This window comes from Panthera pardus, unplaced genomic scaffold, assembly GCF_024362965.1.
Source record: "Panthera pardus isolate Hobbes unplaced genomic scaffold, ASM2436296v1 HiC_scaffold_3, whole genome shotgun sequence".
Lineage (NCBI taxonomy): Eukaryota > Metazoa > Chordata > Mammalia > Carnivora > Felidae > Panthera > Panthera pardus.
This window is the reverse complement of record NW_026526876.1, coordinates 50,765,782-50,886,838: the sequence shown is the minus strand read 5'-3', so window position 1 is coordinate 50,886,838 and position 121,057 is coordinate 50,765,782. Positions and strand designations below refer to the sequence as shown.

At 45.5% G+C, this 121,057-nt stretch overlaps 5 protein-coding genes and 1 pseudogene across 7 annotated transcripts; 3 read left to right on the top strand and 3 right to left on the bottom strand.

Annotated features, from left to right (window-relative positions):
* Window positions 1–689: 689 nt before the first annotated feature.
* Window positions 690–3,695, top strand: CUNH17orf50 (chromosome unknown C17orf50 homolog). The gene is given in 5 exon segments (XM_053892635.1): window positions 690–717; window positions 2,605–2,681; window positions 2,683–2,721; window positions 2,723–2,878; window positions 2,880–3,695. Coding segments are annotated over 5 exon segments (699 nt in total). The 5' UTR covers window positions 690–704; the 3' UTR covers window positions 3,294–3,695.
* A 677-nt stretch (window positions 3,696–4,372) lies between these two features.
* MMP28 (matrix metallopeptidase 28) lies at window positions 4,373–28,068 on the bottom strand. Its single transcript, XM_053892634.1, is given in 11 exon segments — window positions 4,373–5,441; window positions 5,444–5,461; window positions 6,300–6,353; window positions 6,356–6,388; window positions 6,391–6,702; window positions 8,156–8,278; window positions 8,281–8,400; window positions 10,368–10,592; window positions 15,736–15,923; window positions 16,134–16,213; window positions 27,589–28,068. Coding segments are annotated over 11 exon segments (1,638 nt in total). The 5' UTR covers window positions 27,700–28,068; the 3' UTR covers window positions 4,373–5,067.
* Window positions 28,069–40,564: 12,496 nt separating this feature from the next.
* On the top strand, window positions 40,565–69,133 carry TAF15 (TATA-box binding protein associated factor 15). Of its 3 annotated transcripts, XM_019423975.2 has the most exons (17): window positions 40,565–40,687; window positions 46,862–46,901; window positions 48,392–48,443; window positions 48,530–48,614; window positions 48,697–48,799; window positions 50,952–51,145; window positions 52,165–52,285; window positions 53,529–53,573; window positions 59,567–59,601; window positions 60,221–60,253; window positions 61,470–61,579; window positions 62,596–62,725; window positions 65,396–65,488; window positions 66,606–66,687; window positions 66,804–66,892; window positions 67,001–67,517; window positions 68,804–69,133. In XM_019423975.2, exons 1-17 carry the CDS (start codon window positions 40,681–40,683, stop codon window positions 68,841–68,843), a joined length of 1,776 nt encoding a protein of 591 aa, XP_019279520.1. In that variant the 5' UTR covers window positions 40,565–40,680; the 3' UTR covers window positions 68,844–69,133. The 3 variants fall into 3 exon arrangements, with proteins under 3 accessions (XP_019279520.1, XP_019279522.1, XP_019279521.1); XM_019423977.2 differs by lacking the exon at window positions 53,529–53,573 and having other exon boundaries at window positions 52,165–52,186; XM_019423976.2 differs by lacking the exon at window positions 53,529–53,573.
* On the top strand, window positions 50,486–50,647 carry LOC128774389 (U2 spliceosomal RNA; annotated as a pseudogene).
* Window positions 69,134–76,233: 7,100 nt separating the features above from the next.
* Window positions 76,234–89,218, bottom strand: HEATR9 (HEAT repeat containing 9). The gene is made up of 15 exons (XM_053892799.1): window positions 89,119–89,218; window positions 87,940–87,989; window positions 86,049–86,230; window positions 85,663–85,789; window positions 85,399–85,455; window positions 85,150–85,206; window positions 84,427–84,484; window positions 83,951–84,081; window positions 80,332–80,514; window positions 79,610–79,702; window positions 79,381–79,500; window positions 78,236–78,309; window positions 77,494–77,545; window positions 76,965–77,051; window positions 76,234–76,721 (listed from the first exon to the last, which is right to left on the bottom strand). Exons 1-15 carry the CDS (start codon window positions 89,204–89,206, stop codon window positions 76,341–76,343), a joined length of 1,740 nt encoding a protein of 579 aa, XP_053748774.1. The 5' UTR covers window positions 89,207–89,218; the 3' UTR covers window positions 76,234–76,340.
* Window positions 89,219–90,701: 1,483 nt separating this feature from the next.
* Window positions 90,702–97,380, bottom strand: CCL5 (C-C motif chemokine ligand 5). Its single transcript, XM_019423978.2, has 3 exons — window positions 97,227–97,380; window positions 95,909–96,020; window positions 90,702–90,923 (listed from the first exon to the last, which is right to left on the bottom strand). The coding sequence occupies exons 1-3, from the start codon at window positions 97,300–97,302 to the stop codon at window positions 90,836–90,838; spliced, it is 276 nt and encodes a 91-aa protein (XP_019279523.1). The 5' UTR covers window positions 97,303–97,380; the 3' UTR covers window positions 90,702–90,835.
* Window positions 97,381–121,057: the final 23,677 nt, after the last annotated feature.

Here is a 121,057-nt window from a genome sequence, read left to right as displayed (position 1 = left end):
CTGCATACTCCTGTCTCTGCCAACACATGCCGCTGTGAAGGCCAGGAAAACTCATTTCCAGGCTCCATGATTTTGTCCCCTCCCCCAGCTCCAGTTCTCACACACACCTACACCACATTCTGGAGCTACACCCAGCTCTTGCCTGGGTCCTGCTTCCTACTGGACTTGGAGGCGTGTCCTCTGCTTCTTGGAGCTAAGGCAATGAGCTGGAAGTAAGTTGAGGGGGGAGCCAGAGTGAGGAAGGATAGAGATAAGACAGAAAAGGGAGGAGAGAACATAATGATACAAATAAACTTAATGCTTTGAATGGTTTCTGTAGGCCAGGTAAAGTCTGGTAATGTGTGACTATCTCTGATTTACAGATGAAGAGGCTGAGGGTCAGAGACAACATGCTGAAGGTCAGATCTTATGCTTATGTGGTTGAGCTGGGATTTGAACCCAGCCTGCAGCGGGCCAAAGCCACTCCTTTCTCTCTTATAATGCCTTGCCAAGAGGGGAAGGTAGGGGACGCCAAGGTTTAAGTGTTCTTGGAGGCTCTAGAAAAGGCAGCTATTCCTTGGTGGGACCCTTTGGGCAGGTAAAATTCTAGCCCCACCCCCTGTGATCCAACAGAAGCCCTGGAGATCAAAGTTCTATGTGTCCTGGGACTTCCCTCTCATCCCAGTCCCTGATCAGGGGAAGAGGACAGCCCAGCCTTGGCAAGAATGGATAAGCACGGTGAGTGGGGCTGGAGGTAGGGTGGGGACTGAGGACAGGGCCATTGACTCCTGTTAAGTGTGGATGCAAACCCAGTGTGGACCAACTCACCCATCACCATAGCAACGCCAGAGTAGAAGTCCAGCCTTTTCTCAGTTACTTGTACAAGCCCTCTCCTCTCTCTTTCCTGAATATTCTCGACATCTGCTCCCTCATCTTCACCTGCTGTTTTCGGGACCTTTGTCTTCTCTGCCCAAACCACTGTGACGATGCCTAAGTGGGTCTCCCTTGTCCTGCAGAGAGGCCATCCTAAAACACAGCTCTGAGCATGTCCCTCCATCAGAATGTCCAGTGGCTCCACCCTGGAACGACAAAGTCCAAACTCCACAGCCTGTCACCCAAAGTCCCAATCTTCCTGTCTAACGTCGTTTCCTATTCCCATTTCAAAAAGTTCCAGCATCCCTTTCTGGCTGCGCACTAAGTCTGGCATTTTACGACCAAAAAGCTCCTTAGTGTGTTTTCCTAAAGAAAAGTACAGTGGTTCCTGACTTTCCAGCTTCAGCAACATCAAGAACTGGCAGAATCTTTGAAACAACTTTTTTGGGGAAAGATTTCAGAAGGCTTGGATGAAATTCAGAGGCCCCTCTGTTACCTACCTCGTCCCTGCCTGAGATGGTTGTGAAGAAGAAGGGGCACAATGTATGGAGAGTTTAGCACAGTGATTGCATACTGTGAGTCGTAATGAGTTGGTGCTCATTACATGTGAGTTGGAACACTAATTTTATCATTCTCCTTTGTCCCCAACCTCTTTAAACAGGACAGGCAGGGGTCAATTGCAATTTTCTTGACCTTTTCAGGGCAAACCACGGTTGTATCCTCCCTGCCCTCCTCCCCCTGCTTTTTGTTAGAAGTCCAGCTCCCCAGATCCAGCGGATAGCAGGGCACACGGTGGTGCCAGGGGAAGAGAGGGAGGCTGCTGAGTAGTGGACACCTCCCAGTAGAGGGCCAGGTTACTTTCAATGCCCCCCACCCCCGCCCCGGGTGGGGGAACTTCCTGCCTGCCAAGACTACTGTGATGAGCTATGAAGTCTGTGCTCTCAACAAGGGAGGGACAGTGGTGGCTGAAATCCAGCTGGCAATTGGGGTCAAGCCCGGAAGGAGGCTTTTCCTAATTGGCTCACTCCCAGCACCACTCCTTTTCTTAACTGGCCTGTCCATGTTGTTGTTGTAGGTGGTGGTGCTGATGGTGTTTGTATATAGTGGGGTTTTTAGTCTGCCCAGAGGGGGCACTTTTTTCAATTATTTTCCTCATCGCAGCTGGGCTTCCTCAAGGCAAGGCCCACTTTGAAGAAGGAAATCCTACCCAGAAAACAAAATCTAAACAACTCTCTAGAAAAGCTGCACTTCAATGTTTATTGACAGCCTACACAGAGATCAGTTCCCACCCTAGAGCCAATGAGAAGGAAGGTGGTGATGAGCCAGCACAGCCTCTGGGTTTGGGTTCGGGTTCGCAGCCCTCGTTGCTGCGCCTTGATGATTGCCTCCCAGCAAGCCCTGGGCCTGGGCACTTTACAGAGATGCGACCTGATACTGCCTCACGATTGGGCACCACTTTTGACAGATGGGGACACAGAGCTTGACATGACTTGCCCCGAATCTCAGCAAGGAAGAGTAGAAACCTAGGAAATGGCGGGGGGGTGGGGGGACAGCCCTGCAGGCCTTGTCTCGCCCGGGAAAATCCTGCACACTCCGTAACCCTCTCTTCGAAATCCTACTAGCCTGGTGCGTCTCGTGCACACTGTCCTTCAGGCGCCTGTCTTTTTGGGGGGTCGGGTTGTGGACAATAGCCAGGGTACCCGGCTCTTCCCCGGGGACAGCGGGCCCGCGCTGACCTCCTCCCTCCCGCAGGAGTGAAGACTCCCTTGTGGAAGAAGGAACTGGTAGAGCCGCAGGCCAGAGAGGTTGCGGCGGCAGAGGAAGAGGAGGGAGGGGTTGGAGGAGGAGGAGGACGACGACGACGAGGACGGAGGAGGAGAGGCCGCGGGAGCAGACGGCGGCCGAGGGCGAGGCGCAGTGCCGGGAGGCGGAGGGCGGCGAGGGTCGCGAGCGGGGCTCCGTGTCCTACTGCCCGCTGCGCCAGAGTCCAGCACCCAGCAGGTGGGCGCTGCTGCGGCGCGCGGACCAGCGGCTTCTGGGGCTGGCTCAGCCCCTTCGTGCTGCTCGGCGGCCTGGCTGGCTCCGTGCGGACAGGTGAGGGCGCGCCCTGGCCGGGGCGGGCCGCACGCGCGAGGCCGCGGTGGGCGGGGACCGCGCGGGGCACTGAGCGTCCCGGGCCCCGCGCAGGAAAGCGGAGCCTCCCGGAGCCGCGGTGCGTGCTGGAGACGCGGCGTCGGCCGCCGCGCGCCGGGGGCTGTGCGCGCTGCGAAATCCTTTTCTGCAAGAAGTGCAGGGAACCTGCACAGCCACCGGCCTACGTGGCGCACTGCCTTCTGGAACACCCGGATCTGCGTGAGGCGCGGGCTTCGGGGGGCGCGGGGGGCCGCCGGGGGCCCCTGAGCGCCCCCACTGCAGCCTTTGTGCCCTCCGTCCTCGCCTGACCCAGCCTCCCCACCACCTTCTCCTCTCCGCTGACGCGGGGCGTTCTCCAGCACATTCCACAGAACAGCCCCTTCCCAGAGCCGCCCTGCCCGGAGCGCCTCCTCTGAGCCGGCAAGTGGGCCCACCTGGTCACCGAGCGTCCACCCAAAGCTGAGCCCAGCATCACCTGGAGCTCCATGCCTCCGTTAGCGCCTCCCGAGGGCTTCCGCCCCGGGGGCACACAGTGCCTACCGCCCACCTGACTCACGTCCCCTGGCACAACCTCACATCATCTCTTGGGTATTTCAGGTCCGTCTGACCCAGTGGGCAGAGGCATTGCCTCGAGAAACTAACCCCTGGGTTCCCTCACCGCTGAGAAACTTGCCCCTGCCCCTCATTCAATAAAGCCTTTAATCAAAGTGTCAGTGCCTTGAGGTGGGGGCCAGGCGGCTCCCTTGAGGGTGATAAAGACCCTCATTTCCCCTCCCCAGGGTTCAAGCCAGAGGGAAAGGGCAGGCCAAGAGCCTCCTCCCTCTATCCCGCCTAGGACTGGGCGGAACAAAGCACTTGCATCCAAGGGCAGTCAAAGGCCATTTCCCCCACTGCACAGAGAAAAAAATGAAGGCACAGGGCCAGAAATGCCCGTGGGGAGCTGAGGGCTGATTTGCCAGATCTTTCTCCCCTTCTGCTGGAAGCCTGGTCTTGCCAAGGTCAGTGTGTGTGCAAATGAGGCACTGGCAGGTGTGGAGGGCGGAGGACAAGAGACCCAGATGCTAAGACGGAGACTGCCTGAGGCAGAAGACAGGCTGGGGAGCTGGTTCCTTCTCCAGGAATCCCAGCTATTCTTGGCCAGCCAGCAGAGCTCCTGGAATGCTGCGTGGTGTGTGGCCCGAAGAATGGGGCCATTGTGAGTACCAGGCCTCCCCCCAGCCTGCAGAGACCCCAGCGCCTGCAGCAAGAGCAGCCCTTCAGAGAGGCCCCTGTCCTCCTTGCCACCCATGACTCTCCATCTGGCCTGGGGGGTAAGGGAGGGCAGGAACATGTTGCTTTTTCAGGCCCCCTCTCCGCATCGCAACTACTCACACAGAAGTCTGTGGTCTTGGCTTGGATGAAAGTAACATGGTCCAGCGTCTCCAGCATTCGTGCCCCACCTGTTCTTCACTGGCAACCATCCCAAGGAAGATTTGATGCCCGCCTCCAGGCCCAGAAGCTGGGGGGGGGGGGCACCTCTTTATTCCAGCCTCCCCACCCCCCACCAAAAGTCAGGCCCAGCAGGCCTGCATCAGTCTCCCTCTTGTTCTGGGTCCTAACCACCCCCTTCCCTCCCACCCAAGGCTCTCTGAGGTTGGAAATCCTTGTACCCAACCCACCCAAGCTTCCTGGAGGTGAGCCTCTCATTTAAGACAATTCTCCAAGAACTGAGCCAGAAGGGTCCTGAGGGGAAGGAGAGGTTGCCAAGTGGTCGCAACCTCTCCATGGAGTTTTACATCCTCCCCGGTTGCCCAGTGCCACGGGCCTCATGGACAGGAAGTGCACCTTTAGCAGAAGGAACAAAATCCCCAAGGCTTAGGGAGGAAAAGTCCTTTGGGGAAAGGTTTGAGACCCTTTTCGGCTTCTGCTTGGATTGATCCCACAAAGTTCAATGTCTTGAGAGCACATTCTTCAGGGAACAGATGCAGACGTGGTCTGGTCTTCTGCAGGGAGGCTCAGAGGCTTCCAAGACAGGGCTTGCCCCTGGGGCAGGGGACACACGTTGGCCATAGGGCATCAGTTCACTAAGAGGTGGGGGCGTCTTCAAAATAGGGCACCCCCCGAGTTGGCGTGCCAGCAGCCCATCCAGGGCAGCTCTGTGGCCCAGCGGCCGAGTCCATCACCTGCAGTATTGGTCTGGTCAAGGCGCCAGTAGTGGTCATCTCTGAAGAAGATGATAGAACCGTCGGGCCGGGGCAGGGCACCACTGACCTCCTCAGGGACACCGTCCCAGTCCTGCAGGCCTCGGGGGTAGTAGGGCTCCACCTGCAGTCCACCTCGGGCCAGCACGTAGTAGCGGGCACCCTTGAAGAGTATCAGTCGACCCAGAGGAGGGAAGAATAGGGCCGCGTCTGGGTGGCGGGGCAGGCCTCCTGCCCGGCACAGCTGTGGTGAACCCCACACTGGCTTAGGCCCCGGAACCTCCAGCATCGGCTCCCTGTAGGGCATCGGGAGAGCCAGGGTGAGCGGGTGGCTCTCGCCCTTTGGTCCTCCACCTCACCTGTGTCCCCCCATTCCCCTGCTCCCCCTCATCCTAGAGCCCAAGGTGGTTAGTATTTGTGATAATCAAAATGATCACACAGCACTAATAATTCGTTACACCCAGTACGGAGGGACTGTTGTGGCCTAGACCTCCAGCAGGTGTCAGCAGAGGGGCAGAGGGCACTGTGGGAACCCATCCCTGGGAGGCGGGAAGCAGGCCCCTCCTGGGTAGGGAGTGGACTACCAGGAAGGCCAGTCACCATCTTTTCTACAGAGTTTCTATGAAGGCAGGATTTCTGTTTTGTTCACTACTGTAGCTGTAACACCTCCAACAGTGTCTAATGAATACAGAGACATTCAATATGTGTTGAATGAATGAAACTACTCAATATACTGCACACTCCTCAGACATCATGGCTGTTTGAATTCTCCTTCCCCAAGAAACCTGAGGGATTATTTTCCTCATTCAAGAAATTCAAGTCCGAGAGTTAAGTGACAGGCCCAACCTTACACAGCCAGGATGCCAAGGAGGTAGGACTTTCCGCTGGATCGCAGAGCTCGGGCGTGGTTCTCTGTTCCCCTTCTAGACTCCTTCTCTGCAGCTCTCCCACCTCTCTCTCTGGGACAACCTCCACACCCACGCCCCCCAACCCATCACTGAAGGAACCTCCTAGTAGAGGTCCCTGGGGTCACAGGTTCAGATTGGAATGGAGACTCCTCCCTTCTGTTGACCTTGGACAGAACACCTCCCTTCTCTAGGCCTCAATTTTCTCATCTGCCCCAGGGCTGGGTACCTTTGAAGAAGTAGAAGTCCCCATCATCCAGTGACACTGCAGCAGCCTCAATGTGGGGGGCAGCCCTGCCCACCTCTCCTGTAGTGGTGTGGCTCAGAGACATTGCCATTCGGTGTCACCTCCCAGAAGTGGCTTCCTTGAAAAACGTACAGTCGCTGGTTGCCATCTGTCCGGAGACAAGAGAGTTGAGGAGTGACCATTGGCCTCCTGCCTCCTTCCAGGGAAGGTGCTTCCCAGGCAGAGGAGAGAAGAGGTGGCCTGCTCAGCTGGGACAGAGGGAAGTGCACAGGACGAAGCAGCGTTTTGCTTGGCGTGGGCTTGCTACCCTGCAGGATGCTTGTGGCTTGGGATTTCTGGATTTTATTACTCATAACCCCACCTTGTATTCCAGCTCTGGAGACCCCTGAGATGTGGGGGAGGAAGGAAAAAGGAAGTGAGGCACACGTGGACCATCTTACCTACAGTGATAGGCATCGAAGGAAGCATGGCAATATTTAGGACCCTGAATTTCAGGGCGCCTTCCCTGTGTTCTGTGGGGATCCCAGCCTCGAAGTCAGTGAACAGCTTTCCTGGGAGCTGGATGGCCACTGAGCCCCCTGGGGCTTCCTTCATGGGGAAGGAGAGAAGAGGGAAAGAACACACACGGGTTGGGGCGGGTGTCGAGGGCTCAAGACCTCCCCTTTGGCTCCTTTCATCTTTATCTGGTATGAGAGGCAGGGAAGGAGAGTGGGGGTGGGGGGGGGTTAAGAATGGTCCTTGGTTGTTGGTATTAACCACAGCACTAAACTCAAAAGTCCTCTCTTCTGCCCAACAGTCTGGGAGAGAGGGACCCGTTGGAGTGGGGGACCAAACAAGAGTTTGGCACTAAGAAGGGCAGAAGGTTCTCTTCCCTGAGTCCTGGGCAACATAGATGGCATGAGGACATGGCAGTGATAGTTACAGCAATTATAATAATTACAACACTATTTCACTTAGGAGACTGAGGCAGAGTCCAACAAGCTTAGAATTTGGCACCAGCTCCTGCGTCCGGGTCTACAGCTTTCTAGCTGTGTGACCTTGGACAAGTGTTCTAACCTCTCTGAGCCCATTCTCCTCCTCAGTGGACAAAAGGATACTTATGTCGTGAGTGTATTGCATGTTAAGTGACTGGCCGGTAATATACATTCCATGAAATAGCAGCTGTTTGTGTAGGTTTCTAGGGTACAAGAGAAGTTCATGGCCACTAGTACTACCGCCCTGTGAGGTAAGCAGTTATTATCTCGCAGAAGGTGAAACTGAGGGCTCCCAGGGGGGTAAATGCTCTGCCCAAGAGCAGCTGCTTAGCACGAATGGCATGGGCTCTCGGCCCTGCCCACGCACCGTGCACTCTGAGGGAGGACAGCCTGGTTGGGGCGGCAGCACTGGTCAGTTCATCTGGGGAGCAGACCTCGTCTGAGTCTTACCTCCAGGCAGAGGCCCAGGCTTGGAGGGAAGTGGGCACCAGCGTCAGCGACGCGGGAGGCTGGGGGGGAGCAAGTGGAGCGGGAGCGATGGCTGGCATGGGGGAAGACGTGGGACCCCTGGCTGGGTCTGGGTGACTGGGCAGGGATGCGAGTAGGAACTGCCAAGACCGGGGCTGGGCGGGAATCCAGAATAGCATGGAAGGGAGGGCTGTGCGGCGCGGGACCTAGTCGGGATAGAGAGGCCAGGCATGGGGGGACAGCAGGAGCGCGAAGGTTTTGGGATTTGAGGGAGGCCTGCGGCTTCCGGATCGGGAGGGATCGGTGGCGGGGAGGCCGGGTTCCCACGCTGGGGACTCGGCTCCGGCTTGCAGCGCGGGCGTCCAGGCCCCGGAGGCGGGGCGGCGGGGGGCTCACCATACAGGTCCTGCACCGCCAGCACGTCGTCCCAGCTGAGCAGCGCGTCGCGGCCCAGCCTCTTGTAGTAGGGCGCCATGAGCGCGCGCGGCGCGGGCGAGTGGGCCAGGCCGAGCGTGTGGCGATCTCGTGCGCCAGCACCACGAACAGGTTGCGCCCGCGGCGGCGGCTCAGGGACCAGCGCTCGTCGCGGTCGAAGTGCGCTTCGCCACGGCGGGGCAGGAAGGCGTGTGCCAGGGCGCCCCCTGCAGGCGGCGCAGAGGGTCAGGGGGAGCCACCCGCCCGCGACACCCCCAAATTCCACCGTCCCGCGCAGGGGCCAAGGGGTGGGTGTGGCTGTCTTCTGCTGCATAATTCCCCTCCTAACGACGTCTGTCAGAGGCTGAACTGTGGAGCGGTGAACTGATGGCGAGGCTATGGGGTGGAGGCGCCTAAGAGGCAGCGTGGTATACACACAGCATGAGACCAAACTGCCTAGTCTTCTATCCTGGTTTCACTATTTTCTAGCTGTGTGACCTTGGGCAAGTAGCACCCCCTCTGATCTGAAATGGAATGATGATAATGAGCTTCTTCCTCACGGGGTTATGCTGAGGATTAAAGAGGGATGTGGTATATGTGTGTGTTACGTATAATATTTAGTGCCTCGCCCGTAATAAATGCTGCATAGAAATTATTTTCAAAAAGATATGGGAATAGGTGTAGTGGTTATCCCAGAGGTGGGCATGATGAGACCTTACGGATGTTGGTACTGTTTCTTGATCTGGGTGCTGGATATGTGTATGGGTGTGTATAGTATCTTTAATTAAAATTATATATATTTTTGTGTTCTTGCCTTCTTCTGCCGGGGCCCCTTTGTGGGTCTCTACCTGCCAGGTTGTAGTAGGAGTGAGCAGAGGGAGTGAGCTGGATCAGTGATGTTCGAGCTTGTGACATGCCCCAGAGGGAGTTTATCAGTCATGCAGTTCCCAGGGCCTCACTGTTCACAGTTCACTTTCTGCAGGGGGAGGGGTCAGTGAAACTGCGCAGCGATGATGTTGGCCTAGAAGCCTGCTGAGGGTGCTTCCAGCGTTGCCTTCTTGGGGCCCAGGCCAACGGGGAATGCCTGCCATTAAAGGAGAACCGCAGGGAGTGTGGGGAATGGGCCGTGTATACAAGGAATACATGCCTCCTGTTTTGAATATGCCTCGAGCAATGTTAGCCCTTTCCATTCAATTCTCCCAATAATCCTGGGAGACAGATGGCAGGTTTCAGAGGGAGAAGGCCTAAACTCAAGAAGACAAAGCACCTGTTCTAAATCAGAGAGCTTTCTCCCAGTCCAGCACCCTCTTAGCCACCGGACCCCACCTGGGTGTGGGCATAAACATCTCATGTAGATATCATGGGTGAAGTGACTCACATGTAAGAATACGTATGTGTTACATGTGGATTCCTGAAAAGCTTAGATTTCTCCCAGTCCTACCCTGGGTACCACCAGCAGGGCCTGGATGTTGGCTTTGCTCTGAGTGGGCTTGTTGGAAAGCAGAGGAGTGTAAGGGAGGTGTGGGCCCTATTGCCCAGGCCACGCAAGGTCTCAAGTCCCCACCATGAAGGATTCTGATCAGTCTCCTTCCCTCATTAGCAGGAGGAGATGCACAGGGAGCCTGCGTATCAGGTTCTGAAGGCCAGTGTTGGTCAGAATGGGAGGAGAGCAGTTTAAGCTGCCTTTAGGTAGTGGGGCAAACAGGAGAACTGTCTGGGCTGTGGGAATGGGAAGCACTTCTGTGACAGGTAGGGGGTAGAATGCCTCTTGCCCTGTGGGCAGTGACTGTGGTAGTGGATGCAGGGAGGGTAGGAATGGGGTAGCGGTGGCCTCTGGGTGTTTTCAGGGTGTTGGTCTGGAGAATATCCATGTTGGAGGACAGGAGAGGTATGGGGCTCTCTAGAAGCAGAGGATGGATGACGGGACCTCAGAAGATTCTCCCAGAAAATACTCTGGAATTTGCAAAGCACTTTCCATGCAGAAGCTCATCTGGCTGTCCTTTCAGCCATGTGGCACACAACTGGACAGAAACCATTGTTCCCATTCTACAGATGAGGAGCCTGAGGGCTCTTTAAAAGGGAGTGCAGCTTGGTCAAGGCCAAAGCGAGAGTTTAGGCTCCATTGCCCTCCCCAGACAGCCTTTTCTACCGGGTTCCCCTCCTGCCATGGGAGAGAGAGCCTCTGTGTCAGCACCTGGGCCATCAAAGGCGTTGCCCAGTCCGTCGTTGTGGTCCCCTTGGAAGAAGGTGAGGCGGATGTCAGCGGGGACTGTGGCTGGGGCCTCCCAGAACTCCAGCGCTGAGACATTGCTCCACAGCTGGAAGGCAGCTCGAACAGCCCCACGAACTGCCGGCTCGGGTAGGTGCTGTGGCCAGTTCACCAGGCGGTAGGAGAGGTGCTGCTTGTACCACTTGCTGCCTGCCAGCCAGAGAGGCCACATCAGTCATACCTGCCTGAAGAACCTGGTGCTGGTCCCCGGGGACCCGTATGATGGGGAGGACAGGCCCTCGTCCAGGGAGTCCTGGATGTGAAGGCAAGAAAGGCACAGCCCTCGCCCTGGGAAGATCCCATCTGGCTGGGGAGACGCTGCTCTCCTGCACACAGGACTACCTTTGTCCTGGAGAGTCTCCCGGTCTAGTGGCTTAGTCGGGGGAGGTCCCCGGGGAAAATGTGATCTCTGCCCAGGAGAGCCCCCAAAACCCGAAGGACTCTCTGGTCTGGGGTCTTTTTCTTCCCCACAGCCTGGGCTGAGCCTGAAAACAAGGTCTGCATCTCTTGCTGGTGACAAATCCCTACCCCTGCCTACTGTGTCAGGGGGCTGAAGGAAAGATGGGGCCACCGGGGCCACAGCTGTGACCCCCTCTCACCCTTCTTCTCTCTACTCTTCAGGCCCACCTGCCCCTCCCGTTCCAGTGCCTCAGGCCTGCTGCCAGAGAAGCTACCAAGACCCATTTATTAGCGTCTTTCCCTGACCCCTAGCCCCCACCCCCCCACTTCCTCAGGGACTCTCAAGAGCTCGGAGGTGAAAACAAATAAGAACAAAGGATGTGTTTTGTCACTCACTGACAGAGAGAAATTTTTCCATCTCCACTTAGTTACGAGTTTCTATTCCTTTGCCCAGAATTGTAATTCCTCCCTTAGGCCTAAGACTCTGGACTCTTGCCCAAACCTCAGGTCAACTGAGTCCCCCTACAGCTCACCACACACCCAGGACCAGGGTGCTTAGAAGGTCCAGAACCCGAGTTTTTCACAGACTATTTCTGAGCCTTGTAAGCTCAGGGGCTGAGACGGTGATCCCAGGTGGTGGAAGATTCACAGCTCAGAGGCAGACCTCATGGGCCCAGGGAGTGCACAGGTATCATGCTATTTTGGGGGCCCCAGTTTCCCAAATGGACCAGAATTCCTGATATATGGGTGACAAGGAGGTGGCCAGGCCAGTGAGCACAGCCCTCTCTTTCCTTGGAGGAACAATTGAAGATTCAGACCTGCTGTCCTTCTGTCTTGGGGAAGTCCTTGCCCAAACTGGGGAAGAGGGCTAAAGTCATGGAAGGTTGGCCATCTCCTTACCAACCTCTCTGCTGTGTTCTCGGGAAATTGAGACCAGGGGGAAGGGACCTGTCCAGGGTCACAGAATGAGTGAGTAGCCAGGCTAGGCCCTGAGCCCAGGCCCTGACATCTGACACTGTGCACTTTCCACTATACCACACAGGTAAGCAGGCACATTTGCTAAGACTCAGGGCTTGTACATTTGTGTAAACATGGCTCCTTTCGGTCAAAACGGGGGCTCTGCATGAGCTGAAATTCTCCAGATGGAAGAGAGGGTGGTAGAGAGCAGAGGAGCTGAATGCCCTTTCCCTCCCCCTCGCCCCCCTTCATCCCCCATGGAAGTGGGGGAGGGGCGGGTCTTTTCTCCCACCCTGAGCCAAGCTCCATTCAAGGCAATGCTGCCTCCCTGGGCCTGTTTGGCCTGGCGGCCACCCAACCCCTCCCAGCCAGTGACCCAGCCTCTGGGAGGGAAGAGGGAGGGATTCTTAGGAAGGGAGGGAGAAAAGAAAGGCAGAGGGAAGGTCTGGGGTCCAGAGGTGCCTCAGAGGGCTCTGGACTGGCTGGCGCTGGGCACTTCCACACCTCACCGTGGATGTCTGACCCCCAGACTCTCCCCGCCCACCTTCAAGCTTCTAGAAGTGTGAGGCAGCTCCTTCTGCCTCTTTGCCAATGGTGGGGGAGGGTAGGCTTACTCCCTGCACAAGAAAGGGAGAGGGTGGGCACTTCTCTCACTATAGGTAGCCAGGGAAGGTGACAGCTCGCAGGATAAAAATCCTCTGAATCTGTGTGTGTGTGTGTGTGTGTGTGTGTGTGTGTGTGCATGTGTTTGGGGGAGGATGGGGAGGACAAACAGGAACAGGACTGAGAGAAGAAAATGGCTAATTTTTCTTGGGAGGGGTTGTTGGTGTGCCCGCCAGGAAGGAAGGAATGCCCTGGCCAGCAGCCTGAGCCCTCTGTCCATCCTAGAGCAGGCTGGCCGCCTCCGGCCCCATCCTGAACTCCGGGCCAGGCAAGGCTGGATTCTGTAGCGACTTCTAGGCCACAGAAGCACCTGGCAGTGCATCCCCCACACCCTTGCTCCAAAATCCAAAAGGGAAGAGGAAAGGTAAAGGACACCAGGAGGAGTGCAGACACCTCGCTGGGGGAGGACCCTGGAGTCCTGACGTCTAACAGGCAATGGATACTGAGGAAAGAGCATGGGTTGGAATCCCAGTACTTCTGCTTATAACCTTACATAGCAAATTATGGAATCTCTCCAAACCTTAGTTTCCTTATTTGCAAAGTGCAATTTATAAGACTTGTTTCTGGTAAAAATGAAATGGCAAATGAAATGGCAACATATAGCTGCTGGGCGTATGGTAGGTGCTCAGTAAATATCCATTCACTTCTCCTTCCTTTTCCACCCCAGATTCACCCCTGTGTCCCCCAAACCCACCAGATTCACCCCTATGTCCCCCAACTCCCATCAGATCCACCCCTGTGCCTCCCCAACCCCCACCAGATTCACCCTTGTATCCCCTCCACCCCCACCAGATTCACCCCTGTGCCCCGCCCCCCAACCTCCACCAGCCCCAACCCCCCACCAGCTCCATGAAGGACCAAGGGGGATTGAAAATCTCCCCTGTAGGCACAGAGCGGACCAGACATTCAGAATGAGGTTGCCAGATTTAGCAATTAAAAATATGGAACACCTAGTTAAATTTGAATGTCAGATAAATAACAAATAATTCTTTTAATAAAAAGTGAGAACAAAACAATTATTTTTTGTCCATCTGACATTCAAATTTAACTGGACATCCTGTATTTTGTCCGGCAACTGTACCCTTGAACCCGACTTTGTCAACATAGCATTCTCCACAGAATAGACAGTCATGGGCCTGGAAATCCACATTTTTAAAGCACCTACCCATGTTCTGGGGTTTTCACATGTGGAATCTCACTCAGTCTTCCCAATGACAAGAAGGCTTGGCCACACCCTGGCTATGTGGCCCTGGGGAAGTTCCCCAAGCTCGTTGTCCCTTAGTTTTCCTAACTGTAAAATGAGGATAAATGGCACCCATCTCACAGGGTTGTTATGGGATTAAGTGAGTTAATCCATTTAGAACCATGCTTGGTGCATCATAAATGCTCAGTAAGGGTCAACTGTTATTATTACATTTTCTTTCCTAAGGAAAACATAGGAAGTGTTCAGTGCCTACCAAGCATACAGTTCCTTTCTAGGGAACCTCTTCCCCTAGGGGATAAAGGATGTCAAGCTTCTTCGGGTCACGCTGTGAGCAAGAGGGACAGTCCCTGCCCAACTTGGCCACTGCTGTCTGGACCAGGGGTCAGTGTCAGACAGTGGCATGGGGCCAGGCTGGCAGGGCAAGGCCACCTGCCTGGGAGATGCCTTAGCTTGAATCTCTGTCCCAGATGGAGGCTCCAAATTAAACAGCGACAAATGGACTCCATCGGATTCAGATACTCCCTTGAGAAGGCATGAGAAGATGTCGCCAGAAGGAAGTCTCCCTACTGCTCCTGGATGCTCAGGAGGCATCGTCCCAGTTCTCTGGGAGACCACCTTTAGCCTGGTGGTGGCATGCTGAGACTGTGTCTGGGGCTGCCCCCACCCTCCACTGCAAGCCCCTTCCCCTGGGTGGTCAGGGCCCATCTCTACCTTGCAGGCAGAAAGGGCCTGGGTCTTGGGTGAGGAAATGGAGCAGTGACACACTGCTGAACCCAGAGCCCCAGCTCCAGGAAGGCTGAGCCTTCCACGTTGCCTGTCCAGAAACACAGTGGGATGCAGAACAGGTCGACACCAAGGATGTCTGGAGCCAGAGTCTGGCCCCCATCGCTGCCATCCTCCAGTAGCTAAGGGGAGCCGCCCACGACTTCCTTCTGGATTAGCTAAGAAATAAAAACGACATATGTGCCTCCTGATCTGCTCATAACAGATATCGTCGGCGAAAGTGGTTAATGCAAATTAAAAGAGGCAATGACCCAAAGTGCTCATGGTAAAAACTCAATTGTAGATGAAAGCCTGACTGAACAAGCCTATCTTGTTGGAAATCTTAAGAACTGCCGACATCGATCAGAGAAAATTAGTACAAACAAGATGTTAAAACCACACACAGTGAAACCTGTTATCGATGAAGAATTGCTAGAAGTAATCAAATCTTCGTAAATCTTAGATCTGTAACTTTTGACCCTGGAAGATTGCATTTGGACAAAAAGGAGAAAGAGGAGGAGAAGGAAAGATAAAAACAAAACTACGAAAGGAAAATCACAATAGCAGAAACTGTGGTGTGTAAAATGAGCTGTGATGAAATGTCCAGAAGAGGCAAATCTGTTCTACTAGGAACAGAAAGTAGATTTCCTGTGGCCAGGAGGGGCTGTGGGGAGGGGATAGGAGGTAGGGGGGAGGGGAGGGGGAGGAGGAGTGACTGCTACCGAGCATGGGGTTTCTATTTGAGGTGATGAACATGTTCTGGAATTAGATGGTGGTAATGGTTGCACAATTCTGCGAATATACTAAAACCCATTGAATTGTACTTGTTAAACGGGTAAATTTTATGGTATGTGAATTATATTTCAACAAAGCTGTTAAAATGTGCTGTAGACAAAATAAAACTGATCAATAGGTCATGTCCTTGTTGAAGAATTCTTGTGAAAAAGGCATTGAATCTGACGAAAATAACTTTGGGACACTATAAAGCAAAATGTTGGCAACAGTTGAACTGCCCTGCATCACAAACTGATGGAGGGCTTGATGGGGTTTGCTCTGGAAAATATGTGCCCAATGAAAATTCATCAACGTGGGTGTAATTCTGATTTAAATGTCTGTGTTCACAAACACGGCCCTCTAGTTGAGGGGTCCTGCTCACCCACTGCTTACCCACTGCTCACCCCTCTCTCGCCCTAGGGAAGAGTTTACAGACAAAGCCCCTTGGAGGCTGAACTGGGTTTTTCTCCGGCCACGGGGCTTCCGGGTATTGAGGAATCCCAGCTCAGCTAGATTTAAACAGGGCTCACTCACCTTGCTTTGCAAAGCGTTTCTTCCGCCTCATTCTGGCCAGGCGTCCAGCAAACAAGGCACTGATCCTCTCCGTCCAGGCTGCCTGACTGTCTGTGTCTGCAACCCCACAGCGGGGCCGTGTCATCTGGCGCAAGGTGGCAGTATCCAGCACGCCACTGATGGGCAGCTGGGACACCCACTGGAACTCTCTGTCAGGAGGAATTGAGATAAAGGGTCACAGAGCAAGGGTAGGGGGTGGAGGTGAGGGCAGGGAGATTTCCCTGGGGACAGAGAAGGGAGGGAGCCATGGAGTGTGGCCCTTGGACACAGGTGGGAGGCCAGCCTCCCAGGAAGATGGAGGAGGCTACCCAAGCTTTGCCCTCCAGCACCCCCAAGTTCCCCACATCCCTCCATCCTACTTGAGGCCATTGCTGAATCTTGTCGAGGTGAGGTCTTTGGGGACCTGGTCCTTGAGATATCCGTACTTCTCCAGGAATGCCTGGGGGAGAAAGGAGTGTCAGCCTTCCCATGGTGTGGCATCCTTTCCCCTCCCTTGGTCTCTGAGACTCGGTGGCACATATATCATGCCCAATCTCACCTTCATCTCAACAAAGGGGAAGGAGTCCTAGGACCAAAGTCAGAAGGATATAGACTCAGTTCCTGGCCACCACTGACTAACTTGATGGTCTTGGGCAAGTCACTCAATATTTCTGAACATTAGTGTCCTTCATTCTCAAACTGGCCAAGCAGTCCATACCCAGCATATTTCACAGCATGGTCAGCAATCACAGCAGGGCATGCGGCACAGTGGAGTTAGGGGCTCTGGAGTCACGTTGGCCTGGGTTTTAATCTCAGTTAGCAAGCTATTTCTGTAAACTACAGGTTTCTTATCCGTAAAAGGGGCTTAGAAATAGTACATAGCTTACAGGCTTTTTGGTGAGGCTTAATCACAATAGTGAATACAAAGTACTCAACACAGTGCCTGTCACCTAGGAGGGGTCCATACAGAGTAGCTATTATAAATATAAATATACACTGTTCATATGCCTCAACTCTGCTCCTGAAGCATCTCTCCTCTCTATGGAGCTGCCCCGTATTATTATTATTATTATTATTATTTTTTTTTTTTGAGAGGTGGGGAGGGGCAAGGGAGAGAGAGAGAGAGAGAGAGAATCCCAGGCAGGCTCCATTCTCAGCATAGAGCCCGATGCGGGGCTATACCCCATGACCCTGGATCATGGCCTGAGCCCATATCAAGAGTTGGATGCTCAACCGACTGAGCCACCCAGATGCTCAGGGAGTTGCCCTGTATTGATCAGAAGTTGGGCTGGTCACCTGTGGGCTTTGTCATGCCTGGATTGGGAATTAATTCCCTTTCTAATTCTGGCTTCTTCCTAAACAATCCCATCCCCCCCCCCCCCCGCCATATATATTTAAGGCCCTGTGAACAACAAATGCACTTGCTCTCAATTCTACGGTTTGTCTAAAAATTTGGCTCCTTAGGAAAGTCGTTTTGGGGGTGCCTGGCTGGTGCAGGTAGAGAAGCATGCTACTCTTGATCTCAGGGTTGTGGGTTTGAGTCTCTTGCTGGGTGTAGAGATGATTTAAATACATCTGTTTGAATTAGAAACCTACAACATGGGGCGCCTGGGTGGCTCAGTCGGTTAAGCATTGGACTTTGGCTCAGGTCATGATCTCGCGGATCGTGGGCTCGAATCCCACATTGTACACTCTGCTGTCAGCACAGAGCCTGCTTCAGATCTTCTGTTCCCTTCTCTCTCTGCCCCTCCTCTGCTTGTGCACACGCTCTCTCTCAAAAATAAATAAACACTAAAAAAAAAAGGAACCTGCAACACTCTGTTTGCATGCATTCATTTGTTAATTCATACAATGTACTAGGTACCCTGCAATGGTCAGCAAGATACCCCTAAAGGAGCTTATACACTTGTGGATAGAAACAGACAATAGAAACCCAGATAACAAGTAAAGGGGGCACTTTTGGTGCTATAAAGAAAAGAAACTGGGCGATGTGATGGAGAATAACTTAAATAGAAAGTTTCCACCAGGAGGAAGAAGGACCAGGTCAGAGAAGGACCACCAGGTCAGAGAAGGACCATCTGAAGAGCTGAGAGTTTATGTGAGCCCTAAAGAATGAGAAGTTGCTGGCCATGCAATGAGGTAGGAAAGGGTATTCCAGGCAGAGGAGCAGCCAATGCAGAGCCCTGAGCTAGGAACGATGTTGCTGCGTCCAAGGAGTGGAAGGAAGGCTGGAACACAGAAGTGTGAAGAAGCAGTATGTGGGATGAGGCCACAGGGAGAGGCAGGACTGTCACCAAGGTAGGAAATGGGAGTTTTATTTGGGTCTTGATGATGGGTTAATTGTGGGGAATGAAAGAAAGAGAGGAATCCTGGGGGCGCCTGGGTGGCTCTAGTCGGTTGAGCGTCCGACTTCGGCTCAGGTCATGATTTCGTGGTTCATGAGTTCGAGCCCTGCGTTGGGCTCTGTGTTGACAGCTCCGAGCCTGGGGCCTGCTTCCGATTCTGCGTCCCCCTCTCTCTCCGCCCCACCCCTGCTTGCGCTCTGTCTCTCTCTTTCAAAAATGAATAAACACAAAAAAAGTTTTGTTTTTTTTTTTTAAAAGAAAGAGAGGAATCCAGGATGGCTCTTCAAGTTTTGCCTTGGATGACGATGCTATAGACTGAGGAAACCAAGGAGGGGAACAGATGGGGGTGGTTGGGACAAAGATGGACACTCAGATGTCAGGCGGCCCTGGTTGTATGATCCTGAAGCTCAGGGGAGAAGCTAGAATCTTCCAGCATGTAGATGATGTGACCACTATGATATCACAGCTGGATGTGATCCTCCGGGGAAATTAGTGTAACTGGAGAACATCTTGTGGCCCAAAATGCCTGTTACCCACTGCCTGTCCTCACACACCTGGAAGTTGCTCTCCCCGCAGCCATGTGTTTGGAGGCCAGTGGAGAGAAGCGTGTGACTCACTGTCCTCACCTATCACCAGCCCTACCCTTCTGGGAAACGATGCACTTGGCTCCCTGCTTGCCCTTGTCACTGTGAAAAGCCTCATCAATGGATTAAAAGAAATGTCACCTCAGCTGCTTAATTCTTATGCAGACACACATTGTGTCTCCAATTTTGCCCTCCTTGCTGTGTTACCTATATGGAAATAATTTTCTGTCTTCCTTGTCCTCTCACTCACTTTTCTTTGCTATATATTTTTTTTTTTTAGGTTTACTTATTCTGAGAGAGAGAGAGAAAGTGAGCAGGGGAGGAGGGACAGAGAGAGAGGGAGAGAGAACATCCCAAGCAGACTGTGTGCTGTCAGCACAGAGCCCAATGTGGGGCTCAATTTCATGAACTGCAAGGTCATGACCTGAGCTGAAACCAAGAGTTGGATGCTTAACGGACTGAGCCACCCAGGTGCTCCTCTTTGCTGTATTTCTTTTTTTATTGTTATTAATTTTTTAAATATTTATTTTATTTTTAAGGGAGAGAGAGAGTGCTGTCATGAGCGGGGTGGGGGGAGGGGCAGAGAGAGAGGGAGACACAGAATCTGAAGCAGGCTCCGAGCTATCAGCACAGAGCCTGATGGGGCTTGAACTCATGAACCTCGAGAACATGACCTGAGCCAAAGTTGGCACTTAACTGACTGAGCCACCCAGGCGCTCCTGCTGTATTTCTTAAATCAATTCCAATCACAGCTGCTGTTTCAAGGAAAAAGTGCAAACAGAGAATGAAATGAGACACTAAGAGCCAGGATGGGCAAGTTCCTAAGCGTTTGCAAGTATCCAGCCTCTGTTTTGTGAATTTCATTATATCCGCCTTCAGCGACCTCCACATCCTCTTCTCAATAAAGGGTTCCCATAAGGAACCCTTATTCTAGACAAAAGAATACTCCCTAAGTCCATTTGATTATTTTTCTGCACTAATTTATTAGTATTTCAGTACTATTTTCTTTTTTCTCTTTCCAAATGTATACTATTTGGGGATGCATAATGGATTAAAGGGGTTCTAGTGGCTTAATCTGGAGACTATGTATTGCCTAAAATAGTGTGGCATCATGGACTAGCCACCAGGGTTGGAATCAAGCATCTGTTCCTGACCCTGACTTTGGGTGGCCAGGGACAAACTACTTAACATCTCTGAGCCTTTGCTTCTTTACCCACAATGTGAAAACAAGAATAGCCTCAAAGGATTCTCAGAAGGATGAAGTAAAGCAACGGACATCTAGCGTGCATAGTAAATACTCAATGAACAGTTGATCTAGTTGATTTACCTTAGTAGAAACCTAACAGACTTTTGGAATGTAACCCATCTAACAAGATGGGAAACGAACACTCTGAACAAGGCAGTTACACCTCTGTTCTCCATTCAGGTGCTCTATCTTAGACTTGCCTCACCCCAGCCAGGTACCTTATTCTCTTCCTTGCCTCCTCCCTTTCCCTCGGTGAGGATGGATAGAGTGGCTTTAAAACAATTTTTTTTTTAATGTTTATTTTTTATATATATAGAGAGACAGAGTACGAGTGGGGAGGGGCAGACAGAGAGGGAGACAGAAACTGAAGCAGGCTCCAGGCTCTGAGCTGTCAGCACAGAGCCCGATGCGAGGCTCGAACCCACAAACCATGAGATCATGACCTGAGCTGAAGTTCAACGCTTAACCAACTGAGCCACCCAGGTGCCCCAGGTGCCCAGCCAGGCTTTCTAAAGGAAGCCAGGAAATCAGTGTCCCTTAGAAGCAGATTTGCCGAGTGACTTGGGAGAGGCTGGGTCACAGGCTAACAAGCTGGCACTCCCTGTGCTCCTCCCCGCAAGCCCGCCCAGCCCTTATCAGAAAGTTGGCTCTGGTTCTGGAACTATGAGGCCTTGGACCGTGCAGGAGAAGGGAGGGGGTACTGACTAGCGGCGTCTCCTGTTTCCTGGCTGGGCTGCCGCGCCTGGTACTTTGGCAGGCACGGTGGTGTGGAGGGCAGGATGGGGGTGGAGGCCTTTTTTTTTTTTTTTTTTAGGGGTCCTTCAGAGAGGAAATCCTGGGCCTCTCTTCCTGACTGGTCTCTGGGACCCTGCGGGTTGCAAGCCAGAGCTGAATTCCCAGGAGGCTGTGTGAGCACGTGACCAGGCCAAGAGACAACAAAGGAATGAGAAAAATAAATTTTAAGAATTTGACATTCTATATTTCCATAAAAGCACTAAAATATTATAATAGCAATGATCAGAACTTAAGGATTCCCTTATACTTATTTTATTTTTAATATGAACATTAATTTTTTAATGTTTATTTACGAGAGAGAGAGAGAGAGAGAGAGGGAGGGAGAGCGAGTGCACAAGCGAGGGAGGAGGGGCAGAGGGGGGAGGCTCCAGGTTCTGAGCTGCTAGCACAGAGTTTGACATGGGGCTCAAACTCACGAACCCTGAGACCACGACCTGAGCCCACGTTGTACACTTAACTAACTGAGCCACCCAGGCGCCCCATGAATGTTAATATTTTTAATATGAACATTTTAAAATTACATATAAGAAGGGGCCCCTTCATGTCCTCAGTGCTGAGGGCTCTAAAGTCCTGCAGAGAGGAGGCAGAGCCACATCCCTGGGTGTTGTCCCCTAACTCTCTTCTGTGAGCTCATTTGCCAAGCCTCAGTTTTTGCCTGCCAAGGTGACAGAAATGCCCTGTCTGCATGGGATAAAGAGCAGGGGTGTGGGGCAGGTGACAGTGTGGCCAAGGGATCCCAGGAAGAGACACAGGACTAGGAGGTGGAGCTCCTGTTCTCATTCCAGCTTGATCACTAACACCTTGGAGGTGTCATTTCCCTTCTGGGCTGTCATTTTCCTAGGGCTTTTCCTGGGATCTCTTAGGGACCCCCTGAGCTCCACTTGGGGTCACCCCCATGGAGGCTGTGTCCTGGCAGCTCCTCTCAGCCTTGCAGTTCCAGACACCACATTTTCTCTTTTCCCTGTTCTCCACCCATCCTCTCTCCTGCAGATCCCAACGCTTGAACTGAGCAGAGAGGAAGGTGGAGGACTGTGCCCTTCCGTGATTCACCCTGCTCAGACCTAGAAGCTTGTGACAACCTGCCTCACCCACTTGCTCAGGGCTGGGGCCGCTTCCCCGGGGAGTCGTCTCTAAGAAGTCCTGGGAGGGGCTGTGGTGTCTGGGTAAAATGAAAATGATTCTCCCTGGGACCCAGGAAGCTGAGTGGAATTGGAACTCTGGGGTTCTAGCCTTGCATCTGTCCTGACTTGCTTTGGGAGGGTGTGTAGAGCCCAGCCCCTTTAGTGCTTGAGGGATGGGGAAATTCTGGTCATTTTGTATCAAGGCAAGACTAGCAATGAGGTGTAGCAAAATGAATTGAGGCCTGAGTCGAGAATTCTGAGTCACTGGCCTGCCAGGGCAACAGCACTGGGCTGTGTCTTGAGTTTTATTCCTTTGCTACTAAGAACTGTGTGTCCTTAGGCAAGTTCTGTGCCTCTCTGGGCCTCAGTTTCTTCTTCCATAGAATGAGAGAGTTGGATTAGAGCTAAAATGTACTCCACCTTAATCTACCATCATGACCTTGCCTCTGTAACTGATTAGCTACGTGAACTATGACAAAGTTACTTAACCTCTCTGTGACTCAAAGTGTGACATGGGGGTAAGAATGCTTTAGGTTTCTCACAGGAGTGTGGTAAAAATCCAGTAAGTACATGCCTTGGGAAAGCTTTATGATAGTTGCCCCATTAAAAACGTTGTGTCCCCCACTATAGTCACAGAGAGTTATTGCTAGAAAGGAACTGTGTTAGGTAAGTCTAGGAAGGGCAGGGCCCAGTCTCACATCTAAAGAGTGGCCGTGATACCCTCAGTATCAAAGAACTGCAGGAGCAAAACTGAGACCAAGACTTTTTAAATTGCAAAATGGCAAGCTCATGCAGAAACCGTGTTGCTTTACCTGTGACTTATTTCATCTCGTATCACCTTTCATTGTGATTTCATTCTTTCCAGAGTGACTCTGTGATTATCTTTGTCATTCAATACATCTTGAGCACTATTAACCAAGTCAAGATGCAAGGGATGATAGTTGGTGTTCTGCCTTGGCATGTTCTAGAAATAAAAATATTTTCTGGTAATCAGGAACACAGTGAGTCCTTGAATAGTGCAGAGCTTTTAAGGGGTTTCCACCTTTGAGTTTCAGAATCACCTTGCAAGAACATAGGCAGGATGGGTGTTGCTAATCCCATGTTAAAGATGGGGAAAGAAAGTCTCAGGAGAGCAAGCAGTGCCTTGCTAAAGGATCCTAAGTGAGTTCAGATCCTCTCTACCTATCCCTGGATGTCTTATTTGACATTCAAACAAGTGACTCAGAAGCTTTAAAACTGAAGGCAAAGCTTCCAACCTGCTCTCTCCACTGGGGAGACAATTCTTAAATGAGAAAAAGGCAAAGCTGGGGATGTTTCTAGCTGGATTCCTCCCACCTCTTCTGCAAGCAGGTTCAGGGGCAGAGCAGAGGAAAGAAGATGTTTAGGTGGTGGACTCTGGCTTTCAATAGAAGCTGGGATCACATCTCCCATCACACCCCAAACAGGTCTTCTGACAAGCTACAGGTATTCATTCATTAGGACTCAAGCATGTTCCTTCCCAAAGACAAACATGTTTCCGGGATGCTTTGCCTTTGTTCTCTGGCTCCTGGAGTCTACGGAAGGCCCCAGGGCAGTAGGACCAGCTCAGACCCTTTCCCTTTATTTTGGGCAAAGTTTCCCCTTCCCTCTGACTCCCTGCCTGTCCCCCCTCTTTCCCTTGTCCCTAGTCTCATATTCACAAAGTTCTGTCTGGGAGTAGCTTTGATATCTCTTGCTGTATTCCCCGCTTCTTTCATTTTGCATCCTTAAGGAAGTTGGAAAAAATTAGCTGGTCAGTCTCCACCCAGACCCCTCTTGTACTTCTTCTAACGCCAAATAATCATACTGAATGGTCCTCACTAGGATTGCAGGGCTAAATTTAGGGCATGAAATCATGCTCTAACCAGAGTTGTCTACCTATCTTGCTGCTATGTTCCTGCTTCCACCACCCAGCTTTTGCTAGATTTCTTGGTTTTCTACTGTTTTGACTACTGCTTTTCCACCAACTCATGGTTCTCTGGGACCCTTGAGAGCCTCTATTTACCCTGCATCCATGAGTCACTGAGCTGAGCTGAGGAATGGCTTCCACGCCCGGGCTTCTGGGCTTCTGACTCACAAAAAGTCAAATGAATAGCTCTGGGGTATGAGAAACAGACACTGCATCTGGGGGTGGAGACTCCACAGAAGCTCCAATGTTTCCCTGGAGAAATGAACTAGCCAGCCCCTTATTGTACTGACACAACGGGAGTAGCTATGCAGATATGCATAGACCACCAAGGGGAAGGCAGGTCTTGGACGTACCACCTGGGTGTTTTAAAGCAGGTCCAAGCACAGCACAGTAGGTAGATCCCTTGGGACAGTCTGTGTCACCCAAAAACAGAATAGGGCCTGATTGGGATCAGGAGGGGGGCCGGGGTGATGAGGTCATTCATCAACTCTCAATCCTGCAACTCAGCAGTGGAGGCCCTTCCTGCTCACTAGTGTCTCGTAAGCAGCCCTAGTTTTCCCAAGTGGGCAACAATGAACTTGTTCATAATGTAGCTTTGTGAGCAGTCTCCTCCTAGGCAAAGCCCACTTTGCAAAACCCTCAACTTTATTACTTTGTATGCATACAAGGGACACATACAGCCATGCACACAGGACGCAGGGATAAATACGGAGACATGGGAATGGGAATGCAGACACATGCACACAGACAGACATGGACACACAGGCAGATGAAACGGACACACACTCACACACCCATACAGGCACTGGCACACAAACACACCAAAGCCAAAGAATGTTAGCTCTGGGAGAGTCATTTAAGAAATTTTACTCCCTCATTTTAACAAAGGAGGAAACTGTAGCCTGGAGAAGTGAGGGGACTAGCTCAAGATCACACAGCTGGTTTTTATTCTTTCTTTCCTTCTCTGTCCTGAATTCTGAACTTTGCCCACAAGCTCAGCAGGAGTGCTGTGCTTTGCTTGGGGGTCTAGCTCTGTACCGCAGTCAGGGAATTATACCTGAGCAAAGAGCCAGGGTGATCACGGGGCTCACTTTGTGTGGTTCCCTTCTGTGGATGGTTGTATTTCCCCAAGTGACCACAACAATAAGAACATTCCCATGCTCTTCTTACAATGACTTCAACACTCCTGCCACCAGTTGTGGGGTCTGTGTTCCTTCCCCTTGATCTGGAGCTTGTGACTGCTCCAGCCGATCGATGGGGTGCAGCAGAAGCAATGCTGTGCAACTTCCTAGTGTCAGTCATAAAGAGGATAGGACTTCTGCCCTCTCTCTGTCTCTCAGCACACTCATCCTGGAGACCCAGCCACCACATTTGGGCCCAAACCAGCCCACATGGAGAAACCATGTGGATGGGCCCATAGGAGAAAATCGTGGCCCCCAGTTGACAGCCAGCGAGCCTTCAGATGATCCCATCCTCAGACATTGTAGAGCAGAGACAAGCTGCTCTTATGTGCCCTGTTTGAAATTCTGACCCACAGTATCTATGAACATAATAAATGTTTGTTTGACTTTACTAAGTTCTGGGGTCATTTATAATGTAGCCATAGTAACTGCAACACCATCTCTTAGGAATTATAGCCCTGTGCTGCCTCTTGTCCGATGCTGAAAATAGTTGCCTCACATATTTTGCCCTGTGTTATTGTTCTAGGAGACCTAAGTCACCAAGCCAGGACTTTAATCCGTTCTCTAAAATAATGATAAAGATAAATAATAACAGCAACAATATTGAAAGCAACTTCCTTTTATAGACTGCTTTCTATGGACTGGGCATTGTGTTGAGCATTTTATATACATTATCTCAACGAAGCCGCATAGCAGTCTTATGAAATAGGCATTTATTATTAACCTCCTCTGTACAGAGAAGAAAACTTCATAGAGATTAAATGATTCACTTATGGTTTGCACACAGGTCTGTCTGACACTGAAGCTGATGCAATTGACCATATACAGAAGCTCACACAGACACACTCACACCCCCCAATCTGCATTATATATACATACATATGTACATGCCTAGGCATATAAAGATGCATACACACCCATTACACTTTTCCAGGATTTTTTATACATTTAAAATATTTCTTGTTCTCAGAGGTAAAAATCCCCTTCCCCCAATTTATGTTAAATAGACTGCAAGAGACCCAATCTGCTTAGTATTATGCTTCCCAAGCACACCCCAAGATAAAATTCTCTCCATCTGGGGCCACCACAGGCATGGGCGGCAGAGATATTGTCTCTGTTCTCCTGCCAAGGATTGTCTGGGACCCAGACTTTGGGGGAGGTGGGGCGGGACTCTTAATAGGACTTGGCTTGGTAGACAGAAGCCTTCTCCTGGGGCCATGAGAACTGTGCACTTGATGTTGTAAGTTTCAAAATTCAGTGAAACACAGTGATTCCCAAACATGCAAAAGCAGAGAGCACAGAACAAGAGACCAGTGCTTGGAAGGGGAGCAGGTGAAGGAGTTTGACACAGGACCCCCCTTGTTGAAATAAGGTAATTTCCAAATATTCCAGAATAGTGATGGGAGCTGGCTGATGGGATGAAGAGCCATTCAATGGGGGCCTCTTCATTCTGTAGGTTTACTAGATTCAGCATGCCTCTTCTTAGGAAGAGGAATGGGAGGTACTGAGAATTTCTTGGCTGGCAGTTTCAGAACAGGAAAGAAGCTCTTAGGGAGCAAGAGTCTCAGGGCAGAGCACTGGGCTCAAGAACTTAGAACTTCTCCTTGGGGCGCCTGGGTGGCTCAGTCCGTTAAGCGATGGACTCTTGGTTTTGGTTCAGGTCATGATCTTGGGTTCATGAGATCAAGCCCTCAGTGGAGCCTGCTTGAGATCTCTCTCTCTCCCTCTGCCCCTCCCCCTCCCTCGCTTGTGTTAGGCACGTTCTCTCTCTCTCAAAAAAAAAAAAAAAAAAAAAAAATTAGAACTTCTTAAAATAGTGGAGACCCCAGTTCTAATCTTGCGAATACAGACAGAGATGGATACTGATTTATTATAACAATCATCTTTATCTGGAAAATAGATACTCCAAGTGGATCCCCACCCCTGCCTTCAAAAAGTTCCCCTTGTGCAATCTACAGCAAGCAGCTGAATTCCAAAAGAAGGAAAGTGAAATGGGAAGTGTTTAAGGTTCACCTCCAATTCTCTGCCCCCTTTGTCAAATTCGGTCCTGAAGCACTGTTCCAAAGCTCCTTAGAAGCAATCCTTGAGACTATATGTAATATTCTTACCCATTTTACAGGTTATGAAACTAGTCCCGAGCTTGGGCGCTGACAAGCCGCTGGCTCAGTGGCAGTACCAGCCCAGGAAGCCAGTGTTGTCTCCTGTGTCCCTGGCCAGTCAGCGGTACTCTCTCCACCTCATCAATCTGGGGGCCTTTGCAGCCTCTGGGAAGGCTCGGGGCATCGGATGAATGAATGGCCAAGTCTCCCCAGCCTAGGCGGTGAGGGGCAGTAGGTCCGTGTCAAACTAGGGTGCAGAGGCCACTTCTCTCTCTGTTGTTGCCCGCCTGTCCCATCTTGTCGCTCCCTCCTTCCCCCGTCCGGGAAAATCAATGCAGATCCGCGTGCCTGGGTGGTCCCAGCCCTGGCACGGGGGAGAATGTTCCCCAGACTCTTTGTGTGCAAGTGTGTAGAGCGCGGACACCGGGAGGGTAGTGCAGATTGCCGGCTCAGATGGGACGGCTGGGTGACCTGACTGCAAAGTTCTGGGGGGTCTCTAGCCCTCGGCTCCCTTTCCGCCCTGCACACATCCTTTACCTCCGCTTCCCTGCGCAGCTCCTGGCCTCCGCGCTCGGCGAGCTGGGCGTCCAGGCCGCCCCACAGCAGCAGCGGCAGGGCGCGCAGCAGGAGGCCGACACGCGCCGCCATCTCGCCGCCGCCCCCGCCACGGGGCGCGGGCACGTGGGGAGCCGCTGAGTGCGCGGCTGCCCGAGGCGGTCAGTGGTGCCCGGGACCCCGCGGATGCTCCAGCTCTGCGCCGCCCCCGCGCGGAGGAGGGAGGGCCTAGGGGCGCTCCGGGGCCCCGGATCGCTGCGCGGGGCCGCCCCTCTGGCCGCTTCGCGGGGATCCGGCCCCAAGTGGTGCAGACCAGGCAGTGCCTGCCGGCGGGTCGCCGGCGGGGGACCTGGAAGGCAAGGGAGGAAGGGAGGGAGGAGGGGCGGGGGCCGGGCACTCCGGCCCCACCCACTCCGTTCCGCCGCTGGAACGCGCCGCAGTCCCGGAGCCTCTTCCTCCGGCTGCAGAGCCTGGCCCGGTGCCCGCCGCCGCCCTGCCCACCCGTTCTCTCTCCAGCCACCTCCAGTTGATCCGAACTCTCCGGGGAGGGCGGGGGAAGAGGGGTCTTCTGGAGACTGTAGCTACCCTAAGACTTCGATCAAGCGGGGGCGGGGCGGTGGTGTCCTGGCCTACCAGAGGGTCACTGATTATTTCAGTCAGGCTGGCAGGGAGCGAGATTCTGGGCTAGGAGAGAAGGAGCCCTGGGCTGGGATCAGAAGAATTGGGTTTGAGTTCCAGATCTGATTCTTTGCTAGTCGTGTGAATCCTGCCTCAACTAACTTGCTGTCTGCGTGGTCATGGGCAAGTCACTCACCCTCTCTGAACATATTTTTCTCATCAGTAAATGGCGATAATGAGAATACCAATGTCATGTGGTTGTAGGGAGCATTTAATGAGCAAATAAGATCTGTAAGTAACTGAGTACTGCCTGACATCGTGCAGTACCCGATAAATAAATAGCAGAGTGAAGCTTTGTGACTTTTGGCAAAGGATTTAACTACTTTCAAGTGCCAGTTTCCTCATCAATAAAATGAGAGCAAAGTGATGTTTAGTTCCCAGAGTCGCATGAAGATTTTAAAAAACAAGAGTAAAGTGCTTTGCGCTTTATATTTCACATAGTCTGTATTGAAGGTGGAGCGAAGCGATTTGTGGAGAGCCTTCGCTAAACTCGCACTAAACACAAATAAACTGTCTTTATTATCTGCCTGAGTAACAGCGAGCAGGTTGCTGCTCTTCTAGTCTCAATTTGCTAATCTGTGAAATGCAAATGGCCCAATGTTACCCACCACCAAGGGGACTGTTGTGGCGATTCCAGGAGTTGATATGTGTAATTTGGAATGTCTAAAGTGCTAAGCAAATGTAATGACTTCTTATCCTAAGACTTAAAGCCTTAGTAGTACACAGAAGGTTTTTGTGTTACTTCAAAAAAAGGTGGCACTCTCCATCAGAGTTTTAAAATTTTAAAAAGGCACCTCTTTCAGTGGACTTAGAGAGAGAGGTTCCGTGAGCTAAAAAATTGGAACAGGCCACGCCCACTTCCCCACCCAACCAATGAAAAGGGGGCAGTCCTCTCAGGCGAGCCAATTAGAAACAGGCGCACCTTTGCGCAGGCCAGTGAATAAAAGGCGGCCTTTGCCAACCCTCCGCCAGGGCCTCGCTGCGGGCATAGAGTTATAACGTATGTTTTATCCTATAGGTGCCCCTTCTCCACTGATGCCGTTGTGTACATTCATAAGGAGCGTCCTTGCCTGTAACGGAGGCCCAGAGGTGGTGGTCAAGGCCTGGGCCTTCCCCTCAGAGAGTTTTCAGTCTAGCGGGGCAGCCTGGAAGGAAGGCTCTCAGATCAGGACAACTGTGACACAGCCTACAGGTTTAAGCAGAGTCCCGTGGTGAGCTTACAGGATGGAGATTCTGAAGGCGAGTAGGGTAGGGTTGCTAGATTTAGCAAATAAAAATACAGGATGTCCTGTTAAATTTGAGTATTGGATTAGCGACAAGTAATCTTTTTTAGGATAAGTATGTGCCAGTGCAATGTTTGGGACATCTTATACTAAAACATTCACCAGGATCTGAAATTCAAGTTTAACTTGGTGGCCCCTACTTTATCCGGTAACCCCAGAGTGTGTGTGTATGTGTGTGTTGTCTGAAGGTTGCAGGTATGATGTGGTATATAGTGCCCTTGACCAATAGGTGGATTATTTTTCAGTTTTTATTTAAATTCCAGTTAGTTAACACACAGTGTAATATTAGTTTCAGGTGTACAATTTAGTGGTTTAACACATACAATACCCAGTGCTCATCACAAGTGCACTCCTTAATTGTCTCACCTATTTCACCCATCCTCCCACCTACCTCCTCTCTGGTAACCATCAGTTTGTTCTCTATAGTTAAAAGTCTACTTCTTGGTTTGCCTCTCTCTCTCTTTTCCCCTTTGCTCATTCATTTTGTCTCTTAAATTCCACATATGAGTGAACTCATATGGTATTTGTCTTTTTCTGACTTATTTCACTCAGTACTCTCTAGCTCCATCCATGTCATTGCAAATGGCAAGACTTCATTCTTTTTTATGGCTGAGTAATATTCCATTGCATATAACCACCTCTTCTTTAGAGGTGGTTGTTTATCAATTAACGGACACTGGGCTGTTTCCATAATTTGGCTATTGTGGATAATGCTTCTATAAACATTGGGGTGCATGTATCCCTTTGAATTGTATTTTTGTATTCTTTGGGTAAATACCTAGTAGTGTGATTGCTGGATCATAGGGTAGTTCTATTTTTAACTTTTTAAAAGTATTTTTAAAAAAGATATTATTTAAAAACATTTTATTTATTTTTTTTTGCTTTTATTTATTTACTTTTAATTTTTTTTTTAATATATGAAATTTACTGTCAAATTGGTTTCCATACAACACCCAGTGCTCATCCCAAAAGGTGCCCTCCTCAATACCCATTAAAAACATTTTAAATGTTTATTTTTGAGAGAGAGAGAGCACATGAGCAGGGGAGGGGCAGAGAGAGAGGGAGACACAGAATCCAAAGCAGGCCCCAGGCTCTGAGCTGTCAGCACAGAGCCCGACACGGGGCTCGAACCCACAAACCATGAGATCATGACCTGAGCCGAAGTCGGCCACTTAACCAACTGAGCCACCTAGGCACCCCCAAAATGTTTATTTTTAAGTAATCTCTACACCCAATGTGGGGCTCAAACTCACAGTCCCGAGATCAAGAGTCTCATGCTCTACTGACTGAGCCAGCCAGGTGCCCCTATTTTCAACTTTTTGAGGAACCTCCATACTGTTTGCCTGAGTGGCTGCACCAATTTGTATTCCCACCAACAGTGGATGGGGATTCCACTTTCTTCCCATCAATGAGTGGATTTTGAAAGGCCAGATACTACTCTGTTTTGGAGCAGCGAGCTCTGAGGAACACCAGTTGGTAAGGACATTGTGGGCCAAGCTGGAGTCTATCCCCAGTTTTCCAGTTCTTTCTCCAGGCAGAATTTCTCCATCCCTCCCTCCAGTACATCCCAGAGGGTCTCCATTTCAGCTGCACTGGGAGGGGAGGGGAGGGCAGGAAGCAATGCTTCCCTGGAGGGCTGAGTGACTGGGAGGATTCAGCCACTCAGAGAGCTGGCCCTCTGGCCTTTCTCTACATCTCAGGCTAGCCATCGTCCCTGGACCTTGAAAACTAGCACCACTGCTTTGTTTGAACGTTGACTTCCTCCACTTTCCTCTTGTATTCTTGGCTAGATTATTTCATCCTGTCCTCACTTGTCCCCAGTCTGCCTGTTTGTGGTCACTTGGAGATGCCATCCAGACTTGAAAGTGCCTGCAAGAATTTATGCACAACAGAGCCTTGTTTGCCCACTTATTCTGGGCTTCAACCATATCTTGGGACAGGATGTCTCCATTTCCCAGAAAGACAGCATGTTTCCATAGTTAGAGCCTGGGTAAGCAGGAATTTCAGTTCCCTTCTGCCTCCAAAGCTTACTCCTAAGCCCCAGAGCACCAGATTCTCTGATCTTCTTCAGGAATCCAGGGGCCTACGCAGCTCCACAACTTACCTGCCGTATGTTTTTACTTTCCAGGACACATCCTGAGCCAAATCACTTTGATGGGGTGGAGGAGGGTGGCCTGCTATGTAGAGGGACACTGAGGAAGAAGGGAAAATGGGAAAGGGAGGGTAGTTTATTGGAAGAAGCTCAGTCCACAGCAAGGGCATCAGAAGAGTGACGGGGATACTCTTCTGGGGGAGAATAGTTTTGGATCAGCCACATGCAAAACAATACTGTGATGACAAGTCCCTATGTGAATCTAATACCTTCATTTTCTCCTTCGGTGGGAGTGGGGGTGGGGATGGGAATGAAGAGTTGGAACAAATAATAGTGGTTGATACTTGTTGAGAAATTAACATGTGCCCTGTATGTGCTATGTGCTTTATGTAAATCATGTCATTGAATCTTTGCAGCTTCCTCGGGAGAAAGCTACTATTATAAGCATCCTTATTAAAAAATTTTTTTAAATGTTTATTTGTTTTTGAAAGAGAGAGAGTGGGGGTGGGGAGAGAGAGAGAGAGAGAGAGAGAGAGAGAGAGAGAGAGAATGTGAGCGGGGGAGGGGCAGAGAGAGAGGGAGACACAGGATCTGAAGTGGGCTCCAGGCTCCGAACTGTCCGCACAGAGCCCAAAGTGGGGCTCGAACCCATGAACTGTGAGATCATGACCTGAGCCACAGTTGGACACTCAAGTGATTGAGCCACCCTACAAGCATCCTTATTTTAAAGATGAGAAAACTAGGGGTGCCTGAGTGGCTCAGTCAGTTAAGTGTCCGACTCTTGATTTCGGCTTAGGTCATGATCTCACAATTGTGAGATCAAGTCCTGTGTCAGGCTCAGTGTGGAATCTGCTTAAGATTCTCTCTCTCTCTCTCTCTCTCTCTCTCTCTCTCTCTCTCTTTCTCTCTACCTCTAACCCTTCCCTGTTAGTGCTCTCTCTCTCTCTCTCTCCAAAAAAAAAAAAAAAAAGTTTATATAATTTGTCCAAGGTCATGAATCTGGTAATGGAGCCAGGGTTCAAACTCAGATAGCTCTTAAACACTATGCTGTCTCATTTCAAGTCAAAGGATCAGTGGATCACCTGCATGGAGAAACTTGTTAAAAATTCAGATTCCTGGGGTGCTTGGGAGGCTCAGTCAGTTAAGCGCCGACTTCAGCTCAGGTCATGATCTCGCGGTTTGTGAGTTCAAGCCCTACATTGGGCTCTGTGCTGACAGCTCAGAGCCTGAAGCCTGCTTCAGATTCTGAGTCACCCTCTCTCTCTGTTCCTCCCCCACTCACGCTCTGTCTCTCTCAAAAATAAATAAACTTCAAAAAAATTATAAAAAAATTCAGATTCCTGAGCTCTACTCCAGGCCTACTGAATCACTAAATACTAGATACCGATGTTCAAGGGGAAGATAGGACTAGGTTTTCCAAAGGCCTGTCTCTCTCCTTCCCTGCCTCTCCATTGTGGTTGAGCAAGTTCCTGACCCAGCTAGGCTGGCAGTCCTCTCCTTTCCTCCTCTTCAAAGAGAGCTGCTTCCTCTCCCTCTCTCTCTGCACTGGGGCTCACTTCAGGTCCAAAGTGCTTCCTGACTCTCCCAGAGTGGACAGACTTCTCTGAAACTCATGCCAGAGCTCGGGTCTGTTGCATGCTCCGGGGAGCGGCTGGCAGCTGCCTGGGCCATTCCTTCTTCTCTGACAGAAGGCAACAGCTGGCCAATGAGTCGTCTTCCTGACCAGGACCCCTTGAATCAGGCAGGATATATGGATGTGGACAAGGCCCCTTCTGGGCCTCAGTTTCTCTCTTCATAATATGAGGAACAATTAGCTTTGTCTGTGCTCCTTCCTCCTTCCCAGGAAGTGTGCGGAGCACAAAGTAGATTTTATCAAAAGGAATTCTGGGCTCTGGAGAAAGACACTAACAGAACGACCAACCTCCCCAAATCACAATAATAGGAACAAGAAGAAGAATGAGGACATGGGATCAGCTTGGGAGACCTGAAGAGGAGGCATGCCCCAGGGTTGTGAGGATGTTAGCTGTGATAATTTGGATTCATTATTGACCATAACCTCTGTGCATTCTTAGCTGTGATTCAATTTTAGAAGCCCTGAAGTTCTAGCAACCACTTCTCCCTCTGGAAAAGAAATTTCCTCTCTGACATGTGGATGTGGTCTCATGAGTCTGGGTCACACTCACAAGTGTACCTGTCTATCTACCTCCCAGCACACACACACACACACACACACACACACACACACACACACACGCTCCAGAGGACTGGAAAAAGCAAGAGATATGGAGTGAGACAAAACTGGGTTTGAATCTTGACTTTTTCATACTCTGTTATCCCTTGCAAGTCAAATAACCTCTCTGAGTTTCTGCTATTTTAAAATGGGACAACAATGGGGCACCTGGGTGGCTCAGTCAGTTAAGCATCTGACTCTAGGTTTTGGCTCAGGTTATGATCTCACGGTTTGTAAGTTCAAGTCCCGCACTGGGGCTCTGCGCTGACAGTGAGGAGCCTTCTTGGGATTCTCTCTCTCTCTCTCTCTCTCTGACCCTCTCCACTCTGTCTCTCTCAAAGTAAATAAACTATACGAAATGTTTAAAAAATTAAAAAAATAAAATGGGACAACAATAAGTCCTAACTTTTCTGTTATCCTGATTTGCTATAGGGAGCAAGCTAGACAATAACTTATAATCCCGTCAAGTGCTGGATTCTGGGTGCACAGACACAAGCATACATGCATGTATATACTCCACACAGGTTCACACTGGGGTACACTCACATCCAGATGACATACACAAGCCTGCCCTGGAACAATCACACAAGCACCTCCTTGCCAGCCACAGCTCTCTGGCTCAGAGCAGGCCCGTCTTTCCTAACCCTCATCATGATTTGCAGGGCGGCAGCCTCTTCTGGTTTGTTTTTTACTCACACCAGGACCCAGGGGACTTACAAGGAGCACAATAAAAGCCTAGCCAATCTGGCATTGTGCCCCACTTCCCTTCCACATAAAGGCTGTCTAACCACCAGGCATCTGGCCTGAAAGGCTGGCCAGGACCTGCTCAGCATCTGTTGCTTTGCTTAAAAGACCTGCTAACAGGAAAGTGTCTGGTTCCTTTCCACCCCAAACAGGAAGTGCCTGCCACTGTCCAGAGGATGGGGTAGCTGGTCATTTACAAGAAATCAACCCTTGCCTTGCAGAGCCTTGGAGTAATCTTCGTGGGATGCTTGCTCTCTAGGAAGGCTGGAAGAGCAGGGTTCCAGGGACACCTCCTGGGATAGCGGTGGGAAGGTGGTGATGATGGCTAGGACTACTTACTGCCTGTGACACCTGGCACAGAACAGGCTGTCGGTCTCTGAACAACACTCACGAACACTTACTCTGTGCCCAAGTTCTAGAGAAGGTCTTTGAGCTTGAAGAACTTACAGACAAGTCAGAAAGACAAGTCATGCCATCCCCCCACCCCCATTTATTTATTCATTCATTAAACACAAGGTTGTCTTCCTTCCCTTAAAAAAATTGTTTTTTTTTGTTTGTTTGTTTGTTTTGTTTTGTTTTTTTTAGTACCTACTGTTTCAGGCACTGTGTGGGGCACTGTGGAGTTCAGAGGGGAACCAGGCAACCCAGCTAGAGAACAAATCAGCCTGTTATCAGGTAGGCAAGCCTGGGATAATGTGGTGCAACTGAGAGTTCCATAGGGTTTCAAAAGATCATTGTTTTTTTTCTCTGGTGGGAGCAGTAGTCTTACTGCTTTCTCTCTTGCCCCCTACGGTCCACTCTCATGACAGCAACCGGAGCAACCACAGTAAAACAGGTCAGACTGTCCTATGGTGGCTCTGCTAAGTGGCTCCCTCTCCTGGCTTCCCTTCTCACTCTAGGAAAGTTCACAGTCTTTACAGGGGCCTATAAGACCTTACACAGGTGGTGGAAGGTTGGAAAGCCAAAGAGGGGTGGAGGCAACTCCAAAATTAATCAACATCACTAAGATTCTACCAGCTATAGGACGGAGGGATGAAGGGAGGATTGGGGCTACAGGATCCCAGGAGCCAAGACCATGAATAGAAATGATCTCTGGGGGCACCTGGGTGGCTCAATTGGTTGAATGTCCGACTCTTGATTTTGGCCCAGGCTTGTGGGTTGGAGCCCCATGTCGGTTTCCTCGCTGGGTGTGGGGGCTGCTTAAGATTTTCTCTCTTCCTTTCTCTCTGCCCCTCTCCCCGACTCTCTCTCTCTAATAATAATAATATTATTATTATAAAGAAATGATCTCTCGAGAAGACAGTTGCTGCCTGAGACACCCCTGTAGCAGAGAAGGAGGGGTAGACATAACCCTGGCTCCTCCCTTTTTTCTACTATCTGATTTCCCACCAGGATGCCCAGGGGCTGATTCTAGCTGGAAGCTACTGCCTGAGGGACTCTCTGAAACTGGAATGTAGCTTACGGGGGTTAGCTCTCCAAGTGAGGATCTGAGGAATGCATCAGGGGCAAACAGGCCCAGTACTAAGACCTTCCCTGGTATATTCTGCTAAAGCTGGTGTGTGCAATGTATCTGCTGTCTTCTATGACTATGCAGAGTGAGTCCAGGATAGTGGATACAGAGGGAGCAAGATCCTGTAGCTTGAAGAATGACTGGGTGAAGGTCGAAGGTGGTTACAGACAATCATCCCCAGGCAAAAGCCTGGAAGACGGGGGGCACAGAACTCAATCTGGAAGTCAGTTTGTGGTAGAGAAGTGCCCTTGGAAAGAAGCTCCAGAGAAATACAGACTTGGAAGGAGTTCTCGGTTTCACATTTGAGAGACCAGGGACACTGTAAAAAGAACCTTGTGCTTGGTCCAAAGGCCTGGATATGAGCTCTGCTTCTGTCCCTAATTTTCTGCATGAACTTGGTAGAGTTTCATCTCCCTGAGCTCCAGTGTTCTCATCGACAAAATGTGGATAACAGCAAGACCTATTTCACGGGGATGTCCAGAATACTAAAAGAAATAATGAATATAAAAAACTAAATGTCACTCCTTTGATTAGATCCCTCAGAAGTGTCCTATTGTTTGTTTAAAGGATTTTATTTTATTTTAAAGGGTTCTATTTTTTTATAGAAGTTTATTATTTTGAGAGAGACAGAGACAATGCAAGTGGGGGAGGGGTAGAGAGAGAAGGAGAAAGAGAGAATCCCCATGGCTCAGCACCATCAGTACAGAGCCCAAGGTTGGACTTGAACCCATGAAACTGCGAGATCGTGACCTGAACTGAAACCAAGAGTCAGACACTTAACTGACTGAGCCACCTAGGCACCCCTTGAAGGACTCTCTCTTTATTTTTTTAATTTTATTTTTTATTTAGGGGCACCTGGGTGGCTCAGTCAGTTAAGCATACAACTTCCACTCAGGTCATGATCTTGTGGTTCGTGAGTTTGAGCCTCAGGTCAGGCTCTGTGCTGACAGCTCAGAACCTGGAGCCTGCTTCAGATTCTGTGTCTCCTTCTGTCTCTGCCCCTCCCCCACTCATGCTCATGAGCTCTTTTTCTCAAAAATAAATAAACATTAAAAAAATTTTTATTTTTTATTTTTTAAAATTGACATCCAAATTAGTTAGCATATAGTGCGACAATGATTTTAGGAGTAGATTCCTTAGTGCCCCTTATCCATTTAGCCCATCCTCCCTTTCACAATCCCTCCAGTAACCCTCAGTTTGTGCTCCATATTTATGAGTCTCTTCTGTTTTGTGAAGGACTCTATATTTTTAAGTAATCTCTCTGCCCAATGTGGGACTCGAACACCACCCCGGGGTCAAGAATTTCATGCTCCACCAACTGAGCCAGCCAGGCTCTCCTTCCCTATTTTTTTTTTTTAAAGTTTATTTATTTAGTTGGAGAGAGAGGGAGAGAGAATCCCAAGCAGGCTCTGCATTGTCAGTGCAGAGCCCCACACGGGGCTTGAACTCATGAACCTTGAGATCATAACCTGAGCCTACACCAAGAGTCAGACGCTTAACTGACTGAGCCACCCAGGTGCCCCCCCCATCATTGTTTTTAATTTAATATCCAAGTTCCTCTGCAAAGCACACAAGACTCTTCAAGATGTAGCTTCTGTCTACTTCTTTCACCCATTTATCATTTATCACCACTCTCTACCCGTGCAACTCCACAGACCAGACAGACAGAGCCATTTGCAATTCCCAGAATTTTGCTTTCTCATAGTCTTTGCAAATACAGTCCTTTCTGCCCACAGCATGCTATTCCTGATACACATCCCTTGTCTAATTCCTGTTCTTTCTTCAAGGCTCAGTTTAGGAGGCATCTCCTCCAGGAAGCCTTCCTTAATACCCCATCTGCCCTTCATGTGGGCTGGGCCATTACTCTCTTTTCAGAGGACACTCTGCATTGTCCAATTCTAGCACGTGCAGTAGTTATTGGAATCAAAGATTTGTACCGTTCCTCTTTATGAGACTGCAGTTCCTGGGGGGGCAGTGGCCATTGTGCTTCCTATTTCCCAACCTGCAGGGCTTGACATCTAGTAGACCTCAGGAGTGGCAGCTGAGTGAAGAAGAATGAATGCATGCATGAATGAATGGATGGAGATACAAACTTAAAGTGTCAGTGATGAGCAACACTTTTTGAATTTCCATCTTAAAAAAAAAGAACACCCAACTGCAAGTAAAATTTTAAAAAGTGGAAGAACAATCTAGAAGTTTCCCCCATTTCTCACCCAATTCTCTCCTGCTATTGCACATGCCCATCATCTCCTCCTCTGGGTTGCCTTCCTCATCGTATATGCTGAATGACTGAATCATTTTTAGTCATGAAGGACTTTTTATTCCTTTAACCCTGCTTGTTTGGCGCAATCCAGAGAGCTCTGTGACCCTCTATATCAAAAGTGGAATGTACAATTACTGCTAGTATAATTAAGAGAGATGACCTCATGTCTTTTTCTTTTCTGGCCTGAGGTGTTATTCTGAACTTACCCCTCTATTTCCACCCCCAACTGGCTCCTCTTCCTGTTCCCTATCACAGTGAATGATACCACCATCTGACCACTTGTCCAAGTGGAAAACTCAGAATTCATGCCCAGATTTTTACTCTCCCTTAGCTGCTCCCTCCTAAGTTGGTCACTAGATCTTGTCCTGTCTATCATGTAAGTAAGTATCTTAACTTACTTTCATCTCCACAACTACAACCTAAGTCTAGGCCACTGTGATTTCTCACCAGAATTATTGCATTGGTCACCTAATTGGTCTCCCTGCTTTTAGGCACCTCTCACCTCCATACATTCTTTTTTTAAAATTAATTAATTTATTGTTTAATTTACATCCAGGTTAGTTAGCATATAGTACAACTGATTTCAGGAGTGGATTCCCTAATGCCCCTTACCCATTTAGCACCCCCCCCGCCCGCCACAACCCTCCAGCAACCCTCTGTTCTCTGTATTTAAGAGTCTCTTATGTTTTGTCCCCCTCCCTGTTTTTATATTATTTTTGCTTCCCTTCCCTTATGTTCATCTGTTTAGTATCTTAAATTCCTCATATAAGTGAGGTCATATGGTATTGTTCTTTCTCTGACTGGCTAATTTCACTTAGCATAATACCTACCAGTTCTATCCACGTAGTTGCAAATGGCAAGATTTCATTCTTTTTGATCGCTGAGTAACATTCCATTGCCTGTGTGTGTGTGTGTGTGTGTGTGTGTGTGTACACACACACCACCCACATCTTCTTTATCCATTCATAGGTCAATGGACATTTGGGCTTTTTCCATACTTTGGCTATTGTCAATAGCGCTGCTATAAACATTCACCTCTATACGTTCTTCATACTGCAGCCTGAAAATGCAACTGGGACCTTCCTTTAAAATCCTCTGGCTCCCCACTGCCTTCAAGATAAAGCACAAACCCTAACATACCATATTTTACAAGGTATCAGCTATTTAGCCCTCTACTTTTCTGGCCTCACCTATCATCCTCATTCATCCCTGGAAGGTAAACTCCAAACGTATGGAACTACTTGTTTTACAACTAGTGTAAGGCACTTTACCCCACTTCTCATCATCTATGGCTTGACTCAGATGTCGCGTAGCCCGCAGGGAAAATGTTCTTTCACCTTTAATACTCTAGAACTCAAATCCCTACTAGGCAGTACAGCGTAATGGTTAAACCCACAGGCATTGGTGTCTGGTTACTAGGATTCGAATTCCACGTTGGCCATTTACTAGTTGTGCGACCTAGGGCAAGTGAATAATCACGTCTGTAACGTCAGGATACTATTTCATCAGTGTGTTGTGAGAATTAAATGAGATGATGTAAGGTGCCTGATAGAGTTAGCCAATTATAACAGCCCCGAATAGTAAGGTTCTACCTCCCACCCCGCCACATTCTCAGGACCAGGTGTGTGTGTGCTTTCGTTTTAATGCACACGTTTGTTCCAGTATCAGCCTTGTAGTCCGTGTTTTACTTGACAAGGTAGTTAGACCTGGAGGCGCACACGACTTTCCGTCCCCGAGCTCGGCGACACAGAACGCCCCGAGGTGCCTCCAGCTGCCTGCAACCAAAGAGGAGAGAACTAGGGCATACCATTCGAAATCTTAGGGGAAGAAAGGCTTTCTCTGACCAAATAGTCTGTGTTTATAAAGTCTCCCCTCTTTCGCTTCCTAACCTCGAATTCTGTCGGGTGCAATCAAAGTGAGAAACGGCACTATAGGTGGGAGGGAGAGACCAGGTCCAACTTCCTCCCCCATGCTATTCGCGGCATTGGTACTTTCTCTTCTCAATTCCCTCTCAATAATGGTACCGTTCGCGGAGGGGAGGACGGAGAGGCATTGTGAAGTCCTCAGGGCTAGGAGGCTGGTACTCGTAGAGAACCACCCCTCGCGCCCTGGCGCTGTGGTACCGCCCACTGCCCTCTGATTGGCTGCCGAGGCCCCGCAGTCGGGCTCAGCCCGCCGCGCCGCCCTCAGTACAGCTCCGGCCGCCGCGCCGCCTGGCTCTCGTATTCCTTGTTCTCGGCGGGCTCTGGGGGCTCCGCGCTGCGGCCGTTAGTCATGTCGGGTAGGTGACTCCTTCAGCGAGCAGCGGCAGCGGCGAGAAGGGGCCTGGCGGGGTTGGGCCGTCTTCCCGCCCACCGGAGGGCCCCGAGGGAGAGCCTCCGGCCCTGAGGGAGGCTTGGGGTGGGGGGGCGGCCGCGGCCGCCGCCATGTTGGACTGAAGGGACGCACGCTCCCAACGCTCTCCGTCTGCAAATCACTGCGGGAGCGCTTCGGGCCCCTCTTTTTTGACCCTGTCCTTGGAAGCTGAGGAGACGTGCCCCTCCCGGGGAGGGTGTATGAGTTGGGGGGGCGGAGGCCGTCTACGCCATCACAGGGGCGGGGGGAGCCCGTGATTAGAGCATCCGCCTGAGAGAATCGGTGCTTCTGGTTCTCCGCTCCGCCTCAGATCTTTCAGCGAGGCCTCGGGCCAGTCGTCTCGCCGCCTCGTACCTCAGTTTCCCCATCTGTGAAGTGGAGCTGGGCCTTCCTGACTCACCCATTCATCAGGTGGGGGTCTTGACGCTCTGGGAGCCCTTTCAAAGGACGTTGCCTTGCACGAAATCCTCCTTCTCGTCATTCCCTCTACCGTAACCACCCGGATTCGAACGGGGGTGTTTGCATATAATTCAGCTTCCTCCTCACCCTGCTGTCGTTCTTCTCCCTTCTCCAGTTGTTTATCTCCTGCAAGAGCCTGAAAGTGAGCCTTTTCTATTCTGGATAGACTCCTATGGGTACATGTGGCATTTACCTTAACACATGCAGACCAGAGGAAAGGCAGTCTTACACGAAGCATTTAAATTGATAGAGCACCCCGCCTCCCCCCCCGCCCCCCCCATCGTTGTGTGGAAGTGAAAGAAAAAGGCACTGATCTCTTCGGGATAGTCCGTTGAGATCCTGCTATAAAGTCTGGAACACGAATGTTCTCTAGATGTAGCAGTCTTGGCTCACCACACAAGGTCCTCTGTTAGGGTACCTTTCAGGCTGCAAACACCCAGCCATCCACTTGCTAGAAACCATCAGGAGAGCTCACGTTTCACATGGAAAAGCAGAACATTTCTTTGAAGCCATCTGATTGGGATGAAAGTGACTGCTGGCGCAGTCTTTTACATTGTCTAAGGGAGAACCTTAAAACATACACGAAATCCCCCAGTAACACAGTTTTGCAAAAGGATGGAAACGTGTGACAAAAAGCGAGTAGGTGGAGATGAGACCAAATTTGCAAGAATGGTTGGACAGGATAAGAAACATTCCTTAGATTGACATTGACATTAAGCCTGAATATTGAGCTTTTGTGGAAAGGGGCACCTACCTGATGGAAGAGGCTGTTAACTGCACAGGATTCTTGCCTCTTTGAATTTCTATTTAATCCTTGCTCAAACAAGAATTTCTTACTCCAAAGTAAGTATGTCTTTTACCAGGTGCAGAATTTGGGATGAAATCTGGTAAAGCTCCACAGAAGTATGTAGAAGTATACCCTTAGGAGATGTGTAACCCATGTATGATTAAAAAATAAAAGATTGTCCTACCCTCATGGGGAAATTTACCATTTCAATGGACATTAAAAACTAATGGTGTGTCTTGATTTTTAACATTTTTATTGGTATAAAACAATGACATTTTTATAGGACTGGGTAGCTTTTGTGGAAAATTAAATTTTAGAGGTTACTTACCATCTGTAAAATCCAGGATTTAAGTGTGTCATATTAGCGTGTGAGCTAGTTTATCCATTAGTACTGATCTTCAAAGTACCAAGACACTGGACATTTGTCACTGTGTAATTTAAGTTTTTTTAAATACAAGATTGGCTTTCACATGTGAAAACTTTATAATAGTTGTTTTTAAGTTAAGTCCATTAAAGCTAGAATCTTTAAGTTCTACTTAGTGTTCTATGCTGTTTATACATTTTGTAAAACATGTACAAAAATACTTTTGACTTTGTATAAAAATGAGAATAATGCTTTTGACTTGTTTTTTGGTGAATGTTTCAGTTAATAAATTTAACAGTAAATTCCCCCTAACCAGCTAATTGTTTTAAGTTTAGTTAAATCCTTTAAACATTTCAAACTCAACCACTCCAGATGCCTGACAGGACAGACCTATAAATTAAATAAAAGTGCTTACATAGTTAATAAATGAGTCAAAATTGTAAATACTGTAAGTCTGACTCTCAGACATTCGGATATTGTTTACAAGTGTGAATTATCTGACATCTTGAAGTTAGAATCGAATCTAATATCACTTATACAAAAATTACAAAGTTAGTGTACTTATTTTGGTATACGGCAGACCAAAATAAATTGAAAATCCTCTATCTACAAACACTTAAAGATGCAAGAGTTTACAAAAAAAGAAAGGGCAAGACCTAGCTGCCAGAAATGAAGTAGCAGCCAGATATGGCTAACTTGATGGTTGCCCTGAAGAGGAGGGTGTAGGTCTCATCATTTAGAGACTTAGGTTTTATTACCCAACTGACTAAGGGTAGGAGATGGAGCCTTGAGACTATTAGAGCCAAGTAATGGGAACTGAGACCTTACATATAATGTATATGTTTGAAAGACTTCAGTGAAAGGATTAACTAGAAAACTTTTTATCAGCATAACGGATAACAAAGTTTGGGCCCTGAATGAAAAAAAGTCTGTCCTGATAGTTTGTAACCTGGGAACTGCTTCATACAATTTGGGTGTACGTTTAAGCTAGGTATGGGACTCCAGGAAAACTTAAGCCAAGAAATTAACAAAAATTGGTTCTGGGCTGGTAATAACTTTGGGGGTCCTCGTAGAAACAAACGAAAAGCTTTTTTTGGTGGAAACTTCACAGCATAGGTCACAGGAATCTTCTACAAAAAATAAGCCTTGCAAAAGATGAATTCACAGTAAAAAATTGTAGAACTTGAAACAGTTCACCAAAGTGATGGTTTGTGACAAATGGAATTAGAACCCCTACTAGGTAATCTGAAAGCAAATATGCTTAAAATTATTAAAAACCTACAGGAGTCAACTTTAAGACCAAGACGTTCTGAAGAAAGGCCATGCTGATATGAAAAGAACCAAGTATATCTTCTAGAAATAGAAATAATGCATAAGTTGAATTGCAGATCTAGCAGAAGAAATAACTAGTGAAGTGGAAGACCTCTAATTACCCACAATTCAGTTCAGAAGGAAGAGATGAAAAACAATATTAAGAAACAGATTGAGAAGTCCTGTCATTTAATATGCGTATAATGTGTCTGCTAAGAACATGGCGAGGAATCACTATTATAGTTGGGAATTTTCCAAGATTGGTGAATATTTGGGGTCAAAAAGCAGTAGTCCCAAGCATGGAACATAAAACCAATTAATAACGATATATATGTTGATGTGAAATTGCAGATTATGAAATATCAATAAATAGGAAAATGGTAGTAGACTTAAAAGTTTTAAGAAGCCAGGAAATGAACTGATCCAAGGACTAGTGAATCCAGAAAAGGGAAACAGGATGCAAAAAACAGTATACAAGAAGCAAACACAGTAAATAAAAAGCAAATATTGATGGTATGGAACATCAAAGATTAAAATGATTACATTTGGACATTAAAAAATGGAAGCAAAAGTGAAGTCTGATTGCCATTATAGTGTTAAGATTCTAGTAGAGGTTGGAGATTGTGAATTTTGTCCAGAATGCATGTTAAAAATTGAACATTAAATTATGAACGGTAACTTATTGAGAACAAATTGAATGTTTAACTTTTAAAGCAGTAGGGGAAAAAGGAGTAAAGAAAATCCAGTAGGAGGCAGGAAAAGAGTTAAAGGAGAAAGAAAACCCTAGTAGGTAGAAAAATCCAATATAGGTGTGTAGGAATAAATAGTAAAAGTATGAAAACACCAGTCGAAAGAAAGATTTCACATTGGGGGAAAAAAAGACCTGTTAATGTTCAGAAATGATACACCTAAAACACGAATGTTGGAGGTATAGAAACAGAAAAAGATTAACCAGGCAAACACCCACCAAAAGCAAGATTCTGTTTAGGTATGTTACCAGTCAAAATAAAGTTTGGACATTTTTAATTATGCTCTTCATGCAGTGTTAAAATGGAATTTATCAGGAATATATAAATCTGTACTTTTATGTGGCTAACAATATAACCTCAAAATATAGAAAGCAAAAAAACCCCTAACAAATCTATGGTCAGATGGAAGTTTTCTAGCATACCTTTCTGTGTAATAGATTAGGCAGACCAAATGTTAAGAAGGGTATGAATGATACAATCAACAAATATCTAGACTTAGAGAATTTATTCAACATTTAGCTAATACACAGTTCTTTTCAAGCACATGAGGGCCATTTATGCAAGTAAAGTATTTACCAAGGGGAAAAACAAACAGCAAATCCTAATGAGTACCAAGAATAATACAGAAAATACTTTTTTAGCCGCAATGGAATATATTAGACAAAAACAGAATCAAAACCCTATACATTTGGAAATGAAAGCATTTCTAAATAATTCATGGATTTAGACACAGGGCTCAAGTGTCAAGTACTCAGTGAGTAGTGGTTTGAAATGCTATAAAGAAACTCCTTTTCTCTGATGAGTGTAAAACATCTGTACTTTCTCACTCAAGTATTTATACTAAAGGCTGTGTTTATTGGTCAATATGTTGTATCTTTCAGAGTTTTAAAGTCAGCCAGCTAAAGAAGTCAGATTTGTAGTTTCAGAGGAATGAAATGATTGGGTTAAAATTATAGACTCATTAGATTTGAACCAGGGTCACATGACCTATATGCTGTGTACTTCTATAATTTTGCTTGAGCCAAAGGCTAATAAACAGGTCTGTCATTGAGAGAACCCACATCCATGCCTTAGGATATAATTGAAGCTAAAGCTTCATTTATGCCTGGAGTAACTTCAGTTTTACTCATATATTCCACCACCTTCATAATCCTTTACAGTTTCTGACTTGGTTGAAGCTAGTTTCTCATTTGGTAGATGCATCTAATCTCTTTATGGTCAATTTAGATTCTGTGTCCTTTTCGCATTTTATTTGGTCATTAGCTAGAAGTCTGATAATTTTATTATGGGTGTGGTAGTGATGCAGTTTTTTTCTTTTTCATCTCAGCCTTCTGTCTTTTACATTCATAGAAATAGTTAAGATTTCATTCAATATTCTTGAAATGAAAATATTAACTATTAATATTTAAAAGCAATAAATATTTTAAAAGTAATTTGTTCAGCCTGATTGCAGATCTCTACTACAGAAAAGTGGCAGATCTGATGTCACCTTAAACTGCCATTGGCAATATTTTCATATTGTAGCTTAATGTGAATTGAATGAAAAAGTCACTGATTTGATTTCTGGTGGTTTTCAGAACTGTTTGACAGCAAATGATTTTGTTTCATATCAGATGAGGTTGTGCCTAATGGTCAGCAGTTTCAGACAGTCATTTTTTGCAGCTGAAAGAGTATTTCATATAATATTACTCTTATTCATCGCTAATAAACTTAGGTCATTAATTTGACACTGAGTAGAAACCTAAAGGAGAGAGCCTCTTCAAAAGTTTATGATATAATTGACATTTTGAAGTATGAAGAAAAAGCTCATAGTTCAAAAAAATTTTTTTTGCCGTACTTAATTCATGCCTTCCTTGGTATCTTTTGTTGCCAAAAAGGAAGCTGGAAGTAGGTATTGCTGAGTTGGTATACTGATTGGCCAAGTCCCTGAAAGCTTGGTAAAGTTGAGGATAAACAACTAACTTAGCTGCTTTTGTCGGAGATCTGTTTGTTGCTGCTGACAGCCAGAGCGGTCTAATACAGGGGAAAGGTATATATGTTGGGCTGGTGAGGATATGCAAGTCGGTGTAATCCTGGGGATTTATCTCGTCAGAGTGTATGTCTTCCCCTGCCCCCATTTGGTCTTGGTTAGTTTCAGTAGATGTCTTTTTGTACACAAAGATAGCTTGAGCTTTGAGTTTTTGTTAAAAGGATGGATTTTTCACTGATTTACATTTGTTTGCTTGGTTCTTGTGACCGTCAGGACACATTTGTAGAGTAGTTGTTTTCAAAGATGTAAACAAATCTTTCCACAGTATTTTTAACTAGTTTTCCTTCTGTAGTTAATATTTATGACATTTTCTTATCACATTTCATGTATAAGAGCTAAACTCAGCCTTTGAGGGAAGAATAATTTTAAATAAGATTTAAAATTCTTTTTATGTGTTTTAGATTCTGGAAGTTACGGGCAGTCTGGGGGTGAGCAGCAAAGGTAAAGTATACGTATATTTTAATAATACCATGTAAGAGTAGAACTGAGGAAAAAAAGATAAATTTAGTTAGGGTTTCCTTTTGAGATTTGGTATCTGGATTTCTAAAAGAGTTAAATATTAGCTTGTCAAGGAAAAGAGTCGGACTGTGTACATACATACTAAAACAATTTTTCCTTTTTTTAAAAAAAAAGCCTGTTTGAATCAGTAAATTCAGATACCCCCTAGAAATTAAGAGAAATCTCATAAGTATTTTAAAGATTGTTTTTTTTAGGAAATTTTTAAAAAGTAGTTTTTTAAGTCCTTAAAAGGATTTAAACAATTCAACCAATATTACAAGTTTTTAGAGAAAGCATTTCAGTTTTTGGTTGTATAAAATGCTAATATTTTTTTCAGAGCAGATTTTCTTGAAGCACTATAATAGAAACGCTTAGCATTTTAAAAAGACTTCTTACCATGCTCACAGTAAAAAGAAAAGTCTGTTTTTATGTGACCATATACATGCAGTAGGGTTCTTTTACTTGCCAGGAACACAGTCTTCATCTTGCACTATAAATGTTTTGCAGCTCAATGTGAGATACTCAGAATAGCATCTCAGGTATCTTCTGTCATCAGGTTTTAAGCTCCATGAAAACAAAACTAGTTTGACTTTTTTATTTTCCTAAGATAGTGCTAACCTTATAATAGGCAACTAGCAAATGTTTATTCACTGAAATGTATTTTATAAAGTAAAATTGTGTTAGTACTTGATAGTTCTAGAATAATAAGGTGTTTTTTTTTTGTTTGTTTTTTTTTTGCAGATATTTTATCTTATTTTGGCAGGCATATATTCAGAAAGTTTGTTTCTGACTTGTTAGGGTTTACATGCTATAAAATTGAAGAAAATTCAGTTCTGAGGAAGGTACATTTATTCAGTCAATGAACTATATGCTAGGCTGTGCAATGACACAATATAATTTCATTCAGTGATAAGACTCAGAAGATACACATGTCTCTACCGAGGCACAAAAATTGGACTTTTAGTGCCTATGGTGCCTTTTCTAGGAAGATAAAGGCAGATTTAAGGCAGATGGTAGGAAGAAATTAACCTGTAAAAACAGCTAATTTGATGAAAGCACTAACTTAAAAAGTCCTCATTTTTCTGCTTCAGATATTATGGGTTTTGCTTCCATGTAGTCACTCCCACACACAGGTATAATTCTCTTGAGATTTTCTAGCTCTAGTGAAGTTTTATTTGTGGGATATTGTTAGAGTGAAACTTTTGGTGCTTGTTTGGCATTCAGGAGGTCTGGGAGTGACTTCATTTATGTCTTTATACTCTTTGGTCACCACCTTTAAATTTAGACTCTAGGAGGCAGATTGACAATTTCTCAGAAGAAAAGCTTGTATGGAGTTGAAAGTTGAAAATGAAGATAGGGCTTTTTTTGGTTTTGTTTTTAAGCTTTTAAAATTCTAGCACATCTCTTTCAAATAGTACATTTTTCTCTTACAGTTATTCTTCCTATGGAAATCAAGGCAACCAAGGTTATGGACAAGCACCACAAGTAGGTTAAAATATAAATTATGTGTTTCATAAATAATTATTCTTATCTTAAGTAGGTGATGAAACTTGTATTTACCTAAATTTCAGAGCTATTCTGGCTATGGACAAACTACTGATACCTCATATGGACAGAACTATGGCGGCTACTCTAGCTATGGACAAAGCCAATCAGGTTAGACTTGTTTGTTAAATTTGCTGTTTTAGAAATTTAAAAATCAGATCATTTACTAAATGGTATATCCATCCAACCTTAGGTTATTCACAGTCCTACAGTGGTTATGAGAATCAAAAGCAGAGCTCATATGGCCAGCAGTCTTATAATAACCAGGGACAGCAAAACACGGAATCATCAGGAGGGTAAGGAAACAGTAAAGGCACTGAGATTATGTCGGGCAGTGGAAATAACACTTCGGGTATTAAATAGACTTCGCCATCAAATTCCTAGCTTTAAACATTTTTTCAGAAAAGTTTTGATGAAGTATGAATTTCATAGTTTTGTGTTATAAATGTGGAAATTGTCACCAATGTCATTTGATTCTTATGATGTGGTTATTTGTAAAATTACTGTTGAGGTGTATGTAAATGCACATGATTTAAATGTTAAAAAGGAAAATTTTGACCTCTGCTTTATACCTGAGATTAAATAAAAACCTAGCTATAAAAGGACACTTCTCAGTGCTTACTTTTATTTCCATTTTATTTTTTAGCAATTTTAATGTATTACCTTTATTACCTTTTTAGGGACAAAAATATTTAAAAAGTGCCAAAACCTATCCACATATTTCAGATACTCTAAATATATTTTATTAATATAGGTAGGTAAATACATACCAGCAAGTTTACAGGTTTAAGTATTTTTTTTTGGGGGGGGGGTTTGGTTTTATAGTTTTTAAGTTTCAGATGAGAGGAGGCTGTTCTTATTACTAATTTTAGTGATAGCAACTTAATTTTTTTTTATTGTGCTTTACATTTTCTAAAATGCTTTTGCATTCCTTAATTTATCCTTAACCACTATGACATAGTGTCAGTAATTATCCCCATTTTGCAGAGGTAAAGAGAAGTTATTAAGATTATGTAACCTGTTAAGTTACATAGCTGAAAAATGAGGCAAAAACTGAGCTTACTAGTATTCTCTCTGCAGTGAAAAAAATTATTCTAAGTGAAATTCAGTTAAATAAAAACATTGGGGAAAGATTTATGAGGTTGCATTGTCAGTGTTATAGATATGAAAGTGTTTTGAAAAGTAGAAAAATAGAGTAGAAGGAAGATGTCTTCAACCCTTGTTGGTTAGTTTTAAATTTAGAAGAATCCTTTTATAAGGATGCGTTTTTGGAAGCATAACATGTAAATGTAAACCAAAGAAACGTGTTAGATTTGGTCTGACCACCATTTTAATGGGAAGTGCTAGGTGCACCGGGGTGGCTCAGTAAGATAAGTATCTTGAATTTGGCTCAGTTCATGATCTCACGGTTTGGGGGGTCAAGCCCCACGTCGGGTGCTTTGCTGACAGCATGGAGGCTGCTTGGGATTCTCTCTCTCCTCTCTGCCTTTCCCGTTCACTCTCTCTCTCAAAATCAATAAATTAAAAAAAAAGATGAAGCACTAGGGTTCTGACTGTTGATGTGATGTGCTTTGGGTACAGAGTTGGGGGAACATACTGATCTTTATTAGATTCTTCTCATCTGATGCAGAATAAGATGTGACTATTAAGTTATGAGATTTTTTGTTCCCTTTTTGTAAAAGTAAACATTAGAACTCAAATCCAATTTAAACGTTCCTTTTAACATCCCCATCCTGAGAACAGGTAATTAATAGTACTGTTGCTCAGAACATACCTAGAAATTTCTTTTTGAATTGCCAGAGATAATAAGAAAGTAGTCTCATTATTTGGTAGACTATTTTCAGGTGTAAAAAAAAAAAAAAATGGCATCACAAAGCAAGTTCCTTCCTCTAAAAATCTGAAAGCTATCATTGAAGATATTTAGGAGAATGTAATATAGGTTGTAAAGATAATTATAAGAGAATAGTACCCCCCCCCCCACCATCGCTTCTCAGCCTTTTGGCTAAGATCAAGTGAAGAGAATAGTCCCCCAAATATTATGAGATAACGTTGTTAAATGACAGAGCTTTTTAGTGTAACTTAAAAGGACTCAACACTTGTGATATATTTGTTAGAGACATATTACTGTACTTTGTGGCACCTTTAATTTTTTTAAATTCAAGGAGATGGTAAGAGGCATAGTGATTTTTTGCTTTACCAGTGTTTTCAGAGGTGCATGTGGTTTTCCTCATAATGTGGGATTTCTTCAGTGATAGTGCAATTGGTTTGAAGGCCATTCCACTGGTGATAAGGAGATTTTGTAGATAAAAGAACTAAATCCTTTGCATCAGAAAGTAGTATTAAATATGGTTGAGGTCTAGCTGGTCAGGCCCCTTCTGTCAGTCTCAGTCAACTTGCTACAGTGAACATAATCCTTCTATAAATTTCCAATTCTTGATTTCTGTTTAGCCAAGGTGGAAGAGCACCTCCGTATGACCAGTCAGACTATGGTCAACAAGATTCGTATGACCAGCAGTCAGGCTATGATCAACATCAAGGTTCATATGATGAGCAGTCAAATTATGGTCAGCAGCATGATTCCTATAATCAAAACCAGCAGTCCTATCATTCACAAAGAGAGAATTACAGCCACCACACACAAGGTATGATATATTATTTTTCTTTTTTCCTCTTAGAATTACATTGAGTTCTGGATTAAAAGACCTACAGGATTTTAGTTGTTTGTATAAATTCAGAGTGACCTTGAATATATGTTCTTCTTTCTTATGGCCATTAAAACTAGTTTATTTGATTTCCATTTCTGAATTTCTCAGAAACTCCCAAATGGTCATATGACTTTTTGATGATTGATTACCTGAATTTCCTTTGTTGTGTCAGTTAACTTTGATCATTTGACAATGTTGCTGCTACCATTGTTTTGGTAGTGGTGGTATACCTGATATAGAGAAACTAATCACCAGTAATTAACCTTCTCTCACCTCATCTAAGAAGGACCAGCCCTTCTTTCACTTGTTTTCCTGTAGCACTTAGACTGTACCACTGATATTTAGGAATTTGTCCATGTTTCAAGGGCACAAGTCCTGTCTTACTCATTTGTACCTTCATTACCTACTATAGAGCCTGGTTCATAGTAAGTGCTTAATAAATATTTGTTGAATAATTGAATAAATAAGCGAATGAGTAAAAGTGGAAGCTTATTCACTGAATATCTTCAGTGAACATATTCACTGAATATGTCTCAGTTTTAAAATTGTTATTTCTTGTCCCTGCTTGATTTACATTTAAGTATTTTTGAGGTGAAGAAATAACTTTTTAAGATTAGGGTTATGCTTTTCATCTAATTTATTAAGATTCTGTACCTAATGTTGCACTTTAGCTATTCCTCCTCACCATCACATCAAAATGGTGATATCCATGTCACCATTTTGTTATCTGACTACGTAGCAGGACGGAATTTGACACAGATACAATTCCCAAACACATTTAATTCCAGATGTTTTTTTGATGGCTTGCATTTGAATTCTGTATATATGTGCCATATTCCAAAGAATATAATGTATAACCTAAAGAGCCATTCAAGATCATGTTATGGGAAGCCTTTGTCAGAAATGACCCATGGTTATTTATTCATGTGTATATTATTATTATTATTTTTTTGTAGATGACCGTCGTGATGTGAGTAGGTATGGAGAAGATAATAGAGGATATGGCGGGTCACAGGGAGGAGGTAGAGGGCGTGGGGGATATGACAAGGATGGAAGAGGTCCTATGACAGGATCAAGGTAAGTATTTAGGTATAGGTGCCTACATTTCTTCTCTCTTTAATTTTTTAAAATTTTTGTGGCTTTACTTAGCTGGTTTGATTCCAGCATCTGATTTAAGAGGCTTAAGTAGATTATGTTTTAGAGAAGAAGGCAGAAATTCAAAATTGATTTTCAGTCTTCAGATGTCACATAAATTACCTGAGGATAGGCTGTGTTAGTAGTTCGTTTTTGTGGTGTATATTAAACACCAGTGGAGAACATTCCCATTTTGGTTGTGATTAAACCACTTAATATGTTTTTCCTGCCAGAGCTATAGAGTCTAAACTCCTTTAAATGATGACTCTGGGAAATCCAAGTATAATATATGTAAAAAATAAAAGGTAAGTTAATTTTAGATTGGAGTGCAGAGAAGCTATTCCTTAATCTTGAATCCCCTTGGGAAGAGAAAATATTAGGTGATAGAATATAAATGTGGGGTTGGCAAATGAGAAAGATTTTTGTAATTAAACTATTTGGTCTCCCTTCTTTAGCAAATAATTATTGGAATAATTAGTGCAGCATTCCCTGTCACTATGTATTTTGTTCAGACTAAGCTGTGGAAAAGAAGACTTTTAAATTCAGCTTTTCTTTTCCAGCTTCCCTTTTCCCTATTGCTAGTATTATCAGGTTTTGGTATTTAATTTTGGTATATGTTATGAAGTTGGTTTTTAAATTACTTTTAAATATATCTGTAAATTTGGCACTTTGGCCCTAAAAACAAGAATGAAAAAAATAACTGACATCTGTTGAGGACACTCAGGTGAGGTTTTCAGGTTGCAAATTCATGTGTAAAGTACACAGGCCTTAAAAGATAACGGTGTTCCTTGGGAATTGAAATTGTTAGTAGCCTGTTAACTGACACTTAATAATATATCAGTACCAGTTCACTCTTTTGCATCTTAGGGACTGTCTGTCCCCTCAGCTGACCTGAGAGACATACAGCACTGTTATTTCTTCAAGTGAGCCAGGAGTTTGGTCACTGGCTTATATTTCTCTGTGTTCAGTATTCAGTATATTGATATTATGGAAAAACTAAAGCCTAAACTTACTTGGTAAATGTTTATAAGACTGAACATTAAGTCTTTTGATTGATAACCAAAGTCAGTTTACAATATACAAATATGTTATTGTGTGCTCTTCATTATCAAAGTGAGCAGCCTGCCATCATGTGGATGTAAGTGAACAGTGTTAAGTGACATGGTGCTTACTTTCTACCTAATAGCCTCCCTTTCACCTCAAACAGAATCCCAAACAAGATAACCAACAGGTATATTTAATTTTCCAGCTAATATGTTTTAGATAATTGGCTTCTTTGGAATGCTACATGTTTTGCAGGATATCATAGGTTTAATTTTCTTCATAAGGAAGCTGTATGCTATAAATTATTAAACTATGACAGTGTCTGAAAATGGTAGAATCCCACTTTTCAGGAGGAGGCAGGTAGGGAAATCTTTAAAAATACATTTTCATCTTTGAGAGATGACTCATCTTAGAATCAGAGATTTGAAAGGGCCTTGAATGAACCTCTTAATAGAAGAGGGAAGCTCCATACCATAACCAACTTGAGAGTCCTATTTTTAATCACTTTTATAATTTCCTTGGCAACATATTTCAGTATAATTTTTGGTCCAGACTTGATCATGAACTAAGTTTTTGATTTTCAAATTGTATTTAGGCTTAGAATCTCTTCACACAGTATCTTATGTAGAAGCCCACTATATCTTAAGTAAAATGATACTGATCTAGTTCATGGTAGGATTGGGGGAGGGGGTCTTGTCCAGTTGTTACCTATACCCTTCCCCCCCCCCCCCCCCGCCAAGCCAGTAGATGGCATGTTCATGAAGGGCCTTTTTTAGAAATCCACGTGGATGATGATTATTCTTTGTATTGGGTTGGTAAATTTTTTATATGAAAGGCCACGTAGTAAATATTTTAGGCTTTTTGGGCCATATGGTTTCTGTTGTAACTGCTTACCTCTGCCCTTGTAGCACCAAAGCTGCCATAGACAATATATAAATAAACATGGTTGTGTTCCAGTAAAACTTCATGTACGGATATGGAAATTTGAAGTTCATGTGATTTTCATGTGTTACAATATCTTGCTCAAGATGTGCTTTTTAGCTTATTTATAGGGATAAAGTATTTTGAATTAGAGTAAAAATGCCCAGTTTCAGGATTTTTTTTTCACACTTGGTTTTACATTTAAGTACCAAAAATATCCAAACATTTTTTGTTAGTCGTCATCAACACTCCCATTTGTGTTTCTAATCATCTTACTTAAAAAATTACATCAAGGTTGAAAATACAATCCTTTCAGGGCTGTTTAAAGAATATCTGGCATTAGTTAGGTTTATATTTAAAGAAGAAGGAGCATGGTTTGTGGGTGAGGGTGGGATATGTTGTAAAGGATGGGGTATTCTTAGACTCAGGTTGTATGATTGCTTGGCTAGAGGAAGAATACAAACCAAAAAAGCTGTCAGCTTTCCAAATATGAAAGAAAATGTGTGAAAATTATAGGGACTATAGGAAACAGTGTTTTTCTTGAAAAAGCAGTTGCAGCAAAAAAGAATGAATATCTAATTGTCATTTAAAATTGATCACTTAGTGGACTAGAAGCTTAAGGCTGTAAGATCTCTATGTGTTTTTAACTTCAGCATTGTGATGAATGCATTGCAAAATTGCCAGAACTTTATAGATTGCCATTTTTCATGATTAAGTCATCAAATTAAGTAACTCTTTTCAGGCTTTAATATCTTTTTTTTTTTTTAATTTTTTTTTTTTAACGTTTATTTATTTTTGAGACAGAGAGAGACAGAGCATGAATGGGGGAGGGTCAGAGAGAGAGGGAGACACAGAATCTGAAACAGGCTCCAGGCTCTGAGCAGTCAGCACAGAGCCCGACGCGGGGCTTGAACTCACATACCGCGAGATCGTGACCTGAGCCGAAGTCGGACGCTTAACTGACTGAGCCACCCAGGTGCCCCCAGGCTTTAATATCTTAAGCTTAAAAAAAAGTCATCTTGAATTTTGAGTGTCTTACAGGAATTTTTGATTAGTTCCCTTTAAAATGTTCAGGTGATAGTCTAGAATAGCACTGCCCAATAGAAATGTAATATGGGTCACAAATGTGAGCCACATATGTAATTTTTTTAACTTTATTTATTTTGAGAGAGAGAGAATCTCAAGCCAGCTCTGCACTATCAGCGCAGAGCCTGGCATGGGGCTTGATCTCACGGATCATGATATCATGACCTGACCTGAAATCAGGAGTTGGACGCTTAACTGACTGAGCCATCCAGGTGCCCTGTGTAATTTAAAATTTTTTAGTAGGCATGTTAAAAGAATGTAAGCAGGTGTAATTAATTTTAATAATATATTTTACTTAATCTAATATACCCAAAATATTTTATCATGTAATCAGTACAAAAATTTGGAGGTTATACATTGCTTTTTTCATACTAAGACTTTGAAATCCATTTTGTATTTTTGTATTTAGAGTGCATCTAAATGTATATTTTTTTTATATTTACATTTCAGTTTAGACTGTCCACATTTCAAATGATTATTAGCCGCAGGTGGCTATTGAATACTGTATTGGACAGTGTAGCTCTAGAATGATAGATATATTGGCTTTCTGAAAGGTGGGTAAATGTTGAATCCAGAGAGCCTTTTTACCACATAATACAAGATATGGGAGGAAATAAAACATAAATATATCTAGTGTTGAGAATGGTATTTAAATCCATCCAATCATTTACATTTGGAATTAGTGTTAGTCTTCTTCACACCTAAAAAATTGTATTTTGGATTTACTACTATGAAAGTATAAGCACAGTGGTTGTTTTTTTTGTTTGTTTGTTTTTAACTGGTCTTTTAAAAATTTTAGCTAAGTTCCTTTTTCTCTCTAGATAATGGATTTTCTGGGAACAGAATTTTCTGTATTGTCCTTTTACTTTTTGGCTGTTTAAGTCTTTGAATAGACATATTTAGATTTTTTTTTTAATGTTTATTTTTGAGAGAGAGACACACACAGAGTGTGAGTGGGGGAGGGGCAGACAGAAAGGGAAACACAGAATCTGAAGTAGGCTTCAGGCTCTGAGCTGTCAGCACAGAGCCTGAGGTGGGGCTTGAACTCATGGACTGCGAGATCATGATCTGAGTCAAAGTCGGACGTTTAACTGACTGAGCCACCCGGGTGCCCCTAGATTTTTTTTAAATTAAAGATTTGTAGTAGAGATTCTGTTAAAGAACTTTTTCTCGACTAATATCTGAAATTGAATGACCATTTTCTCTAAATACGTAATACCGTAACAGTGGAAGAACCCTCAGAGTCTACCTTAGGGTAGGCTGCTCATTGTGGTTTTGAACTTGGGGGACAATTTCTGTAGTTGAGTCAAGAATATACAGTTGGGGTTCTTATGCAGGGGGCTCAGCCATAAATCTGAGTGTCTAAACTCTACATTAAATACCTCTACTACTTCACCTTAATATATATTTACTTTAGGAATTCTTTATGTGTACAAGTTTGCTGCTTTTTCTGGGAAGAAAAATTGTTGTGGTAACATCTTGGCTTAGATTTTCACATAACTTCATTGGCCTAATTGGTTAGTGAAGCTTTAACTTAGTATATGGAAAAGGGACTTGAAACTTGACTACAGGTTTGAAAGATTCTTAACCACAGGCCCATCTTCTAGTGCTATTTGAGGTTTATTTAGTATATTTAATATAATTAATTTCTTTATAAGGGATTGTAATAGAATATGTTAATATGGAATTTCTTAATAAGTGAAGAGAAAAATGATTGAAACATTTGAACTTGAAAGAAAGCTTCACCTAGAGTTCTACATCATCTAGACTGGTGCTTCTCAAACTTTACATGTGGGGATTCCTTGGGGATCTTATTAAAATGCAGATTATAATTCAGTAGGTATGAGGTGAGGCCTGAGATGCTGCTCTTCTAAGATGTTCCCAGGCTCTGCCTATACTGTTCTTCCCTGGAACACCCTTTGAGTAGCAGCAAGGATGTAAAAACTCTTATTTTGTGAAGGAGGATACTGAAGCCTAGGAGAATTACGGATTTGTCTAATTTTTCAAGATTGATCAGTGATAGTAAAGACTATATCCTGAGTCTCTTAGTTTGAAGACTAGTACTTTCTCAAACGGACTATGGTGTTTTCATATTTATGGCCATTGTGTTGAAATCTTAAGCAGCTGCTGTATTTTCAAAGGAAATGCTCAGTATATGTGACTTAAGTTAAAATGTCATTCTCTGGAGAAACAGGAAATAATAAACCTATTCAAATATCACTTTTTTAATGTTTTTATTTAGTTTTGAGAGAGAGGAGGTCAGAGGATCTGAAGCAGGCTCTGTTGACAGCAGAGAGCCTGATGCGGGGCTCAAACTCACAAACCATGAGATCATGACCTGAGTTGAAGTCAGTTGCTTGACCGACCGGGCCACCCAGGTGCCCAAATGTCATTTTTGCAGTGATATTGCTTTTTTTATTGTTCAAAGTTATGTTGCTGGCCAGAATAGAAATGACAGGAATTAGCTGATGTATACAGTTTCAAAATTTCTTTCCACTGTGGCCAGATGAACAGTTTGGTATTTGGTTAACATGACCGCAAAATAATTAAAAGGGGTCTCTTCTAGCACTTACTTGAAAATTTCCTATTTAAAGAATCTACTTTATCTTGGGGACTTTAACCTCCTGACAGGAATATGGGCTTGATATTTTCACTAGTTCATTCCTCACTTTAAAAAATTTTTTTTGAGTTCTCATGATCATCTTTGAAGAAACCAGAGATATTTTGGTTTCTAATAATAAGATTTTTGGCAGTTTATTCTCTGTTGGCTCTCCTTTCTTAAAAGAGTTAAGTGGTGATACACAGGTCATTTGGAAGTGTAGGGAGAGCTTGGGTACTGTTCTGAAAGACGGGTCTTTAGAGACTCAATGGGAAACTATATGTATATAAAAGACTTGAGCTTTATATTGTCTCTATAGCCTTGAAATAGCCTTATTTTTTTTTATAGTTTTCCTGGAAAACAAGTAAAATTAATAGCAGATCAAGATGCATGTGTCTATACTAAGCTGGTTGCAAGGGGATATTTTTTACATCAAGGTAGCAGAAGAGATTTATAAAAGAAGAATGCTTTCTCATTTAGTTGAGGTGATTTTTTCAGGATGGCTCAGAAAAGCCATCTATCTAGAGACTAGAAGGGGCTGTGTTGGTATTATAGGAGAGGCTTTAAGCAGTGAAGAGACGTTAGTGTATTGGGTTAATTTTTTGGATTATAGTAGAAGATTAATGGTAGTAGAATATTAGATATCACCATCTGAAAACTGGGTGTTTTTATTTCCATGACAGCACATGAATTCTAGAGGGTTACTTCAGTCAAGAGAAAAGCTTTTAATGTATGAGTATTTAGACAGTGTCTTGATTTTTTTATATAAATTTATACACACAAGGACTATTGACTTATCTGGTAGTGGAAATATGCCAGATAGAGTCATTTTCTTGTAGGTAGCTGGGATATTGGAGTATGTTGCATTCTGTCTCTGATCTGGTCTACTGATTGGTGTTACAGAGCATTTGGCAGCATGAATCTCAGTAGCTCTGATATGAGGAGATCTAGTATATTATATTGGGTATAGGAGGGCTGTTTTAAGTTATGCTTTCTTTTAGTGCTCATTTTATCATATTTCTGAATGATTTGAGATTTTTTAAGACTACTTTCAGGCTCACTTTTGTGTATATTTATACCTTTTTTTAATCTCATAAAACCCATAATTTGGTTTCACAGTAGAACATACTAAAGTTTTTACCTCACCTATTCTGCTATCAAAATCTTAACCTAGCTTTATATTGTTCTTCAGTCTTTTTCCTTTATTCTCATATTTTAAAAAATATCCCCTTGGAAAGAATGTTTGCTCTAGTTTATCATTCTTCATTCTGTGCCTCCAGCATTTAAATTATGATATGAATAGAATCCCTTTGGCGTGGGGTTGGGAAGATTTTAAAAGTAGTTTAGATACATTCTGTAGTAAACTTGAAAAGGAACCCTTGTGGAAATAGATTCTTGGGAAAACACTTAGGTGAAAACATTTTGGAGTCTATGAAATAGAATTTACTGGAAAGTTAGAGGTGCTACTGTTTCCCTAGGCGCTCTACTTATGACAGTTAAGTGTAGATTGAGCCCAGGGCTCAGCACATTAGAGACTTAAGGAAGAAATCATTTCTTCAATTTTTCCTCTGCAGTGGTGGTGACCGCGGTGGCTTCAAAAATTTTGGTGGTAAGTGCTGAGTATCCCAAAATGTTTCAGTGGAAATGCTATATAAATCTAAAAGCCACCAATATCCCGCAGACGCAGTCTAAGCCCTTTCTTACTCTGTTGAGGCTGGTGTGTGTTGTGTGCTTTAAAAAAATTAAATATATATACATATATATATGTCAAAGAAAACATTAAAAAGTCAGAGTTGATCTCAAACAGTCCAGTGGGTTTCTACGCAGTGAATTTGCATGAAAGAGTCTGTGGTGACCAATGAATGAGACTTTCAGTGGATTTTGACAATACATTTTTTAATAAAGGTAGCTGACATGGTGTTTTTAAATTATTAGGGTTTTCCAATCAGCCTTCACAACCAGAGCTTAACAAAAGTGATAACTAGCATAATGCCAAAGTGGCGGGTACTGTCTGGGACAAGTTTAAGGAAATAGTGACTTTCATCTTGATTTCTTAAACTTAATAAAACTTAATTTATATATTTACTTTGTAAATCTGTGATGGTTGACTTTCAAGGATTTTGGAAGTTTTGACTTTTCATGCCTTGGTTTTTATTACTATTTTTTCATGATTTCTAATGAGTTGCTTTAAATAGCTTTTTTTTTCTTTTTCTTTTCTTTTCCCTTAGGTCACAGGGATTATGGACCCAGACCAGATGCTGGTAAGGTTTATGGTAGTTTGTGACTTTGCCATTAAGAGACTATTAGTTTTCCAATTTTTCAAGGAAAAAAAGTTGGAGGAGTTAAGACAGGAGGAAGATTTAATTTGACAGTGCTTCCGGAATTGGGGAGCTTCACTTCTAAAAATACATCAGAAAGAAAACTTCAGGGAAATTGATTGGAAAGTTTGCTGGGGAAAATTGCTGTGTTTGTGGTTTCCCATATTCTGCTTTTTCTTTTGTGAAGAAAAAACTTGATTTTTTATTGCTAATTAACATTATTTATTTAAATACTACATGTCAGACGAGAGAGTTGGTATCATTGGGGAATTAGAAGTAGAAAAACTATGTTTAAGAAAATACTGCATTGGATTGGTAGTCTGCCTAGTGGGCTTAAGAAACCGAAGTTCCTACCTGAGAGAATTGTCTTACTCTAGGCAGAAGTCACTCATTTCATGTAGCTTTTATTTTTGAATGAAATTCAAGGCCACCTGCAGCCTTTTGGGAGTTATGATTTAGTTATTAAAAATATATTGGAGGCAAAAACTTCTAATACATATTGAAATCAGAACTTTTATTTTTATTAAGATGCCAAAGTATTTTATATGGAAGGCAATTTCTGAATTATCCCTTGATGGATGAATTTTTGTACTCCTTTCTTACTTTGTTGTATTAATCCAAAAGTGTGCGTGTAAGGTAAGGTGTGTGTCAAGGTGCCCTTACGGTCTGGTATCTACAAAGTTTATTGCAATGGACAAGAAACCAGCACTTGTGGTTGCCTTGCTTGGAACTCCAAAGTGTCAGATTTGGAGAATTTTCTACTAGAGAGCCTTACAAGTATTGATTAGCTATAAAGAGTTAAAGCTCTCCAAAGAAAGGAATGCTGATTTATACTAATTTTCTTCATCTCTTCATGAACTTTAGCCCTGTATCTGAATCTAAAGAGCAAGATTTCTAAGATCTGCTTAATTGGTCTGTATTTCACATAGTGTGGACTTGATCCACTTTAACTGCAGTTTAGTTGTAAGAATTGGCCTGCTACCAAAAAACTGGTGACCACTTTGCCTGTTGATACAAGATTTTTTTGTGTATTGGTTCTTTTTCCTTTTGGTCATAGAAACAGTTGAATATTGGACAATTAGTTATTGCTCTTGATTACTAAACAGGATGCAGTAAAACCAAGGATATGTAAAATTAACCATAATTTTTTTCCCCTTAGATTCAGAATCTGATAATTCAGATAACAACACAATCTTTGTGCAAGGACTTGGGGAGGGTGTGTCTACAGATCAAGTAGGGGAGTTCTTTAAGCAAATAGGAATTATTAAGGTGAGTAGAAAGTATAGCTTATGTTGAAAATCTCATAATTATTAACAAATTCTAGTTAAGATACATAGATTACGTTGTAAGCCCATATCCAGTAAGGTTTGTTTCTTAAAATTCCCTTATACACATGATCACCCATGTCTGTAGGCCTTTTGCTAAATTTGCTAAATACATGAAAATTTTATTCCTTGTGTTTGTCTTTCCACAGCCTGCCACAGCTTTAGCTTTCAATCTTGGGCTCTAAAAATAGTCTCTGCCTAGGTCCTAAAATTGTGAGAACGAAATGAGATTGTGAGAACATTTTATGGATTCTGAAATGCCAATATATGCGAACTGAGCTGTACATTAGCCCAATATATAATGCTTTATTCCATAACTATGTTATTCATTGTTTACTTGTGTCTTGTGTACTGTTTGTTTCATGCATGTAATTTTCATGTTTTCAACTAGAAAGCAGCAGTTAGAATAGTGTTAGTAGATTGTAGCAATTGCCTGAAATCAGTTTGCAATTGTTCTTGTTTGGTTTCTGTGTAATACTCATGTTTTTTCTTTCTTTGGGAGTTAAAATTTCTTAAGAAATTTTTTACTCATGACATGTAAAACATTCGCACAGTTCTGAAGAGTAAACATTCTTTGTCTTCCACTCCCATCCCAGCCAGCTTCAGTGTGTATACATTAGTGGCAGTCTGTTAAATTTGCCTGGTGTACATTCTTTCTGACCTTTTTTTAAATGTTTTATAAGGTATATATTTACCTGAAGCATTATCTACATTTTTTTGTGTGGGTTTAAAGAAATTATACATAGATAAAACAGTGTATTATGTATTGTTTTCATAGCTTGGGTTTTACTTAATGTATCTTAAGAGAATTTTCCTTTTCAGAACCTATAGATAACCTCATTTTTATATTAGGTACATAGTATTTGTAGTATGTATATGTGAATTCCTTTTTAAAAAATCTTTATCTGGTTTATGATCACTTTTTCTTAAAACACTAATACCAACTTGTTTGTTTCTCAGACAAATAAGAAGACTGGAAAACCAATGATAAATCTGTATACAGACAAGGACACAGGGAAGCCCAAAGGAGAGGCAACAGTGTCATTCGATGACCCTCCTTCAGCTAAGGCAGCCATTGACTGGTTCGATGGTATATACCTCATTCATACAGTTTCAATATGCAGTTTGGATAAATGTTGTCCAGTCTTGAAGTCAAACTATATTCTGGTAGACTGGTTATTTTCATGTTTACTTTTGTGGGTATTCTATTAAAAAAACAGGCCAGAGTTTTTATATACCTTTAGAAATGAGACAGATGAGCTCTCTCCTTGTTTGTCTCAAATATTTCCTTATTATCATGCCTCGTGCTTGAAGCCACTCTGATGGAGATTTAGAGGGTTGGCCTGCTTAAATCTGTTCTTTGTAAATTTAGATTAATTTCCCTTCAAATATAAAGTTAATACATATTTGGAAGAAATGGTAAGACATTTTTCCCCTGAAAATAAACTATGGGAAAGTAGAAGAAAGCAGTAAAGCATCCAGTCCTTTCTACTCAGAGATAACCGTTGATAATATTTAAAAAAGAATTTTTTTTTTTTAATGTTTGTTTATTTTTTAGAGGGGGCGGACAGAGAGCAAACAGGAGAGGGACAGAGAGAGAGAGAGACACACACAGAATCCAAAGCAAGCTCTAGGCTCTGAGCTGTCAGCACAGAGCCTGACACAGGGCTGGAACTCATGAAATGTGAGAACATGACCTGAGCCAAAGTCAGATGCTCAGGTGCCCTGATAGTATATATTTTTTTAAATTTTTAAAAACATTTATTTATTTTTGAGAGACAGAGATAGAGCATGAGCAGGGGAGGGGCAGAGAGAGAGGGAGACACAGAATCCAAAGCAGGCTCCAGACTCTGAGATGTCAGATGTCAGATGTCAGATGTCAGCACCCCCCTGACACGGGACTCAAACTCACAAACCGCGAGATGGTGACCTCAGCCGAAATCGGACGGTTAACCAACTGAGCCACCCAGGCACCCCCGGCTAATATTTTTTACTTACATTTCCTTCCACTCTTAAAATGTATTTTAAAAATAGTTTATCATTATATTCCAAATGTAGTTTTGTTTCATGCTTCTTTCACTTAACATTTTAATAGTCATTTCCCCATGTTATTAGAAATTCATTGTTTTGTACCCTAATAAGAAGTAACACTGCATGTTAACTGTGGTTTATAGTCTAGGCATAATTCTAAAAGCTTTACATGATCCTCAGTTTGATCCTCACAGTAACCCTATGAGACAAACCCTCTATTATTATTTTATAGATGTGGAAACTAAAGCACAAAGAAGCTCTATAATTTCCAGGATCATAGCATAATTGACAGAGTCAGGATTCAAACTGAGGCAGTCTGGCTCCACTGTCTCTAAAGGACTTAACCGTGCTAATTAGATTGACAGACACCTGAGGTCCCTTCCACTTCTGAGATTATTGTACCTGTGTCTTTCAAAAACATAATTGCATTTCCTCTTCAAAAATGAGATTGGATTCTCTATCTGTCCTCACCTTAATATTGTTTACCTTTTTGCATTAATCTGTCAGGACTAGCACCTTGCTATTGAAGGCTAGGTCCATTTTTCCTCACTTTTCTGTGTTTGCCATAGTTTTGGTGAATTAAAAAGCAATCTCTTTTGCTCATACATATTCAAAAATTATTGTGCCTGTTGCCCACAGGGCATATGAGCCTCTTAAACCTAACTCCATAGTTCAGGTCATTCATTCTACAGCTTTGAAAATACTGATCTGTGAGTGGCTTCTTATGTTATACTGTCTGGTACTGTGAAAAGTTGCCAGCCACAATGATGAGTGCTTTGGTCAGGGAGCTAAGGCTCCTGCAATTCTGACCATTTTATAAAATCCTTGGGTACCTTTTCCTTATATGTCAGTTCTCTTGTTTAATACAAAATAAAAAGATTAATTCCTGTCTCTAAGGCTGTGAGGCTGCAGAATATATGTATGTGTGCATGTATGTAATTACATATGTATGCAGTTTTTTGCATGTATTATTTTTAAAGCTAATTCTTGCATATGGTAAAAAAGTTTCAAACTGTACCAGAAGTGTATAGTGAAAAATGAGCTTTCTTTCCACCTTTGATCCCCAGTGATCTTTCCCCTGCTGAGAGTGAAGCATAATAGGCAGTGAATATATAGCGTATGTGTACTTGTAAAGGTATGTGTACACATGTATATGTGCACACCCACACACTAATTCCCTTTAAAAAGTAGAAGTGGTAGTTGGGACGCCTGTGTGGCTCAGTCGGTTGAGCGTCTGACTTCGGCTCAGGTCATGATCCCATGATTTGTGAGTTCGAGCCCTGCATCGGGCTCTGTGCTGATAGTTCAGAGCCTGGAGCCTGCTTCAGATTCTGTGTCTCCCTCTCTCTCTGCCCCTCCCCCACTTGTGCTCTGTCTCTGTCTCTCAAAAATGAATAAATGTAAAAAAAAAATTAAAAAAAAAAGAAGTGGTAGCATACTACACACATGGTTTTGCATTTGGCTCTTTCCATAAAAAAAATATTAGATGTGGGTTTTTTACTCAGTAAAAAGTAACTGGGTCCCAGTGATAGATCTGCTCTATTCAGTAGATGATAATCATGTTTTAACACTGTTACCTTGATTCTTTGGAATACTAGTGTGTTTGAATTTCTGTGAGGATATGTCTGTTATTACTCTGAAACTAAAAGTTTCCAAGACAGTTTTATATTTTTGTTGAGAGGTAAGATGTGGAGTAGCACTTCTTTAAAATTATATTCTTTTTTCTTAGGAAAAGAATTCCATGGCAACATCATTAAAGTGTCCTTTGCTACCAGAAGACCTGAATTCATGAGAGGAGGTGGAAGTGGAGGTGGGCGGCGAGGTAAGATACTTGTTGCTCATAGGCCTGGATATTGTACAGAGGGTTTGAATTTGAGTCCATGGTCTGTCTCTATTGTGTGAATTACTACTTCTTTCTCTCCCTAGGTTTTTTTACTTAAATCTTTTTTTTTTTTAATTTTTAAAAATTTTATTTTAGTTTTTAATTATTATTTTTTTAAATATTTATTTTTGAGAGAGAGAGAGAGAGCGCACAAGCGGGGGAGGGGCAGAGAGAGAGGGAGACACAGCTTCAGCCTCCAAGCTCCCAGCACAGAGCCCGTCGTGAGGTTTGAACCCATGAGCTGTGAGATCATGATCTGAGCCCAAGTCGGACATTTAGCCAACTGAGCCACCCAGGCACCCCTTAGTTTTTAATTCTTTTAAAAGAAATTTTTATTTATTAGAGAGGGCACAGGCACACGGGAGAAGGGGAGAGAGAGAGAGAATCCCAAACAGGCTCGCTTCATGCTCAGCACAGGGCTCAATCCCACGACCCTGGGATCATGACCTGAGCTGAAATGAGTACTTGGACACTCCAACTGAGCCACCCAGGCACTCCATCTTTTTCCTTATATCTTAAAGTGAGAGTGGGTACTGAAAGGAGATTGGGTAAATAAGGTGTCATAATAGCTAAGAAAGTAGTTGAAAGAAGGTTCTAGAAATCCCTTTGGAAAGCTGTGTAGCAGTTTTTTATTCACCTGGAGATCAGGAGACAGTTGCTTAAATGATACTTAATTAGGTAATCTGACCAGTTTATAAATTCCCTGATACAGTTGCCGTCATCTTAATTCATTTCTATTGTGTTTAATTTCTTAAATTTGGAATATGTTTTCTCTGCCTTTATCACTGAGATTCTCAGACTAAGGAGGGTATTATAGAAAGTGGACTTTGAAGTTTTTTAGTGCATTAAATAATGCACTGTATTATGTGCTTGCGGTCTTTTCCCACATTTCTTGGATTTACTAAGTAAAGCCTCAAATGAAAAGAATCAGGGTCCTACCATAAGGGGTTCATTTTGGGGGTGGCCGCCCAGTTATTGATGGGTACTTGCTCTGGCTTTTCCTCTGTTTCATTAATGTTTACTGCTAGTTTTTCTCCCCTACTCCTCTTTCCCCCAGGCCGTGGAGGATACAGAGGTCGTGGAGGCTTTCAGGGGAGAGGTGGAGACCCCAAAAGTGGGGACTGGGTTTGCCCTAATCCGTAAGTATCTCATTTATTTTGTCAGTAATAGGGTTGGGATTGGGGTCAGAGGATGCAAGAGGGGGTTCTGAATCAATTGGAAACTATTGAACATTTTTATTTTCCTCCTTTCTCAGATCATGTGGAAATATGAACTTTGCTCGAAGGAATTCCTGCAACCAGTGTAATGAGCCCAGACCAGAGGATTCTCGTCCCTCAGGAGGAGGTGGGTCAGCTTTTTAACAGCAATTCCATGGCATTTATCTTCTGACTAGCATTAAGCGTGCTTTACATTATTCTGCTGGCCTTGCTGATTTGCATTTTTACCTTGCAGATTTCCGAGGAAGAGGCTATGGTGGAGAGAGGGGCTATAGAGGTCGTGGGGGAAGAGGTGGAGACCGAGGCGGCTATGGTGCAGACAGAAGTGGAGGTGGCTATGGAGGAGACAGAAGTGGTGGCGGCGGCTACGGAGGAGATAGAAGTGGGGGTGGCTATGGTGGAGACAGAAGTGGGGGCGGCTATGGTGGGGACCGAGGCGGCGGTTATGGTGGGGACCGAGGCGGCGGCTATGGAGGAGACCGAGGCGGAGGCTATGGGGGAGACCGAGGCGGAGGCTATGGAGGAGACCGAGGAGGTGGCTACGGCGGAGACCGAGGTGGCTATGGTGGAGACCGAGGCGGCTATGGTGGAGACCGAGGCGGCTATGGAGGAGATCGAAGTGGGGGGGGCTATGGAGGAGACCGTGGCGGCGGTGGCTATGGTGGAGACCGAAGTGGAGGCTATGGAGGAGACAGGAGTGGTGGTGGCTATGGAGGAGACCGAGGTGGCTATGGAGGCAAAATGGGAGGAAGGTGAGTATTACAATGTACTTGTTAATCTTTTTATTTTACTGCTCCTAGGGTTTAGGATCCGAGCCCTTTTTGTCACATTTTCTTAATGTCCAGTTGTTTGGAACTTGAATTTTTCATTGGAAACTCTCAATTAGGATGGAGAAGATTCATTTAGTTTTCCTGCTTAGAAATTTCTAAAACTCATTTTGTTTTGGAAATTGTTTCATAAATCTATATTTGTATGAGAGTGTGTATATGGCTGTGGTATTCTTTCTCATGGCTAAAGTTAATTGAGATTGAGAAGTAATTTGAAACTATGTAAATCAGAGGTTCTTAATGTTAAGTGAGGGGAGCACACCTTTCATAGGGGCATTTTCTGAGATCACATGTGACACCTGCCACCCTGTAGTTGTCTCTCTGGAGAGTCTGGTAATCCCTTTTCCAGATGAAAATTCCTGATGGTACTGATGGGAGTGTGTTGTGCACATGAATGGTGTAGAGGCAGAAAAGTTGATGAAAAACAACTTCAATTATTATACTAAGCATCTGTATGCCAGATGCAGTATAGGGTAGTGAGAATTAGTATAGCATATGGTTAAGAGCATGAAGTTCAGAGATAAGAAGTCTCTGGTTTCGAATTCTGGCTTCACCACTTACTAGCTGTGTGATGTTAGGCAAGTTACTTAACCCTTTGGAGCATTAGCATTCCCATCTATAAAATGGAGCCAGTAATACCTCCTTCATGGAGTTGTATTAGATCATGTAATGACAGTTCCTGGCCCACAGTAAGTGCTATATAATTGTTAGATACTAGTAATTATCTATTGAACATGTCTTACTGTATAGCAAATCCTGTGGAAGCGTCTTTCTATTCTTTAGTTTAGTCCTCAGCTCCATGAGGTAGATGTATTTCCCATTTTGTGAAGTAGGAAACGTTGTGTAACTTTTCCAAGGTCACATAGTAAGTGGCAGACCCAGAATTCTTACATGAAAATGTGTGCTTTCCTTTTTCTGTTATGCCACTCGTCTGTTAAGAGTGCTTGACAGCGGTTTAGAGTCCTTACTGTAGATGGAAAGTTTTTAAGACTCAGTGATAGCAAAATCTTCCAGGAACTTTGTGGGTCTTAAAGCTGATAAATTAGATATTTATTAAGCACTTCTAGGAGTGGAGAAATAAATTAGGTATGGTGTCATTCTTACAGAAATTGTCAAGCTGATGCCAGTCACCAGCACCCTGAGGAAGTGTCTGATGCTCCCCCTTGGTAGAAAATTAGAATTTAGTCTGGCTCTTTATTTTTCATTCCTAGAAACGACTACAGAAATGATCAGCGCAACCGACCATACTGATGACTGTTTTGAATGTTCCTTTGTCTCTGACATGATCCATAGTGAAATTGCCAGAGTTTTGCCTGCTGCTTTCCTCGTGGCCTCTTCTTGGGTAGTGAAATTAAGTGACATTTGGATTTTTATTTGGGTGGGAGGGCTGGGACAGTTTTTCTTTTAGAAATGTCCATTGAAATTTCCCCATTTAGTTTTCCACCTCTCCTTTCCAACCCTTGAAGCTAAGTGCGTTGTAAAATATTGCCAAAATGGAAAGTGTTTTGTATTACTGCAATAAAGGCTGCTTGTTTTGTGGACTTTTGTACATTAGTGCATTGTTCTATCACACTCAGGATTCAGTTACAGCAGACTGTAACCCTAAAGAATTAGGAAATTCATTCTGTTTCATTAACTTAAAACGTTACTTTTAACAATACTGAGCTCCTGCTCTGTTTAGAGTAGTAATTTGCAAGAATGACTGCATGTCAGAATTACCCGAGGAGGTTATCAAGATTAGATTTCTAGGCCTCACCCCAGGTCTACTTGGTCAAAACTTGTTAAGTGTGGGGAGCTAGACCTAGGAATCTATATCAGGCTCACCAGATGGTTTTGATACAGTCACTTTAATGGCAGTTTACAGCTGTGAGCCATTTATTTAGGGCAGCGTTCTAGATGCTGGGAATGTGGAAGTCTAAGGGTTATGTAGGAAGAGTAAGGATTTGATGACAAGCCAGTGTGAAGATACCAGTGTGCTGGGTATGTTACTTGGCATTCATTAAAGAACTATTTCTCCTACACTTATCAAGGGTAAGGCATTGCACCAGATGCTAGATATGTTGCCCCTCAAGCAAACAGACAATATACAGTCTGACAAGTACTCCAATAAGAATTAAGTACAAGGTACTTTGAAGGCTGGTTGGAAGGACATGATCCAGTCATGTACAGTCGAGAAGGCTTGGTAAGTCTTGAGGGAAGAGTAGGAGTTGGCTATGTAAGAAGGCTGGGTGAGGAAAGGTATTCCCAGCAGAAAACTAATGACATGAACAAATCAGGAGTTAAGAGAGTGAAGAACAGGCTCTGCATTTGAGAATTGTATATAGTACATTGTGGTTAGAGGGAGGAGTTCAAGGATGACCCTGCAAAAGGTAAGACTGGAGAGGTAAACATGCTTGGTGAGAAGGTCCTTCTTGCATTTCATTTTTCCCCTGCCTCCAAATAGGGAGTCATTAAAAGATTTTAACCAGGGCAGTAGCCTGACCTGAGTGGCATCAACTGAAAGATGATGATGGCTGCCTTGTGGAGAGGCTGGACTGGAGACAGAATGGTAAGCCAGGTGAGAGATGATATTGGTCTGAGCTCAGATAGTGACTGGACAAGGAGGAGATAACTAAATTGATTTGAGAAATGAGGGAGGGACACTGAACAGGATTTGGCTGGATGTCAGAAATTATGGGGAGAGAAGTCAGGTTTCTAGCCTGGTGATTGGGTAGATGTGCTATTCATTTAAATAGAAAACACTGGGAAAGGAACAGGTTTGGGAGCAAGATAAGGGGAAATGAGTAGGTAGCTGGGTTGTGCAAATCTGCAGCTTAGAAAGTTGGCATTCAGCATTATGCATGCTGATTTTTTTTTTTCTGTACTGACTTCTGCTTCCTTTGCTGCTTCTCTGCCTGACCTTCAGATGTAGGAGGTTTCTCAGAGCTTGTTCTGAATCACCTTTTCCTTTTCAACTTACACTCATTTTCATCCTGGAAGAACTCATTCAGGCTGTGGCTTTAAATACCGTCTAATACACTGATGGTTACCAAATTTAAGCCTCTAGTCTTGACCTCTTGCCTTCCTTCACTCTGGATTATAGTCAGCTTCCTAACTTGACCTTTTTATTAAGATGTACTGAACAGAACTTTTTTCTTTTCCTTTCTTTTCTGTTTTTGTAACTCTGATGGGACTAAACAGAACTCTGATGGGACTAAACAGAACTTTTGATTCCCTTTCCAAATCACTTTCTCTCCTATACATTCTTTTTCCTGTAAAGTCTATTTTTCCCATAGTAGCCAAATGATACCGTAAAGATGTGAATCAGACTATGTCATGCCTTTTTAAAGGCTTTAAATGACTTTTATTTTAGGGAAGCTGCATACCCAACGTGGGGCTTAAACTTATGACCCTGAGATTGAGAGTCACGTGCTCTAATGACTGAGCCAGCCAGGTGCCTCATTGACTTTTGTTACATGTAGGCTATAAATTCCTTACCCTGACTTGCGGAATGCTTATGAACTGGCCTCTGTCTCCCTCTCCAACCTTATTGTGTAACATTTATCCATACTAACCTTGCTTTAACCACATTGGTGTTAATTCTTCATGGTACCAATATGCTTTTGCTGTAGTATCTTTATATGCTTTGTTTCGGATTCACCTTCCTCAAATATTCAGATGGCTGATTCCTTTTCATTGCAATGTTGGGTCAGATTCCACCCTCCTCCCTGGCCTTCTATCTAAAATACTGCCTCTCCTCAGTGACTCCTATCACCTCTTATAATGTCATCACAGTATCTATCATTATTTGAAATGATCTTTTTGTGGTTGTCAGTTTCTCTCGTCATTAGAATATAAGCTCCAGGAGAGTAGGGAACCTTGTCTGTTGTTGACTGTTCTACCCCAGTGCTTAGAACAGTGTCAGGCACAGAGTAGGTAACTCAATGAATATTGGCTAAGTGAATGAATCTATTATAGGTACAGATTTGAGATTAATGAGCCACTAATATTTAAATGGTAATTAAAGTGCTGAGTGGATATAGTAAGACTGTCTAGAGTAGTTCTTCACCATCCAAGCTCTATATTAGAATTAGCAAGGATTTTTTTTCAAACACAAGGATGCTGGGTTCTATTCCAAAACAGTGAAATCTATTCGGCGTGGCCATTTAATAAGAGCCTCAGTTGATTTTAATGGTTTGGGGAGACAGTATATATAGAGAGAAGAGCCTAGGATAGGACCCTGAGAAATACTAATACTTAAGAGATCATAGAAGAGGATCCTGAAATAGAGACTAGAAATGGCCAGTGAGGTGTTGGTGGAACCCAAAGGAAGCATGGATTTTAAAGAGGGAGAAGCTAGTGGTGTCAAGTGCTCAAGCCAGGCCAAGTCATACAGAGTGCATATAGAAAGCACTCGTATTTAGCAATATGGAGGCTCTAAATTACCTTAGCACAGGGTGTCTCAACCTTGGGACTACTGACATTTGGGTTGGAGAAGTCATTGGTATGGAGGGTTGCCCTTTTTGTTGCAGGATGTTTAGCAGCATCCCTGGCTTCTACCACGAGACTCCAGGAGCAGCCCCCAGTTGTGACAATCAGAATGTCTGACACTGCCAAATGTCCTTTGGGGACACAGTTTGGGGTGCATGATTGCCCCTTTTGAGGACCACTGCCTTAGCAAAAGCCATTTTGGTAGGGCATTGAATTCTGAACCCAAACTGAAGTGGGATGATGACTAATAGATATTAGAGAAATGGAGACAGGTAATGTGGACAACTAAAAATCTTGATTACAAAGGGTGGTTAGAGATAGGGTTGAGGTAAGAAGAAGTATCTGGACAGGGATATGGGTTTGTGGGAGGTTATTTTTTAAGATGGGTGAGAAATAAGCATGTTTATACACTACGTGCAAGGAAATGGGGATGATTGATGTTCAAATCCCTTGAAGGAATGGTGACCAGAAAGCTGGTGAAGGATTTATAGTAGAACAGGAGAATGCCTCTTGTGTTATTTCTGGAGGTAAGGATAGTTGCAGATGCAGATGATAATGATGGTAACAGATGATTAACATATATTGGGGGCTTCCTATGTGCCAGGCACTGTTAACAAGCACTCTGTGTTAACTAATTCTCACAACAATGCTGTGAACCAAGGAGGTATAGGAAACACTTCAGAGAAGAGATAAATGGTGTGATTTTGATTGCTGCTTGAAAGGGGCTTCAGAGGGTACAGTGAGGAACAGAGGCACTGAGAGGCTAAGCAACTTGCCCAGGATCACATCTCTAGTAAGTGGCAGAGTCTGGATTCTAATCCAGGGATTTAGCCTTAGAGCCTGTGCTCTTTACTGTGCACAAGGATGCTTGTAACAGAGGTGGCAGGAAGTTGAAGTAATTCCATGTGATGTCTTTTTATCCCCTGAGTATAGTAAAATATAATAGTCTGCTGAGAGTTGGGGAATATGATAGTTTGAAGAGACTGTAGTAAATGTGAGGATAGAGATAGCAGAGAAGACTTAAGATAACCATTGTAGGAAATAGGAAAGTATTGTGACTAGGAACCCGTAAAGTTGCCAGACAATGATGAGAGCCCAGTTAACATAGGAGGCAAGTGTTTTATGGGTACAGTCTATGGATGTGTGATTTTTCTCTATCTTAAAAATTTTTAAATATATTTTTATTTATTTATTTTAGGTGTTTTCATTTATTTTTGAGAGAGAGCGTGTCTATAGCCATACCACCCTGAATGCACCTGATCTTGTCTGATCTTGGAAGCTAAGCAGAGTCGGGCCTTGTTAGTACTTGGATGGGAGAGAGAGAGGACGTAACAGGGGAGGGGCAGAGAGAGGGAGGCAGAGGATCTGAGGCCAACAGCAGGCTCGAACTCACAAAACTGAGCCAAAGTCGGGTGCTTAACTGAGCCGCCCAGGTGCCCCAGATTTTTCCCCATATTTAATTAGCAACCTGGTTATAGAACAGAGGCAGTTTGATTCAGGGTTAGAGATTTTACTAGTCAGATACTAGTAATCTGAATAAAAATTTCAGATTTGTTTCATACCTGTTGGAGGTATGAGAAGAGTAGAGATAGGGGTTGATGGATGGAGTCTAGGCTGAGTAGGAAGGAAAAACAAGTTAATGGAGAATGTAGGGATGTCAAGAGTGGTGTTACTGATGAGATTCAGAGAACTGTTATTGAGGATAAGCTGGATAGATAGAAGGTTTGGGTCAGAAAGTAGATATTCAGGATTTCGGAGATGGAGCAATTCCTGGGGATGATAAGGGCTGGGTGTGGCCATGGAAGTGGATGGCTAAAGTGAGTGGAAGGGAAAGGCCTTTGTATTTGAGATCAAGAACTGAGGAGCTGGCTGTTGGGTGGTTGTTACATCATGGTGATAGCAAGACCGAGGTTCAGGCAACGAATAAGAAAACAGAGAAGTGAACCAGAGGATGGTATAACTAGAGAGCCAAGACACTTGAGTTTTATATAAAGGCACAGGACAACGATGACATTGGAAGGAATGGAGAAGGATGAGCAACACCTAGGATTTTGGGAAGAGGTCATGGCATTCAGGAGAGAGAGCTAGATTTCAGTTATGGCACAGAGATGGATGAGAATGTTGGAAGAAGAGGTGGAGCGTGTTTATTGCTTTTTTTTTTTTTTTTTTTTTTCTGCCTTCAGAATTAGAGGGTATATTCAGAGGTTTCATTAGAAAGAGGGAAAAGAGGAGGGAACATACATTTTGGATGGTGTCCAAAGAGCAATAGCAACAGATCCTGGCGACTGAGAGAAGTGGGCATTTCAGGCCTCAGAGAGAAACTGGCCACAGCTAGGATTAAGTGTGTTTGTCAGAGTATTGCATCTAGGTAGTTTTGGTACTTATTGGGAAGGCTTTGCTACATTCGTGGTGTACTGGATGGTGGGTCCTCCCTGCAGGGCTTTATGCTCAAGGCTGTCTTAAGTCTTCTGATGAGGATTGGTGAAATTAGGATTGAGGTACTGCTGAGCAGAGACTATTACCTGGTTGAGTAACAAGATATCCTCTAGAAAGCCAGAAATATGGAGGAGTAGGAGGAGGGGTTAGAGATCTGTGGGCAGGATTTTATAGTAGTTGAGAGCCTAAATTAGGTAATAAGTGCTTGTTTGTACCCACAGGCTGTTAAGGTGCACGGAAATTTGTGTTAGGTTACTCATTGGCCCAAAGGTGCAGAGTGGGTAAGAGAAAGGAAGATCCATTTTTGCCATCTTTGGTCTGTGTGTTTTTACTTACAACTCTGTAAGGCAAAACGTGCATCTGAAAGTACTGGGGTAGGTAGGGAGATAACATCTGAATGAAACATACCATGTTGGATTCAGAATAACCAGACCACTCTAGAACCTGGAGTGTGGGGAATGGAAAGGAGCATCTGTTTTACTTCGACCTTTCTCTGCTTGATGGGAAGAACTTGACCTCACATTAGGTCACTTCAATAAGATTGGGGAGGATATAGGGGTGGCAGGACATTTTTAACCTCCAGTGGTCACAGGCACACATGGTAACACTGAAGAGAGGAGAAGAGAGAAACGCTCAATTTGAGGGCTTACTGTGTGATGCTAGGCACTCTATTGGGCTTTATATTATTGTTTGCTCCTAATAGGAGCTCTCAAGTAGTATGGATTATTCTCATTTTATTATAGGCGAAGAAATAGATTAACTTGTCCAAAGTCAAAGATCAAGTAAGTGATGGACCCTGGACCCTAGGATTCAATTTCAGATTTGTCTGACTCCAAAGTCTGAACTTTTCCTTTTTTTGTTTTGTTTTTTTTTTAACGTTAATTTATTTATTTTGAGGGAGAGGGAGAAAGAATCCCAAGCAGGTTCTGCGCTGACAGATCCCGGGATCATGACGTGAACTGAAATCAAGTCGGATGCTTAACCAACTGAGCCACCCACTCACTCCTGGGCTTTTCCTTTTGTAGGTTGTTGGGATTGGTGTGGCAGGTCCTATTGGTAAAGGGAAACTGAAGCCTTTAGTACAAATAAGGGAGAAACTGAAGCAGTTTTCAAGAGTAGAGAGAGTCTGTCACAGGGAATGGCTCTGAGGAAGGCAGAAAGCAAGTGTAGGAGAAGAGACAGAGAAGATGGCTGGTCTTGATTATAGCCTCATTATCTCCTAACCACTGGGAAATGGTTAGGGGGCAATTTAGTAAGAGGAAATGGCCCAAGAGTCCAGCTTTGCAAGATTTTCTATTTTTCCTGTTTGCAGCCCATTCTGGGCAGAAGCTCATCAAATTCTGGGTATAGACAAGGGCTTGATTTAGAGAGGCAGACTGGCCATTGGAACAGCTCTGTCTCTGTCTTCTCTTTGCCTTTTTGAGAAGGACATGTGACTGAGTGAATTAATACTCAGGGCGCCTGGGTGGCTCAGTCGGTTGAGCATCTGAGATCATTTGGCTCAGATCATGATCTCACGGTTCATGGGTTCGAGCTCTGGGTCGGGCTCTGTGCTGACAGCTCAGAGCCTGGAGCCTGCTTTGGATTCTGTCTCTCCTCTCTCTGCCCCTCCCCGGCTGATGCTCTGTCTCAAAAATAAATAAGCGGTTGAAACAAATGAAAAATAACACATAACCAAGAGTGTGGAGACAGGAGTTTCAGTGTAGCCTCTGACAAAAGGAACAGCAGTGGTAGGTAGAGTGACACTCATTTATTCATGGAAGATAAGTATAGGTTGTTTTCCCAGGGGAACCTGAGAAGTAACCTCAGGAAGAGAATGGGGGCTAGGCCCAAAGAACTGACCTATTTAGAGGTTTTAGCAAGGATCTGGAGCTGCTTCTTGATCCCTGGCACCCAGGGCCCTGTGGCCTGTGCCTTGTGTTTTGGTTTAGAGAAACATGTTGGGAAGGTAGAAGTGAGATAGAAGGCAGACTCTCTCTGGGCACTCGGCTTTTTCTGTTGGTCTGATGTGGCTCTGGACTTTGCAATAAACAAGGGGTTCAGCTGTGCTAGTTGAAAGTCTTGGATATTTAACTCTTCTGGGTTCTCAGGGTCTTTCCGGAACCTTGTAGGCTCTGCCTCCTCATTGGTCTTAGGTGCTTCATATACAAAGATAACCTTGTTCTTTAGCTTGTTTTGGATCCAAGGATCAGTTGAGACCAGGAGAGTTAATGTTTCTTGTAGCTGCATTGAAACAAAGGTCCTATGGCTGGTTTACTTCAGGCTAAGGCTGGGAGGGGAGGGGGTGTCCCAGTGAGGGGGTGCTCTGGCCACAGGCCACTGGGGTCCCACGGAATGAAGTCAAGGTATAGTGTGTGAGGGCTTATTCCCTTTCCTCCCTCCTGACAAAGAGCAAGTGGTAAGGATGGATGGGAGAGGCTTGGAGGAAGGGTAGAGAAGAGGAAGAGGTGGGCAGGAATGCCTTACACTGTTCTTCACAGCCTGGCTCTTTTCCGCATCTAGCATGTCCAACAGCAAGTGGAACACTTGTGGTTTGTGGATCCCCAGGACGCCCTGGCAGAGGCAGAATGTGCCTAAGTAGTCAGCCTAGGAAGATGCCCCATCTGTGCTCTTTTCCATTCTAGTCTCCATGATGACCCTGTCATCTGGCCTGGAGAGAGTGGGAGCTGTGGCTTCCCAGCTGAGGTGTATCCCTTTCCTTCCCTTTTGGGGCCACCGCATTGGGTTCCAGTACATACTGTTCACCAGAAAGAGTCAAGACAATTTCTGCAATACCTAAGCAATGCCTCTCATACCCATCTCCTGTCCCTTATCCCACCTACTTCCAATCCTGAAGAAAAGGTCATTGCTGAATTCGTGGTAGGGCTGGAATTCTAATATAAACCACCAAACCTCCCCAAACTTTACAGTCCTTTCTTCCCTGAAGTAATTGCCCTCAATTGCCTACTCCCCTTGCCATCAATACATCTGGTCAGAGAAGCAGGGCTGGCCTTACCAAAGAGATGACTGCTTCCTGGCGTGCAGTGGCATTTGAGTTCATTAGTTGCCTGTGTGGAAGGAAGTGAATGTGTTATCCAGTTAGAGGGTAGGAGGAGGAGGGCTGGTTGTTTCTTCTGACAGCCCAGAGTGAATCGAGCACAAGGCGAGAGAGTGATGCTGATTACATCAATTTCTCCCTCTTGTTTCTTGGGTTAGGAAAGGGGCTGGGAAGGGAAAGGCAGATACTACAATTTGCCAAGAGGTACCAAATGACAATTGGGACTTGCATCTGTCCAGAATTCTACCTTTTTATTTATTTTTTTTTTATTTTTTAATGTTTATTTATTTTTGAGACAGAGACAGAGCATGAGTGGGGGAGGGTCAGAGAGAGAGGGAGACACAGAATCTGAAGCAGGCTCCAGGCTCTGAGCTGTCAGCACAGAGCCCGACGCGGGGCTCAAACTCACAGACCATGACATCATGACCTGAGCCGAAGTCGGAAGCTCAGCTGACTGAGCCACCCAGGTGCCCCCAGAACTCTACCTTTTACAGGTCCCTTTCATGTCCTCATCTTAATACGAGCTTTTATGTTTTATATTTTATAGCAGCCCTGAGTGATAGGTGTTAGCAGTACCCTTTTGCCAATGAAAATCCCAGGGGTCAAAGTAACTTGGCCAGGGGCACAGGCAAGAGAACTGGGATCAGATTCTCAGCTCTCTCTGACCCTGTGCCCCTTTCTGCCAGCCTGAGCCACTCACGCCTCCACCAGGTTCATCATCGTAGGCTTCATCTTCAGCTCCTCCACAGTTTCAGCCACAGCCTTTCTCATAGCCTGAAGAAGGATTAAGGTGGGACAGTAGAGAAAAGGAATGCAGGAGTGTGCCTTTAAGTGCTCACAAACCTTTACCTTGTGCTATGTATGGTCCTTGCCTTGAGGTCTGGTAGGGGAAGCATGCGGGTGAGTAGACATGTACACTACTGTGGTAAGTGTTACAAATGAGCTAAGTATAGGGTGAAAATAGGGCCTCCTCAGTCTGGGTACCAGCAAGATGTTCTGGAGGAAGCAATGCCTCAGCTGCAGCCTGAAAAGTGGATGGGAGTTAACCAGTAGAAGGGTGGGGGTGGGAGATTTTGGGGCAGAGAGGAAGGCATGTACAAAAGCTTAGAGGCAAGAGAGCACAGAGAGGTTAGGAAACAAAAAGGAGTTCAGCGTAGCTAGGTGACCACACCGAGACTCTTCAGAGTGGGGCACTCTGAGGAGTTACACTGAGATAGCAGGTATAAACCAGGACAGGGTGATCTTAAGCATAGCTGGTGTGTGGCCGTGAGTGGGAGTGGGGAAAGCTGAAGCTAGAGAGGTGAGCAGGCCTTGGGTGGTGAAGGGCAGTGTAAGCCATTCTGAGGGCACTGGGGAGCTACTGAAAAATTTTATGCAGAGGTGAGACACAATCTGATTTACATTTCAGAAAAATGGCTTTGGAAGTTCTGTGGCTGGTTCTGTAACAAGGTACAATAGAGATAAAAGCAAAGGAACACAGAGGAATGCAGGGTTGATTCTGGTGGAGGTGATTTGGGAAAGCTTTCCATAGGAGGTGTTTGGACTGGCCTTGCAGCAGCAATGGTATTATAACAGGCAGGAGGAGGGAGGGAGTGAATAATAGCATGAGATAGTTTTCACCTTGCGGAGGGAGGGAGGGTTGACTTGTCATTGTGCTGAGAGAACTGCCTCCCTTGCAAAGGCAAGGTGGCTTGAAAACATGGGCTGCATTAGGGGAACAGGGAATGCGTTAGAGTGAATGTGATACGTTTTGGGGCAGTGTGATGGGAGCCAAGTCAGGGAGGTCTTCAGAGAAGGGAGAGGAGACGGGTTTGGGTTGCCTGGGCTTGGGAGCTTTGGTCTCACAAGGAAAGGTTCATTGTAAGTCTTCCTCCAGAGCAGGTCAAATGTGAATCCCTCCAGCCCTTGTGCCTGGATCTTTTCCAGTCCAATGGTCTTGAGCATCTGGGTGGCTTCAAAGCGGTGCTAAGGGCAGAGGTGGGGAAGTATGAAGGATAGACTCTTCATCATCCCTCTTCATCATTCCCATCCTATTGCTGGAGAAGGAAGGGTGCTAGGTAGCCTTAGACCTTACCTCCAGGACACTAGAAGAGCACAGCTGGTCTAGGATGGCCCTGATGACTGTGGCTGAGTGTACATGCATCATCTTGACCAGCATCCTAAGTGCCTGTGGGGGGCAGGCAGGTGGGATGGGGTGTACAGGGGCTAAGAGGCATCTGGATGGCCAGGTAGGCTTGAGGGCTGAGCCTAAAACTCACAGGGAACAGTTGGGGTCCATTCTCCTGCCTCTTGGCCTCTTGAATGAGAGCATGAGTTCATGTGTGCACATATGTGCACATTTTTTTTTTAATGTTTTTATTTATTTTTGAGACAGAGACAGAGCATGAGCAGGGAAGGGGCAGAGAGAGAGGGAGACACAGAATGTGAAGCAGGCTCCAGGCTCCAAGCTGTCAGCACAGAGCCCGACACAGGGCTCGAACTCATGAACCGTGAGATCATGACCTGAGCCGAAGTCGGACGCTTAACCGACTGAGCCACCCAGGAGCCCCACATATGTGCACATTTAAAATGAACACTATTTCAAATCAAACATACACAGACATATGCATGTATGCTCATGTCTACGTGACCCCATACTCATGTATATACATATTCACAGACACACAGAGGACCCCACAGTGTTCCCTGCTGAAGCTTCTTTGGTTGAGTATGACGGGGTCCAAACTGTACCAAAGTCAGCACTGGCCTTTGGTTCCCCAGCACTCCCCAGGGAGTCCAGCCTTCTGCCCCTCATACCTTCATCCGCTGGGTTTTGGACCCTTGGCTTAGGCATTGCAGCAAGAACTCTTGGGCTATTTTGCTGCAGGGCCTCAGGAAACCCAAGCACAAGGCTGCCTCCACAGCTGCTTCATTCGATGACTTCTTTATCAGCATCTGCAGAACAGGCACCAACTTCTCTTCATCCCCGACTTGAGTTCTCTGAGGGAGACAAGAAGTGAAATAGGCAGGGGAACTATATCTTCATCCAGACATTGTTAAGAGGGCAGTTCACTCTTACTTCCAGAGCATTCTTTTTCCTCCCTAAAATGAATCTCATGTCATCAGATTAATTTACCCATGTCCCCTTATTTTTGCTGTCATCCACATGCTCCTAGGTCATATCCCTTCATTTCTCTATGACATCCATCCTGGATGGATGGATGTCATTCTCTTTAACACTTCTGCTGTCTTAATTCCTGACATTTAAAAAATATACATGCCATTGATCCTACTCCTGCTATCCAATAACCTTGTCCTTCATTCTGTGTCAGCCCCTAATTCTCAGGTTTTTATCATTACCCATTACTATGGCTTCTCCATGATCTCCATTTTATGGATCCCATTCTCTGACCATCACCGCTTATCTTTCCAGCTAACTTCCTGATGCCAGTAATTGTTGGACTCCACAAGGATTAACAATTCACTGAGCACCTTTTTATTGCTCATTTTCTTCACTCTCTACCCAGCTTAAACTTCATGGTCCTATTATAGTCACTTCTCTGCCTCACTCAACTCCTTTACCTCTTCTTGCTTCATTGTAGTCAACTTCCCACTTTGTGCCTGTACTTTCTGGAGAAAAGCCCACAGTCATGATGGCTGATCTTGCTTTAAACGTATGAACACAAACCTCACGTAGACCCTTAGTCCTACCTAGTAACCATACTGTTTTTCCTTGGGCAAGTCTTTTTCCCTCTCCTGATTCACACCCTGTCCTTTTGGAACCTCTAACACTTCTTCCTCTGTTCTTATTCTCAGCTGATGACCTTGCTTCTTTATTGAGCAAATAAAAGCAACTAGAAAAGAAGTTCCAAAGACACCTAACCACCATTTCTATCCAACCTTCAACACCTGCACCTATATGTTCTTCCCTTTCTCTTACTACTGGGTACTCTGACCATCTATCTAAAGTCAGTCTCTCTACTTGTGCGTTAGATTTCATCTCTTCTCACCAAATCAAGAACATTTGTGCACAACTCTTTCTTCTCCCTTCAAAATTATCATTTTTCTGACTACTGGATCATTATCCCTTAGAATAGAAACATGCTGTTATTTTTCTTTTTTCTAAAATCCACCCCCAGTACCAACTACAGCCCTTTCCAACAACACTTGGAAAATTGTCCATTCTTGCCATCTCTAATTTCTTTCCTCCCGTTCACTCTTAAACTCATTATGTCAGACCTATACCCACCCCCACCAAAATTGTTCTTGTTTAGATATTCAAGGATTCCTGCATAGTTAATCTGTGTATTGATTCTCAGTCCTTATATTATTTGATACAGTTGATTTGTTTCCTTGATATATGTTTTTCACTCGATTTTCAGAATCTCAAGACTCTTGAGTTGTCTTCCTACCTATTGGCCACCTATCATTATTTGCTGGTTCTTCCTCTTCTCCCTGAGCTCTTAATGTTGGGATGCCCCTAGACTTGATTCTTGGTTCTACTGACCTCATCTAATTGAATGACATTAAATGCTGTCTGTATGCCAACAACTTATAAATTCCTTTCTCTAGTTCAGACTTCTAAACTCCAAATTGTACATACAACTGTTTACCTGCTGTCTCCCTTGGAGGTCCAATAGACATCTCAAACATAACTTGTCCAAAATAGGACTTCCGATATTACCTTCAAACCTGTTCCACCTGCAGCTTTCTCCATCTTAGTCGATAACAACTCCATCCTTCAGCTGCTAGGCCCAAAACCTTGGCTTCATCCTTGTTTCCTCACTGTCTTTTATAGTTCACATTCTACCTGTCAGAATTTTACTAGCCCCACTGCAACCACCGTGGTCCATGCCACCATTATATCTCACCAGGATTGCTTTAGTAGCCCCTAATTGGTCTTTCTGCTTACACCTGACACTCCACCCCCACCTCCCCATATTTCTCAGAACAGCAGTCATAGTGAACCTTTTGAAATGTAAGCTAGATCATGTCACTGCTTTGCTCAAAATGTGTAATGGCTTCTTACTTCACTCAGAGTAAAAAGCCCAAATACTAAAGTCGTCCAGAAAGCAATGACCTAGTATGATCTAGTCTAGTGGATCTAGTAGATCTAGATCTAGTATAATTGAGTCTCCTGTTTACTACTTTGACATATCTTCATTTCCTACTGCTTTCTTTATTCCCACTCCGCTTCAGCCACACTGGCCTCCTTGCTGTCCCTTAACCATCCAAGCACGCTCCTGCCTCAGGGTCTCTGCATTGATTGATTGGTCCTTCTGCCAGGAATGCCTTCTTTCAGATAACCTGCAAGGCTAACGCCTTGACCCTCTTTATGTCTTTGCTCAGATGACCCCTTCTAAATGAGGCCTTCCCTCCCTTCTGGGTTTAAAACTACGACCTGTTCCTGTCCCCATTTGGCATTCCTGATCATCCTCACCCTGCTATATAATTTTTCCACTGCACTGGTTACCTGTAACATACTATATAATTAAGTTTATTGGTTATTAAATATCTCCTCGACTAGAAGGTAAGCTCCACAAGAGCAGGGGATCTTAGCCTGTTTAGTTCACTGATGTATCTCAAGGGCCTAGGACAGTGCCTGGCATGTGATAGCTGTTTAATATATATTTGTTGAGTAAATGGATGGATGATGAATTCTACTTCACGTGGAACAGTGATGGGATCAAAGTAAGAGGATCCTAAAAGGGGAAAAAATTTGATTAGTGTCAGCAGACTCTTGATCCCTTTCCCCTCTTGAGAGAGGTTTTTTCTTTAGTAGGTTTTTAAGGATAATGATTACCACTTAAAAAGCACAGGCGTTGAACTAGATGCTTCACCGACATTGCATTTAGTCTTCCCAACATTGTTATAATTACTATCTTCATTTTATTTATTGGTTTAATCCATTATTGGTTTTTAGTTTTAGAAAGAGGGTGAGAGTGCAAGCTAGGGAGAGGGGCAGAGGGAGAGAGGGAGAATCCCAAGCAGGCTCCACACTCAGCACAGCGCAGGACACAGGGCTCCATCCCACGACCCCGGGATCATGATCTGAGCCAAAATCAAGAGTCAGATGCTCAACTGACTGAGCCACCCAGGCACCCCTAATCCATTAATTTTTATGTTGGTTTCAGGTGTACAATATAGTGATTCAGCAATTCTGTACATTACTCAGTGCTCACCACGATGAGTGTAGTTACTGTCAAGAGTTTAGAAATGGACAAACTGCGGCTCTGAAAGCTGGCTTGTCAGAGCTCGTGTGACCACGAAGTGGCTATGCCAGTGCTTCTGTGCAGGGAAGCTATTCCACAGGGAACTCCACAAAGACAGTGTCTTCTCCCATCAAGGCTAGGAGCCGGGTTACCTTCTCCCTGACCTAACCCCAGCCAACACCATCAATTACCTTGCCCCAGTTACTGACTCTCCTCCCAGTCACCTTGTCTTTGGGGACAGCAGCCTGGGAGTTGAGAGCCACTCGTAGCCGTGTCAGAGAATCCATCCTTTCCTCCTCATTTTGCCCCTTCAACTGTGTGATGAGAACCTGGATCACGTGCTTATTCAGGCAACCTTGGACAGGGAGGGTCCTCAGGTCAGGGCAGAGCCTCAGGGACTGTTCTTCTCTGCCAGGATTCATTTGACTCGACTGTGCCCTCAAGACAGAAGTTCTAAGTACTAGGTCCTGAGGTGTTACCCATCTTCTCAGGACACTCATGCATGGCTGCAGTTCCAGGGGCTCTCTCTCTCCCTCCAGTCTCTTCTCTCTTTTCACCCCACTTTCCTCTCTCTGCCCACAGTGCTAGGCTGAAGTGACTTTCCTTACTCAAAGGGGAAAGGAGCTCCTCTGCTTCCTTTCTCACCTTTCCCTACTTCTCCCCACCCCCCTCACCTGCCCCAGGGAGAGGACATACTCACCCAGGAGGGCCAGGCTTCGACAGGCCTCAGACTTCACTTTCTCTGAACCGGTTTGGGCCTGATTTAAGAGGCAGGTGGTGGAAACATGCCATAAGTTGATGGAATGTCAGAGCTTTCAGAATCATCTCAACTTTTCATTTACAAATGAGGAGACCAAGTCTAGAGGGTGACCTGTCTATGCTCAAACATAGAGTACAGGCAGGGCGGTGCAATGGAAGGAACACAACTTGGGAGTAAGACTTTCGTTCAAATCCCTATCCGGTATCTAGTAGCCATGTGGCCTTGGGCAAGTCACCTGGACTCTCAGAGCTTCCATTTATCTTTAGAAAAGTGCAGATACTACCACCTATTCCTAGTTTGTAAGATTTAAATGAGAATATGGACAAGAAAGCATGTTCCCCATTATAAATTGGCATATAAACACGGGGGATTAAATCAGTTAAGGTAGAGAATGAACTCAGTCCAAGTTCTTTCCTGGCTTTTCAGTTGAGGGTCTTTCTGTTAGACAAAGGGGACCTTCACATTCTTCCATCCCCATCAAGCTGTCCTTCAGAGAAGCCAAGGGCATGAGATAGTGCATGCTGCACACTGGCAGCTCTCCTCACTGCATCTGACCCAGCATCGTTGCACCCTGGCAAGCCTTGTCTGTGCCCATGTGCCCATGCTCTACACACCTCAGACCCTGTTCCTCCTCTCATGAGCTTCATGTGTCCTCAGACTCACCACCTGCCATAGTGCCTCCATGACAAACTGCTCACTGATGCCCAGGCACCCCAGAGCCTGCAGGAACAGGGGTGGAGAAAAGGGAAGAGCCCTCAGGCAGCACCCCTATGAGTTACTGTCCTTTGGATACAGCTGGAGTTTTGCCTTGGAATACTTCCTCCCTCCCTCACTTCTTCCCCCAAGCATCTTTCTCCTCCCCAGCTCAGCTAGCTCCTGTGACTATGCTCCACCACCCTTGCCACCTCTCACCTGTGCTGCATAGAATTGCTCAGGCTCTCTGGGAGATTCCAGGCTTTTTGTGAGTTCCTGCCCATCCAAGGGAGCCAGTGGAAAGGAAGAAAGGGATAAATATAGTTGTAGAACTTCAAACAGGTGCTCATCCAATCCAGTCCCTTTTCCTTTCCTCCCTCCATTTTGCAGGCAGGGACTGAGGGCTGAAGGATAATGTGAGCCCAAGGTAAGGACACCCACAAAGGGAGTCTCCCCATTCTCCCTCCCACCGTGGTCCCTGACCTTTAATCTTTGCCACTTCAGGGGGTCCCCAGCAGGGTCTGAGGGCTTGGATCCCATCTGAGATTGTATAGTCAGCTTGCTCATAGGGAGATGGAATTTTTGGATGGGGGTGCCCTCTTTGAGTTGCCTGTGTGAGAAATTGCACAGGCTGGCCTTGGACCCCTTGTTCCCTCCCTCCTACTTCACAAACTCTCCTCTGCCCTTGATCCTCAGCCCAGCTCAGAGATGGGACCAGAGGAAGACGGATGAGCCTCCTCCTATCCCAGGGTCCTCTCTGGGATCTATAAGCTGGGCTTGCCCCACCCCCTCTCCCACTCCTACCTTCTCCTTCTTCTCTTTTCCAGAAAGTGTGGAGGGTGTGGAGAATAGGAAAGGTCAAAACACACCTAGGGTGATCTCTCATTTTCCGCAGCATCTTCTCGGCCTCCCGTTCTTGTCGCTTATCATATAGGGTGTGCCAGTGTGTGTAGACCTCAGGCTTCTTGAAGTAGCAGTAAGGCACTGAAAGTGGCTTGCTTGGGTGCTGCCTCCAGCACTCTGGGCTAGGGGGAAACTCCTCCTTTGGCATCTGGGGGGTGTGAGTGGCACAACAGTGGCAGGGGGGTGTTCCTCAGCCAGGAAAAGGACCAGGATAAGAAGGGACTAGGTGGGATGCCTGGGTGGCTCAGTCAGTTAAGCATCCCGACTCTTGATTTCGGCTCAGGTCATGATCTCATGGTTCATGGGATCAAGCCGCATGTAGGCCTCTGTGCTGACAGTCAGGGGTCTGCTTGGGATTCTCTCCCTCTCTCATTGCCCCTCCCCTTCTCGTTCTCTTAAAATATATAAACATTAAAAAAAAAGGGACTAGGTAAGAGAGACACCCTTCAGTCTCTCATCTGAGCTAGAGTCCGGGACTTCCTACCCCTACCCTGTGTGACTTGGGCAGGTTACTTCACCCACCAAGATCTCAGTCTTCTCATCTGCAGAGTGGAGCTAATAATCCTTGTTCTCTCTGTACCCGTTGTTGCAAAGGACAAATGGGATAAAGATTGTGAAGCCATTGTTGATCTGTAAACCAGTCTTAGTACACAGTTTGGTTATTTGAAGATCTCAGAGCACTTTGAGAAGGCCATCAGGACAAGGAGATGGGAAAGGCAAGGGGCGAGGCAGATGTGGAGTTAAGAGGGGAAAAGACAGGCTACTGCTCCTTCATTCAGGCATGCAGCAGGTACTTACTGAGCACCTGCTAAGTGCCAAGCATTGTCCTAGGTGCTGGGGAAGCAGGTGCTACCCTGCTCTCATGGAATTTAACAGTGTCATTGGAAAAGCAGAATTTCTTTAAATACTCTATCTCTTAGGGGCACCTGGGTGGCTCAGTTAAGTGCCCGATTCTTAGTTTTGGCTCAGGTCACGATGTTAGGGTTCATGAGATCGAGCCCCGTGTTGGACTCCAACGCTGACAGCATGGAGCCTGCTTGGGATTCTCTCTCTTTCTCCCTCTCTATGCCCTTCCCCCACTCATGCACATGTTCTCTCACAAAATAAATAAACTTAAAAAAAAATCTATCTCTTAAATGGTTGTGAAACTGTAGCTCTGATTGTAGTGAAGGGTTGTGTGTAGGTCAGGGGCTTTCTCTGCAGATTTGTCTTGGATTCATTCCTATTTCTTCTCCAGTCTTCCTCAGAGTCAGTTCTTTGAGCAACAAAGAAGAGGGGCTTCAGCCAGTGGTTTTCAGTTTGGTGATTGAGAAGATCATAGTGAAGATTGTCAAATCTTTGCCATTTTTTCAGAAAGTGTAGTATTGATTCACAATGAGCTGGGTTGTCAGATTTAGTGAAAACCAAGCAAATGAAAAACAGGACGTCCAGTTAAATTTAGATTTTAGGTATTGGATACCCTATTTGGGACATATTTATACTAAAAAAGTATTCATTGTTTATCTGAAATTCAAATTTAGTTGGGCATCCTGTATTTTATTTGGCAACTCTAACTATGAGGATCCCTGTGTTAATGAATAATGATGACTCATTATTAAGCACTGCCTGCATAGCCCAGGCCTTACAGATAATATGTTGTAGCAACTCTACAAATGGAGCAGGACAGGGAGCCTGTGACAGAGGAAGCTCCTGAGACTCAGGGAGGGAAAGTGACTTGTCCAATGTCACACAGAGTTAGTGGAAGACCCAGGGGTGAGTGTGTAAGGGTTCTGTGAACTGGCCTTAATGAAAAGGGACCATCTGCTGACCCTCCTACTTCAACAAAGTTCCCAGGGTGGCAAAAGTTAGGGGTCTTACCTGGTAGCGGGACAAGGGCAGGCGAACAGGAGCCATGGCTTTTCTGAGTTCTGTGGTACAAATGGTGGGCTAGGAATCACCCTTTTAGGCATTCACTTATTCAGCATTTAGTGAACACTGTGTATTAGAATTATTGGGGGGAACTTTTAACCTGCTTCGGCCCTATGCTAGACTAATTGAATTTGATTCTCTGGGGATAGGGCTTAGGTATTTTAGAGAGTTCCCCAGAGGATTGTTTTTTCCTTTAATATTTATTTATTTATTTTGAGAGGGAGAGAGCACAAGTTGCAGAGGGGCAGAGAGAAAGGGAGGGAGGGAGGGAGGGAGGGAGAGAGAGAGAGAGAGAGAGAGAGAGAGAATCCCAACAGTGCAGAGCCTGATGCAGGGCTCAAACTCACGAACTGTGAGATCATGAACTGAGCTGAAACCAAGAGTTGGAGCTTAACCGACTGAGCCACCCAGGTACCCCTCCCCAGAGGATTCTAATGTACAGCTGATGGTGAAAAACAGCGGTCTTGTTCAGTGGTTCTCAACCTTGAGTGTGCCATAGAATCATCTGGGGAGCTTGTTAAAATCAATTTCTGGCACTCAGTCTGAGTATAGATTCAGTAGATCTGGAGTGGGGGCTGGGAATTTGCATTTCTAACAAGATACTGATGCTGTTTGTCCTGGGAACACACTTTGAGAATCACTGGTCTAGCTGGTGAGACAACTGTTTACTAGTAACTAACAAAGGGAGAAAAATGTGAAGATACAGGCACAGGTGGTACAGATGAAGGCCCCCCTACTCTGGCTGTGGGGATCAGGGAAGGTTTTCCAGAGGCGATCATACACAGGCTCAGTCTTTAATCCACATAGGGGGTAGCCAGATAGATAAGGGGGAAGAGTGTTCGGTTCAGGGAACAAATTCTTTCAAAGACTGGGAGGTGGGGAACTGGGCAGACAGCAGGGCACAGAGAGGTGAGCAGAAGCTGGGGGGACACACAGATGTCCCATCTTCGAGGGCCCTGGTGACTTACTTTGAAGGCTGTGGGGAGCCATCAAAGTGTCCAGTGGCCTGCCCTGACCCTTCCTGTGGATTTGTTGAACTCACCAGACCTGTGTCTGGGAGAGGGAGCCAGAGAGCTTTTCTTTTCAGGCCCCACCTTGACTCTGTTCCTGTCTGTATTCCAGCCTCACCTTTGGTCCTCTCTGGGTACTCCAGCCATGGGTACTTGAACATCAACGTGGCGATGTCAAGGATGTCAGCTGATATTTCGTAGGCCATCGTCTTCTTCTCCTGGCGGGGCCAGAGGGAGCCCAGACAGGGCAGTACAGGGCTGTTGAGAATGTGGGGGAACAGCTGGGGGAGACCTGTCCTCTGTGGCACAAGAGGGATTGGTGAGGAGTCGGGGCTTCTGTGGGTAGAAGCTTCTGAATGTTTTGAGCAACCAGGTCTCCTAGGTAAATGGAAGACTCCGGTTCCATTCTCCAGCTCCACCCCCAACCCTTGGCATCTAACGGCTGTGGCCTTGAGCCAGTCACTTTACCTCTAGGAGCTTCAGTTTCCTCATCTGAAAAGCTGGAAAGTCATGTCTATCTGGGAGTCAGAGGGGCTGAGGTGAGGCATAAATGCGAAGGAGAGTCAAAGCATTTGGTGAACTGTCAAGCTCATATCAGCCCATGTGAGGGGCAGGGGTGGTTCTTAGGACTAGTCACCAGGAAAATGGCAGGAACGGGAAAGCCCCTTTTATATACGCACCTCCCTCCTTGGCAGCAAGAGACTGGGCTTTTGTCTGTGTCATGATGAGCTACCTTCCAGACCTCCTACTTTTGCATATGTTGTTCGCTCTACCTGCAAGTCCTTTCCTTTCCTACCTGCTAAACTGTTCCTCCAATCTTTCCAATTTCATTTAAAGGTTATCTCATCTCTGAAGTCTCTTTTGTCTGCCTGGGCCCCCCTCCTCACCTCCTTCAGTGGTATCCTTCCCCTCCACCACCGCCACCCCAGTGTGACCACAGCCTTTTGAACAATTGCTTCCTTTTAGGTGTGTATCATACATTTAATCTGCCTAAAGGTAAAGATTGTGGCTTGTGGCTCATTCACCTCTCCACTCTCCACCCCTCCGCAACCGCCCCCCCCCCATGCCTGGCATAGTGCCTGGCACACAGCAGGGAGCTGGCTATGGCAAGAAAACATGAGCCGCCAAGCCATCAGACTCAACATCACCACCAGTAAGCCCATGAGACTCCACATGACCACCAGTAAGCTGACATGTACCCTGATGTGCTGCACTAAGACAGCGGCACCCATGCGGTGTCCCTGCTCAAAATATTTAACCTGGATCTAATTATGAGGAAACGATCAGGCAGATCCAAACTATGAAATATTCTACAAAGATTTGATCTGAACTCCTAAGAAAGAAATACTTGAAGACAAAAAAAGTGTGTTAAAAGTCACTAAAAGACATGGCCACTAAATTCAGTGTCAAATGTTGAAAATCAAACCAGGAGCCTGCTTGGTAACTTGCGACGAGAATTTTAATGGAAAGCTGATTTCTCACATTTGCCAGTCAGCCCTTCGCAGCGAAGGGGCTGCGAGGGGAGATTTGGCCACAGGAAGCCCAGTCTTTCTCCCTTCTTTGCCTCCAGAGACATGCTGACTTCCTTTCTGATGGCAGAGCTGCAGCCTGAAGCTCAGAGCCAAGAGACTTTCTGCGCATAAGGCAGAGTCTCAGGAACTCTTGGAAGCTTTAGATGGAGGAGGCTTTTATAATTGCTGCTTAGTGGTGGAGTATGCACCCTCCCAGGAGGGAGTGGGAGTAGGGGTGGGTGGGGACTTTCCCAAGCTAGTTAGGACATAAACAAGAAGCAGCAGGAAACTTTGCACAAGTTCAGGTTCTAGGCGCCCTCCATCCTAGTTCATCTCCAAAGAGTTGATGTAGTCCCGCACCCATTTCTTCTGTGGGTTGGCACACACCTGGCGCTTCCTCCGGGTGACAAAGCTGTGGGAGAAGAGAACAGGATGAAACCTGGTCAGCACCCGGACAGCCAGGTTTGGGGATAATGGTACTGGGGTGGATGAGATTGGATTTGTAGCTTTTAAGGAAAGGATGTTTCCTTTTCTCTTGGGTCATATGGCTCCAAGCCAGAAGCATATCTGTGTGCATTTTAACTCCCACACAAACATATGCAGCCTGGAGAGCTAAGGGGATATGGAGTCTGAGGGGTCCAGGGTTGAGCTGGTCAACCACTAGCCTTTTCTCTGAACTTCTTTGTCTCAGACCCTGTGCTGGGTGCTCTAGATGTAGAGCAAAGAGGTGTCTTCTAGGAACTGAGTGACGGTTGAGTAGGTGAGACATAAGAAGTGGTAAACGTGATTTTTCTTTAGATAACACAGTGTGTGGCACAGGGTAGATACTCAACAAATGAGTACATCTCCGCATGTGGGGGTGAATGAAAGGACATGAACCTGAGTCTGGATTTTACCACTTAACCTGGCAAATAACTTAAGGCCTCTGAATCTATTTGTTTACCTCTAAAATACATAGAGAGGGGCACCTGGGTGGCACAGTCAGTTAAGCTTCAGACTCTTGATATTGGCTCAGGTCATGATCTCACAGTTTATGAGATTGAACCCTGAGTTGGGTTCTATGCTGATAGCGCAGAGCCTGCTTGGGATTCTCTCTCTCCCTCCCCGCCGCCAAATAAATAAATAAACTTAAAAATATATAAGTAGAGATAATTCCTACTTTGCACTGTTGTCATGAAACTTAGTGTGTGGGAGTTTTGGAATACCACACATGTATTATTATTGGAATGTTATGGGACCTCTTCTTTAGGATGGATCAGACCAACATGACACCAAAGGTCCTTGTACTGGGCATCGTGCTCACAGAGGTTGAAGGTCCCCAGATATTGCCAGAGTCAAAGCACTTCTACCAGTTAACTGGCCAGAATGCAGAGGCCTCTGAGAGCGAGAGGCCTTATCTCTGCAGGTGTTGATAGCATGTGAGAGGCCTTATCTCTACAGGTATTGACAGCATGCATTGGAGGTATCAAAGCCTGTGGGGCTGGGGCTTGGTCCAGCTGCCTGTCTCATCTGTTTGCTGGGATACTGGTTCTATGGGGAGCAGGGGAGGGGTGCAGGGGTGGAAACCATGGCCTGGATAGCGGTGCTGTGCCAATTAACATGTTCCTTTTGGGCCAGCCCTGTCTACTTGGACCTTTCTCCAAACATTATGAGGCCAAATGTTTTCAAAGTGAAGGCTTAGGTTGTCTGGTGGGAACGAGGATTTCTTGGTTTCTTTTTAGGTTCTGTCCTGGATAGTGCTTGCTCTCAAGGAAGCTGCCTCTCCTTTTCTGAGACTCAGAGCCCCTTGACCATCTCTCTTTCTTCTGCTCTAGTGTGCAGAGGCGGGGTGGGGAACAGAATATTGTGGGCTCTCGTGCCTCCTAGTGTTTGTTTTCTGATTTGGGTGCTGAGGGAGCCAGACCAAGACCCTGCCGTTGTTCAGCCAGAAGTCAGACAGGAAATCCTGTAGACTTGCTATCCTCTGGCCTCAGCCCCCTTAGCCTGTGGCCAGGAAATCAAAAGGGCAGGAAACAAATATCTGGGGTGAGGGTTTGTTTCTCAGGCCTCCGTTTCCTCCTAAAGAATGTGAGACTGAAGAACAACTCCTCCTGGCCAAGTTTCTCTCCCTGCCCCCATTTTGGGGACCCCCTACTTGCCTGATTTCCCTCCTGCCTTTCTGCTTGTTCTCTTGGGAGCAACCACCTTCACCTGCCCGTTGAGAACAGGTGTTCTCAAAATTGCTGCCCTTTTCTGTGTGTGTGTTTAATGTTTTTATTTATTTTTGAGAGAGAGTGGGGGAAGGACAGAGAGAGAGGGAGACAGAGGATCTGAGGTGGTCTCTGTGCTGACAGTGGAGAGCCCAATGCAGGGCTCAAACTCATGAACTGTGAGCTCATGACCTGAGCTGGCATCTGACACTTAACTGACTGAGCCACCCAGGTGCCCTGTTGTTTTTTTTTTTAATGTTTATTTATTTTGAGAGAGAGAGAGCAAACATGAGTAGGGGAGGGGCAGAGAGGGAGGGAGAGAGAGGGAATCCCAAAGCAGGCTCTGCACCATCATCACAGAGTCCAATATGGGCCCTGAACGCCACAAACCTTGAGATCATGACCTGAGTTGAAGTCAAGAGTCAGACGCTTAACCAACTGAGCCACCCTGGCGCCCCTCTATGTTTTTTCTGCCCCAAGTCGCTGGGCCTAGGGCTTAATGGATGTTTATTGAATGAGTTAGTGAACGAATTGCATTCACTCATCAAGTTTTACTTGTCACTTCTATGTATATAATCATATATTTGGAGGAGGAAGAGCAGTTAACACATATCAGGTACAACTGTGTGCCAGGGAATATTCTAATATCGTTTTTCATTTCATTATTCTCACTTTGACCCAGTGAGGGAAGAACTCCTATTTCACTCCACTTTGCAGATGAAGAAATGTAGGCTCAGAGAGGTTAACTGATGGATGCAAGCTCCTGCAACTGCCTAGGGGCAGAGCTGGGACTCTAACAAAGACTGACTAGCTCTGGAGCCAGTGCTCACCAAGACTCTGCTATAGATTGCCACTCTAGTATCAAGAGACCCTTTCCTCCTATATAAAAAAATTCCGGGGTGACTGGGTGGCTCAGTCGGTTGAGTGTCCGACTTCAGCTCAGGTCATGATTTCAAGGTTCATGGGTTCAGGCCCCATGTGTCTCCATCTTTCTCTGCCCCTCCCCCACTTGCACTCTGTCTCTCTCTCTCAAAAATAAACATTTAAAAAAAAAAAAAAAAGCCCTATCTCTAGCGCCAGCACTGTTTCCTAGCTCCCAACCCCCCTTCTCACACTCCGTGCTGGACATCGCCACAGGGTTTTTGTGCTGCCACCTTGGCTCTTTCCTCTTTAAACAGCTCTTCCTTGAGACTTCAGGGGGCTCCACACTTCTCCAGCCATCTGGGTCAAAACCTTCATGTCACCCTTAACCCCCCTGTCATCCTTGCTCCTGACCTTACATCACCTGGCGGGGCTTGCCGACTCAGCCCTTGTCTCCTTCCCTTCCCTTCATGTCCCGTTCAGCCTCAGTACCGCTCGTGTGGATGAGCATAACAGCTTCTTATCTGGACCTGACTTTCCAGCTCACTTCACACTCGATCTGATGCTTTGGCATAATTGTGCTGACACTCAAGGTCCCAGTGCTTTCCTACACAGGGATGCTGCGTCAACCAAAGGAGAGTCTTGGCGACATTCGCTCTGCCTAGTGTACCCAGTCCCTCAGGCTTTTCTCAAACAGCACCTTCTGCAGCAAACTTGTCCCTTCTTCCAACCCCAAGGTTGGATGTGCTCCTGCTCTCCTTTTGTAATGTTTTTATTCAGGGTTGCTCTAGTCATTTTGCATCTGTCTTTGCCTCGGATTAGACTGAGTCCCATGAGGGCAGCGATGATGCTTTATTAATCTCTAGCTGCCCATAACAGGTGCTCAAAGAAGGATTGTTTTCTTTTGAAAAATATTTGCCTTCAGAAATAAAATTAGTAGTGCTAAATATTACCACTGACTTCAAAGGATGCACCAGAACTAAAGGCAATGCTGAATACCTATAGTTTTGCAAGTGTCCCAGGAGTTTTTGGATTAAAAAACTTCACCGTTATATAGGAAAGTTCATGATTGCCCCATTTGCGTTCTTTAAGTCTCTATTATCTTAAGTCTCTTTTTTTTTTTTACTTTATGTATTTATGTTGAGAGAGAGAGAGAGAAGGTACAAGTGGGGGAGGGGCAGAGAGAGAGGGAGAGAGAGAATCCCAAGCAGGCTTTGCACGGTCAGCACAGAGCCTGATGTGGGGCTCGAACTTACGAACTGTGATAACTGGAACTGGAGCCGAACTGGAGCCGAAATCAAGAGTCAGACACTTAACTGACTGAGCCACCCAGGCGCCCCTCATCTTAAATTTCAAAAGCAACTATTGACCTTTCTATAGTAGAAAGAGGAGGCTCCAAAGACAGTCTCTATCCCTCACTTACTTTGCAACCTTGGGCAAGTCCCCAAACCTCCCTGGGTCTCAGTTTCATTGTCTGAAACATGGAGAAAATTATGCATACCTAACAGAGTTGTTACCATGAAATAGAGAACACACAAAGACATTTGATACACAGCAGGCACTTCTAGGTAGTAGGGATTAATTTTTTTTTAATGTATTAGTTTTCATTTAAAGGAAAATCTCGGGGCGCCTGGGTGGCTCAGTCAGTTGAGCGTCTGACTTCAGCCCAGGTCATGATCTCGCGGTCCGTGAGTTCGAGCCCCGCATCGGGCTCTGTGCTGACAGCTCGGAGCCCAGAGCCTGTTTCAGATTCTGTGTCTCCCTCTTTCTCTGACCCTCCCCTGTTCATGCTCTGTCTCTCTCTGTCTCAAAAATAAATAAACATTAAAAAAATTTTTTTTAAAAAATTAAAAAAAAAAGGAGAATCTCATGTCATTATTTCTTCACCAACTGATAATTTTTTTTTAAATACACTCTAACTAGGATCCTGACCTCTGACCTCTCCTCCCTAGATCCTCTGAGGTTGTAGGTGGACTTGATTGGGTGTGAGATATGGGGGAATGTGGGGTTCTTAATTGGAGAGGGATGGCCACATTGATCTTTTCTCCACGCAGGAACATTGTAGATCACGTTAAAGTAAAAGTCACGTCTCTAAGGATCAGAGACCTGATCCAGGGCATCAGAGTGGGGAGGACCCCCTGGGGACCCCTTGTCTAATTCTGTGTGATAGCAAGGGGGGGTCTGAAGCCTCAGAGGGAGGAGCTATGGCTATTTGGGCAGCTGGAGGATGGGTGGGAGTGGATAGGGCATCCTCTTAGAGGGCTCCTGTGGGGGACTGGCTGTGGGACAAAAGGTGTCCCTTCCTCACCCCCCACCCCCCCAAAGGGTCCACAGGGCTGAGACTCACACGACTGCTGGCATGGAACACTTGCTGCTGGTGTAGAAATACTCCTGGAGGTGGGTGAGCGGCAGTGGGTGGGAGAGGTAGGCAAAGCAACAGGGGGTGGTGTCCGAGGCGTCTGGGAGGAGAAAGAAAGGAGACCCTTGTGTTCATTGCTGTTGCACATGGGGTATTGTGCTGGGTACGTTATCTTGGGTAGACTTTTACCCTCCTTTGGTTGAAACTGAGGCTCGGAGAGCTACGGTCACTTGGCCATGGGCACATAGTAGCAGAGTGGGGATTCCAACAGAGAACTGAGAAGATCTCTGCAATCCCTTATCTAATCCTTGAGTCTTGCTTGGACCCCTCCCTCTGCACCATAACCCCCTGCCTTCAGTTCTGCGGACATGCTGGGCTTCCTCCTGGCTTGTCTTGGGAACTTTGCCCTTATTCTTGCCCTCCTGGGATCCTCAATGGATTCACAAGTTGCTTTCTTTGAGAGCTACGGTGGGGTAGAGGGAGGTTTCCAAAACTCACACTTCATGGCTCAGCCTCACCCCCTAAGAGGGGCCTGAACATATGTATTGCATCCTGGGAGCTTCTGGCTGAGGCATGGTAAAAAGGGCTCTGAACAGAGAAGGAGGACTTTTTCTTGGTCCGTTAATTCAGGATGACCCTGGAAAGGGTCAGTTGCCATTTCCCAGTAGAGTAGGAGTGTTTAAGGGCCAGGTAGAACTGGATTTGAACACCAGTTTCCCCACTTCGTAGCTGTGTGACCTCAGGCAAGTTACTTAACTCCTCTGGGCCTCTGTTTCCCCATCTGTAAGTCAAGCTCAGCCACTCAAATAGTAGCCTCAAATATTAAATTATGTGGTATATAGAACAATCAGCCTAATAATTGATCCGTACCAGATTTTTAAAAAATCCTCTCCCAAGTCCCACTTTTTCCATCTATGAAATGGGGACAATATGACTGTCCCAGGAAGGTTTTACTAATGCTTAGAAGTTTCTTAGAAACCCTGCTGGTGATAGGCATGAGTTAGCTGTGTTTTGAGGTCAGTTTAGGCTACCTCTGACTGCTTATACCTCTGGCATCAGTCCACACTCAGCACTCGAAGGTCTTGGATGTAGACCTTGAGGACGGAAAAGTTGAGCAGAGGGTCCCTGCCATGAAGTGGCTTAGAGATCTATCAGGGACAATAGATCTTTTACTGTGTAAAGCAGTATATAGGAATGTAAATCATAGGGTTCAGACAGCATAAATACTGCAGTTGAAAAGAGGGCAAAGTCTGGGCCAATCTAAAGGTCTAGCCCCAGGGGCTGCAGTGGTCAGGACTTGACTTACATGGGGATGCAGAGGCAGGAGCGCAGAAAGCAGCAGCAGTGAGGAGGACTGCAAAGGCAGCTGGGGAGACCTTCATGGTTCTTTCTGGGTGGAGGCTGCGGGAGATCCACCCGCTGTCTCAGAATCCTCTGCAGGGATTCTCTGCAGCTCAGACTGGCCCTTTATAGTCAGGCCAGTAGAGGGGGCACCACCCCAAGGGGAGTTTCCAAAACAGTAGCCACACACTGGTTGATATCATAAGTGAAATTGCACAAAACGGAAAAGAAAACTGAAATAGGCTCCGGAAATTTGAGGCTCGCTCTCTCTTCTCCTCACTGTCTCTGATCCAGAGTGAGCTCATTGGTTCCTCCAGAACCGCCCTCCAGGGCAAACCTCCATTTGCTGTCCAGAAGAGCTAGTATAGGCATTTGTGGTGGAAAACCTCTTTCTTTGATGGCATCCTCAGCTTCCTCTTCTAGGGTAGGGATCCTCATCAAAGGTCAGGACACTGCTTCCTTGGGGTCAGAAGAGGGCAGTTAGGACGGATTTGAAACAACTGGGTGTTTATTTGGTTGCTTTCAAAGTTAATTGCTCTTGCATTACAGATCTGTATTTCCCCTCTCATCCATGGAAGGGTGTTATTTATAAAGTGCTTGATTGGGAAGGGGAGGGTTCTCTGACATATAGCCCCAAAGGAAGCTAGCCACTATTCTAAAGGCTTTACAGGTGTCAATTCATTTACTCTCATTGTGCCCATTTCCCCCATTTTACAGATGAAGACATTCATCTGTAAATTCTGGGATCCCATCTCGTTCCTTAAGGTCTTCTTCGGTACAAAAGTTACAGAATTTGAAAGCTGCAGAGGACCCTAGGGATTATTTCTTCCATGTTCTTCAATTGCAGAGGGGAGGAGAAGTAACTTGCTAAGAACACACAGCCAATGAACGATGGGATCAGAACCTGGGTGCCCTGGTTCCTGTGTCAGTGCTCTGCCTACTCAGTACTGCTTACGTGAAAATCTTAGTGGTTGGGGGGGGGGGCATTCTTGAACTGAATCCATGAAGTGGTCTTGATTAGAGATAGGGTCCTTACTCCATTCCAAAGACTTGGGTAGATCAAATCTTCATCAATTCCTGATTTGGATAATTCAGAATAGTGACAAGTTGACATCTGAATTATCTAAGAGAAAATTGTCTATAAACAATGACAAAAGCAAACACATTTTAAAAAAGTGTAACTTAAGAAATGCAACCTTCTAGAATGTTTTCTTGCTAGCTCTTGTGACATATGTCACTTGGTATCTGAGGGTGACTGAATCACCCAAAAGGGAATGACCTTACCTCATTTCTTCCTCACAGTGACTTTGAGGAAGGGTGGTTATTCTCATTTTATAGAAGAGGTCATTAAGGTCCTCAAAGTCACATGGCTGATTAGTGGGATTGAACCTGGGTGCTTCTGATGACCAGACTCCAGTCTTTTCCACTGCCTCATATCAGGCCACTAACAGTTACTGCATCCCAAGTTGGTGCCAGGTGCTACTCTAAGCTTGTCATAGGAAGCCTCTCCTTCCTTCCTCATGACTCATGAACTAGGTTATAATAGAAACAGTTTTGAAAAATGTGGCCATCTCATTTAAAGAAACCCATTGCAAGTACTTTGGAAACATTCATCTATCTACATACAAATGGTCTGCTTGTTTGTTTGTTTTTTTTAAATTTTTTTAATGTTTATTTATTTTTGAGACAGAGAGAGAGCATGAACAGGGGAGGAGCAGAGAGAGAGGGAGACACAGAATCTGAAACAGGCTCCAGGCTCTGAGCTGTCAGCACAGAGCCCGACGCGGGGCTCGAACTCACGGACCGTGAGATCATGACCTGAGCCAAAGTCGGACGCTTAACCGACCAAGCCACCCAGGCGCCCCTGGTCTGCCTGTTTTAATTGTTCCCCTCACATAGTTCCCTTAGTTACCAAACATGTGGTGGGGGGGGGGGGCTGTGTAGCCTGGTGGCCAAGAGCAGGGGCTTTGGTATTTTTCCCATTTTTTAGACAGTCTTTGGCAAATTACGTTATCTCTCTGGTTTTAGTTTCCTCATCTATAAACCAGGGATGATAATTATGGTCCCTTCCACAGCTGTTGAGACAGTTAAGTTCCCATAAATGTGTTCATGCTTGTAAAGCTCTTAGTACAATGCCTGACACATTAAGTACTTAATAACATTAGCTATTATTATCAGGTTATTATTAAGAGTAAGAAAATGGCAGTCCCTTTGGGATATTCTATACTTCAGGCTTTTTAAAGTGTAGATCAGGCTCCCAAGTGATATGATTAGTGAGCTTTATCACAGAAACTGTGTATTTTGAAGCAGATGGGTCAATGGAGGCTTAGAGAGGTTAAGTGACGTGCTTAAGGTCACATAGTCTGAAGTGGTAGAACTCGACATTGAACCCAAGTCTTAGACTTTCTATCACACTGCACTATTTCTAGAGAAATCCTAAAACTTCTGCTAAGGTTCAGTTTTTCCATGTGAGTTCCATTTCTGTTTCCTTTTTCTGATCTCAGTTTCCCTTTTTGAGGAAGAAAGCAAAGTATTTTCCTGGATACCAAATATGCTGAGTTGGGACACTAGCTGAGGTAAGAAGTGAGGGGAAACCAGAGATGGACTAATATGATCCTCATCTTTATATCCTGATGACCCTTTCTGGTGGTGTGTGTGTGTGTGTGTGTGTGTGTGTGTGTGTGTGTGTGTTTGTGTGTAAAAGGTAGTGGGAATGGGTGGGTGGGTGGGTAGGGTGTTGTGTTGCTGAGCAGGAATAGGCAATGTGTATGTCAGGAGTATGTTTCTTTCCTTTTGGTGGTTCCAGTGGATTGTGGGGAACAGAGAGGGGGAAGACCTTAATTACAATTCTATTTCTACCCCTCACTACCTCCTGTGCAAAATCACATCTGGACTCATGGAATCAGTATATTCTTTGGTTCTGAGGTACTGATTCCATGAGGAAATCAAAGTGCCTACGGAAAGTAAATGGTGTGGTACCTGGTGCAGGGTGCGTATTCAACGAATGGCAACTATCCTTATGATTCACCCAGCATTTTATGTTCCTGAAAACTAGGGACGCCTGTCTGTGTAACCCACACACGGGTAGTTGAGAGGATCAAGGAGAGTAATGACTGTGGACGTGCTTAGGAGACTGTAAGGTGAGATACAAACATCACGAAGCCCTCTCTGCCCTTCCCCCACCTTCCGCCGGTATGTCTGGTCTACACCTGCTCAGTCAGTCCTTCTTCACCTGTAAACTGTTCCTGTGAACTGCTGTGAGCCAGGCACTGTTGTAGATGCTGCAGACAGCATGGTGAGCAAGTCAAACACCTGCCCTCTGGAGTGTGTGTGTGTGTGTGTGTGTGTGTGTGTGTGTGTCTGTGTGTGTGTGTCTCTGTGTGTGAAAATAACAAGTAAAAATATCCTCCTTTATTGTAAGTCACCTTGGCACTGGTCTTTTCTTAACTCCCTGGACACAGTAACATCTTACGATTTTTGATTTCTAGTCATTTTTGTATTCTCCCCCTGCTTTCCACCAAACTCTAGGACGTGATAGACGCTGAATTCATGCTGGTTTAGTCTTAATAACCTCTTGTAGCATCTTAAGTGAGTACCTGTGCTCTTTAGAGTCGGATTGCTAGATTCACACACAGTGCTATTGCTAATCAGGGCCGACCTCGAGCAGATTGCTTACCTTCTCTGGGCCTCAGTTTCTTCATGTGTGAAGTGAAAGATTGGTTCCAACCTGTGTTGGGCGATGGGGCCCTTTAAGAATCTGGTGAGTGGGGCGCCGGGGTGGCTCAGTCGGTTAAGTGTCCGACTTCAGCTCAGGTCATGATCTCATGGTTCATGGGTTGGAGCCCTGCCTCAGGCTCTGTGCTGACGGCTCAGAGTCTGGAGCCTGCTTCATATTCTGTTTCCCTCGCTCTCTGCCCCTCCCCAACTCGTGTGTATGTGTGTGTATGTGTGTGCGGGTGCTCTCTCTCTCTCTCTCTCTGAAAAATGAATAAACATAAACATTAGGGGTGCCTGGGTGGCTCAGTCGGTTGTGTCCGACTTCGGCTCAGGTCATGATCTCACGGTTCATGGGTTTGAGCCCCGCATTGGGCTCTGTGCTGACAGCTCAGAGCCTGGAGTCTGCTTTGGATTCTGTCTCCCTCCCTCTCTCTGCCCCTCCCCAGCTCGCGCTCTGTCTCTCTCTTAAAAATAAACAAACATTTAAAAAAAATGAATCAACATTTAAAAAAATGTTCAAAGAATCTGGTGAGAGCTGTGAATGCTTTCCATAAACATGTGGAGGCCTACGCAGACACACACACACCTGATTTTGCATGAATGAGGTTCACAGACCCAACAGGCTCATTGACGGGCCTCTCGAGTCCACGGAGCTGGTTGTCATCAGCCCCCACTCCTCCTGCATGTGAGCACATTCCTCGCTACAGTTAGACACACGCTGTCTTCTGCCTAGCACAGCCCTCCCTCCCCCTCCTGGCCCAGTCTCCCTTTTCCTCTTTCATTCCCTCTTTCCCTGAGCTCAACTGGCTGCTTGCCCAGCTTCACACGGTGACGGTGACGTTAGGAAACCAAAGGCAGGCAAAGAAAGTGAAACCTCATTCCCTCTGGATTCCAAAGTTTTTCTCAGACCTGGAATTCCCCTCACAACACAACCATGTGTGTGTGTTTGGGGGGGGGGGAGGTGGTGCGGGGCGCAGCTCTGGTTTTTCTGGCTGCTTTAAAAAAAAAAAAAAATGTCCAAAGCAGGGAATCCCAGGGAAGCCTGAGGCCAAGTCATTTCCTTTGATTATTTCCATCTGCAAATTGGAGAGTTGCTCCCTGGCTGCATCCCTCCTGTGTCCTTGTTTACAAATACAAATCCCAGTTTCCTCACAGGAGCCAGGTAGCTGCTCCCTCAGCCCTGTCTCCACAGGGCGCTGCCTGGGGGAGCTGCTCCGGCAGTGCTGTTGGAGGGTCTGTAGGGCAACATGGAGGACTTGCCCAGCTGGAGGCTGGATTCCGGCCCCTATCCAGGACTCTTTCTGCTGCACCTTGCCCTTGCTTTGGGTCTGGCTCTGGTTGGTTCTGTGTGATTCTATTCTACACCTCCCCCTCCTCTCCCCGTCACCTCCTGTGCATTTCACCAGGTCAGGGGTACTAACCGTGACAACTGTTTTATAGTTTCAACCACATTCAGGCTGGAGGGCTGCAGCTTGGCCTCCCCCCTTGCTTCTCACCTCCACCACACAGAACAGTGTCTGTGTGCACCCGCTTGTTTTCTGCGAGCCGGAGACCGCGTGTGGTGTGATCGTTGATGTGCTCATCGCCTCAGGTCACTGGAAGAGCCCACCGCAAGATGCCTCGGGGATGGGGCAGCCCGGGGAGTGGGGCCCAGGGAGAAACACTGGTTCTTACAGAGTTGCTGAGTGACAGGTGATCTCAAGTCCTAATCCTCCTGATGCTTTCAAGTCGGCTTTTTGTTTTTGTCTTCCTCTGCTCATTTGTCAGAAGGGGCCCCTTTCTTTGCACCTACTCCCAGAGTATAACTGCCTCCTCCTTTCCACTGTCCCCACCTCCAGGGGAAAGCCTGGTGGAGAAGGACAAACCTGGGGTAGAAGTCAGACAGATCACCTCCTCTCTGTATGGCTTTGGACAAGCTATTAACTGTTCTACAACCTCGGTTTCCTCTCTGGATGTGGGGCAAAGAATGCCCAGCTCCAGGGACACCTCAGAGGATTAAACGTGCCAATCAGTTAACTGTCCAGCACCGTTCCTGGCACAAGAAGAACGGGGGTAACCGTTCCTTCCGTTTCTTCCTCCAAATGTCCAGGCTCCAGTGCTTCTCCCCTCCACGTCTCCCCCTCCCAGTAGGGGTGTTCAGCTCAGTTCAGCGTTAAGGGACATGGGGGTGGGTGAGGGGGAGTTGACGGTGTTTTCCGTTAGTCATTAGGCACCGTGCTGGACACTGTAGGCATTATTTCACTTATTAGGAAGAAAACGTGTAGAAATCGGTGATGACTCAGGCCTGCCCTAAGCTTTCCCACCTTCTGTGCATTGGACTTCAGAGACTTCGCCTCCACAGTCTGTCCCTCACTGGAACTCTGTCTTGCGCCGGGCTTGGCTGTGGAGTGAGATACGCCCCACTCCCCTCCTTTTCCCTTGCTGGCTGTGTCCGCAGCCATCATGCAGACCCTTTTTTCAAAGAATGTCACAGACAGGCTTACAAAGGAAGTGACACAAGTTTCAGAATCTTACAGGACTCTTGTGGTTGTGGTCTGAATTCTGCCCCTTTTTTGAGCTGGCCTTGGGAAGCCCCTTCTTGCCTGCTGCATCCATTCTCAGGGATGGGGGTCCCCAGTCTCTTGCTTCTCCTGTGTGCCACTTCCCTCAGTCCCTCCACCGGCCCCCCTCAGAACAGATGCCTGTACAACATTCAGGTTACTATAGGGACCTGAGAACTTCCTGAGGCATTGGCATTTTTGAGGACCTCCAGCCTGGGTGAGGAAGTTCCCTTGGGGAATTTCCTTGAAATGGAATTTGGAAATTCTGCACCTTAGTCATTCCTTGTAGAGGCAGTTTTCAGCAGTGAAAACAGAAGGGACTGGGAATTAGGACCTCGAGTTTTAGTCCTAGCTCACTTGAAACCTAGTGAGATTTTTGGGAATCATTTTCCCTTTGTGGGCCTTGGTTTCCTCATGTAGGAAATGGAAGGCTTTCTCAGTTAAAAGATACAAGGCTAAAGGAATTCTAGTGTACCGGAGGAGATTTGGGGGTGGGTGTCCTGTTGCCCCTAATTCAGTTCACATCACTCCTCTCGCGGTGAAGCTGAAGGGTTATCGTGCCTTCTCTCCCTCCCATCCTTCCAAGGCCCGGGACTCAATACTTAGTTCATAAAGTCCTTCCTGAGGCAGAGCTGCATTTATCCACTTCTGTTCCACCCTACCGTTCCTCCACCATCCATCTGTTGTTCATCCACTCATTCATCTTGGTGTCTGTGCCATTTAAGATTCATTGTTTATAAATACAGAAAACAACTTTGGCTAACATAAGCAGGAAGGTAATGTACCGGGTGGGGGGGAAGTTGAGTAGCTTGTGGAGTGGATAAGACATTGGAGAACCTGACTTAGAACAAGAGTGGTAAGAAACCAGAGAAGCTCTGGGTGTTGGGGCAGCAGGTAATACCTGCCAGTCTCATCAGGGTACCACTGTTGAAATCATCGTACTCCAGCCATTCTTCCTACCCACTTCTCAACCTTCACAGTCCTGGGGAGGCAGATGACCAGCCAGGCTTGTGTCATTTGCTTGCTTTTTGGCTGGGGGAGGATAGGGCACCTGGTCTTCAGTACCACTGAGACTGTATACCGTGGGGGAGAAGCAGTTCTGCTAAAGGTGATATTTGGAAGGCGTAATGGATGCTGTGTAGAAAAATTAAAACATAAAACAAATAATCAAAGAAACAAACTAAACCGATACTCCACCTACCCATTCACCCACTATTCATCCATCCATCTACTCATCCATCCACCTACCTATCCATCACCCTTCTCCCAACTCCCCATCCATCCACCCATCCATCCTTTCAGCCACCTTTATTGAGCATTCCTGAGGTCATGCCAGGCACTTAGATATACTACAAAGCCACCCATCTGAAACACCCCAAGAGTCTCCTTAAAAAGACTTCTCTGTGGAGCTGAAACAAAGCTAAGGATCTAGGGAAAGGAATTTATGTATATCCATGTATCACAGTGTCCCGAACAACATTGCTAGGGACAGGGTGACTCAGTCTAGATGTGGGCAGATAAGGGATGGTTTTTGTGGGTGCCTCATCCTGCCAGGAGATTGCTTATCGTGGGGGCAGAACAGACTGTGGCCAGATTAGACACCAGAGAACCTGGATCAACCTCTAATCCTTGCTCCTCTGGAGCAGTGGGCAAGTCATACCTCCCTTTCCTTATCTATGAAGTGGGAGGAATTAATGTAAGAGTCCCTACCTTGCCTAACTCAGAGCACTGCTGTGGAGGTAAAATGAATTAATGGATGTGAAAGCACTTTCTAAGTACAAAGACAGAGAACTGTTTTCACCATGCTTGCTTCTATTTCCAGAGTGGCTGATGATAACACCCACGGCTCATGTGTTACCCTCACTGTGTTCACGCCCTCACTGTCCACCACCGAGCGGTAACCATGGAGAGGGTCTGTTGAGTTTTTCAGTTCCTTAGGCTGGTGGATGAATGTCCACCCCAGAAAAGTGGAAGATCAAGGCTCCATGGGCCCCAAGTAGGCTGGAAAGAGCAGCTGGTGAGTGTGTATGTGTGGGAACAGGTCCTGGTTTCCTGTGGGTGGGAATGAAATGACAAGTGGAAGCCCAAACCATGTGGGTGGCCCAATTATTTTCGGCCCACAATAGGAAGGAACTGGGTTCTCCAAGTGTGGCGGAGTCAGTGCAGGAGGCTACAGCTGAAACCAGAGGGTGAAGCATGCATGGTCTGAGGGAATTGGCTCCAGACTGACAGGGTTCCAGGCCGTGACCCTGGGTGAGGCATGTCAGCTCTCTGAGCCTGTTTTCTCATCTGTGAAATGGGTGGCTTGCCCGCAGGGAGCCGCCTGTTGGGCGGGCCTGCCTGTCTGCCCCTCAGCCAATCTCCTCCAGCTAAAGAACTTTCCTCATTTAAAAAGCACTCCCTGTGCTGCATTTCATTGGTGGTGGATGACACGTTGCTGCAACCTCAATGGAGGGAGGGCAGTTTGGCAAAATCTATTAAAAACCTAAAAACATATTGTATTTAATAAGCCCTAGCAATCCTACATCTAGGAATTTATCTTACACATATACTCACATGTTTAAGGGACTGATTAAGTAATCCTGGCACTTCCGTATAATGGAGTATCAGGCAGCTACTAAAAAGAGTGAAGCTGGTCCCTACATGCAGCTATGGAATGATCTGTAAGATACACTAAGAAGCAAGGGACAGAATGGCTTGTGTAGTGTGTTACACATATAAAAAAAAAAAAATAGAGTCAACTATGCTTATAAATGCATAGATTCTCTTTTGGAGGCTCCTAAGAAATTGGTAACAGTTACTTTCCTTCCTGGCTAGGAAGGGTAGTGGGAGGAGGGACAGGAGTAGGAGGGAGACCTTATTTTCATTGTATATTTTTTTGTATCTTTAGAATTTTATATCACGTTCATTTCTAATGTATTTATAGAGAGTCATCTGGCAGGCTGTGCCCAGATGTCTGGGGGAGAATTACCATGGAGTGTCCTTCCCAGTCGTAGTCTCTTTTATCCCTCAGTCCAGTGAGAGAACCAGTCCGTGGGGTTCTCTGAGATGGGTTGACTCACCCAGGGGCTCATCTTGGCACCTCTCTTACCCCACCCCTAATGACACCCTTCATCCCATCAGGGAAGTGGGTTTTAGAATCACACATTTTGACACTTAGGTGCCTTCCCCAAAGAAGAGTGACATTTGATCATTATCTCCTCTGACAGAGGGTGTTTCATAGTGGAAACTCACGAGCCTTGGAGTTGCTCAAGCTTCGGTCCAAATTCTAGCTTCTGCTGCTTACACTGTGAAAGTTCAAGAGATTGCCACGATCTTGCTAGATGGTTCCCTCCTCTGCTACTGAACTCAAGGTGGGGCAGGGGGCACCATGAGATGAAGTCATTGTATACAATGTCTGGCACGTTATGAGTGCTCAGGAAATGGTAGCAGTTGTGTCTCACTGTCACTGAGGTCATTTCAGCCAGCTGGGCCCCTTACCATGAAGGAGGGAAGAAATAGTAGTGATTGGAACCGCACCCAGCTGGGCAAACACTGATGGCCCCTCTGGGCTTGGCCCCTTGCCCAGTAATGGTGGAAAAGGCACCGTGCCAGGGGTGCCTGTCAATCAGATGGTCTGGGAGGGCCTCAAGTTTGCAGTTAGAGAGAGAGAGAGAGAGAGAGAGAGAGAGAGAGAGAGAATGAGAGAGAGCGAGCCTCTCTGCAGGTCTGTGGTCTGGAGACAGTGAGGGTAGCCCCAAGGTGACTGTTTTGCAGGATGGATTTGGCACTGGGGTTCTCTGTGGAGGCTCTCTTGTCAGAGAAGAGGCTGACTTGGGAAGGAGCAAAGGTCCTGGAGGATGGGATCTGGGACCAGTAGGGACCCTGGAAGCAGGGGTTCTTATCTTCTGTCTCCAGAGATGACCTCATAGTGTTGGGATCGTTCTCTCCTGCCACATAGGAGTTGTCCGAGAAATAGATTCGCCTCCTTAGCTATGGAAACACAGTTCCTTCTCCCAGGATGAGCAGTGGTGGGGAGCTGAATTCTCGCCTGGTTGTTGATTCACTCAGTGACTGTTATTGAACTTTGCTAGGCCTTGGTTTCCTTGTTTGTGAAATGGGGATAATAATATTACCCACTTCACTGTGAGGATTCAAAGAAACGTGAGGTGTCACAACGATGCTGTTTTAGTAGAGCTGGCTGGTCTAAAATGAGGGCAAAAATCTTAGTGAGGGTATGACTCTTTGGCTTCGGGGGAAGAATGTTCAGATGCATGTTTCATTATAAAAGGAGAGATGCGGGAGACCCCCTACTTCACCCCACCCTCCCCTGCATTGCTTAGAGAGGGCTAAATTGTTCTGCACAAGAAGGAAATAGGATTGGGAGTTGCTCCTGGTCAGTGTGAGAGCCGTTGTGGGGTTTTGAGGGAGAAGAGGGGAGATGTGCAGGGCCCCAGGCTTGGGAAGAAAAATCAGGCCGGGGGAGAGGAAGTCCTTCTGGCAGGGAATGGCCAAGGAATTTTAAGGCAGGGATCTTTATGGCTAATATCCTAGTTCAAGTTCTCACCTAAATTATTCTGTGCTACATTCATGCTACATCATATTTTGAACCCATCCTATTTCCAAATGTCCAGTAAACATCTTTTGATATCCAATAGCCTTACATCAGTGCTGTTCTGGGAGAATGAAGGAATGAGGGCGCCGGCCCATGTGGGGAGAAACAGCAGGTGAGGAAATGGAGGGTCAGTGGAGGTGGAAGTTGGAGAAAGGGGTGCCAGGTTAGAATGTGAGACTTCGGTTCTCCTTGGAGTGTGGATGGGGTCTGACTCATGACTGCTTGCAGCATCTGAGGTGGGGGATGGAACAAAGGTTTCTGATATTCTGGTGAGGCTCCGGATGGTCCCATAGTAGAGGCTGCCAAATGGATGCTTCAAGAAGGTGGAGGTCATGCTGGGATGCAGGCACATGTGGGCTAGATGGGGCCGAGGCAGCAAGGGAGGAGCCACAGGCCCTGCCACACCCAGAGAACAGACCACAGGTTCCCCCAGCTGTGGCACTGTGGCAGTCAGGAGGGCTCAGGGGCAAGGCAACATGAGCCATACCTCAGCACAACATCAACTGAAGCCGGCAGGACGGGAACCACGTTCCTCACCCTCAGCCAGGGCCACGAGGCAGCTTAAGTGCACTCTGAAGCCATCTTGGGAGGTAAGCAACAGCCCCGGTGAGAAGTCTGCTACTCCACACTGGCTGTGAATATTTCCCTGAAGTGCCACTGCTTTATTCCAGGGGAGATGGCTTCCCTTAATTGTCATTGTTGGTTTCGTCCACCATTCCAGTGTGATCATTTACTGAAAATAAAGAGAACAGCTTCTTCAATGTATGTAAGTTGTAACCCGCACATTTTGACACGGCCACATGATTGATGCTGAAGAAGCACCCCCTGCTGCCACATAGACCCACACCGCCCAGCGAGAAACCACTCTTTCATCTTACAGGCTCTGGCTGCTTTCTAGCCTCAGCACTGCAGACATTCAGACCACTAGGGTCTCTCTTCAAAGCCCCAGTTAACACTTCTGAAAACAAGGGGGACTCTCCTTTTTGTGTCCTGCAGCTGTCCTTAGGTTGCCTCAAACCCCTTGAGGAGACTTGATTTCCCCCCAGGGACCAGGCAGGAAATACCCAGAAAGTAGGGTGTGGAACTGTTTTCTCAAGAAGAGAAAGAAGAGAAATGGCAAACATGGAGGCTGAGGCTGAGGCTGAGTCGCAGTGAGGAAGGGCTGGAGCCCGGCGTTTGCTCTTTATTGTTCTGTAGTACTGGTCCTTCTATACTTCTGGTAAGTGGGCATAATATTAGATGATTCTTCCCACAAGGCTCTTTGGGAGGTTTAAGTGAGTTGACAAAGAATTTAACAGTGCCCTGCACACTGGAAGCACTCCATACAACTATTGTGATTATTTTGATTATTCCCTCCCACCTTTGTCCTTTTGGTCCATTCTTTTCCCCTCTGCCCTCCACTTTCTCTATGAGTGCCGTTTTCTATGAGTGCTGTTTGTGAGGAAAGGGGAACTCTCCAGTTGGAAGTGAGGGGCTGGTATTGGAGGTAGAGAGCCTCGTGAGTAACACATCAGGGGCAGCCAAGTCAAAGCATCGTGGACTTTCTACCTCCCTCACCTCCTCTGCTCCTTGGAAACCAGCTCGACCTGTCTGATCCCGGGAAGATGGCTTAACTTTTCTGATCCCGGGAAGATGGCTTAACTTTTCTGAGCCTGTTTCCTTGTGGGTATTATGGGGATGGTTCTGTACTACAAACTGTGGCTGGGATAATTAATTGGCAAGCTCTGTGTAATGGGCCCTGCAGAATGCCTGGACATGGCAAGCGCTCAATACGTGTAGCTGCTTCAGCTAAAATCAGTATTGAAGCTTGACTGGTCAGGCCAGCAGCCTGGGAGTCACTCTTGACTTTTCTTTCTCTTGCACCTTTCTTAGGTTAGGATTCCCCAGAAGTGACCATGAAATAAGGGTTTTAGTGCACGTACTTTATTGGGAGGTGATCCCAGGAAGTTCCAGTAGGAAAAGTGATAGCCAGGGAGGACTCTCAGGCAGAGTGGCACGTGCTTGCAATAGAGGGGTTGGCCAGGTGTTGCATGGCCTAGATTAAAAAAGATGAGCTGCGCCAGTAAGATTCCTCTGTTGGGGCCTTGGCAGTCAGGAATCAGAGAGACTGGGCAGTGGGGGGCATGGTACCCCTAGAAGCTGAGCCCGGAGTGTAGATTTTAGAAAGATAGCCCACAGGGCCCACAGGGAGGGCTGGGTCAGGCACGGACAGGTCCCATCTGGGGGCCTGGACTCAGACACAGATTTGGATTCTGGCTTGTTCACTTGCTAGTTGTGTGAGCCAGAGCAAGTTGCTTATACTCCCTGAACTCCGCGTGGTTTTCTCATATGGCTGTAAGATGCACCTGGCCTGCAAGGTGGAAAGTAGGATCAAGGTGGCATGTGTAGAGTGCCACTGATACATGAAATATAGCCAGTGAGTGTTTTCCCCCTCACACAGGGGGCATTTCTATCTGCCCCCACCTCTTGCTGCTTGGAGCTGGACAGTGACAGGGTTGCAGGGTCAGAAATGAGTTTGGGAACAGATGTTCCTCAGGAAGTGACAGGGAGAACTCCAGCTAGAAAAGGGGAAGCGGAAGCCCTTTCATGACTCAGAACTTCCACTTTCAGGGTCCAAGGCAGGGTTGAGAGGAGAGTTCCCTGCCATTGTGAGCTGTAGGCAGACAAGCCCAGAGTTTGTCACTCAGTGGGGGATTTCTGGAGAGGAAAAGTCCCCCCAAGAGGCTGGCAGGGAGTCTGATCTGCAAGTAGGTGAGAAAGGAGGTGGGTGGGCACTCTACCAGTCCTACAGCCACAGACTGCCTGCTGAGCCCAGGAAGGAGGCGGCTAGAGGTCCCACTCTGGTTCAGCCTCAGGATTGTGTGTGGGATGTCTGTGGTCAGACCAGAGTCACAGGGAAGCCACAGTGGGAACACCCTCAAGCTGACTCCTGCTTCTTTCATAGGTTTCCATGCCAGGGACACGGGGTAAGAAAAACGTAATGATGATTATGCAAGTAAAACACTAACATAGAAAAGATACAAATCATTATAACAGATTCGATTAATGCAGAAGTACCCAGAGTTGTAGCTGGAATCTTCTAAGTCTACAAAGTCAGGTTTATAGGAAAGAAAACTTTGCTCCTATAACTTAATTTGATGTGTTTGCATCCTGCCCTTCTGCTGGTCTGATGGGAAACTTTAACCTCAGCCTTTCTGGGGTGTGCCTGGGTGTTTGGAGGGCCCCTATGATGATCTGTCCCCACAGGTTACTGCTGAGCCTTCCTACCTGGGGTTACTATGGCCTATGGGTCTGATGACATTCTGAGAGTTTGGGGTCACACTTGAGGACATGGAGACCTTCCCCAGGGCTGCTTTGCCCCACCTGCCTGGACATTGTCCACAGCTCTTTCTTTGGGGTCCCCCTGCTCCCTGGCCATCCTGCTGGGATACCCGCCTCTCTCCAAACCAAACCAGGACTCTCTGGCTTGGAAGAAATCCACACTCCTTACTAAGTCTGGTGAAGACATTAAAAAAGATTACTTTGAATCCTCTTTGGCCTTTCTGTAGAGGACTTAGGCTTTTAGAACACACAAGGCAAAGAGACTCATAGTTTTAGTCACTGCCCTATGTCATGTCTCCCCTGAGACATGTGGAGGAACTGCGTGGTGTGGATCACCTGTCTGAATGACGAAAGGGAAGAGGTGATAAAAATAGGAAAATACCTGAAAAATGTCCAACCATAGAATGAAACTTGGAAGGCTGTCTTCCAGCAGCCCTCCCTTATCCAGAGGAAATGTCTGAGTAGTTTGAGCTGCATTTCTGCGCATGCGTATTTGGTACTCAGAATTAGTCTCTCGGAGTGCAATGCCCTCTATGTAAGAGGTATGCCCTCTATCTTACAGGTATGACTCTGTTGCTCCAAATCATGTCTGTGCAATTCACTCACACTGTGTTTACTGGTGGTTTGCTCTTTTTCATTGCTGTGTAATATTCCACCGCACGGGCTACACCACAGTTACTAAAGCTGAACGCAAACTTCTCTGCTTTCAAGTTTCCCTTCCAGTCTGTGCTGAAGACAGAACTTCACAACACAGTTTGACTTGAGCCCTGCTCTCTGCTCCTCTGCTCACTCTTCTGGGAGTGAAAGGGGCAGGGTTTCCAGTTTCTCTACCTGGCTACATTAGACATTTCTCCTTCTGAGGAGGTGTTCATTGGCTCTGCCTTCTTTCCTGGGGCTATCTAACAAGGGGCAGGTTTACTGGGGAGGAGCTGTAGCAAGGTAAGCATTGCTGCGGAGTTTCTTTGGGACTCCTGATTGGTCAAGGAGGTTGGAGAGAGAGGATCTGGAGGAAATCTTGGGAGGGGCTCTGGACTTTCACAATGCTGTGGTATTGGGGTTATACCAAGTTTAATCAGATCTTCTAAGGCCTGGGGTCTTGGTTATATATAAGGATACCCAAAGACAGGAGTCCCCCTGGTTCTTAGCTCAGTTCAAAGCAGGGCAAGCTGGATTCACTTGGAAAGGACATGGAAAGGGCCGGCTGGACTAGTAGGGGAAGCAGGCCTGGGCTGCTGGACTGGAGAATAGGATTTCACTTGGGAGGTCCCTGTCCCTAGGAGGCCCTAGCCAGAGGGTATCTGACAGGCTGGGTGGCCTTCTGGGGACATTAGGGAGCTTCTGACGGTCCTAGAGTGGCAGACAACTATTTCTGGACCCCACTTACCAGTGGGACATACCCTACTGATACCTTCTAGAAGATACTGGGGAGGGAGGAGTTTGTCTGCAGAGGCTGGGATAACTGGACTGTGGTGGGTGTGGATACCTCTCCTCTCCAAAACTTTCTGCTTCTAGGCTTCTTCATTCAAGTGTCCAATTCAAGCCTGACCTCTCCAGGCAGTCCCCCACAATCCATACGTACTCTTACCTATTTTTCAAAACTTTCCTTTTCTTAGGATGGTATGAATGAACAATACAGCAAATGTATTAGCTTCCTAAACTTGCTTGCATTTCAAAACTGAATGCTTGGCCCCAAAATTGAAGCACCAATAGATGGATGACTGGCACATGACAAGTTGATATGACCCTGGTGAGGGATGGGTGGGAGGGCTCCTTATCATGACCACAGTTTCTTGATAACTCCCCCCCATTCTCCCATGCAATCCCCCTGTAGCCCAGATTACATGATGACACTTTAACCTAGGTCACTATTTGCCTGAGTAAATGACTTAGCCTTGTCAATCCCAACTCAGCCTTTTCTCTGATTAATCGTCCTGTATATATTTGGGAAAGGTGGTTTGTTCAATATCTGCCCTTGTGTCATCTCCAAAAGAGGCTGCATCTCTGTGCTTTCAGCAATATGAAGGGTCATCAATCATTTTGCTGCTAGTCAAGGCTGTGATTCTTGTCCTCCTCCTCTCTCTTGAGGATCCTGTTACCTCCACTTGGGCATCAGTGGAAGGGCTTATTGATTTTTGGTTGAAAGAGGCAGAGATCCAATTCATATGAGCTTAATCAAAAAGGAGACTTAATGATTCATGTAACTGGGAAGTGCATGAAAGCTTCAGGTCTAGCTTGATCCAGAAGCTTAAACAATGTCATCAAGGGTTTCTCGCATTCCACTTTTCATCTCTCCTTCTGTGTGTTGCCCAATTTTCTACTCCTGAAGATGGGCTTCCTTTATGCAGAGGTGGGACAAAGCCTAGGCGGTTCAAGCTTTTCATCATCCTAGCTCAGCCAACCCCAGTAAAGAGTGTGCTTCTTTCTTCAAGTGTTTGTTACTAATCTTAGGTAGGGACTTGGTCTGGCCCTGTGTGGGTTGTGTACCCACCTCTTTGTCAAATCTTTATGGTTGGGTGTGGGAGATGTAGTGGAGACAGACAATCCCATTAATACCATGCAGTGGGTAGACAAAACTGTCCACATTTACTGTGAGGTGTGAATATGGGTAGGGCACACTTCTATCTACTACCCTGACCCTCTATTTCCCCTAATACTACTGTAACCAAACTAATGTGAGATCACTCCTTGGTGAGTCACAGATGAAAACTACACCAGGTAGACTTGTTGCACAAAGTAAACTTTATTTGTAGCAAATCAGAAAGTCGAAGAGTAACTTCCAAAGCTGTGACTCTCCAAGCAAGGGCGAATGGGTTCCTTTGATTTAGGAATGAACATTGAAATAGAGGAGCCTTGTCATTGCATGTGGACGTAGGGCATGAGGTGGCGCACGTGCCTTAAGGACACGTGTCTATACATTCATTACGTGTTATGTAAATGAGGCCTATGCTCCTCCTTGGGCAGAGATTTTAGTATTCTAATTAGGTGAAGGTAACCGTGGGTCACTTCTGACTTCTGAGTATAAGTCTGCCTGACAAATTGTATGATCTTTGATATTTGAGCTTGGCCTGAAGGGGTCAATGGCTTAGTCTTTGTTTTCCCTGAAAAGGTTTTCAGAATGAGCAGTTGCACTTGACCTCAAACCCACACCACAAAAATTAGGAACTCAATCCATGCCTGTTGCCAACTCCAACTTTTTAAAAAATTATTTTAAAACTTTTTGAACGTTTATTATTTTTGAGAGAAAGAGAGAGCAAGCAGGGGAGGGGTAGAGAGAGAGGGAGACACAGAATCTGATGCAGGCTTCAGGTTTTGAGCTGTCAGCACAGAGCCTGACAAGGGGCTTGAATTCACAGACTGCGAGATCCTGACCTGAGCTGAAGTCAGCTGCTTAATTGACTGAGCCACCCAGGCAGCCCTACCAACTCCCAACTTTTAATGCCCCTCCAAAACCTGCCTGCTTGTGTACAGTCTCTTGTGCTCTCTGCTGCATTTAAAAAATATTTTCTGGAGATTCTAGCTTTTATTTGTAGGACGATCAGCTTATTGGATGTGTTTGGTGCACATTTGGTGTGTTTGGTGTATCTGTTCTGCCTTGGTGTGGATTGAAAGCCTCAGCTCCCTGGAAAAGGGGAGAAATCAGGGAGGTGGAAAGGCGTGGGCACCAGGAGGAGCCATCTCAGCAGCTGGGTTTATGCATTATGCACCAGCTGATCTTGCTTCATAGACACAACCACGTGTCTCAGTGAGCCCTTGAAGGAAATCAGAGTCTAGTCATTGTCGTTCTCAACCACTGGGTGGCTCTGCCCACTAATTTTCCTAACACCAAGTCAGGCTAGAATTGCTTTGCAGTGGCTGCAAACCCTTACCCTCCAGGACCCAGCTTAAAATGCCATCTCCATGGTGGCTCTTCCTGTCCTGACTCACTGCCAGAAGGACTCATCACATTGACTTCTGAACACACCTTCTGCCCAGCCAGCCCAAGGCCTTTGTGTGAATTTTCATGAATAGACATTTAGTGAAGGCTACTAGGTGCAAAGGGTAAATCCAAAGTGGTGGCTCATGCCTCCAAGGCAGCCTTTTTCAACTGACTGCAAAGATATGTGTTGGATGTAATGGATTAACTTCTCTCCTTTGCATCTAGGGTGGTGCTAGTTATGCATCATCCTTGGGAGAATTGAGAAAATAGTCTCACAAATCATCTGTGTTCTGTGGTTCAGATGAGAAACCCTATGTTATAGAGTCTGTGGGGGGAAGGCTCCTTTTCTGGGAAGAACATGAGGGAGAGAGAAAGGGAAGCTCTGCGTATGTGCTTTAGGGTGAAAGCAACTGTCCTCACAAACCACTTCTTGGTCCTGCCATTCACAACATGGTTCCTTTCCCACCAACTCTTCCTCTGCCACAAGGGGCAGTGTGGGAACTGAGAGCCGTCATCTTTCCTTTACCAGCGAGAACCTTCTGGATGCAAGCATTCTTTCTCTGGCAGAGGAGCCCTAAAGTACTGACCCTGCTATGAGCCAGATGTGAGACTGGACCCTCTGTGTATGTTAACTGGTGTAATTTGCATAATAACCTGAAATTGTGGGTGTTTTGGTCTCGGTTTTACAGCACAAAACCGATGCTCAGAGCAGTTGAATACTTTGCACATCAACACACAGACACGCTCTAAATTCTCACATTAAAAAAAATTCTCCCTTGAGCCCATACCCGTTTCTGGCTTCAACCCTGAATTTTGTTTCCTTTCACAAAAAAGTTCTTAGTAGAGTTCCTTATGGAGCATCCTAGTCCCTACTTCTACAGCCCCATTCTCTCACCCCCTTTGGTAGGGCTTCTGTCACTGCTCATCCAGGTCACCGGATATTCCTGAGTTGAACACAGTGGCCATCTCTCTATTCTTCTTTTATCTCTTGGTAGCACTCATCATGTTTGACCACTCACTCTTTCTTGAATTATTTTCTTCTCTTGGCTGCCAGATGACCACACTCTCCTGGACTTCCTGCTATCTTACTGGCTTCTCCTCCCTCCCATTTATGTGAGACTCCTGCTCTGTTCTACCTCTAAATGTCTGAGGGCCCTGGAGCCCACTGCTCATCACCTTCCTACATGACCCCATGTGGTCCCATGGCTTTATATCTCCAGCTTGGCCTTTCCCTGATGTTCCAGACTTACACAGCCAGTCCCTTGCTCAGCGTGGCCACATGGATGGATAACTAACAAGTGTCTAAAAATTGTCATGTCCCTATCCTGATTCCACTCCTAACTTGCTTTTCCCCCAGACTTCCTCATTTCTAGAAATTGTGCCAACATCCACCTAGTTGCTCAAGCCCTAATCTTTCTCAGTATTTCTTTTTAATTCTGTCCCCCAAGCAGTTCTCTAATTTGCTCATTTTCCTCTACCTCCACCACTTCCTGCCTGGCCCCAGCCACCGTCATCTGTAGCCTGGGCTGCTGTGGGGCTGTGCTGACTGGTTTCCCTTGCCTCCAGTAATCCTTGTCTGCATAGCAGCCAGTTTTCTTTAAATAGGTGGATCAGATGATGCTACTTGGCTGCTTAGAAGCATCCCCAATGGCTTCCCACCTCCCAGTGTAAGTCGCACACTCCTTAATCTGGCTGACAAAGTACTCCTGACATGCTCTGCTTTCCTCGTTCCTCATCCCACTCTCCCGGCTGTATGCTCCAGACATACTGCTCTCGCGGACCAAGCTAGTTCCTGCCCAGCGTTTTGCACTGGTTCTGTCCCCTGCCCAGGAAGTTTTCTTCCTCACGCGGCTGATTCACTTTAGTCATTTAGCTGTTGGGTTACACACATAACCTCCTCGGAGAGGTCTTTCCTCACCACCGAGTCTGAAGTAGCCAGCCTGGCGTGTCCCTGGATCTTGAGAACTGCTTGGATCTTTCCACCCCCCACCCCAAGTTCTACTGTCTAGGGGAATCCAAAGTTTTTGCAAGACTTCTGTGACTCTCCAAGGACTTACTTCACGCTTCTCAGTCTTTAATTCCTTGTTCTAGGGCCCTGGCCCTTTCTCACATCTATGTTAATCTTGACGGGGAGTTATCCCCCTTTGTAATTTCCTCCCAAACCACTCACATCAAGTATTCTGAGGGCTACATAATTGATGGGACTCTTGAGAGTGCCAAGGAGGAGAGGGGGCCCACTGTTCATTGCTCTGGATCCAGCCCCTCCCCCCAGGGCCCTCTCCCCACCACTCTCTGGCTCTCAAAGGTAAAACAGTCCCTCCCCTTGGTTTACTCCTTCCCCTGAAGTCTTGGCCCCAGTCTGTAGTCCTGTCCTGGGGGAGTTTCCTGCCTTACCTGGGCTTACTGACACATTCTCTTAACAGAGGTTGTTTCCTCCATGAAAGGGATTCTTGTTCTTGCTGCTAAGAGAATAACAACATTTCCATTTTATTATAGTGCTTGTTCCAGACCCTGTAGTTGGGGATTGTCACAACAGCCCTATAAGGTATCAGTTCCACTTTGCAGATGAGGAATCTCAGCTCAACGAATTAGAGGCTGATTAACACCAGGCTCCGGAGAGATTCAGTATCCCTCCCTGCATCTGCCTGTTGCTTCCTCAAAATCTTGGAGGGAGTCAAGGGGTAGGTGGATGGAGGCCAGGCTCTCAGGAGCCCAGATCATGGAAAAGGAGGCCCTCAGGCCTTGAGCTGTGGCTCTTTTTGTGGGATGGATCCATTTTTCCCTACACTTACACAATCCTCAACCTCACCTAGATCAGAAGTTTCTTCTGTTTAAAATATGGCTCTCAGTTCTAACGCCAGATCTGCCAATGACTTGTAGTGCAGCCTTGGGCAAGTCACTGTTCCTCCTCTGAACTTTAGTTCACTTATCTCACAGTGAGAGAAAGCTCCTTTCTGTCCTACATCCTATGGTCTTAAAGAAAAGTCAGATGCTGGAATATATGACTCATCTACTGAACACTTGCTGTGTGCTATGTATTCTTTTAATCCTCTCAGCATCTGGAGGGAGGTCCTGTAATTGACCTATTTTTACAAACATCGAAACTGAGGGTTAGAAGGATTTAGTTGTCCCAAGGTCTGCCCCAAGTGGCAGAATTGGGTTTTGAACCTAGACTTACCTTTCTGAACTCGGAGCCAAAGCTTTTAAACCATTGCATCAATTAGGTCCTGCTAATACTAGTTCAGGCTGCTGATGACTCTCAATGGTTGCTCACACACATGCATACACATATGTACTCTCTTGTGGGGAAACATGTGTACATCTGGCCTATCTTTGGAGGCCTCTCTGAAGGCCAAATACCATTTCTTTTTGTTTTTTTAATTTTTAAATTACTTAAATTATTTAAATTAAAAACATTTTTAATTATTTTTATTTTTTATTTAAGTCCAAGTTAGTTAACATATAGTGTAATAATGATTTCAGGAATAGAATATAAATATTTCAGGAATATGTAGTGATTCATTACTTACATATAACACCCAGTGCTCATCTCCACAAGTGCCATCCTTAATGTTCATCACCCATTTAGCCCATCCCCCCACCCAGCATCCCGCCAGCAACCCTCAGTTTGTTCTCTGTATTTAGGAGTCTATTATAGTTTGCCTCCCTCTCTGTTTTTATTTTATTTTTGCTTCTCCTCCCCTATGTTCATCTGTTTTGTTTCTTAAATTCCACATGAATAAAATCATATGACATTTGTCTTTCTCTGAGTTATTTCACTTAGCATAATACCCTCTAGTTGCATTCACGTTGTTGCAAATGTCAAGATTTCATTCTTTTTGATCGTTGAGTAATATTCCATTGTGTATATATATACCACATCTTCTTTATCCATTCACCAGTCAATGGACATTTGGGCTCTTTCCATACTTTGGCTATTGTCGATAGTGCTGCTGTAATCATTGGGGTGCATGTGCCCCTTCAAATCAGCACTCCTGTATCCTTTGGATAAATACATAGTAGTGTAATTGCTGAGTCATAAGGTAGTTCTATTTTTAATTTTTGAGGAACCTCCATACTGTTTTCCAGAGTAGCTGCCCCAGTTTGCATTCCCACCAGCAGTGCAAAAGGGTTCTTTTTTCTCTGCATCCTTGTCAACATCTGTCTTTTCCTGATTGTTTCCTTCCTTGCCAACATCTGTCATTTCTAGTTGTTAATGTTAGCCATTCTGACAGGTGTGAGGTGGTATCTCACTGTGGTTTTTATTTGTATTTCCCTGATGATGAGTGATGTTGAGCATCTTTTCATGTGTCATCTGGATGTCTTCTTTTGGAATCCTTTTATGCCTTTTGCCCATTTCTTTACAGGATCATTTGTCTTTTGGGTGTGGAGTTTGATAAGTTCTTTATAGATTTTGGATACTAACCCTTTATCTAACAGGTCATTTGCAAATATCTTCTCCCATTCTGTTGGTTGCCTTTTAGTTTTGCTGATTGTTTCCTTTGCTGTGCAGAAGCTTTTTATTTTGATGAGGTCCCAGTAGTTCATTTTTGCTTTTGTTTCCCTTGCCTCTGGAGACATGTCAAGTAAGAAGTTGCTATGGCCGAGGTAAAAGAGGTTGTTGCCTGTTTTTTCCTCTAGGATTTTGATGGCTTCCTCCCTTATGTTTAGGTCTTTCATCCATTTTGAGTTTATTTTTGTGTATGGTGTACAAGTGTTCCAGGTTCATTCTTCTGCATGTCACTGTCCAGTTTTCCCAACACCATTTGCTGAAGAGACTATCTTTTTTCCACTGGATATTTTTTCCTGCTTTGTCAAAGACTAGTTGGACATAGGTTTGTGGGCCCATTTCTGGGTTCTCTATTCTGTTCTATTGATCTATGTGTCTCTTTTTTGTGTGTGTGTGCCAGTACCATACTGTCTTGATGATTACAACTTTGTAATGCAGCTTGAAGTCTGGAATTATGATGCCTCCAGACTTGGTTTTCTTTTTCAACATTGCTTTGGCTATTCGGGGTCTTTTCTGGTTCCATACAAATTTTAGAATTGTTTGTTCTGTGAAGAATGCTGGTGTTATTTTGATAGGGATTGCACTGAATATGTAGATTGTTTTGGGTAGTATCGACATTTTAACAATATTTGTTCTTCCAATCCATGAGAATGGAATGTTTTTCCATTTTTTTGGTGTCTTTAATTTCTTTCATCAGCTTTCTATAGTTTTCAGTGTATGGATTTTTCACCTCCTTGGTTAGGTTTATTCTTAGGTATTTTATGATTTTTGGTGCAATTGTAAATAGGATTGATTCATTGATTTGTCTTTCTGCTGCTTCATTATTGGTGTATAGCAATGCAACCAACTTCTGTGCATTGATTTTATATCCTGTGACTTTGCTGAATTCATGTTTCAGTTCTAGCTGTTTTTGCTGAAGTCTTTTGGGTTTTCCACATAGAATATCATGTCATCTGTGAAGAATGAAAGTTTGACTTCCTCCTTGCCAATTTGGATGCCTTTTATTTCTTTTTGTTGTCTGATTGCCGAGGCTAGGACTTCCAATGCTATGTTGAACAACAGTAGTGAGAGTGGACATCCCTGTCGTGTTCCTGACTTCAGGATTCCCTGTTTTTCCCCATTGAGGATGATATTAGCTGTGGGTCTTTCGTATATGGCCTTTATGATCTTGAAGTATGTTCCTTTTATCCGTACTTTC

Excerpts from the sequence above, each read along its gene's own strand:
- TAF15 (XM_019423975.2), top strand. Across the intron at positions 48,800-50,951 it reads AACACGGAATCATCAGGAGG|CCAAGGTGGAAGAGCACCTC; the intron begins GTAAGGAAACAG and ends ATTTCTGTTTAG. Across the intron at positions 66,688-66,803 it reads GACTGGGTTTGCCCTAATCC|ATCATGTGGAAATATGAACT; the intron begins GTAAGTATCTCA and ends CTCCTTTCTCAG.
- CCL5 (XM_019423978.2), bottom strand. The coding sequence starts at position 97,302 with ATGAAGGTCTCCCCAGCTGCCTTTGCAGTCCTCCTCACTGCTGCTGCT. Across the intron at positions 96,021-97,226 it reads TCCTGCCTCTGCATCCCCAT|ACGCCTCGGACACCACCCCC; the intron begins GTAAGTCAAGTC and ends TTCTCCTCCCAG. Across the intron at positions 90,924-95,908 it reads TGTTCCATGCCAGCAGTCGT|CTTTGTCACCCGGAGGAAGC; the intron begins GTGAGTCTCAGC and ends CTTCTCCCACAG.
- HEATR9 (XM_053892799.1), bottom strand. The coding sequence starts at position 89,206 with ATGGCCTACGAAATATCAGCTGACATCCTTGACATCGCCACGTTGATG. Across the intron at positions 84,485-85,149 it reads TGGAGGCACTATGGCAGGTG|GCCCAAACCGGTTCAGAGAA; the intron begins GTGAGTCTGAGG and ends CTCTTAAATCAG. Across the intron at positions 76,722-76,964 it reads GCCAGGCTGTGAAGAACAGT|CTACAAGAAACATTAACTCT; the intron begins GTAAGGCATTCC and ends GTTTCAATGCAG.